The sequence below is a fragment of the Saccostrea cucullata genome, unplaced genomic scaffold (genome assembly GCF_032062105.1).
Source record: "Saccostrea cucullata isolate Sc308-1 unplaced genomic scaffold, CSIRO_AGI_Scuc_v1 ctg526, whole genome shotgun sequence".
In the NCBI taxonomy this organism is placed as follows: Eukaryota; Metazoa; Mollusca; class Bivalvia; order Ostreida; family Ostreidae; genus Saccostrea; species Saccostrea cuccullata.
In genome coordinates this window covers 15,081-159,259 of record NW_026930599.1, presented here as the reverse complement: position 1 = coordinate 159,259, position 144,179 = coordinate 15,081, and the positions used below count along the sequence as shown (strand labels likewise).

Genomic DNA, 144,179 nt, shown 5'->3' with positions numbered 1-144,179 from the left:
TCAGAACAAAACTTGACCTAGATTTTCTTATGATAAATCTGTATACCAAATTTCATTTCAATACGTACAATCTCTGCGAAGAAAATGAACGGAAACTGATGGTGAACCGAAAGACAAACCGACCCACCACCACCAGCAGCAGAGCAATATGCCCTCACTTCTTCGAATTCTTCGGAGGGGGGCATAAATATTTTAAAACATCTTACCCCCTTGAAAAAATTCCCTTAAATGAGATTTACGAGGGATGATCACAAAGTATGCGAACTGATTGAATAACTTCCCAAAAAGAAGTGATGTAGGGTTTAAGTGTTGAAAATTTTTAAAAGTGGTCCTTTCCGATTTTGATACACTTCTGCAACCGTTCTGCCCAAGCGCGGATCACGTGATATAGGCGGTCACTTGACATGCTCCTTAGCGTTCTGTCACAGAATCTTAAAGATTTTTCCGACTCTTATATTTCTTACCATGCAAGTTATTATTTTTTAAAAAAAAACCAGTCCATTTGTCAAAAATGTCCTAATAGTATGGGTGGATAATGATATCCTTTTCTAGAATGAGCATGGTGACCATCGAAACCCAAGTCCTCTGTCTTTGGAGCGTCGTTTATTCAATGTGGATAAAGTATGGATGCCTTCTTTTGATCATATCTGATAAGTTTAAAGTCTAAAGTAAACGATATTTAGGGATTTACTAATTATATTATTACAAAGATATTAAAGTATTTTTCAAACTGTAAGTTGGCGATCTTTTATATCAAATTGCTTAACAAAGGACACATCTCTTCCCCCAGCTTGGTTTCAACGGGCGACAGAACAAACATCATTTTTTAACAATTCCCTTCCTTCACTTATACAATCAATCCAATTAATGACTAAACTTCTGGCAAGTTTTTTTGTCTTCATAAACTGTGTACAAATTATTATAAGCTTCTGCAAAGGAATTTCCAAGATTTGCGTTTAACTTTACAGCCATTCGTTTCTTGAATACTATTGAGTCAACCATTTTTTTGTCACAAGTAACCTACATATTGACGTCATTTTCACATTGTGACGTCACAAACATTGAGCAAAACGTTTCATTACATATGCTATTTATAGAACATGTGTATGACACTTTGTGTACCAAATTTCATTCTGATCTGAATTGTGGTTTTGTAAATATAGAGATAGTTCGCGAACTTTTTGATCACCCCTCGTATGCATTGCTGTTTCACAAATTCACACCAGAGCTCCTATTCTTGTTCGAATAAGATAAGGTCTCTAATCAGTATCACATAAGTCATACGTACGGAAAGTTTTAACGGCCATTTATTCCTTTCCGTGCTATTTTGAAAGCTAGCTATTTTGAAGGTCCGATTTCAACGGATTTCAGTTGAAATTTTTAAGCTATTTTAATTATCTCCCCTTGGAAAAGGACGTGGCCCTTATTTGAACAAACCTGAACCCCCTTTATCAAGGATACTTTGCTGCAAAATTGGTTGAAATTGGCCCAGTGGTTCTTGAGAAGAAGCTGAAAATATGAAAGGTTTACAACGATGACAACGACGACGACAGACAACGGACAAATTTAGATCAGAAAAGCTAATCATAAATGCTCACTTAAGCCTTCGGCTCAGGTGAGCTAAAAAAGTAAGGTTGACGGATCTTCACATTCTGAAAATCATTTAGAAAAAAAAATTTAAATGCTCACAAAAATGTACTAGTATCTTGAAGTAATGTATATTTACCCATGGTAACTCTTCAAACTTCATCTTAAATGTTTATTTTATAGCGCAGCTGTCAACTAGATCGTGACGTAACGTGAAACTTTACCGTTAGCTGCAAACTATAATAATATTAGATGGGGAAAATAGTAAATTTCAATTAAAATTTCAGGAAATGCGAATAAAAACATCACCTTTGCATTTTCTAGTTGAAAATTCATCAACTAGTACATTTTAAGAGCAAAAATTAAATGTATTTAGACTTTTGAAAAGTCTAGAAAAGTGCATGAATTGATAAAATATGATTCTTTAAGTTTTTTTTCTATTTACTTCGATCATATTATAGTGCATAGTGAATATAAAGTCTTTCCATCATTGCAAAACACCATAAATCACTTCTGATTTCATACAATACTAATAAAAATAGGTATTCAAGACTCCATTAAGGGAGATTTGATTTCTGTAAACAAGTAATTTTTACCATACTTGGGGGTGCAAATGTCACCTTTAAAAACTGTTTCTATGAACTTCAAAACACATTAAGGTAGTTCCATCCTCCTATGATGTCATAGATTTTTGGAAAAACTGTTATTAAATTAAATCCATACCTAATAGAACAACATATTTTGAAAGAATGATTTTCCATAGGTGTAATGATAACTATTTTCAAGCAAAAGAATTTTAAAAATGCATATTTTCTTTATTTAATCAGTTATTCAATCTTTAAAAAATGTTGACAAGGGCAATACCGGTAACTCCTGCTCAGGTAGCTTCATTCAGGTTTTTTTTCATTATTGTACTTTTAATGCAAAATAGTTTCCCTGATATTCACAATTCAAAAGTATCTGATAGGTAGCAAGTATTAAGGAACTTTCAGCATCAGACTTATGCATTTGAATAAGTTTTTACATAATATTTATGATACTGTTTACAAAAAAGTACATTTTTTTATGCAGACGTATGCTTCTGTTTATACACGTCTCCCATCTTAATTAATATGGCGACCTATACATTTTTGGCAATAACTGGTAAAGTTAAACTTTATTAAATGAAAATAAATTCAATATTTGTACTTTAAACTATTAATTTTGTGAGGGTGGAAAGACCTTTAAAGGCATAAAATGAAAATTGTTGCGTGAAAATATTTCAATTCTTATTAAAAGAAAATTATTTCTTTTGAGACTTTTTGAATAAAACGGTAATTTAAAGAATTATTCTTCCTTGCTAAATATCGGATATCCTTCAGAAGCCATAGTGCATGTTATTTTTTTTTTTCAAAGCTAAAATAGCTTATCAACAACCATATTGTATATAAAGTATTTCACAACTTCTTTGAACTTACATGTTGAAATGTACGCCACCGAGTTAAATGCTGGTAAAATGTTAGCAATAATTTAAGTAAACAGTGACGATTTATCAAAATCCCTTTTAACATAATGAAGCTATAACTGTACAATGAATGTAACAATGACAAAGCTTAATTAATTACTAAAAAACGACAGACATGGCAGTTTATATACATCTAAAATTAACTTTATCAGCCTAAACTGAAATGATGGTGAATTTGGTGTCATTTTATGCAAAAAGTCTATTTTTGATTTCAATTAAAATCTACAGAGTAATTCTTATAGACAACATAGTGCAAAGTAATTATAATTTTTGTAAACAATTCAACGCTTGTAGACAATACATGCCAAATTATCTGAAAGAACTGATGTTCATACACATGTTGTATCTGTATTCAACGCGTATTTTTAATCCTTTTATTCTAAACAACCCTTTACAAAAAATAGATCCGAACATTGCCTCGTGTTTTTTTTTTTTTTTTTTTTTTTTTGTGACTATCATTACTTTACTATCATTCTAAAAACCCATTTGTGAATAACTTTTATCTGTAAATAAAAACTATTTTCTTTAATGATAGTTTTCATATGATTCTAAATACACTTTTATTCATATTAATACTTGAATTTTATCTTAAATTTTACAGCTGTGGCAAGTTAAAGCGTTTGTTGCTAATGTTGACTGAAATTTTATCTCAATAACTAAATAAACAATGAGAAGTTGTAGAAATTAAATGTTAATGTAATAAAAAACAACTGTTAAGTCACACTTGCATAAATCAAGTTTTATTATATCAAGACTCCTCTGACTAGGAGAGAACCATAATTAGCAATGTTTTATATTGGAATATTTTGGATTTTTAAAATATTCGATACCAATTTCCAACCCAACTTAAAGCTATCGCAAAGCGGTATCCGCCATAATTCTCTACTCTGCAATACATTGTAGTTACAATTCCAGATATATGTGATCAATCGCGGTCACGGGCTATTCATGTCACAATAATTTCTCAGTTGAACTGTCATCGAAGGTCCTTGGCAACATTTCCAAAAGGGGGCAGTTTATCAAAAGTGACAAGCCCAAAATAATCAAAATCGAAAATCCTATTGATAGGGGGGTGGGTGGGGGTGGTAAAAATCATTTTTGTTACCCCATTAGGTATGCATGTATTTGCGTCTATAGTTTGTACATTCATTTGGGTTCTATCATAAACGACCACGACCAACATTTTACCATGATTTTTTGAAGATACTTTATATAATACTCAGATACCTAGGATAAAATAATAACTGGTCCCTGAATGACACCGGAGTGTGAGTAAAGCCTCTTTATATAAAACTGGACAGTCCGACAGATCAATTTTGTTTACGGGGTCAGGGTATGTACACTAATGACGAATATTTGAATACTTATTGCTGTACTTTCATAAATTATGTTTTACTTATTGTAAGATCCATTCATCGTATGGCAAGGGTTAATGAGAAGAGTTAGCGTATCAGAAATCCTTGGCTATCGAAGACTGTAAGCAATGTAAAAAGATTTTGCATAGGTTTAAGGCTTCGGAAATCTTTTACTTTCGTATAATTTGAGTAGGGCAGGCTATATAGATATGTAGTAAAAGTGCATTATTTCTATTAAAATCTTCTCCTCTGCTCCTGGGTAATAAACAAACTAACTAAATACATAGTTATTATGACCAAGAGTGCTTCTTCAAAAATTGTGAATTTCATGGCCCCTGGGTCAGGGGTTCTGGTGTTAGGGCGGACTTTAATTGATTATACATGTATAGTAAAAATACATTAATTCTTTGAAAATCTTCTCCCCTGCTCCTGGGTATTAAGGACAGACGAGACGTTCCTTAATAATAGATAAATTTTTCTAAGATTTTGTCATTGAAGTATTGCTACTTAAACATGTTTACTCAGAAAAAATTGAGGTACCTTACCAGGCATTTCTGCAAGATACCAGGGGTAGTTTTTCTTATATAATCCTTTGGGGAAGAAAAATAATTTTTGAATTTCAAATGTTTAAGTGTTTTGTTTTAAAAACGTTATATAATTATTAAAAGAGCCTTTGGGCCCTGTAAGATATCAAATAATTTTTGAATTTCAAATGTTTAAGTGTTTGGAAAACAGGTGTTTTAAAAAAACGTTTAGAAACTCCAAAAATTAAAACATGGTTTAGAAATCAGAATGTTATTAAAAGAATATTTTTCATACATTTCGAAGATATACAAAACAGATTTTGAGGAACGTCTCGTCTGACCTTAAACAAACTAAGTACGAGGGTTGTTCGATATGTATTGTTTATTGTACCACAGCGCGATAACGCCTTGCACGATTTCGTCGATATTTATACGCCTGGATAACTCTATTCAATACCTTGCCAACAGTCATGAGCCTTCATCTACACATGGTTATAAAATAATCGTCATTTCAATAGAGCCAGTCGTTGACCACTGTTGTAAAAATGGTTGGGAAAAGGGTTGAGAATATTGAAGAAATTGGAACTTATATAAAAGTTCGCACAAAGCAGATTTTTACTGATTTGGGGGAAGTTTATGGATCTGATAAGGTATCTTATGAGACAGTTCGTAGGTGGAGACAGATATTTCTGACTGGCACGGAGTCCGTCAAAGATGCAGCAAAATCGGGTCGACCTGTGACCGTATCAGGCAAGACAAATGTCTCAAAAGTCAAGGAAATAATTGAAAGTGATGGCAGGTACACGATTCATGATATTGCCAAAGCTGTTGGCATATCGCTATCGCGGGTGCATTTCATTTTGAAGCGTATTTTGAAAGTACGAAAGATTTGTGCCAGATGGATACCCCATATATTGACAGATGACCAAAAAAGGTACGAATACAAACCGCTAAGCGACTGCTAAAAATGTTTCCAAACTTCAGTGAAAGACAACATAGTTACTGGTGACGAAACATGGGTTCACTATTTCGAACCAGTAAGAAAAGTTGGAAACAAATTATGGTAAACAAACACGATAGAAGGCCTGTAGTTGCCAAAAGGACAATGAGCACAAAGAAGGTCCTTTATTGCATATTCTTCTCTTGTGATGGTTTAGCCGTACAAATTCCAATGCCGAAGGGCAAAAGTGTTACAGGTCGGTATTACCAAGATGTTGTACTGAAAAAGCTCAAGAAATATTATGAGAAACGACGTCCGTGTCGGGATTTAGGCATGTTCGCCTTCTTCATGATAATGCTCCATCACATACATCTGAGCTTGTGAAGCAATTTTTGAAGTCTGAGAAGGTTACCGTCTTGCCACACCCACCATACTCTCCGGATCTAGCACCATGCGACTTTTTCCTTTTTCCGAAACTCAACTTATTCTTTGTATCTCGATACAAGTCCCGACAGGCCGTTGGCTCAGCAGTCAGTCAGTGCCTCAGAGGTATACCTAAATCAGCGTACCGTGACGCATTTCAGAAATGGATTCAGAGATTAAATTGTGTATTTCAAATCACGGAGAATACTTTGAAGGGATGTAATGTCCATTTGACTATTTGAATCGAATGGTTTTGAGATATCGTACAATACACAATACATATCGAACAACCCTCATAAATAATAGTTATAAAGAACAAGAGTGTCTCTTCCAAAATTGTCAAATTCATGGCCCCAGGATCTTAGGGCGGGGCTCTATTGGTTACATGAACATGTACTCGTATATGGAGAAAATGCATTAATTCATCAAAATTATTCTCCTCTGCTCCTGGGTATTAAATAAACTAAGTATATAGTTTTTATGAGCAAGTTATAATGAGCAAGAGTGTCTCTTCCAAAATTGTGAATTTCACGGCCCCTGGGTCAGGGATTATTGTGTAAGGGGGAGGGGGTTCTTGATTATATAGTAAAAATACATTTATTCTTTAAAAACCTTCTTCTTTGCTCCTGGGTATTAAACAAACTAATAAAGTGTATAGTTATCTTGAGCATGAGTGCCTCTTCCAAAATTGTGAATTTCATGGCTACTGGGTCAGGTCTGGTGTTAGGGCGTGTCTTTATTGATTATATAGTGAAAATACTTTAATTCTTTGACAATCTGGGCATTAAACCAACGAACTACATGTATGTAAATAGTTATTATGAAGAAGGATGCCTCTTCCTAAATTGTGAATTTCATTCCCCCTAGGCAGGGGTTCTGGTGTTTGGGTGGGACTCTATTGCTAATAAAGTGAAAATGCATAAATTCTTATAAAAATCTTCTTCTCTGCTCCTGGGTATTAAACCAAGGATCTATGTACATCTAGTTATTATGAGAAGTATGCCTCTTCCAAAGTTGTGAATTTCAGGTCCCCTGGGTCAGGGGATCTGATGTTAGGGCGGGGCTCTAATGATTATATAACGAAAAGAAATTGCATGAATTCTTCGAAAATCTTTTCCTTTGCTCCTGGGTATTATTCCAATGATCTAAGTATATATATTTATGATGAAGAAAAGTGCATCTAGCAAAATGGTTAATTTAAGAGCCCCTGGCTCAGGGGTACCCGGGGGGGGGGGGGGGGAGGGGGTACATATTCTTAAAATAAATCAATGCTTTGAAATCTGGTCTTTGGTATTCATTACCCATTTATGATGAAATTTCCAAAATTTTGAAATACTAGTACATGTGTGTAGCCCAGGGTCAGTGGTTCCTGTGGGGTGGGGTGCAATTTGTTATAAAGTGGAAAAGCATTTTCTCTTGATTACTCTGATCTACCTCTGGATATTAGGTAACCAGAGTAGGCAGGCAAAGTTTATAATTATGATGAGCAATGGTGTCTCTTTCAAAATTGTGAATTTCATGGACTCTGTTTAAAAAAATGAACCACATTCAATTATTGGAAAGTTGTTTCATGATACTCAGGTAACCTATAAGGTCAGTAGGCCTTTTGTTCTAATTTATGTTATTCACTTGTTTTCTGATTTGTTAAAATTGATTTTCATTCATTTTTTCCCCCACTACATTTTATTTAATTTCTTACGTTAAGCAGAAGACAGTACAAGTTTGACTTATTCTTTGGGGGTTTAGTGTTTACACTAGCCCGTCTGAAAACGTGTGCAATAGCCCGTGACCGCGATTGATCACATATATCTGGAGTTGTAACTATCACAGAGTAGAGAAAAATATGGCGGACACCGCTTTGCTCGTTGCGTATAATAGGTTTATAACTTTGCACGACCTACGGAATTTGTCTCATAGCGATATAGGAACAGTACGCTAAGGGTAATCTTGTAAAAGTAAACTTCTTTGTTCTTTCTTTATTAATATTTCTTCACACAGGGCAACTATCTTAGTTTAAGGTTCAAAAACCCTCTGCTCACTCATATGAAAAGTTGCTTAAACCTTAATGATTTTCCAAAATAAATTTACGTTATAAGTAAATACAAACAATTATAGCATGGCTTTCAGAGCAAAATTGGACAAAAAAGACACTTTAACTTGGCAAATCTATACAGGAATAATAGATATTTATGTCATAAAGAGTTATCTCTCTTATCAGAGTATCAATAACCTTAAGAGTTGTTGTATATGGAATACAAATATAAAGAAAATCTCAAATTTCAATATATAGCACTCTCGATCCTCGTGGGCTCATCGGTAGATTTAAATCATAAACATGATTTTTAGAGTCCTAACGGAAGAGAAATGAAAATTTTCATATTTTTAATCCACTTCCAGTGGACAACCGTAATCGCAACTATGAATCAATATCTCTAAAATTTCAAACAGTCTGTAAAGATACCACAGAGTCTGTCACATCTGTTTCATATTTTGATATTTTATTTGAAAAAAATGTTGATGGTAATCTAACAACCAAGCTCCATGATAAACGTGATGACTTTAACTTTTCTATCGTCAACTTCCCTTACTTATGCAGCAATATACCTTTATCACCTGCATACGGAGTTTATATATTTCAGTTGATTCGATACGCAAGAGCATGCTCTACATATGAGCAATTTCTAAAGCGAAGTAAATTATTGACAAAGAAGTTGATGATACAAGAATATCAGCACTCTCGTTTCAAGTCATCATATGTAAGTTCTATGGTCGATACAATGTCCTTGTCAGCAAATGCAATCATTTATGGAAAAAAATATTTTATGCATCTTTAGATTATCTTATGATAAAAAAACTCACAGCTGAGATGTTGACAGTGGTGTGATAACACATTCATTCCGTGTTGCTAAGGCAACAGGCGGTGTGGCAACGCACTTTGAAAAAATTACGCACTTTGAAAAAATTTTTCAAAGTGCGTTAAAATTGGGACAAAATCAACGCACTTTGAAATTTTTTTTCAAAGTGTGTTAACTTTGGGACACACTCAACACACTTTGAAAATTTTTTTCAAAGTGCGTTAGACTACATCAATATATTTTACCATGGAGACACTTAACGCACTTTGAAAAAAAAAATCATATTTTAGTCATGGAAAGATTTTATTTGTTATTTATCTTTCAAAAAACTAAGCCTAACCCTAACCTCAAAAATGAATTGATTTACTCCCGTCGAAAAGAGGAGAAGACGGGTATAAGATCCCTCAGTCCAAATCTTTATCTTTCCAATACATAGGTGTCGGTAACAAACGGGGAAGGGGAGCAATAAACCTAAAAAGGGCACGCTGCATTTTCAATGCTTATACGATGTATACTAGTACATATGTATATCTTTCCAAAATAAGTTGGGGGCTTTGCCCCCCATTCCCTCCCCTGGCCCTTCGCCCAGTCTCGATGTCTATGCTATACTCAAAGCATTCATATAATTATGTATCTACCTAACTGGTATGACCTTGAAAACATCCAATAATAAATGAGTTAATTAAAACAGATTAAAACTAGAAATTTTTAAGTACAGTAAAACGTATGAGAGAGAAAGAATTTTCATAGTTTTGAACAATCAAATTGGCCCCTTTTTATTATGATAAATGCTAAGTTGCTTGAAGCTGTCCTCTGTTAGTGCCCCCTATACACCTTTACATCTACTTATCAAATACTTGAATTAAAAAAAGAAGAAACGAATTAATGAACATAATAAATCGTCACTCTTTTTTTCAATACCCTTTAATTTTCCCTTTTATTTTATCAAAACATAAAAATATTTAAAACGTCAATATCTCAGGTCCTACAGTGACTTTATTATAAAAAAGTTATCAAACCAGGATCTGTTATTTATCATACCGATTATTTGAAAGAATTTGACAATCTTTACATTTTTTTCAAAGTGCGTTAATATGGTGATAACACATTCAAAAAAAATTATTTTTTTCAAAGTGCGTTAGCTGTTTGAAAAATTTTTTCAAAGTGCGTAATTTTTCAAAGTGCGTTGTAACAAGGCGGTCTTTGACAGACTTTTCGCTTGAAAGATTTCTCATAAAATTTTAAACCTCTATGTCAATTGCCTTCATACAGATTGGTAAGGGTGTCGCTGAATGGTTATAAGTCGAGAAAATATCACTCTTACCCATACACACTAGAAGTTAGTGTAAAATGATAAGTATATCTAGCTTATATAGCTTACATGCATTACTTTAAGTGTGTTTGCTATGCCCGCTAGTTGAAATAGCACCTAATTCTCTTAACATGCATAAGAAAATATATTAGTGAGTGAAAAAGTTTTATTTTAATGTTCCCATTCCTTTTCTCTATAAGCTTTTATGATCAGTTAGTGAGTAAAACAGGTTTTATTTTAATATTCCCTTTTCTTTTTTCTATAAGCTTCTAAATGATCAATTGTAGACTTTCAGAGGGGAGAGAGTCACCTGTTCATTTAATAAGCTGAACAGCAAAACAGGAAGAATTGGGAATGATTTATTATATTTTATTGGAATTAAACAGTGTATAATTTTGGTTATATATTAAGGTCTAAATAAATGTTTGACACGAGGGTTTACTTTAAATCGAAATACAAAGTAATAATAAATCATTATACGTCTTTTAAGTAGCTATAACTATCAATTTCCTCCAATGACATTTAAGATAAGTATCATGTCCACGTTTGACAAGTAAAAACACAAACGATTGTCACATTTACAGCTCCGCACGGAATGAATGCTAATGAAAGTCCTGAGTAAAAGTGCTAATGAACCACTATATATTTTTCATTCGATACAGAGAAGCAACATAGTCACTCTTTTTAATATTAAAGCAGGAAGAAGATAAATTTTCTCAACAAAATTAGGCATATCTGCAACGTAGTTTTGATTTTATTTTTAATACTCCCAGTAGAATTGAAGAGTTTCAATAACTGAAGGTTGGACTAACTGAAATAAGCCCTTTGACTGAAAATCCGGTCAAGTTCAAGAAAATTGTAACTTAGAAGAATAGCTAAATATATAACCTTTATAATCAAATAATCAAGATTTAACCTTGACCTTAATTCTGACTTAGAGCAAGATGTAACATTTAGGACATGTATCTAGATTCAGCTTTCGATGTATACATATACATGTATTTCAATTTGCAGCATAATGTAGAATTAAGGTAAAGAGATACTGAGGAAATGCAATATCAGAAAAAAGAAACTGTTTTAAGGACCAGTCTCTCGAGTATACAGTGCACAAACAATTATGAAATCTACCTACAAAAATGATATAACGTATTTCTTTTTTTAAATTTAGATGCTGATGAACATAGAAATCAATGATACTACGCCAATTTGGACGACGAAATACATATCTAATTTTTTTCCTTTAATTTTCATTTTGTATATTGGTATTTTTTTTAAAATTGTAATTAAAAACAATATTGTTTCATTGTTGTTGTTGTTTTTTATGCTTTGTTTTGTTTTAAACGTCTCGAGAATTTTCACTCGATCGTAAATAGTAAAACACCACCATTTGCCAGTGGGGGACTGCAAATGTTAGATCTATATTCGGCACTCGGGGCCATTGAGCAGTGTGGGACCTTTTTCATGCATAATTATATACACCTGCTGAACCTTATCAACAAAATTTTAAAAAATCGCTGAGAAGAACGGATATGAAAGAAATCAACAAAATAATTGCATCTACTCAGAAAAAAAAAATCTCTAAAAGATAAATGTGCATTTGTTGACCAAAAAAAAAAAAAAATTAAAAAAAAAAAATTAAAAAAAAAAAAAAATTAAAAAACAAAAAAATGAAGGAAGATCGTTACATTTATCTTATGCAATGCTATCTGAGCAAATACTACTAAGTAGAAAAAAATACTCCCCCACTGTCACCAGAAAAAGGAACATTATCTATGTCGCTCCAATTTATTAGGGGATGAACTTTTTTTTATTAGAGAAACCTTACATGGTTTGAAACACAGGTATTCATGACAAATCATTTAGCAATGCACAGAAAGCAGTCCACTCTCCTGAGGTAGCATGGTGATTGTGCAGACTACAAGAATGGGCGCTTCAGATCTGATTGGAAGGGAAATCGAAACTGTTGTTCTTACTGGCTTTGTCTCAGACAGATAAACTGCAAGGCTAAGAGGCAAGAATCACTAGAAATAGCATTTAACACTTCGGAATCAATGAAACTGAAGACACTGAAGCACACAAGGTTTTTTTTTGGCGATTATTAAAATAAAAGGCATTTCAATAGAATTGAAACGAATTATTGCGCACCTTGCACCCTGCAAAACAGGGTGTAACAATGTGCCTTTGGAATTTGAAAGATATCCTTTAATATTTCTTTATATTTTGAAAAAGGAACCGTTCTTAATTTATGTCTTTTTATTTACTTATTTATTGATATATTTATTTCTCAATTTACTTCATTTTTTTCTCCCTAATTCATAATCAATTTTGATGATGAGATTTTTCTTTTTTTTTTCTTTCTTTTTTTTCCTAGGACAATATTTTTACTATTGTCAAATACTTTAAAAACTGTCAACTTATAACACTGTAATTTTAAACAGTTGTGTGGACGTAAACTTCAAATTTCAATGATTCTGAGAAAATTAAGGTTTATGTTGGAATTAATTAAAAAAACAAAGATCAGCTCTTTGAAAATAAAAACTTGGGTGCATTTAACTTTTCTGAATTTAAAATAGAAAATAATCATGCATCTCTAGACAAATGCAGCCATTTTTAAAATCAGGACACATATATATTTTATAAATATTGATTCTAATTTGGGCAAAACTATGCCCTAACCGCATTTTTATTGAAAACAAAAATTATTATACATTAGTTTCTGCAGGAAAGATAGATCCAATACAAAAGTCTGCCGTGCAATATTTGGCCTCGTTGTCTCCCTGCAACATTGGTTGTGGGCGAGCAAATGCATGTTTCAAAGTAATATGTGCTAAGTTTGACCACAAATACCAATAAATAAGCATGTCCGTAACATTTTTGGACATTAATCTATAGCAAAATTTAGAAGGAAATAAGACGAATGATAGACAGATGATTAATGAGCCAAATGTTACTTTTTGAGTTTATTAGTTTATCGTAGGTTTTTAAACGGTTATTTGATGACAGAAAAGTTTCAAGAAAATGAACAAAATAATCAACTGTTTTCTGATTAATCCTTTTTTATATCAATTTTTACAAATCCGGTAAATGTTATTTAATAATTGATCAGCCTTATAAAACTACACTGTAGAAAACTGACCAGCTGACCAGTCAGCAAGGGCCCCGCTGAGGGGTAGAAATATAAGGGTGCAGCTTATTGAATTAGAGTTTTACTTGATTACAATTTTTTTCACAATATATAAAAGAATATAAGGAACAATCACACATATTTTTTTAAATTTTAAGATAATTCCTGAATGTCATAAAACACGCAAATAGTAACCTTGTATATATCTACCCCACTACCACCCCAGCTCCAACCGGAAGATAAAGAGAACCAAACTTAACATAAAAATATGGCTCTCTGCCTATTAAACCCAGCATGCCACATTTGAAATCAATTGGTCAGCCATAAATTAAGTTACTTAAAACCCCCCAGAAAATTTGTGGACGGAAGAATGACAGACGGACAGACATACGGAGAGACAAAGTGAGTACTACAGGGCACCCGTGGAGGGCCCTAATAAAGATTAACTGATAATGCCTGGATTTCTTATCATATCTGACAAGCTGAAAGAAATTACTTAAAAAAGGTCTCAATTAATTTAAAATGCACTCTAGAATGTGTCTTCATCATCAAAAACTATTTTCCTTATAGTAGATTTACTCTTCATCCATGAACATATGTATAAATCTATATATGTGTAATGAAAATTTTTCTACTATTCTTAGAGAACTATAATAACAAAATTTATTCCCATATTTCCTAAAATAAATGAAAAGCAATGCTATTTAAAGAATTTGAAAAATCTTGTTTAGATTCAAATTTCAAATTTTTAAGGCTATAAAATTCGCAGATTTATGTGACCTTGGAATTAACAAATATTTTCAATACCTAAAAAATCTTAGAAGTTCAACAATACATGTATATGCATTTATAATAATAGACCCGTGCTTCTGATTTGTCGTTGTTATAATACATTTAAATTTAAAGTGAACATGAGAATCCTATTGTGATAAAAGTAAAACAAAAATGGAAAACCAAAAAATAATGAAGATGTTGAAGAGTCGAACCATGATTATATTTTCTTTTAACATACGCTTTCATATCACCACGTCCTTCAATGTAATGCGTGCCTGTAAAACAGAGGCCTGTTCAACAGAGCGAGCACTCGCGAACATTTCTATTGGAGGTATAAGGAATTTTTGCGAGCGCTTGCGAACGTTCGCTCTATTGAACAGGCCTCAGATATACTAGCGAATCATGTGTTTTACAACTGGGGTTACTGTATTTTATTTATTTATTATCATTATTATTATTTTTTTTTTTTTAGAAATTTGAATTTGCTTAATTAATAATATGTTACAACCATGTAAGCAATGTCAAAGATTTATTTTAAAAATCTTAAATTAGCAGAAATATGAGACGTAGAACTATTAATTTGACAGATATTTAAGGTTGAGTTTTGCAGTAAATTTAAATTGTAATTATTTTAGCAACACGAAGTGTAGCAATTAAATTCTGTAAATATTAAATCTAAAACGAATCATTTGGACTTGAAACAAAGTCCTCTCCGAACGCTTGTCGCGGTAAGGTCTACATCAATCTGAAATCTTAACTGTGACCTGGACTTTGCATTTTAGTTTATTTCAAGCAAACTTCACCAATTTAATCTTATATGATCTGGAACAGTTATGGTAGTGGCACTGGTTTACCCTGTCGTCAGAGCAAGCATAAACACTGTATTAGGAACATTTTTACGTTTCGAAATTCAAATCAGAATTAAAAACGGATATACAGAATTATGTATCTTATGCCCTGTTCACACAACAAGTTTAATTCGCAGTAAATCAATGCGAAGTAAACTAATGCGAATCAAAATAATGCGAATTAAATTGCGTTCACACGACCGCTAGTGCAAAGTAAACTAATGCGAATTAAAAATTCTCAATCGGCAATCCTCGGCTGACTCCGCTACGCTCCATTCAAACGTTATGTGCAAGGAAACTGCCTTATCACGCATTTCATAGTTCGCTCTGCATAACATTCTTTGGAAATTCTTTATCGTAAACAGGTTTTGATTACAAATTCGTTTGCTTTGAAAGCCTGTTGAGAGCTACGGCCAGGCGTCAGTAAGGCTATTAAGACGTCATTTGCAAAACACGTCACCTTATGCAGGAGCAGATGCATTTGACATAATGTTACAGTGTCTGTACACACATTTCAGTGATTAACACAATTTTCCTTAGTTTTTCACTCAAAAATAGCACAAATACTTCAAGCTGACCACGGACATGTGGCATTTGACCTAATTTTGCCATTATGCATGCCTCAAAATTTAATTTGAAAATCGCTTCGCTTAGCGTTCACACGGAGCTATAAATGCGAAGTAATTTAATGCGCAGTAAACTAATTCGAATTAAACTAATTCGCATTAAATTCTCCGTGTGAACGCTAAGCGAAGCTAATTAGCAGTAACTTTACGTTTAATTCGAATTAAACACTCCGTGTGAACAGGACATTATTGTAGTCTACATATGTGCCAAGTTATATTGAAATCAAACCAAAATGTAGGAGGAATAGCATTTTAAAAGTATTTCACAGAAAATTCTGTTTTTAGTAACCACGGCAACATCGTTCATCAAAATCAAAAACCGATAAACAGAACTATGTAAATTAGTGTAGTCTATTTGTATGCCAAGTTGTATTGAAATCTGACCAAAACTGTAGGAGGATTAGCATTTTGAAAAATTGTTTACAGACAGACAGACGGAGAGACGGACGACGGACGCATTACTATCGCATAAGCTCTTCTGGTCTCTGACCAGTAGAGCTAAAAAAAAAAAGAAGTCATTTTCAGATTGTAAATTTAGTATTTAGAGGAAATTTCTCATAATTGATTTTTACGAAATGGGATTAATAAAAATTTCTGAGGAAGGATTTTCTTTAAAACTTATTCTTTTATATATATAAAAAAAATAATGTGTTATCCATTGGGTTCGAACCCTAGCAATAAAAATCCCGAATTGCATTTTCTAATTGAGACTACATGTAGCACGCTAACTACTACGCTACACAATTAAGTCTTGATGAAGAGTGGCATTTAAATCATGTCTGTGAGATGACTTAGTGGACTTCAATTATTTCTGGAAAAGATTATGTCATAAATTATAGTTTCCATGTATAATGGGTCTTTGCTCCATAATTTTGGAAACCAAAATATGTATATTTGTATGCAAACTTTGAGGATTAATTTTCAAAAAAAATGGAGTGAAGATCCACTCATATCGAAAAATAGTGTTATAGTGTGAAAAAATGACTTGTCTGCCCTTTTTCGTGTGTGTATAATATTTCACAGACAAATAACTAATCTTCATGAGATTTGTGCAACTTGTAGAGATTTTACATAAAATATACTTTAATGTTAGTTGAAATATTGAGGAAAATTTTTTATAAAATTAAGATCATTCAATTTTCGCTCTTTATGTATTTATCCATCTCCATCTGCAGCAGGTATCGGATAATTATTACAAATAACTTAGTTAATACCAAGCGCAGAAACGCATTAAAAATGAGTTGTAGTCATCAGAAAGGGGGGTCGAAATACATGGCATAAAAACAGAAGGGTCATATAATGCACATGGGTGACGTATTAACATTTTAATGAAGAAAATAAACTCTTCCTACAATGGCCAGGACGTAATTATAGCGATAATCTTAGCTCGTTAATCAGTAATATGTCAGTGGTGACATTAATACGCATAAAAGTGATTCCTAATCCTCGGTATATGACACGTTACTGTCATATATATGTGGGATAAGCCGGCATTGGCGTTAGACTTAGGTAGAGTGCGCAATTTATCACAGAGATTTATATACATGTAATATCACGGATTTACTGGAACTCGTGAATTAAGAGGATTATGTCTGAACTTCTAAGGGTCATGATGTAAGGGTTAATGTACGAGTAGCGCTCCATTTTTTAAAAGTAAGGGAGCCGAGGCCCCGAATGGAGTGCTACGAGTATATTAATCACCCATTCTCTATAAACGACTCTCCCAAGACAGAGGATTTGGGTTTTGATGGTCGCCATGCTCATTTTGGGAAAGGATATTCTTATACACCCATTCTGTTGTCGAGATTTGGCTATTTCTGACAAATGAACTGTTCTTGTTATAAAAATTAATTTCCTTGGAAAGAAATATAAAACTCAGAAAAATCTTTCAGCTTTTGTGACAGAACGCTGCGGGGCAGGTCACGTGGCCGCCTATATATCACGTGATATGCGCATGAGCAGAACGGTGACGGATGTGCATTTAAATCGGAGATGACTAATTCAAAATATAATCAACACTAACATCAAATTTTGTTTTAATATGGAAATTATTCAACTAGTTTGCAAACTTTTTGATCACCCCTCGTATACCCCATTCCCTGCTTTTCAAGCAGGAGTATAATTATCTTTGGTCATGTCAACTCTATAAATAGATAAAAATGTAGAATGTCATTTATAAACTATACTTCGATTTGCATAGGAAACTATTGATCGCCATATTTTTTATCGTAACAACTATTGCCAAGTATCGTGAAATATAGTTTTACAGAAAATTTGCATCTCTGATATCAAATCTACGGTGGTATATTTAGGACACGCAATTATATTTTTTTAAATACCAGAAAAAATTGTCTTGTGAAAACGACATAATTATCTTGTGAAAACGACTTATTATCGTGTGAAAACGAGATATTATCTTGTAACAAGAGGCCCAACGGCCTTGAATCGCTCTTCTGATAAATTGTACAATCTATTAGAAGTCTCCAACTCTATTAGTTATAGTATCATAAGACCCAAAATGCATCAACTGACAAAGTTTGATAATATTTAGATAGTTAAGACTGAAGATATTATAATATAATTATAAAATACCATAAGTAGGTCACAGTGACCTACCTTTTGATAGAAATTTTCTGAGGACTCAAGAAACTTGATTGACAATGATTGATGATTCTAAGTAAATAAGTACCTGAGATATTCAAAAGTAAGTCACCACGACCTACTTTTTTGGTCGACATTCTTCGAAAACCCAAGATGCATCATCTGACAAAGTTTGACGATTCTAAGCCAATAAGTACCAGAGATAATTAAATATAGCCATCAAATGTAAAATGTAGGTCACGGTGACCTACTTTTTGGTCGACGTGCTCGGAAAACCCTAGGTGCCTAAACTGACAAAGTTTGATAATTCTAAGCTAATACGTACCTGAGATATTCAAAAGTACGTCACCGTGACCTACTTTTTGGTCCACATTCTCCGAAAACCCAAGATACCTCAACTGACAAAGTTTGATGATTCTAGGTCAATAAGTACCAGAGATACTTAATCTTAGCCACAAAATGTCAAAAGTAGGTCACCATGACCTACTTCTTGGTCGTCACTCTCCGAAAACCCAAGATGCATCAACTTACAAGATTTGATGATTCTAAACCTCCCAGTGCCTGAAATAATGGGATTAAATGTTTTTAAAAGGATAAGTCATAAAGTTCAAAATTAGGTTACGGTGACCTACTTTTAAATTGACATTGTTCGAGGACCCAAGTTGCATCAACTGACAAAGTTTGATGATCATAGGCCTTAACGTGTCCAAAATATGCCTTCAAATCAATTTGAAAACAAATGCCCGCAAAATTTAAAAAGTAGGTCACTGTGACCTACTTTTTAGTTAACATGATGTGAAGTCCTAAAATGCATCAACTTGCAAGATTTGATGATCCTAGTCCTTATAGTAAGCAATATTTACACGTTTTTATTAAGTGTAAATTTTGGTCAACTTTGAAGTGACCTTGAGACCACACCCTACACTACTAAGTCAAAAATGTACTGACATTCCCATTTTTTACTGACAAACTTAGAAAATTACTGACAATGTGCTGTCGTTACTGTAAAACTTAGACAATTACTGACCCTTTTACTGCCGGTGCTGATAAACTTAGAAAAGTGCTGACAATCTTAGCCGGTGCTGAAAAACTTAGACAATTACTGACCCGTTTACTGTCCCTGCTGAAAAACTTAGACAAGTGCTGACATTTACTGATTATTACTATCCCTATTGTTCTCGCTCTCGGGGAGGCTGCAGTGGTGTGAAAATGACTGTGTATTTTGTATTTAAAAACAGTCTTATTTTAATTTTTGATGAAAAAAAATCCCTGGCAGTTATTATTTTTTTTAATCTAAATATTATTGTTATCTGTAAAATAATTCAGAATATGAATTGAAATTAACTATGCGTAAATCAAGTTTAAATTTAAGTGTTGAATATATCTATCCCTGTTCAATTAAAGAATTAAAATTAATTAATCATCAAGTTAATTTTCATCTATTTATTTCTTTGCAGACAGATATCTGTCTTTAATTTAACGCCCCCCCCCCCCTCCCCTGTTTTCACGATCGCAAAGCTGTATCAATTTTCTTTTCACTAGCAGGACAGATGTCTCTTGCTAAAAAAGTAAATCTTCTAAATATTGAATAATTATTGATAGGTAATTCAGTTTCCTAATGTTCTCATACATATCTGTACAAGTCATATAATTAATGTAAGGTGAAGCGGTCACCCATCCAAGGGTTAAACAGGCTTGCCATTACTTAACTTGCCTGAAATAGAGGGAGACTCTACCGCATCACCAGAAAAGCTAGCTCACTAGGGAAGCAGTATAAGTTCCCTATATACTATCCGCTACAATTATATACCCCTGTTTAAGATTTCCGGTTTCATTTGCTCATACCGGAGTTCCCCTATTGAACAGTGCAGTGCTCAATATCTAAACTTGTACTATGCCTTGTTAATTTTGTCACTTAAAACATTATATCTAAATGAATGGTTGGTTGATCGATTACGCAGGGTTCATAAGTACTCAATATCTGTAAGCCCGAGACTAATAAATAATTATCAGACTAGTAATAAAAATTCATGTACTAGCAATTATAGTAATCTTAAGTAAAATATTTATATTTACTAGATCAGCGGTAAGACTAATATTAGCAGTAGCACCATTTTTCTCCAATATTTTTCTTCTCTCTCTCCCTCCCTCTCTCTCTCTCTTAAAGATACAAACAGTATTGTCACTTTAAGTTACTTAAATACTTGACAAGTGCTGCGTTATTCACATTGCCGAGGGAGTTAGATCACTATTTAGTTTTTAAACTTAATCTTCAAGTATTTTTAATCATGATTCAATTTTAACAAAAATATAGCATGTTTCATAACTTCCAATTTCCTCCTGTAGCTATCGGTGAATTGGAATTAATTTAATTCTATGTGCTGAAATTAAAATTCATCTCATTAAAGGAGGTAGGCGTAGGGGGTGTTATGATGTTAACGTAATAAAAAGGCAGAGGGCGGACCTGTCTAGTAAATTATTTTACGAAGTAGTGAAATTGGAAGTCATTAGTCCGTCGAACCAGTGCTCACAAATATTTATTCCGAACCCTCTAGCATACATGTATAACCCCCCTACACACACGTTACATGAAAAAGTATCTAGTACACCGGTACTTGAATATGAATTTTATAAAAATGTGCAAGTTTTGTGAATGATGCAAATTTCTTTGTCCACTTGATCAATTTATACCCGTAATCATTATTTATTTGATTCATGTTTCATTAACATCTTTCCTTTTCATAAGAGTAAGATTATTCGCTAACTGTAGGTGCCCATTATCTTCCGTGTTGAGTAACCATTCATCTCTCTCTTTCTGTCTCTCTTTCTCCCCCCTCTCTCTCTCTCTCTCTTCTCTATCAATATCGACCCAGGCAAAGTTTAAAATATATTTAATTTCGGCTGGTTTTTTTTTTTTTTTTTTTTTTTTTTTTTTTTACTGTCATATTACTGCTGCATATAAATTGTGTTTGATTTTTAATTATTCTTAATTACTGATAAAAAGTTGAGGAAATATACTATGAACTATTTTTTACTTGATTTGATAATCAAACCAGTTCCTCACTCAACTGTCCCACACACACACTATCACGACTTAACAAAAAATATTAGGAATATTAGTAATTTTTACAAAACTTTGGATGTAATGTATCCCTTCTCATATTGATTTTTGCTTACATCTTTAAACAATTTGTGCCTTTCCCCGGTTGGTTTTTACATCAATCTTTTTTTTCTCGTTAATCGTAAATTTTTTCTTACGTCGGTATATTAAAAAAAATATTTATTTTATCTAAGAAGAAGTTGAAGGTTTGTTGATTGCATATTACGTATGTGTTGGTGTTGAATTCCTCAGATTCAGACTGTCTTGAAGAAGAGTCTACCTGTCGCCGTAATGTTGCGTAACTAACTTCCAGTGAAATCCGGCTAGTTGTCTTCTGTATAATGATGCAGTGACACCTATTGTCTTCTTTACCCGCTACCGTACACACTCGGATCGCCTCAGGCGATTTCTACTCTAAATCCATTCATTACTTTCAAATGAAAGTACAATAAACAACAAACACACCATTTGGACATAGCAACGACACGCAGTAGCTTTATTTTTGCAGTGTACATAACATATGCAAAATATGAAAATCAATTTGTATATACAAGTTTATGTTGGATTGAATAAATCATGATAAATTTTAAACTTTATCGTGCTCTACGTGTCGTCCTAAACTGGTATTTAAACCACTATTCACCTCTTAAATAGCCTTGCTAACGAGACCGGTTTTAAAGAACCACGTGATATACACCAGATATTCGAATGAAAACCTTGTAATTCCGAAAAAGTAATTTATTATCACACCGAGTAGAAATTGATTTCTGTCTAATTCGTTCCTCAAACGAAAGAAATCACATTTCTTTTACACACGGGTGCTTCACGAAGTTTCCGATTGTATGTTGAATGATTATGTAATTCGGCTGGATACCAGCTAAACGACTTGAATAATTTTTGACGAATAAAAAGCACAGTGTTACTGTAAAATCATGATACTGGTTTCGATACCGAACAAAGCTATGAAACGTCGATTTATAAAGTTATTTTTTTATGTTTACTTTAATTAAATTTATTAATTTTTTTACCTAAACAGATAAAAATGAGTACAAACTAAACACGACAGTATTAATTGTGTGTTCTACTTAAGTAAAATAAATAAGTACATGTTCATCGTTCTACATTTAATTCGCACGTACCCCCCCCCCCCACATTTTAATTTGAAAAGAAACTAGATCCATGTGAACGTCTACCGATACTCTGTTTGGAAAGAACATTGATATTAATTTATATAAAAGTTTTGTTTCAGGAGTATGCATTAGACAAATGATGATAATATAAAATGTCATAGTTTTACATGTATTTGAATTAAAATAACACTTTCAGGTGGGGTTCCAGAAAATCCAGATTCGAGAATCAGCTAAAAGATGTACATTATGTCAAAAGAATGATGCGGACAGTATCTAAATATATTTATGTCAAAGGATCAATGATCAATCCAGGCACCCCTCCCCCTGCCCAATAAAAAAAAAATATTTAAATCCCCCGCCTGTCTTTTAATTGTGAATGTCCAGTGGTTTCTTCTTGCAAATGCTTGGATTCGGGTACGTTTGACTGCACAAAAACAAATGTGGGCGCCCCCCACATAATCAAAAATTTTACACAATATGAGAACTTTAACAAACGCCTTTCCTCAAAAGAGGGCACCCACGGCCTCACCGCGCGCTATGAGTTTATTTAAATTATTCAAACTAATTTAAATAAATCAAATTAAAATTGAATAAAACACATCTAGCCTAACAGTTTAATTCTTTAAATTAATATTAAAGAAAGTCAGGGAGTTAATGTTAATAAAAAATAAAATGCATGTCATGTAATAACATTGTTTTATTATAAAAAGGAAAAGACCTCTGTAAAATTTCATATCTCACTACTAAACGAAGATTTTTATTTTTTTTAATTAAATATCTTTTTGAAGGTTTTGAAATTTTATCCCTTCTCTTGAAAATATTTTTTTACAAATCAATTTTCTATAAATCGATCAAATAAGCTTCTTTTTTTTCAAAGACATCACCTGGACATAGTTAAAAATTTTATGAAAAAAACAAAAAAATAAAATAATAATCTATGTTAAAATAAAAAAAAAATCGATTCAATCAATTCCACACCACTGCAGCCTCCCGGAGAGCGAGAACAATAGGGACAGTAATTATCAGTAAATGTCAGCACTTGTCTAAGTTTTTCAGCAGGGACAGTAAACGGGTCAGTAATTGTCTAAGTTTTTCAGCACCGACTAAGATTGTCAGCACTTTTCTAAGTTTATCAGTACCAACAGTAAAAAGGTCAGTAATTGTCTAAGTTTTACAGTAACGACAGCACATTGTCAGTAATTTTCTAAGTTTGTCAGTAAAAAATGGGAATGTCAGTACGTTTTTGACTTAGTAGTGCTATACCACAGGGTAAGTCCCCGCGCAAATTCTAATCTTCGACATATCCTGATCCTTGTATGTAAGTTTGGTGAAAATCTGCCTGGTGGTTTTGGAGAAGATTTTTTAGCAACCAGTACTTTTGGTTTTGTTTTCCTGATTATCTCCCCTTGTTTAAGGGTCCCTACCCTTATTTTAGTATAAATAGTAGCCCTTGGGACAAGGATACCCTGTGACAAATTTGGCACTGATTGGCCAAGGGGCCAAGGGGTTCTTGTGGCCCATATTCTAAAAAGTTTACGCACAGTGCACACCGCACAAATGGCCATGGCATTAGCTCTTTCAGCCTTTGGCTCAGAAGAGCTAAAAACGAGATATTATCTTGTGAAAACGACTTATTATCTTGTGAAAAGGAGATAATATCTTTTGAAAACAATATATTATCTTGTGAAAACGACTTATTATCTTGTGTAAACGACATTATATCTTGTGAAAACGATTTAATATCTTGTGAAAACGACATAATATATTGTGAAAACGACTTATTATCTTGTGTAAGCGAGATATTATCTTGTGAAAACGGGATATTATCTTGTGAAAACGAGATATTATCTTGTGAAAACGAGATCTTATCTTGTGAAAACGATTTATTATCTTGTGAAAATTTATGGTGGCATATTTATGCCATCCACATAATTTTTTGTCAACATAGCATATCCTATCAAATCAAGATGACTATCTCGTCAAGTCATAATAACTTTCTGGTTTGTCATCAAACACCGATTTTAATCTTGTACAGTCAAGATAAGCTATCGTATTTTTGCGATAGCTATCTCGACAAAAAGAGATAATTTATCTTGTATTTAAAAGTTATTTCGTCATGTCAAGATAGATATTGCAACAAAATGTGATAGCTTATCTTGACTGGACAAGATAAAAAGTCGGTGTTTGTCGACAAACCTGAAAGTTATCGTGACTTGACGAGATAGTTATCTTGACTTGACATGATATGCTATGTTAACGAAATATTATGTGGATGGCATAAATATGCCACCATAAAAATGAGATATTATCTTGTGAAAACGACTTATTATCTTGTGAAAACGAGATATTATCTTGTGAAAACGAGATCTTATCTTGTGAAAACGATTTATTATCTTTTGAAAATGAGATATCATCTTCTGAAAACGACTTATTATCTTGTGAAAACGAGAAATTATTTTGTGAAAACGACTTCTTGTCTTGTGAAAACGAGATATTAACTTGTAAAAACGAGATATCATCTTGTGAAAACAACTTATTATCTTGTGAAAACGACATATTTACTGGAGAAAACGAGATATTATCTTGTGTTCATGTATGTAAGAAAATTTAAAGTCGAAAAATTATGTTTCTCGTTTTCACAAGATAATATGTGGTTTTCACAAGATATTATCTCATTTTCACAAGATAATATCTCGTTTTCACAAGATATTATCTCGTTTTCACAAGATAATATGTCGTTTTCACAAGATATCTCGTTTTAACAAAATAATATCTCGTTTTCGCAAGATAATAAGTCGTTTTCACAATATATTATGTCGTTTTCACAAGATATTAAGTCGTTTTCACAAGATAATATCTCGTTTTCACAAGATAACGCGCTTCATGAAATATGCCGGCGTGAAGCGTCGTAGTTCATAACCTCATGAATCTTCAAAAACTAAATTCTTATATAACTATAAATCGATATTTAGTTAATACCTTTATTATATGGGTGATTCGTATAATTAGTATATCATTTTAATTTTCGACTTTTCTTTCTTCGAATGCTTTCTTGGCATATTTAATTCAAAGTTAATTTGATGATTGTTTTTATTATTAGAATGTAACAAGTATAAAAATCAATGTACGCGATATGTAGAAATAAAACCATGTTTTATCCGATCGTTCCCTACTGTGAAGTGCTTGAGCATACTTCATATATTAATACATTTAATACATGCGCATTGTCCTATGGTGTCTGCTCGTTAGCGCTTCATAATAAATTTGCCGTCGTGAAGCGTTGTAGTTCATAATATACCTCATGAATCTACAAAAATTAAATTCATTTCTTATATCTACATTATTTTTCTGATGAGTAGCCACAAATTAACGCCATTCAACTGTCATTTTTAAAGCAAAACAGTTTGCACTATAGTTTTACGTCAAGTGCGGTATTGTGACGTTACAAGGGAGATATTCATGCGCATCCATGGTAGTTCATGAGAAAATGAACAATGCTCCTATTTGCAAAGAATCTTAAGGAAATTTTTTTGGAAATGTAAATATGTACAAATAAATAAAAATGCAATGGCAGTTTAAAATTTAAAAAACAACGCCCCAAAGTATATACATTTGATTTTATTTTGCGACTCCCTCATGCGTTGTGTTTTCCAAGAAACGACTCCCCACTACGTAACCGTTACTGTCTGAAGAGAAAATGTCTTAATTTTTAATTTTTATAAAGTCTAGCCAAGTTTTAGTTATTGCATATAAAACGTTTGCTTTTGCTGTTTTAACTGTCAAAAGCCCTATGCAAGTCGTAGACTGTGCAAATGATGCATGTTTTGACCACTCGATCAACGTAAATATATGAAATCTGTCGAATAGTTTCGAAGTGCTTAAGAATACCAGACGTATATAATAGCCGGACAAATGATCAGTACAAAGCTTAACTATTGCTGTCTTCCGTGGGATATTTGTTTTTTGTAAATACATCTTACATATACCGAAAAAAGACATGACCCACATCTCCCACTCCGAAGCGGTAAAAATCTACTCCCCCATACGTTGCAAACGCCTCCCCCATACTTTTTAGCGACTCCCCCGCGTTACCCGTTGTATACGGTGGTAATATGCCGCGATCTTGACAAGTAACAAGAAAAGATGGAATGTTTGGTAAAGATTTTTTACAACATAAAAGTTTTTTTTTTCGTAAAAGTAAAGTGATAAACAGAGTATTCAAATCAAGTACGACCTTCACGGTAGCCTAGTGGTAGAGCGTTCGCTTCGTGATCGGGAGGTCCGGGTTCGATTCTCGTTCCCGGCGCCGCGTCAAACCTAAGACGTAAAAATAGGTAGTGACTGTTCCTTCGCCAAGCGCTCGGCATCAGAAGTGAAAGTCACGGGTCTTTCGGATGTGACCTTAAAAACGTAGGTTCCGTGTCATGGTAGGCGCTGGCACGATAAAGAACCCTCACTGCTCAAAGGCCCTGAGTGCCGAGTATAGGTCTAAATTTGAAGCCCTTCACCGGCATACGGTGACGTCTCCATATGAGTGAAAAATTCTCAAGAGGGACGTTAAACAATATACAATCAATCAATCAAATCAAGTACGAAACTATTTAAAAAAATTATAAGCAAGTTATAGGAGAGATTGATTGAGCGATTTTGATGTCTAGTCAGTCACAGATATGCCTATGATTACGTATTGCATTAATCAATGTGTGCTGTATTCTCTATTTACTGGATTGATTGATTGATTGATTGTATATTGTTTAACGTCCCTCTCGAGAATTTTTCACTCATATGGAGACGTTCTATTTACTGGAAAAACTTGATATAAATAAAATCTTATTTCAAAAATGTGCAAATAAATAAAATTCTATATTTATACACACACACACCAACATTTTTAAGAAATAAAAAAAATTGGATGTCTAGTTTCATTTGATACGCCTTAAATTTTGACTTTTTTACGCTTAAACGACGCGTGCATTAACGTCAGAAATGGATATTTTGGCGTTACAAAATTAGCCCCAATTCTGTGCGCGACGTATGTAGTATTACCGTTTCCTAACACCCATAGCAAACTCCGACATCAAATAAAGTGTCCCACCACAGCATAATACGCCTGTACGGAAGCCCATTTAGGACATATATAAAAATGTTTTAAATCCGATATAACGAATTGTCAATTTGTTATAACGAATTTGATCGTTATAACAATTTCTTTGAATTGGTTATGATGAATTTAAACTATTATAACAAATTTGTTGATTTTGATATAACGATTTAAAAAAAAGTAACCTGAGCTCGGCAGTTTCCGCTGTTATCGGCTGTGTGACGTAAAGAATGTGAACTGATGCAGGGACAGCTTCAATGTTGTTATACTACATTCACAGTGAAACAAAAAGGGGTAGAAGATGTGTAGCGGGTGGATGTTCAAGTACACATTTAAAAAGAAACCAAATCTTGTACGCAAGTGGACTGTCTTTGTTAGGCTCAAGAGAAAATACTTGATATTCTAGCTTGTGTGAGTTACATTTTGGTGATTCTTTTTATAGGTGATATCAAAAATAATGACAACAAAATTAAGTGTAAAGGAAAAACTTTTTAAACAATTCTGAAATGGCAAAAGAATAGACAAATGCTTAAAAAAAGTTTCAGAATTTTCATTAGTATAACATTATTTTTCGATCATTGCATCCTAAATATACTTTCTAAAATATGATTATAATGAAAAAAAATTATTTTACTAGTTATTGTACGCTTTAAAATGGTGTCAGGGATCTATACATGATTAGATATAACCCCAAATCGAATTTCTTCTCTTGTATATTATGTAAAATAAAATGGGTTTTTTAAATTGCTTTTTTTTTTACATTATTTTTTCAATTCTGGTTTGAAAAAAAAAAATATGAAACAATAATTTACCCTAAAATTACATTTTAAATTTTTTGGTTCAGTTTAGTCAATTCTTTAAATCTAGGACAAAAAAATTGATATACAGGTTTTCTTACAAAAATAATATTTAGATCTTGAAGTGTGTAATATTCTTGTGTTGCACTCCTGTACGTCTGATATGAATTTTATTCAACATTGTTTTAAAAATTATAACAAAGATAATAACTCGATCATTCAAAGTTTGTAAATCAGCTTATTATTTTGTATTAATATGACAAACTTTTCATATTTTCAAGTCTCCGAAACATTATTAATTTCAATGAGTAATAATTAATTTTATACACTGTGCATGCTGTAGTGAGTATTTACAAATTTGTGTTATACTGTGTATATTCCAACATTATTATACGTAGGGGATGCATATTACATCTAACAAAGGGTATAGGTTTTTGAAGCGATAGAAAGGGGGTGGAGGTACCGTGTTATATGTTCAGTTTTTTTAATTTAAGGACATATTTTGCCGGAAAGCATATACATGTACATATTTATTCATAACACACGTTTCATGTAATATTTGTATCATAATCAACAGGTCGAAATTCTTAGATTTACACATATAAACGAGTTGACTGAAGAAAGATCTTCAATTTATTCCCTTTTTATGAAAAAAGAAGTAAAAAATTACATGTATATTTAGCAGACAAAATATATCTAATAATATATTTTTCTATACCACACAACTGAGGTCAACCAAAAATATACTACTAATTCATTATACGTGTATTTATTCATATCTGAGTGATAAGCAATAATTCTAATATTTTTGTTGCACTTCTGACCAATAGCTTCAACGTAGAATAGTGAAACATAAATAATATTGGAAATTTTCTGCTTTATTACTGAAGTTCAGGTGGAATTAATTGAATTTTATAGCAATTTTTCATCACATAAGGCTCATATTGGTATGGAAGAATGCCAAGGTCCCAGTAGATGAATACCTCAAAATCTGTATCTTCATGGTCACTAAGATCTTCTTTATTGTCTAAATCCTTCTCCACATCCAAATCAAACCAAATATAATTTTCTTTATAATATTTCAATTTAGTGTTGTCAAATCGGTTGAAAATCAGAATCGATTAATCGGTAGAATCGGTTGACCCTAACCAACTGATCATCGGCCAATAATCGAATCGGTAACCCTTTGCATAAAATAGGCATTATATTACATATAAAATTTAGAATTTTATTTTTAAATAATGTAAGTAAAGGTGCATTGTACAGATCGAAATTTTAAAAACAGTATATATGCAGTTTAATTAACACTTCCAGTAATACAGATTTTTGCGTGATTAGGAATTACTTGGCCTGGGAAACATAAGCATTGACAGATCAGTCTTCAGGTTTTAATTTACATGATCATCTAAATTACGAGCGTACATGTATATATGGAATTATTTTTTTAAACTGTTATAAGACATTTAATATTGCAAATCCTTGTGATTACGCATGAAATGAAAAGTGAATTCCCCCTAATACAGAAAACTAATATTTTTCATTTATACAAGTAGTTTAGTTTCTTCAGTTTAGAAATACATGTACAATTATCATTATCCTATGATTTATTTTAAACAGATATTAAGTAATGTATTTTAAAATAGGTAACAAGAGTCTGTTCTTGAAATAAAAGTGAGAGAACTATAAACAAGAGGCCCACGGGCCTTATAGGTCACCTGAGTATCATGTAACAACTTTCCAGCGATTGTATTTGGTTCGTGTTTTAATCCAAAAGCCATGAAATTCACAAATTTTGAAGGAGGCACCATTGCTTATCAAAGGGCACATTTCAAAGCATTAATTTATTTTTAGTCAAAGTACCCCCCTGGTACCCCTGACCCAGCGGCCCTGAAATTATCTATTTTGAAAGAGGCCCCTTTCTTCATTATAAAGCCAGCATTTTTTTTATGCTTAGGTTTACCGGTAGTTATGAACATGAGAATAAAAAAGTCCCGAAGGAGAAGGAAATAAAAAAAATTTTTTGATAAATCAATTATTAACATTTGTACATTCTTTTTTTATGCTATTCTAATAGGCTCCTTACCACTGGACACATAATGCTTACAAATAGGAAAGTAGAACATTTAATTGCTTATTTCATCATCTGCCAGTTTGGGCCAGTTATATAAATTTTGTGATGTTGGTCAAAATATATTTTAAAAAATCAATTCTTTAAAAGTCTTTTAATATATCTTCATTTTTTTAATATGTGTTAGGTGAATGTGTAGACATTGTTCTAAAATTTACTTGATGCCAAAAATTATAATTCCTATCATAAAACAGACAGGGAGTATTGGGGAGTAGGGTGAACATATTTTCAAATAAGTGTAAAATAATTTTTCTGGCTGATACAAATGATACTACATGCCTGTATATATTTGTATATTCTTGCCTTTTAATAGTTGAATTTTTTTTTTATTTCTTTAGGTTATTGTTTATTTCTTCCTCAAATGGACTTAATTTCTCCCATAGTTTTATCCATTACATCTGATGCATAAGCAACCCTTTTCTGAAGAATGATGCTTAGACTGTAAGCTACAACAGAGACCTAAACAATGTTGCTGGCAATATGCAATAGCTACCACGGGCAGTTTAAAACCTGGAGGAGGAAAATAATTTACAGACAGATACTTTTGAAACGAATACATAATTATCTCACCGAATGGCACTCGTATCGATGAATTTTACACTAAACCAAGCTATCTTGTCAGATCTAGCTTTATTTACCCGCCTGTGTCATCTTAAGTGCGAGTTCGTAAATTTGAAATCTTGATCCCGACTCAAATTTGACATCAGAAAGAAAAAAATTGTTCTATTTTTTTCTGAAAATTCAAAACCTTGAGTGGAGGGTTTGTAAAACTGAAAATAAAATAAATCCTGGCCTTAAATATGTAATTAGATCATTAGTACATTAACCAGGAGCAAAGGATAAGATGTTCAAAGAATTCATGCATTTCACTATATAATCATTAGAGCCCCACCCTAAAACAAGAACCCCTGACCCTGGGGCCATACAATACACAAATTTGGTAGAGACACTCTTGCTCATCATAACTATGTACTTAGTTAGTTTATTTAATACCCAGGAGCAGAGAAGAAGATTTTCAAAGAATTCATGTATTTTCACTATATAATCAATAGAGCCCCGCCCTAACACAAGAACCCCTGACCCTGGGGCCATAAAATTCACAATTTTGGTAGAGGCACTCTTGCTCATCATAACTATGCACTTAGTTGGTTTATTTAATACCCAGGAGCAGAGAAGAAGGTTTTCAAAGAAATAATGCATTTTCACTACCTACTTATTTAGCCCCACCCTAGCACTAGAACCCCTGACCCCAGGGCCATGAATTTCACAATTTTGGTAGAGGACTCATTGCTGATTACAATCATGCAAACAGTTTGACTGCTTGATGTCCAGGAGTAAAGAAGAAGATTTTTAAAGATTGCATTAATTTTAGTGGTTTTGGCCCCACCCCTCAGGCCCCAGGGGGGCAGGGATCATGAAATTCACAATTTTTGTTCCCCTTCACCCATAGATGCTTTGTGCCAAATTTGGTTGAAATTGGTTCAGTGGTTGCAGAGAAGAAGCTGAAAATGTTCAAATGTTAACGCACGACGGACGACGCACGACGCACGACGACGGACGAAAACAGATAGCAATAGGTCACCTGAGTTTACTCAGGTGACCTAAAAAGATATGTGCTGAAATATACCGATTAATCGATTGTTAAAATTTCCAATCGATTGTCTAAAATCGACAGCCTTTCCGACCGATCATCGATTATTAATCGATCATCGTGACAACACTATTTCAATTTCATCTGTTTGTGAAGCTATGATTCTAATATTAAGGTACAAGGCTCTCTCTCGGACACATTCGTGACGTTGCACATTCCACAGCTGATAAGAGAGTTTTTGCTGCTTTACCCTCGTGTGTTTCCGTGAGCAGGCAGAAAATGTCAAATTTAATTGTTTTTATTAGCTAAACAACTGCAGATAAAGAGGTGCAGATTTTTCATGTGTTTATAAGTAAATTATTTTTATTGAACAGTGAAAAGAAAATATTTGACTAAAGGTGCCCTTTAAATAATGAATCTTTTTTAAATGTCGGATCATTAATGTTATTTATAGAACGACCTGTGAATGTTGGAAAACGCCACGTGTGCATTAACAAGTGTATTGCTTTTACCGTTCGTACAATCTGACAGCCATCAATTACATTTTTATGGTTATTAATTAATATTTTCATCAACTACAAACTTGATACTTAGTAATATACCAGTAATTAAATTGCAATGAACAAAAATTGACAGCTAGGCTATTGCATCATACCCCGTGCCGCGATTCACATCGAGTTCACAACATTGAGTTGGCGGGAGATCATGATCGCGTTACCGCCATGCAAAAACGGCCTTAGTAAATCACTGCTTTTAGCAGCTGTTTAAACAGTTTGTAAGGTAAAATACATTCAATCTGTATTCCTACGAACTATCTGGCGCGATAACGTACTTCCGACAGAGTTCTCTTTCTTTCATTTATTTATAGATCAACTTACCTACACGGTGGCGCTGTTGACACATATGGTCAGAAGATATTCTTCCGCATCCTCCCGAGAGTTTATTCAATTTAGTTTTTTTATTTGGTTTATCTTGTCTTCAGTAGCGAAAATTAAATGAAAATAACAAGGTTTTTGATTAAGAACTTGGTGAGTAATTTTCACAACAAAGGTAGAATAGAATTAAAGAAAAGATGAGGACTATTTTATCTTGCTCATGTTTACTAGAAGACATCGTGAACTCTTTGCCGTAAAGATACACCGGGAGCTATATGGCTTCGTAAGCCAGTAAAAAAAACCATAAGTAGGTCATAAGGTGACCTACTTTAAGATTGAAGTTTTCTGAGGACTCAATATGCATTAATAGACAAATATTGAAGATTCTAAGCCAGTAAGTACTTGAGATATTCAAATGTAGGTCACCATGATTTACTTTTTTGTCTACATTCGCTGAAAACCCAAGATACATCAACTGACAAAGTTTGATGATTCTAAGCCAACAGGTACCCAATATACTTTAATATAGCATAAAATGTCAAAAGTAGGTCATGGTGACCTACTTTTTGGTCATCATTTTCCGAAAACCCAAGATGCATCAACCGACAAAGTTTTATAATTCTATGCCAGTATGTATCCGGGATATTCAAAAGTAGGTCACCATGACCTACTTTTTGGTCGACATTCTCTGAAAAACCAGAGATGCCCCAACTGACAAAGTTTAACAATTCTAGGTCAATAAGTACTTGAGATACTAAAATATAGCCATAAAATGTAAAAAATAGGTCAAGGTAATGTAATTTTTGGTTTGCATTCCCCGAAAACTCAAGATACATCAACTGACAAAGTTTGATGATTCTAAGCCAATAAGTACTTGAGATATTCAGAAGAAGGTCTCTGTGACCTACTTTTTGGTCGTCATTCTTCGAAAACCCAAGATGCATCAACGGACAAAGTTTGATGATTCTAAGCTAATACGTACCTAAGATACTTAAATATAGACATAAAATGTCAAAAGTAGGTCACCATGACCTACATTTTGGTCAACGTTTTCCAAAGACCGAAAATGCATCTAAAGTTTGATGATCATATGTCTGAAAGTATTTAAAATATGCCTTTTAAACAATTTGAAGACAAATGCCTGCAAAATTCAAAAAGTAGGTCATATAAATAAATATGTTTTAAGGCCCCAAGATGCATCAACTTACAAGATTTGATGATTCTAAACTTATTGGTGTCTGAAATAATGGGATTAAATGTTTTAGAAAGGAGTAGCAATAACATTCAAAAAGTAGGTCACGGTGACCTACTTTTAAGTTGACGTTGTTTAAAGACCCAAGATGCATCAACTGACAAAGTTTGATAATCATAGGCCTTAAAGTGTCCAAAATATGCTTTCAAATCAATTTGAAAACAAATGCCCGCAAAATTTAAAAAGTAGGTCAGTGACCTACTTTTGAGTTAACATGATGTGAAGTCCTAAGATGCATCAACTTACAAGATTTGATGATCATAGTCTTTAAAGTAAGCGAAAAATAAATGTTTTTATCAAGTGTAAATTTAGGTCAACTTTGAAGTGACCTTGAGACCACACCCCTTGCCTCAGGGTAATTCCCCATGCAAATTTTAATCTTCATCATATCCTGATCCTTGTGTGTAAGTTTAGTGAAAATCTGCCAGGTGGTTCTGGAGAAGATTTTTTTAGCAACCAGTACTTTTGGTTTTGTTTTCCTGATTATCTCCCCTTGTTTTAAGGTCCCAACCCTAGTTTAAGTATAAATGGTAGCCCTTGGGCCAAGGATACCCTGTGACAAATTTGACACTGATTGGCCAAGGGGTTCTTGAGTTATGGCCCATATTTTAAAAAGTTTACGCACAGCGCACACTGCACAAATGGCCATAGCATTAGCTCTTTGAGCCTTTGGCTCAGAAGAGCTAAAAATACATGTTCAATTAGTTTTAATCATACATGTACATGTATCATACTATATTAACTTGGTTTAAATCATACACTATATTTTTCAACATCAAATTTGTTCTATTTACATTACACCTTTATCTTGAAAGTTAGACTAGCCATCAAGAACTCTTTAACACAAGCAATCATGAGGTCGATTTCCTTTGCCCAACTCGCAAGAGATAAAGATAACACCTGCTTGATCAGAGATGCTCTATCAGTTAGCTCCTGACAATTGACTCATTAATTTCTCTCTAATTTAACATGTAAATTTCTGGTATCAAAATTCTTCTTGACAAGTGCACGATAATTATGCCTATAAGAGAGATGGAATTTCTCTCATAACATTACATTTGTTGCAGATTGTTGTAAAATATATGATAAAAAAATAAGTTATTTCTTTTTCTTTTTTTTAATAAGGATACATCTATACTTTTACATTTTTGGGGATTTTTTGGTATTGTTTAATTAAAAATTTAAAAGATTTAGTTTTAAATAAATTCATCGATATTGAAGGTCACAGTGACCTTGAAATAGGTCATCACACACCTTCTACCTAAGATGCATTCATTTGCCAAGTTTGATAATTCTAGGTCTAGTTATGAGCCGGGCAGGATTTTTCCATAATTGGCCATAAAAACTTGGAGGTCAGAGCGACCTACTTTTTGTGAACGATACACCTTCTCTCCAAGAAGTATCAGTCGACAAAGTTTGATAATTCTAGGCCTAACAGCATTAAAGTTATGAGCCAGACACAAAAAAGCTAAAACACCAACAGACAGGAAGCCTATAACATAATACGTCATGTCTTAAGACGGGCGTATAAAAAGATGAATGTCGCCATTTCTGATTTTCGGAAATTACCAGAATTAAATTCTTTAATCATCAGTAAAATGAAAAGGAAACATAAAAATCAATACATGTAAGTAGAAAATAAACTCATGTAAATGAAGAAATCTACGTGATAAGAATTTATAAAAGATGAGTACCTTAATTTCAATATGACACTTCGACCATGGAGTTTGACCCACATTTTAAAAACTTAAACTTTTGAATGTTTAGTGCTTAGGGTTTTATATTTCACAAGGATAGTCATCGAAACAAGTCCTTCTTTAGGTAACAACCTTTTTTATCTCCTGAACTTTGATTTGCTTTTGAAAAACGTTAACCTTCCAAAAAAGATGACCTACGGGGGCATCAGACTGTTTTACAAACACATCTTGTTTTCTGTATATTCCTTTTGTATTACTTTGATCGCCATTATGATTGGCCTTGAACTGGCATAGGAAAAATGATGAAGCAAATGATAACACTGTAAGAGGGAATATGTTTCAATAAATATATTTTAATACAATATTGTATTTGGCAAATGAAAAGTAAAATCGGTGTGTTTTATAATTGTACAATGGACAAAAAAAGTCTGCATATTAATCAATATATATAAGTGTATTTTCCTAAAGACAGTATTTTGTATTTGATTGAGATACAAGACCTGGACGTAAGGTGCAAAATGCTTGGTTTTAGAAACAAACTTGCTCATAACTTCATCAGTACATTCACTTTCACTAGATGTTTCATTTGTACAACTACAGTTATTGAGTCACAAACTCCTTGCCTGGTAAAATACATTAAAACGTGTGTATCCTTTAATATAGTCATTCCTTTGCTGAAATTGCATCTGAAGCCTAAATGGGTACAATGACACACTCAAAAGGCATCCTCCAAGCATCTCTAATTAATGTTAGTCACAGAAGTACTTCTACATAACAAGAGGCCCATGGGCCACATCATTCACCTGAGTAGCTTTGCCCATGCTGTTCTTTACCAGATTTCCCAATTTTAATACCTATTGTGACCCCAACCTTCCCAACCGGTCAATGAAAGTCATGATTTGTATAATTTAGAATCTACACTACCCCAGGATGCTACCACATAAGTTTCAGCTGTTCAGGCCTAGTGGTTCTTGAGAAAAAGATTTTAAAGTTTTTTTTAATAGATGTCTATGTAAAACTTTGATTCCCAATTGTGGCCCAGCCAAAAACCTGGGTGTCATGATTTGTACAATTCAGAATCTACACTACCCCAGGATGCTTCCACATAAGTGTCAGCTTTTCTGACCCAGTGGTTCTTGAAAGTCTGTATGTCTAGCTCTCTCTGTCTGTCTGTAAATTTTTCACATTTTTGACTTCTTCTCCATAACCACTGGGCCAATTTCAACCAAACTTGCCATGAAGCATCCTTGGGTAAAAAGGATTCAAGTTTGTTCAAATGAAAGGCCACACCCTTATTCAAGTGTAATATATATTCAAGAAGAGGACCATGGGCCACATTGCTCACCTGAGCACATTAGCTAAGAAATAAAAGCAGAAATCACTTTAGTATTGAGAAGTTTACAAGGGGGAGGGTGGTTCTTGAATTTTAAACTACCAACTACTTGATGATGCTCTCATACAACAAACGCCTTTACTGTTTTTGAACAGATGATTTTTTTCCTATTTATTCATTTGAACCCCCCATTGTGGCCCAGCCCTGCCCCGGAGCCTCATTTGAACCAGTATGATTTTGTACTAGCTGAGGATGCCTCCATATCAATATAATTAACAATGGCTTTTCTGTTCTTGGGGATTAAAAATTTCCTTACTTCTAGGCAAAACTTTGATCTCAAATTGTGGCCCACCCAACCCAACACCTACTTCCCATTCATGACTTGAACTTGACTTCTTCTCAAGAATAGCAAAGGCATGATTGATCATAATTATATTGAAGCAGGTAGTGTCGATTCAAGTTTGTTCAAACAACAACAACCCCCTGGGGTAAGGCGGGGCCAAATAGGCCAATCAAAGTTTTACATAGAAATATATACAAAAATTCTTTAAAAATCTTCTTCTCAAGAATAGCAAAGCCATGATTAGTCATATTTATATGGAAGCATCCTCAGGTAGTACAGTTTCAATTTTGTTCAAATCATGACCCCTGGGGTAGAGTGGGGCCACAATGTACGTTCAAATGAAAAGGGCAATTGTAAACCTATAGGGTTTAGCACAGACATATTGTTTGAACATTTTAAACTTAGACAATATTAATATCATAATCATTTTTAGTTATTAGTAGTGAAAATAAAATGATATAAAGGTTTATTAAATCAGAATGTATATTATTAGTGACTAAAATTCGGTGATTTTATAATTGGAAAAAGGACTTTAATTTTGTAAACTATTATTATCTTGTTAAAAAAAATTAGATTTTGTTGTTGTTCCAATACACTATAATTTGGTAAATCAATTTGTAATGAAATTGATCCGAATAGACCAATCAAGCCCATCAATAGTAAGTAATAGAATTTGAACGGAAATACAATGGTATTATTAAGAGTTTTGACTAAGAGCAATAAAATTGGGAACTTTGAAGTAAATAAGTAAAAGAGCTAAGTGCTAGAACTCCTGTGGTGCAGAGATGGGGACTGAGCCCATAAATATTAGTAATGAGTATTTACCTGCATTTGAGGGTGGTGCCATGTTGGGGTTCATGGGTCAACGGACAGACCTACGGACAAAGCGTAGGTGGTCAGTGATGGTGAGTTAGCCAATGAAATGCATTTTTATATCCGGGACCATGGATACCCACTGAGCACAAAATACCCTGTTTTGGTCAGAAAAGAGATTCCCGATCTTAATTCCCATTTATATTCCTATTCCCATTTTTATTCTCGGTCTTATTCTCAAATTATCACTTCTCTCTTGCATTTTGTTTTTGGGAATCATTCTTTTGGGCTTTTGCTTATTTATTTATTGAGGAGTTCAGTTTCCGGCTCTTTGTAATGTGGACGGATCTTTTGAACATTATATCAGTGCATTGCTTTATACGGATCAAATTTCAAATTTCGAAAACGCTTACAAAAATCTATACGATCTCGGAGAAATTGTAAACTTAGATTCATTTAATAAACTTTGAAAACAAAGACAAGTTTTCTTCATTGGCTTACAAAATTAAGCCACAGGTAGCCAAAGAAAATATTATGCATCCTTAGTGTATATGCAAATTTGTTCAGATCATACCCTTTCCTCTTTAAGGATTGGTTGGGCCCAATTTTGGGTTTAAACTTTTCAACAATAATCTGATTTCTGCTTTTTTTTCTAGCCACAGTACTCAGGTGACACTGGGCCTTTTGTTTTCTAAATATTTCTATGTAAAAAATTTGATTCCCTGTTGTGGCCCTGCCCAACCCCTGGGGGTCATGATTTGTAAAATTTAAAATCTACACTACCCCAGGATGCTTCCACATAAGTTTCAGTTTTTCTGGCCCATTGGATCTTGAGAAGAATATTTTTTAAAGACACCACCCTATTTTTGTGTTTTCTTGATTATCTCTACTTAGGAAAGGACTTGGCCTTTCATTTTAACAATTTAAACTCCCCTTCACCCATGGATGCTTTGTACCAAGTTTGGTTAAAATTACCCCATGGTACTTGAGAAGAAGTAAAAAAAATGAAGAAAAGTTTACAAATGTACGGACAGACAGATGGATAGCTAGACGGACCAACAGACAGACGACGGACAAAATGTGATCAGAAAAGCTCACTTGAGCCTTTCGCTCAGGTGAGCTAAAAATGTGTCCCGCCAACACCGACACCAACGCCCAGGGTTTCACAATAATCAACTCCAAACTTTGTTGAGGTGAGCTAAAACGTCTGTTTGGTAGACCTTTTTTTACCCTACAAAATCTCTGGAATCCAAAAGCTTCACGGTCTCCCCTGCCTACCTCTCCCTCTCCCCCTCCAAACTTCAATTTCTGGACCTGCGCCTAGATAAACAGGTAAAGGGCTATCTATTGATAATATACTAACGGAAAAAAGAAACTGTGCATTATATTTATTATGAAAAAAATTATAAAAAATAACAATAAACAAATTTTATTTTTGTAATACTGATAACAAATGTATTTGTTACAACATTTCCTAATCCATAAATGTTAACGTTAACTAACATCAATTTCAGCACACTGGAAAGACACTGGTATTCAAACTTGAATTAACAAAGTTAATAATGCGTGTGACCACCATTTGCATTCATACATGCTTGACATCAGCATCTCATTGATGCAATTAAAGTGTTCAGATATGCTTGAGGGATGTTGTTCCAGATGTTGGTTAAGGCCTGGCCTAAATCAGCCAACGTCATTGGCTGATTTGGCAAACGGCGAAGACGTCGTTCTATTTCATCCCTAACGTGCTCGATAGGCGATAAATCGGGAGAAGCAGCTGACCAAGGCAAGACATCAACATTCTGTTGAACAAAAACAAACCTGACTACACATGCAACATTTGGCCTTGCATTGTCTTGCTGAAGAGTGATGTGATTTTGTTGTCTCTGTATAAAGGGTATCACATGTCGCTGAATAATTTCATCTCTATAGCGTACGCCGGTCAGATTTTCATTGACAATTTGTACAGGGGTCCTTCCATGTGCTGTGATTCCACCCCACACCATAATGCTACCTCCACCGAATTGTCGCCGTTGCACAACACAAGCATCCTGGTACCGCTCCCCAGTGCGATGATACACTCTACAACGGTCGTCACTGCTATCCAATTGAAATCTGGATTCATCAGTGAACAGAATATTGGACCAATCCTGTATTCTGAATCATAGATGTCGTCTGCACCATGCTAGCCTAGCGGTACGATGACGTTGAATCAGTATTGGGCGCACAACTGGACGTCTTGATTTGATGTTAGGCTTGCGCAGACGATTTCGCACAGTTCTTGGACTGATTGGTCAAAGTCCAGGAATGCTTCAAGCAGTCAAACTTGCAGTCTGGAAACGATTTCTCAGGTGCACAAGTCTACTGTTGTTGTCCTGTCAATGCGACCTCATGCGAGGATGCCCAGAATGTGGTCGATCCCGAGTATTACCAGAAAAATTGTTGAAAACTTCTCCATAATGACTGGATGGTGTTTCGATGAACTCCAAAGTGTCCTGCTATGATATTTTGTGCCATTCCTGCTTGAAGCATTCCAACAGCAATATTACGTTGGTTTTCGCTGAGTCGTGGCATGACAGAATAGTAAATTTGGTCAAAACTAAAGTGCTTTCCTTAACGAATTGAGTCCAAATAAACATTATACAGTTATTTCTCCAAACAATTTTGGCCAGTAAAACTCATACGAAAACATCAATAATCAACATGTGCTCACTAACCATGAAAAGTCCATGCATCTGAGTCGGGTATTATCAGATATTGTTAAAAAACATCACCTTCATCGGCTGTTTATATTGTATTAATATAAACAATAAATATATAATTTTTTTACTACACCTTATAATGCACAGTTTCTTTTTCCCGCTAGTATACATTTGGAAAGCTGCAACCTTGAAATCAAGTATATAAAAGTGAATAATTTTATGCCAAATATTGTACACACAAAATATAATACATTTACAGTAAGTGAAAGCATTATGGACACAAAACTGTTTTAAACAGTTCTTTATGCATTATATTCTTCTTCAGATGTAAGTAGCAATTCAGATGATGAATCCCCTAGGTGTAGCCACACAAAGAAAATAATCAAATCGTGTTTTCTCTTCTTATAATGATGACTTCATTGCTTGTCCAACTTTAGATTGAGTACTACGTCCTAGCACTTTTGAAATAAAGTATCCAGCTTCCACAGTTTTCTGCAAATCTACACCCTGATAAAACAAGAGGCCCATGGGCCACAACGCTCACCTGAGTAACTTGGGTGATGCAGTTCTTTACCTGATTTCCCCTCTTGCTATTCCTATCATGCCCTCCCTTTTATGATTTTAATACTTTACAATCTACACTACCCAAGGATACTTCCAAATAAGTTTCAGCTTTCATGGTCCAGTGGTTTTTGAAAAGAAGATTCTTCAAATACTTTTCCCAAATATATCAATGTAAAACTTGGATTCCCTATTGTGGCCCTGCCCCACCCCCAGGGGTCATGATTTGTAAAATTTTATGTAAAACTTGGAATTCCCTATTGTGGCCCTGCCTACCCCCTGGGGTCATAATTTTAACAATTTAATATCTACACTACCCAAGCATGCTTCCACATAAGTTTCAGCTTTTCTGGCCCAGTGGTTCTTGAGAAAAAGATTCTTAAAGATTTGTTCTATATATTTCTAAGTAAAACTTGGATTCCCTATTGTGGCCCCGCCCTACCCCCAGGGGTCATAATTTTAACAATTTAATATCTACACTACCAAAGGATGCTTCCACATAAGTTTCAGCTACTGTAGATTCCTTATTTTTCGCGAGAACTTTTTATCGTGAACTGGGTCTTTCATGTCAAATCGCGAGAATTATGATTCACGAATGGACGGTTGATTAACAGAATTTACATAGATTTCAGCACCATAAAAATAAAAGCGAGTGATGTTTTTTCGCGAGTGATGCTTCTCGCGAAATTACGCGGAAATTAATTCTTCGCATATAATTAGGAATCTACAGTATCCTGGCCCAGTGGTTCTTGAGAAGAAGATTTTTAAATATTTGTTCTATATATTTCTATGTAAAAGTTGGATTCCCTATTGTAGCCATGCCCTATCCCCGCGGGTCATGATATCAACAATTTAATACGTACACTACCAAAGGATGCTTCCATAAAAGTTTCAGCTTTCCTGGCCCAGTGGTTCCTGAGAGGAAGATTTTTTAATGACCCTACGCTATTTTTGTCTTTTCTTGATTATCTCCCTTTCTAAGGGGACTTGGCCCTTAATTTTAACAATTTAAACTCCCCTTCACCCAAGGATGCTTTGTACCAAGTTTGGTTAAAATTGGCCCATTGGTTCTTGAGAAGAAGTCAAAAATGTGTAAGTCTACAGACGGACGGACGAAGGACAAAATGTGATCAGAAAAGCTCACTTGAACCTTAAGCTCAGGTGAGCTAAAAAGTATATTTTATGTCTTAGTTAAGCAGAAGGATTTTGCAACTGTTCAACATAAGGATGATATTCCTTGATAGACCTGTGTATCAAAAATTTCTCATCATATGTCAACTTGGCCCTACCTGGAACTAGAATTTTTATGCCTTGAACACATGAGAGCTTAATTTGGATTTAATGTGAGGTACTCCAAATTAAATTTTAAAAAGAATTTTTATGCCCTGTTCACATGAGAGTTTTATTCAAATGAAATGTAAGTTACTCCGAATTAAATCTTAACCATGTTCAAACGGGAAAGTTTGGTTAAGATTGGTCCAGTGGTTCTCGAGAAGATGAAAATGTGAAAAGTTGACAACGAGAAGAACAACAACACCAACGTCGACGATAACAGACAACAGACAAATTTTGAACAGATAAGTACTTATTCATGTAATTTATTCTCATTTCCTAGTACTGCCACAGCCAAACCCTAGGGCTATGTTCATGTAGCAACCATAAATGATAAAAAAAATCTAATTAATGATTGTACAGTAAAACTAGGTTAAAACAAAGTCCCCTGAACCTGTGAAATTACTTCACTATATCCGTAATTCGTTATATCGGTATAAGGAATTCGTTAAATTCATATAGCTGGGGATCCAAGATAACTTCGCTATATCCATGAATGTGCAATATCCGTGTTTGTACTAAACAAGTTTTACTGTACAGTTAAACAGGCTTATAAGGAAGTATCAGGGAGGGAAGATTTTGCTTCGTTATAAGCATAATTCTTTATATCCTTAAAGTTTACAATACATTTTAAGGTCATTGAAACTCAATTCGCTGTAAGCATCAATTCATTGTAAGCGTTTTCACTATAAATTGTTTTACTGTGGCTATAATGTTGCTTAATTGAGTGGATTTTTAATCTCTTAAGGATAAAATTGCATCATTAATGATGTGTCATCAAGACTTCTATTAAATTAACATTAATTTAATCAACATTTATTTATAATTTACACTAGAGTAAAACAGGAGTTTAAAATGTCTAATTAAATGATAAATTATGAGGAAATAATGATAAAACAAGAGGCCCATGGGCCTTATAGGTCACCTGAGTATCATGTAACAACTTTCCAACAAATGAATTGGTTTGTGTTTTAAACCAAAGGCCATGAAATTCACAATTTTGAAAGCAGCACCATTGTTTATCATAATTATACACTTAGGCTGGATTTAAAAATATCTTTATTTCCCCTAACCCGACCCTAAATTTTTAAGTTGGGTCGGTAGGTAGGTAAACAATTTTTTTTTCTAACAGCAGCTTTGAAAATAACAGCTCAACACACTTTTTAAACTCACATGGTTTTTCGCACAAATCAAGGTCACATTGTTATAATGTAAAAACTGTGTAATGTGACGACAAAATATATTTAAAAAATGATTTATAACTTAATTTTGATCATATGCCATTACTTTAAACATAATTCACACATTATAATTGGTAGAATCTTTATAAGCTCTTGGTTGATATCTTATGAGAATTTCCAAATGGTTTTTTCCATGTTTCTCATCAAATGCAACCGTCTTTGTATCTGTTCATCTTAAAGCATACTTTTGGTTTGCCTTTATACAGAAAAAGGGCAGTTCACGTAACTACTGTATTTTCTGAACATTAATATAACACTCATGCGCAAGATGATAGAAGTATTTCTCATCTGTTCGACTGCTTTCCATGTTAAAAAAATGGCATTTTTTCAGGTTAACTTCCTGAAAGATACCTTCCAATGCAAAATTTTAAAGTTTCAGACAATAAATATAAAAGAATTCTCTTCTCGATATTAACAATTTACTTTGTTGAAACATAAACAATACTTTATTATCCTATCCTTTTACCCAATTTCTTTATGTAGTTTTGTCAATTTTCGGTGCCGAATTTCGACAAAACCAAGACAAGTATGGAAAATGTGCACAGTACCTTGAAAAATACTTATCAAGAAGTAAATTTGAACATTTCAACCAAATAGTATTAAAGAAATTTCCATAAATCAATTTGTAAAAACCTCTGATAGAACCATACACATTTAACATCAATCAATTTAAAAACAAATTTCCTTTTAGAACATTGACTTTTAAAACAAAAGATAATGATTTTATAGAATGTGCACCTTTTAACATGAAACAATTTAAAACTATAAGGGTTATATCTCGTACTGAAACTCGATAATTTTAAGCTTTATTGCAAGAAAAATGTGACTTTATTTTGTGCGAAAAACCATGTGACTTTAAAAAGTGCGTTGAGCTGTACATTCTAAAATTTAATGGAGAATTATCTTTATAAATAAGAAAAGTACAAAAGAAAGCGATTTGTGAACAAAATGCTAAGTATCATTCATATGCCGTTTAAAAGCAAAATTCATTATCAATTAATTCAAAACTGTTATTCAGTTGAATTGTAAAATATCTCATGCCAGAGTACATTTATGTAAATCGAATAAAAAAATTTTTCTCAAATACGCAAAGACCGGACATCCGAGTATATTTTTTCAAACCTTCCATCAGCCTCTTAGTGCTTGTAGACAATCAATGTACTTTTTTTAGGGCCATGGGATTTGCAGTGGTTCTAGAGCATTTTGCTTTGGAGTTAAGAAGTAAGTGGCTAATTTTAAGTCGCAGGTTCAAATCCCAATGAAGAATGTTGAATGCGGTCCTTCAAAAGGGATCATAAAAACTTATGTCCAATGTCGCAGAAGATGCTGGCTCAAAAAGATCCTCCAATGCTTAATGGCAAAAAAGTGCCGCATACGTCTTATTTTGGAGCAATAGGGAAATGTTCAAATGTCGCCCCAACAAATCTCAAAGGGATTAAAAGTAAAGAAACAACCAATCTTCAAGGGCCTAATTAAAGAAAAATACACTGGACGTCTCAGGAAGCTGAATCATGATTTCAAAACTATTGCGAAAGAGTATGTAAACAATATTTAATTGAACCAATCACAATCTACAAATGATATAGCTACAGATCTGTAGCATTATGGTTTTATATATTTGTCTTTTACCATAACGCTCAAAGACAAATATGGTGAAAGACAAATATATAAAACCATAACTCTACAGATCTGCAGCTACAAATGATAATCAAAGTACTCAGAGGTACAGAGAGCCGGGCTCATTTACAGAGTAGAATGGATTTCTTACATGAATCACGTTTATATTCTGATGAAAAAATTATTTTAAAACTATCAATATAAATGATAAGACACTGACAGTGAGTTTTTCAATCCTAATACCACGGTCCGATTTTGTCAGAATCAGAATTAATCTGGTACCGCAGCTGAATGTAAACAAACAGGCCAGTCTGGTTCCCTCTCCTGCTTTACCTCATATGTGTAGAGAACTACGGTAACACTTATTATCAAAAATCCTTACGCTAATGAACTATGTTCTTTGACTTATGAAGTTTTCAAAGTCATTAATACAAATGTTTATTTTATATAGATAAAACTTCGTTTTATTTTTCTTGCTTTATTTAGCGTTTGTATTACCTCAAAAGCGGTTGAGAGTAAGAACTATATTTTTGCACGTAACTTTAAAATGGCGACTATTGGGTTAACATCCTGCCTTGAACAGGATCACATAAGCCGGCAATTGCTCTTTGAGCAATAAGCCCGGCTAAAAATGCTATATACAATATACATAGTTATGAAGTTTCACCCATGCATAAAGGCATGAAGAAAGGACATCTAAATTATATTTATCAGGATGAATACAACAACTCTTATGGTTCCGTAATGACATATAGTAAACACAGGAACATAGATGAACTGGTTATTAGATCAAAATTCAAATATAAAATACAGTGAAATTGAATGATGTATTCACTAGGTGGGCCCCTCATCTGCTCATGAGGCGGGCCTTACCATGTATTACATACCTTAAGAGTTTTAAGAGTGAAGAATTCTAATTAGCCAAAGGCATAAGTTTGAGATGTCACCGATGTTTTATGAAGAACTATAATTCTCTGTAATCACATGTGGGTGCCATTTTGTTTCCAGCAAATGCTTGAAAATTACAGTAGAACAATGTCGGCCCTTCTGACAAAAACTGATTTTGATGAAATTGTATTTTATAAAACTTGGTTAACAATAAAAATAATTTTTGAATCATCTTATTTAAAAAATCTTTTCAGTTGGCATGATTTAACTGGGTCAGTCGCATTAGGGGAAACAAAGGTATTTTTTATTTTGGCCTTAGCATACTTACTTTGGTTCCTTAATACCCAGAGGTAGATCAGAGTAACAAGGAGAAAATGCATTTCCACTTCATTACCAGTTTGTCACCCAACCTCACAAGAACCACTGACCATTAAGGGGCACATATTTCAAAATTCTAGAAATTTTATCAAAAATTTTATTTTATAAAACATAGGTAATCAGAGATTACAGAGATCACCTCAACGAATGTTGTCTTTAATTAAGGCAAAGTCACACAATTAACTAACAAAAGGTGTACATCCAAACACGCAAATTGAAAATTTATGCACTTTTGATCTGATTCTTTCGAATAGACCTATATAAAACTTCAAACTAGTTCTTTATCATGAAAACATAATCAAAATCCAGCATCTGAAGCAAGTTTGAGCATTTTCATCCCTTGATGCATCATTTGTGCAAGTTTGGTTTATATAAGCCTTATAGTTTCTTGGTAACAGACCTGCACCCATAACTTTTACCTGGTCCATTATCTGGAAAATGTATGTCGAATTCAGCAACCGAAGCAAGTCCATTAATGTGCATCCTAAGATGTATCATCCATGCAAGTTTGCTCAATATAGGGCTCATAGTTACTTGGAAATGAAACCTGCATAAAAAGCTAACCTTTTCACTCATCCAGAAAATGTAGGTCAGATTCAGCATCCGAAGCCAGCCTGGTAGAATGCATCATGAGATGCATCATCCATGCAAGTTTGGTCATTAAAGAGCTCATAGCAACTTGGAAATGAAACTGTACCAAAAACTTTGACTTGTTCACTCAATCAGAAAATGTAGGTCAGATTCAGCATCCAAAGCAAGTCTGGTAGAATGCATCATAAGATGCATCATCCATGCAAGTTTGGTCATTAAAGAGCTCATAGCAACTTGGAAATGAAACTGTACCAAAAACTTTGACTTGTTCACTCAACCAGAAAATGTAGGTCAGATTCAGCATCCAAAGCAAGTCTGGCAGTATGCATCCTAAGATGTACCATTCATGCAAGTTTGGTCATTATAGGGCTCATTACAGGCCACCAGGAGGCGCTCGGTTATTTGATATGAAAGTTTGAAGTCGTCGTGCGTTTCTGCGGAGTTAAAACAATTAAAATGAAAATATTTAATATTCATATAATTGAATATTAAAACAGAGTGTTTAAATGTTTAACAAAATACGCACAATAATCATAAAATTCAAATTTTGTAAATATGGGGTAGTTTCATCCAATTCTGATTGACAAACTCTGACATTACCGAGATGCAGAGACAATCAGCAAACGTGTTGGGAATGGTCTAAAGCAGAGACCATGTTATACAGTTTACTGTACATGTATAAACAATTTTACTTTCTCTATTTTAACAGGTTTTGAAGAATATATTTTAAAATGCCGTGTATATATCACATACATTTCCGAAAGAAAATTTCCAAATGATTAACTGACAATTTATTATCAGACAGAATATTACGAGATTTTGCTCCATCAGATAAGGATAAAGCGTGTTTCATAATATGCCAAGCCTTTTCCCACCACATTTGTGACCAAAGAGGAGAAATGTGGTGGTGGATCTAGAGGGAGTTGGGAGGGGGGTAACATCCTTTGAGAGCGAGCGAAGAGCCCCAACTATCTGTTGCATTTTTATTAAAGCAAAACTATGTATCTCTATGGTTAAGATAATTTTAAACTTTAGTTTTAATCTTTAAATGTAAAAACTACTTTAAAAACATCAAACTTCTGACAGAGTTGGTTTGTACCAAACTGTGCACGGAGACGCAGAGGAGTAGGAGTTATACATGTACATTGTAGTAAATGTACATCAGTATTCATGTATTAAAGGAAATTCTGCAATGTCGCATGCAAATGTTCAATGTCACAGGATAAATGTAAGATATTTTAATAACAGATCAAGCATTCCAGTTTCTAATTGCTTCAATGAAAGGACCAATTGGTTTGCGGCCAATTTTTGTCGCTTGCGTCAATGTATGTTCCTTGTAGTATCCTGGAAATGAAACCTGCACCACAAGCTTTAACCTGTTCACTCTACCGGAAAATGTAGGTCAGAATCAGCATCTGAAGCAAGCTTGGTAGTGTGCATCCTTAGATGTATTATCAATGCAAGTTTGGTCAACATAGGGCTTATAGTTACAGTCCCTGAAATGCTCTACTTTCCCACCTGAACGGTGAATGAACCGTGAACAAACGCAGAGCGAACGGTGAGTGAACAATGTGCGAACGCTGAACACAACTTGGTGAACGATATGTGAACGGTGAACAGTGAGTGAATGCAGAACGCAAACAGAGCGCGAACGTGAGCGCAAAGTGAACGGTGAACGAACTGTGAATGCAAGATGAACGATTTATTCGGAATGCCTTTTCCTTGCATTGAAATTATTCTATAATTCTAATTTCAGGTGCTTTAATATAAATAAACAATAGATAGATAAATAAATAAATAAATAATAAAAACATTTTTTTCTGTACATATATGTACCTATGTTTTAAATCGATATTTTTATAACACGATTTTTATTGCCGTAAAACATGTGTATTTGTTACCGAATGCATGTAGTTTAAATATAAAATTAATCTATTTATATAGTACATATGCTTATTCTTTTCACTATAGAGATAAAACTACTACTTATAGAATGAATTAATTACATTGTACGCGGTTAAAACAACCATACATGTATTTTCGTGCCAAGGCGAATCTGAGTAAAATAACGGATTTTGTTTTTTTTTTAATTCACAATTGTCTGTTGACATATTGCATAAAAACTCTCGTATTTTAAAATTCTAATGCAAAATATTCTTTATTTATGTGTCTTTTGTATTCTTTTATGATGATTATTTTAGCTTACTTCTACATGTATCTGTAGACATTTCCCGGCCGTGATTATATTCGGTCAAGATGATGCAGAGAGGCATTCAAATTATTTGTAATAAATTAAATTTTCAAAACTAAATAAGTGATGTGCTGTCATTGTTTTTATTGAACAGAGAAATGTACAAGAGAGAGAGAGAGATACCCCCTCAATTCTCAGATATCTGTTGTATCAAATGAAATTCTTATTATTTTTCCTAAATATTCCAAGCAGTAAAAGTAATAAAATTTTCTAGATTAACAAATTCATTTGACAGTAATCATTGGCTTTTATTTTCCTTCATCAAGTTCACATGGTTCTCAGGAAGTTGCGTGGACTGTCAATCAAAATCATTCGACACAGTGGAAATCGTTTTCACCGAACATGCCGAAGGCAAAGAGTCACTTAGTATTTTCAAGAAGTTTTAATATTTTTCCCTATCATTTCTAGATCTGACTTTTGCATTCTTGCAGAAGAAATAAATAAATAATGGGAATATATACTTGGAAGGATTAAGCTTTAAATTGAATTTGATAAATATTCCCTGCCAATTTGAAATACTACTGTCGGCACAAGTGTATTCTAAACTACTATTGTTTAATGACTGTTAGATGTTGGTTTTAAGACTGATTTTCTTGTGTTACAATACACATTAAATATTAATTAAAATATACTGAAAATACTCATGAAGAATTTTATTCAAAAGGGGGGGGGGTGTCTTAATTATCCTGAATGGCAAACATATATTTAGGTACAGTGAAGGAAGGAATTTTCCTTCTCTAATTATAATAAATAATAAATAAATAAATAAATAAATAAATAAATAGATAAATAAATAAATAAATAATGATAGACTATTTTAAACAGTTCTTCTTTTCTAAAATTTAAAATCACACTATCAATTTAATTAGCTCTAAAGTTATTTAATTAACTGAATATTTGCAGTACTTCAAATACTGTTCATAATTCTCAGAACTACATGTAGTTTAAAATACGTGTTACTGTAGAAATAATTTTTTTGAGTAGTATTGTCTTGTAAAAGATTTGGAATAATTATTATGCATCCATTAATGATTTGTCGTCTTTAAAATTACAACAAATTATTGCCATGCATGAAGCTTTTGTACATTGCCCTTTTTAAAATTTAATATTTTAGCATCGTTCTACATACATGTACATGTAGGTACTTAATGTATTATTTCCCAGGAAAATTTCATGAATAAAGTAACAGCTGAGTTATACTAATAGAAATATAAATATCATAGGTAATTTCTGCAGTGAAATAATTATTCTTCAAACACGATATCTAAGGTTATTTAATTTAAAAACGTGTAAATCCTTACCATCAAAAAGATAAGTCCTTTCACTTCGGAGTTCCATATGAAAATTAAGACTGAACGATAAGTGAACGGGGAACGCAAGGTGAACGCAAAGTAAACAGAACGAAGAGCGAATGGTGAACGTTTCGTGAAGAGTGAACATGAGCGCAAGGTGAACGCAATACTGTGAACGGAGAGCGAACAGTGAACGGATGCTGAACGAACGTTGAATGAACGGAAAAATGGGAAAGTACAACGTTTCAGGGACTGTACTTGGAAATGAGACCTAAACCAAAAACTGCACCAAAAATGTTAACCTGCTCCAAAAACATTAACCTGGTCATTCTTTGCTGAAATTGCAGCATCTGAAACTTTGACTGGTACAATGAAACACGCTAGAAGCATCTTCCATGCATGTCTATTTAATATAAGACATAAAAGTACTTAAAAAGAAAACTGTTCCAAAAAACTTAACCTTAACCTGGGACGCCGACGCCGAGGGTATCACATAAGCTTCCCCAACTTTGTTGAGGTGAGCTAAAAACGTTTGATTAATACCAAAGAGCAGATTTCAAAACATTAATTTATTTTCAGACAATGTATCCCCCCATCCCCACCCAAAGTTCCCCTGACCCAGGGGGCCAGAAATTAGCCATTTTGGAAGAAGCACCTTTCATTATCATTAATATATAAAGTGGACCTTCAGATATCCAGATGCCAGATATCCGAACGCTTTAGTATCCGGACAATTTTCCATCAGAACAGAAGTTTTTAATGTTGTTTTGTCTTGTTTAACTGGTATTTCAGGTATCCAGATACGTCACATGTCAAGAAAAATTGACGGGGAACCAATGCGTTCGGATAAATGAGGCTCCACTGTAATTAGATCACTGGCATAATACCCAGGAGCAAAGGAAAAGATTTTCAAAGAATTTTCAATATATAATCATTAGAGCCCCTCCCAAACACCAGAACCCCTGACCCTGGGCCCTGAAATTCAGAAATCTGGAAGAGGCATCTATCCTTGTCATAACTATTTACATAGTTCACTGGTTTAATACCAAGGAGCACAGGATTTTCAAAGAATTTATGTATTTTCACTATATAATTAAAAGAGACCCTGCCCTAACACCAGAATCCCTGACCCTGGGGCCATGAAATTTACAATTTTGGAAGAGGTAGCCTTATTTAACATAACTATGTACTTGGTTAGTTATTTACTACCTAGGAGATTTTTAATGAATTAATGTATTTTCACAATGTAATCAATAGAGTCCCACCCTAACCACAGAACCCTCAACCCAGGGACCATGAAATTCATAATTTTGGAAGAGGCATGATGTTCCTCCTAATAACTATGTACAAACTACACTGGTTTAATAACCAGGAGCAGAAAAGAAGATTTTCAAAGAATTTATGCATTTTCACTATATACAAGGGGTGATCAAAAAGTTCGCGAACTATCTCTATATCTACAAAATCACAGTTCAGATTAGAAAAAAAATTGGAACACACATAGTCATACACAAGTTCTATAAATAGCATATGCTGAATAAAGTTGTGCTCCTTGTTTGTGACGTCACAATGTGAAAATGATGTCACTATACCGGTCACTTGTGACGAAAAATGCTTGCCTCAGTCGAACTTGTTCAACAAACGACTGTAAAATTTATGGTATATCTTATAAATCCTTTTTAAGAACCGTATAATAATTTGTACACAGTTTATTAAGACAAATGACCTCCTATGAATTCAATCAATAATTGAATTGATCGTTTTAGTGAAGGAAGGCAGATGTTTAAAAATGATACCTGTCATGTTGCCCAGTGAAAGCAAGTTTGAAAAGCGATGTTTTTTAATTAAACAATTTGCTATCAAAGACCTCCAATTTACACTTTGAACAAGAGGCCCAAGGGCCACATCGCTCACCTGAGAAGCTTTGGCCATTCTGTTCTTTCCAGATTTCCTCCTTGTAATACATAATGCATCCCCACCCTACCCAACTGATCATAATTTAGACATTTTGAAATCTACACTACCCTAGGATCCTTCCATGTGCATATCAATTTCAGCTTTTCTGGCCCAGTGGTTTTGAGAAGAAGATTTTCAAAGATTTTTCCTATATATTTCTACGTAAATCTTTGATTACCAATTGTGGCCCCGCCCTTCCCCCGGGGGTCATGATTTGAACAATTTAAAATCTACACTACCCCAGGATACTTCCACATAAGTTTCAGCTTTTCTGGCCCAGTGGTCCTTGAGAAGAAGATTTTCAAAGATTTTTCCTATATATTTCTATGTAAAACTTTGCTTACCAATCGTGGCCCCGCCCTTCCCCTGGGGGTCATGATTTTTAAAATTTAGAATCTACACTACCCTAGAATGCTTCCACATAAGTTTCAGCTTTTCTGGCCCAGTGGTTCTTGAGAAGAAGATTTTCAGATTTTTCCTATATATTTCTATAGCCTTCGGCTCAGGTGAGCTAAAAATAGTTGAACATTTCAACAATAATATAATTATCAAATACCTAAGATATCGTTTACTTAAGATTTTAAACATATTTGATATGATAAAAAGGAGGCACCCATTCTCTATCCACCTTGAATAAAAGTCTCTCCCGAGACGGAAAATTTGGATTTTGATGGTCGACATGCTTACTTTTGGAAAGGATATTCTCAACTATCCATTCTGTTGCCGAGATTTGACCATTTCTGACAAATGAACTGTTCTTGTTATAGAAATTAACTTGCATGGAAAGAAATATAAAACTCAGAAATATCTTTCAGCTTTTGTGACAGAACGCTATGGAGAGGGTCATGTGACCGCCTATAACACGTGATCTGTGCATGAACAGAACGGTGACAGATGTGCATTAAATTCGGAGAGGACTAATTTAAATTAAAATCAACACTGAAATCAAATATTGTTTCTCTTATGGAAGTTATTTAATTAGTTCGCGAACTTTTTGATCACCCCTCGTAATCTATATAACCCCACCCTAGCACTAGAACCCCTGACCCCAGGGCCAAGAAATTCATAATTTTGGAAGAGGCAGTTCTATTCAACATAACTATGTATTGGTTTGTTTATTAAATACCCAAGAGCAGAGGAGAAGATATTCAAAGAAAAAAATGCACTAATTTTTCACTATATAATCTATATATATCCTCACCCTAGCACCTAAGAACCCCTCACACTGGGACCATAGTTTATTTAATGCCCAGGAGCAGAGAAGAAGATTTTCAAAGAAATAATGTATTTTCACTATTATATACAATGTAATCTATGTAATCTATATAGCCCCACCCTAGCACTAGAACCCCTGACCCCAGGGTTAAGAATTTCACAATTTTGATAGAGGACTCAATGCTGATTACAATTATGCAAACAGACTGCTTGATGTCCAGGAGTAAAGAAGATTTTTAAAGATTGCATTAATTTTAGTGAATTTGGCATCACCCCTCAGGCCCAAGGGGGGGCAGGGACCATGAAATTTATAATTTTTGTTCTATTTTACCCATAGATGCTTTATGCCAAAATTGGTTGAAATTGGTTGAGTGATTGCAGGGAGAAAGCTGAAAATGTTCAATTGTTAATGCCCGATTAACAACGCACGATAACAGACGAAAACAGATAGCAATAGGTCACCTGAGTTTACTCAGATGACCTAAAGACACAGATGAATGGATGATTTGAATATAATTGTTGATGTTTCAATGTCTCTATTTATATTTGCAGTTGTTTGGGTGGGGGGCTATGGTAAGGGCAATTGTCTAATTTCTAATCAATGGGGTTTTCTTATCGTCTCCGAGACAGTGGTTTCATGTCATGATCATCAAAGCTTTTCTTATACAGGTCCGGACCTAGAAATTTTCCAAAGGGGTGAGGGGTGAAGAGGAAAAGAGTTGTTATGACGTATGTTTACATATAGTTAAATAACTTAATAGAATACACACACAATTTTTTTTTTCCATTCAAGGACATGATTTTTTTTCTTTTTATTCCCCTTATCCTATCAACCAATATGCTGAAATTTTCTGGAAAAAATTTTTCCCACCTACCTAATGACTAAATAATTCAACCTTGAGGCAGGAAAGGGCAAGCGCACATTAATCTAAAAATGGCCTTACCTGAAAGTTTTTGACATAGAAAGGAAAATAAATCTCTAAACCCAAAAATCCTATTTAGTTAAGGTTTTTTTTCTCTGCTTTTATTTTGAATTGTTTTATGGACTTTGAGATTGAATACTGTTCATTATCTCCATATCCTTCTTTCCACAACCAAATTCCTTCATTGTACATTAGCTTTTCAATGAACATTTTCTGTAGTAAAAAAAAAAATTGGGACTCTCTTCCTCTCTCATTTTAATAAATCCATAAGGGTGGGTGGGTTTCAACTCCTGTTACCCCCCCCCCCCCCAATTGATCCGCCATTGTTATTCTGATGTACAAACTCAAACTCTTTATTTGGCTCTAAACCTATCAAACGTGACAGTGATCTGAAGAAAATTAAATCTGCACAACCTGCAATGGGATTAATTACAAAATTTTACCACTTATCATGAACGTTTTTTATTTAAACATTTCCTGAATGTTTCTCGGTAAAACCTTGATTTTCCTTAGTATCACATTCTAACCCTAGGACCATCTTTTGAACAAAAAGTATGAAAACTACCTGTAAATGCTTGCATATTTCAAAATATCCCTTCATGTGACAAGCTGATTTCAATATACTCCCCAACACTTTGCCCTGGCTATTAAGGTATATTAATGAGGGCTTATCAAATATGCCAATGAAATGCGGCTTAGATTTTAGGAATAAAGAGATGATAAATGAACATTGCATAAGGAAATAGGTCAGTTATGACATGTTATATATATACTGGACAAAATGAGATAAGGATCATGATTTATAAATTATTTAATTTACAACAAATAACAACATATTTCATAATAACTATATACAGACCCTAAACCGTGCTACTACACCACTTGAACAGTACGGTTCGGTACGCTTTGTGCACGGAACGGTACGCTTTGTGAACGGAACGGTTCGTTTTGTGAACGGTACGGTACGCTTTGTGCATGGAATGGTATGCTTTGTGGACGGTATGTTTCGTTTCTTGCACGGAACGATTCGTTTTGTGAACGGTACGCTTTGGGAAACGGTATGCAAATGAAGTGGGTGGAGCCTGTTAGCTTTAATTCTTGATTGGCTGCTAAAAATTAATTCATTTTAAATGACTTTTGAAGTACTTATAATTAATGCATGTATATAATTATATTTCCGCTATTAACAAATTAATTTCTCGGTTTCAATTTAAATATAAATTTACACTACAGCAGTGATGGAGGAAAAATGAAGAAAAAAATGAAAGGAAGAAAAAAACATTATCCCACCGATGTCTTTGGCATTATGAATAGACATGTATTATTATATAGAACTCGTAAATATTTCCGTGCTTATTTTTTACGTATGCTGAACCTTCATTTTAAAAAGGAAAAAAAATTAAATTAAATATTTTTTGAACAAACTAGAATCTACACTACCTAAAATGATTCCATATAAATATCACTAATCATAGCTTTGAAGTACTTTAAAGGAAGATTTTAAAAGGTTTTCCTATATATCCCTATGTAAAAATTAAAAGCCCCGGGGGTCATGATTTGATATATACCTGAGGATGATTCCACATGAGTTTCATCTTTCCTGGCCCAGTGGTTCTGGAGAAGGATTTTTAAAGATATTTCCCTTTATATTCCTATGTAAAACTCGGGTCAGCCATTTTGGCCCCACCCTTGCCCTGGGGGTCATCATTTCAACAAACTTGAATCTACACTACCTGAGGATGATTCCACAAGAGTTTCATCTTTCCTGGACCAGTGGTTCTGGAGAAGATTTTTAAAGAATTTTCCTATATATAAATTATTTTTAATTGACTTGAATCAACACTACCTGAGGATGATTCCACATAAGTTTAATCTTTCCTGGACCAGTGGTTCTGGTGAAAAAGATTTTTAAAGATTTTTCCTATATATTCCTATGTAAAACTATTTTGGCCCCACCCTTGCCCCGGGGGTCATTTTTGAATCTACACTACCTGAGGATGATTCCACTAGAGTTTCATCTTTCCTGGCCATGTGGTTCTGGAGAAGAAGATTTTTAAAGATTTTTCCTATATATTCCTATGTAAAACTTGGGTCGGCCATTTTGGCCCCGCCCTTGCCCCAGGGGTCATGATTTGAACAAACTTGAATCTACGATACCTGTGGATGATTCCACATGAGTTTCATCTTTCCTGGCCCAGTGGTTCTGGAGAAGAAGATTTTTAAAGATTTTTCCTATATATTCCTATGTAAAACTTGGGTCGGCCATTTTGGCCCCACCCTAGCCCCGGGGGTCATGATTTTAAAAGCTTGAATCTACACTACCTGAGGATGAATCCACATGAGTTTCATCTTTCCTGGACCAGTGGTTCTGGAAAGAAGATTTTTAAAATTTTTCCACCTATGTAAAATCATTTTGGCACCCTAGCCCCGGGGGTCAGAAACAAACTTGAATCTATACCTGAGGATGATTCCACATGAGTTTCATCTTTCCTGGCCCAGTGGTTCTTGAGTTTTTAAATATTTTTCCTATACATTCCTATGTAAAACGCTTTGCCCCGGGGGTCATGATTTGAACAAACTTGAATCTACACTAGCTAGGATGCTTTCACATGAAAGTGGTTCTTGAGAAGAAGATTTTTTAAAATTGCCATTAATTTTTAACAAATTCATGATTATCTCCCCTTGGAAAAGGGCATGGCCCTTCATTTGAACAAACTTGAATCCCCTTCACCCAAGGATACTTTGTACCAAGTTTGGTTGAAATTGGCCCAGTGGTTCTTCACGACAACAACGACAACGACAACGACAACAACGACAACGACAACGACGACAGACAACGGACAAATTTTGATCAGAAAAGCTCACTTGAGCCTTCGGCTCAGGTGAGCTAAAAAGGAAAAAAAATTAAATTAAATATTTTTTTCACTTTAAAATAAAGTTGTAACATAATTAAAAGGAATTAATATATACCGGGTATTTACTTGTTCTATACATATAACGCTACGCACATATATAAATTATTTTTAATTGATTGATCTATAGAAATAAATATGACTATTCCTGCTTCATTTTTACTCCTAGTAATTAGATATGTACATTGTTTTTTTTATTTTTAAAATTAAATAAGATCTGTCCTTTAAACGTTTGCTTCAGAAGAGAAATATCAGTAAACAAAATAAAAACGAAAATCAGCAGCAGAAACACGAAATCAATACAATAAGTTCCAAGCGCTTTCTCGTAACAGAAAACATTCTTTTCACAGACATGTATTTATGTTTTCAATAATCCTTTCAGTGTATTAAGTAATTATTTTAATAAGTTTCTCTTTATTTTATTAAGTTATTCTATTCTTGTAAAGTCTGTAAAAACGATGTCAGGAATGAAAGAGGGGGGGGGGGGAGGGGTAGAGAGAGAGAGAGAGATGCAACCCCTTAATACATTACATCTGTAAAAAAATAATAACTTGTATTTATTCTCATTCTTCGTTTTATTTACATCGCCAAAGTCACAATTAATCACTCTATGATTCTATTTAATCAACCCATTTACAACTATTGTGCAGTGAATAATCCGTTCTCTGTACATGCATGCTGCACGCATGAAATCCTCGTGCATCACCTGTCAATCAATATGGCATGACGCTAGGTGACCCTGAAAGTCTGTTTACGCTGGAAGAATTTCTCCTGTGATTTGAAACATTCTTATGGTCAGTTCATAGTTCACACCTGTTTAAAAAAAAATAGTGGGTCACACCGGAGGGACGGGTCGCCATGTGTTTAACACACCTTTCAAATTATTTAGTTCTGACCACATCAAGTGTATTTAATCACTCAACTAACATCCAGCAAACTCATCTTCCAGGTTGCACCACAACACTGATTAGAAATTTACTTCCTAAATTATCCTTTTTCAGACAAAAATAAATAAGCATGTATCCCTAAATCATAATTTTCTTTTTTTTACAAAAGCACAATTTAAAGTCACATAAATTCGCATAAGTATCAACTTCTGGGTGGGGGGGGGGGGGGGGGGTTAACAAACACATATTTTTTTTAAATTTCATTTTATTTAGTAAATTATCTTTTTCAGACACTAATAAGAATGTTTCCTGTAGATTATGATTTTTTTATTTACAACAACATACCTTTTTGCAGACTTCTAAAGAACTATTAACCAGCTAATTCGTATTGCTTTCTAGAAAGATGATGGGGGTATGTAGTGTAACAAACCTTATAATATCTTTATTTTTTTGCAGACTGTTTTTTTTTTCATTTTTCATGAGATGTATTTCAGAATGAAGTAATTAATATTTATACTGCAGTTTGCACATTTTATTTGCAAGAAATTCAGCTGGCGATTTTTGTATGCAGCGTGAAAGTTGATCACAGTTTTATTAGTAAGATTATCATCTCTGTCAGTTCAGTAGAAATCTTCATGTTTACCACATGTAATATTTTAATCCATATTTTACATGGTTACAGATTTTCTGTCTAAGTATAACTGCACCAATGATTCGCCTATAGTAAATATCTTAACAGAATTAATGTGAGAGTCTAAAACGGTTCTTTTTTTAAATTTTACTCTAGACAGTTAATATATGTTTTATGTATTATTCTATCTTAGTGGTATAATAGTCTATTGAACCTATTTTTATGTCAAATATAATTATAGGATTATGAAACATGAATGTACATGTACACATTTGAAGAGGGTTTTTTTCCCCGGGCACGGCACAATAATATTGAATTTTAGGGCATCTTATAATATTAGTTTAAATGTCTGTATGGTTAAATTACGAATATTTAAATACAACTAATATTTCAAAGAGAAATTGATTTAATTTGCTAATATAAAAAACCAGAAGTCTCTGTCGAGACTGTAGCTCTACTGGTTTATACTTAAAACAAAGGAAGAGAAAAGTAGCAGTTGGGACTTGAGACTTTAAATCAGCAATAAGAAAAGAAAGAATTTCACAGAAATTTCTATTTTTTCTAATTTTAGTAACCATGGCAACATTGTTCATTGAAATCAAAAACCGATGCACAGAATTATGTATCTTAGTGTAGTCTACTTGTATGCCAAGTTATATCAAAATCAGACCAAAACTGTAGGAGGAGTAGCATTTTGAGAGAATTTCACAGAAATTTCTATTTTTAGTAACCACGGCAACACCGTTTATCGAAATCAAAAACAGATGCACAGAATTATGTATCTTAGTGTAGTCTACTTTTGTGCCAAGTTATATTGAAATCAGACCAAAACTGTAGGAGGAGTAGCATTTTGAAAGAATTTCACAGAAATTTCTATTTTTAGTAACCACGGCAACACCGTTCATTGAAATCAAAAACCCATGCACAAAATTATGTATCTTAGTGTAGTCTACTTGTGTGCCAAGTTATATTGAAATCGGACCAAAACTGTAGGAGGAGTAGCATTTTGTCTCGAGTAGTTTCCTTTTTTTTACAGTTGAAGGCCCAGACGCATGATACTTGATAATGGTGTTTCGAACAGGCAGACACAACCTCCGTCCTTCTTTCACAGGCACCGTAGCGAGAAATAAACCAAAATGACTTATTTGGTCATTACACGATTCAAAAATCATTGGGGGCGTAGTTTGCATAATTAACCAAAGAACAGTACGGTTCGTTTCTTGCACGGAACGGTACGCTTTGTGGACGGTACGGTACGCTTTGTGAATGGAACGGTACACTTTGAGAACAGTACAGTACGCTTTGTGCATGGAACGGTTTGCTTTGTGCACGGAACGGTACGCTTTGTGAACGGAACGGTTCGCTTTCTGCACGGAACGGTACGCTTTGTGAACGGTACGGTACGCTTTCTGCACGGAATGGTACGGTTTGTTTCTGAGGTGTAGTAGCACGGTTTAGGGTCTGTAATACAAATATTTATCAGGTAAATAAACAATTTTTATTGTATCTATGAAGCGTTAATGTGCATTGGGATTAATTGTCACACAACCCCCAAAACAGAATGTAAAACAGGCTTGGTAAAGGATGGAAAATTCAGACGTAACTGTTTGCGCAGGGTTTTGATGTGTACAATATGCTGTATGACCACCCACTGCATGAATATCCGTACGACAACACCTCTGCATACTGCGGATAAGTCTCCGGAAGATTTGCGGCAATCCAGCCCATTTCTTGACGAGTGCTGCAGAAAGCTTTTCACAGTTCCTTAAGGGAGTACTGGGCATGCTGAAATGGCTTGCTGCAGCTTGTCCCAAGCATGTTCTATGGGATTCAAATCAGGCGAAAGATTCAGCCAGTCTCTTTGGCGCAATGGTTTCATTTTCCAGGTAGTCTGTTATGATGCGAGCCCTGTGAGGTCTAGCATTATTGTCCATTAAAATAAAATCATCAGCGATTGCACCTGCATACAGCCTGACAAAAGGGTGCAGTATTTCATCTCAGTATGTTATCTGTGAGATTTCCTGTGATAAAATGCAAGTCAGCCTTTCTGGTTATACTGATACATGTACCACCCCCGAAATGATCATGCTCGGCAACATAGCAATTTGCATAACGTTCACTGGTCATACGATAAACTTGTCTATGACCGTCATAAAAGTCTACACAAAAGTGTGACTCATCTGTAAAAAGAACAGGGGTCCAGTGACGCAGTTGCCAACTGACATGGTTTCGCTCACTGGAGTCTGGCCGTTCTGTGCCTTGGGGTCATTTTGGGCTGGACTGCTGGTCGGAATGCTTGGATATTAGCCCCATGGAGTCTGTTTTGAACTGTCTATGGTGTTACTCACACTCTTGTTGCTTTTTGAAAGTCTGTATTTAGCCTAATAGCACTCTGGATCCTCTGCCGTTTTACCAAATTGACCAGATAAAGGTCCTGACGAGCTGTGGTTGACCTCGGACGACCAGAACATGGTCTCTCAGTAACAGTACCAGTATGTTGGAATCAATTTCATAATTGTGAAATGACACTTTGGGACAAATTAAAGTGTGCAGTAACAGTTCTTTGAGTATTGCCAGATTGAAGCATACCTATAGCTTGTGCTGCCTCAAAGCCGGTGAAGTGACGTTTCATGGCTTGAAATGTCACAGGGTCATCAAAAAATATCCTTAACTTCAAACCTGTATTCATATTAACAATTTTGTTAACTTGTGTATACCCTGAATCAGTTTGTTTTTCACTGTGTGTTGGCATTCAGTAAAGCATGAATTGGGCATGAATTGCATGACCCTACAGGTAACATTTTCTTATCAATAACATGTAAAAGAAAGTATGGTTGAACTATAATGTAAAAAATACCATATAAGTAGAATTTTTAGCGAGGACTTAATTTTGGCATTATTAGAGAGAGTGCCGAGATCGCTAAAATTTAATATCGCTAATTATTAATATCGGTTAATTTGTAATAGGTACTTTAGTGAGCTTTTTAAAAATCGCTAAAATTGTATCTCGCTAAAAATAAATCACCAATTTTTTAGGTTAGATCGCTAAATTTGCGTCTCGCTAAAATTTCCACTTATACGGTATATAATAATTGTTTGGGTAAACAGCTCAAAATCACAATCCCTAACTTTTTTGTCCAGTATATATACAGACAATGTCTTAAAGTAAAACAGTGTTTTTATATATAGCAATTTTATCATAGTTTCTTATGCATTAGCAAATTTATCCTTTGTTTAAGGAAAGACAAAATTCCTTACAGTTTTTATTCCAAGTCCATGTAGCATATACAAAACATCTTCTGTAGCCACATTGCCACTGGCTCCCTTAGCATAGGGACAACCACCCAAACCTGCCGTGGAGCTGTCAATGACTGCAACACCCATCTAAAAAATAGATATATAAATTAGTATCATAATTAATTTTGATCAGTTTAATATGTTTGCTTGAAACATTTCTAACTAATTCATTTTTTTTTTACAATTACTTTGATCTTCCAGTGTGGCTCCACCTAACCTCCAGGGATTGTGATTAGAACCAAGATTTCTTTAAACTAGCTGAGGTCGATTCTATATCAATGTGAGTAAACATGACTTTTTTTCCCTGTAAATATTTCTATATAAAAATGATCACCATCCTACCCACATGGTCTTGATTTGAAATATTGCAAATTAATGCACATAAATATTGCGTGACCTTTTGCACTAAAGATCGTAACATATTTGGGGTATTAAAAATCTAAATAGGCAATTAAATATTTTCTTGTATCAAACTTTTTATGAGTAAAGTACAGATCAGTCACAAGTATTGATAAGTTTAAAATAATGAAAGAAAAAGTTGAAGTCAGTGATGTAAATTTTAAAACATTGGTAACAAGAGGCCCAAGGGCCTTGAATCGTTCTTCTGATAAATTATACAATCCATCACTTCTTTTTGAAGCCTCTAATTATAACTCTTAAGCATCCCAAGATGCATCAACTGATAAATTTGATGATTCTTAGCCAGTACGTTAGGACTGAAGATATTTCAATATAGCTATAAAATACCATAAATAGGATACAGTGACATACTTTTTGATTGAAATTTTCTGAGGATTTAAGATGCATTAATAGACAAAGTTTGATGATTCAAAGCCAATATGTACCTCTTCTGATGCCTCAAGATGCATTAATGGACAAAGATTGATGATTTTCAGCCAATAAGTACTAAAGATATTCCACAGTAGGTCACCATGATCTACTTTTTAGTCAACATTCTCTGAAAACCCAAGAAGCCAATAAGTACTCTTAGATACCTAAATACAGCCATAAAATGTCACAAGAAGGCCACTGTGACCTACATTTTAGACAGCATTCTCCGAAAACACAAGATGCGTCAACTGACAAAGTTTGACCATTTTAGGCCAATAAGTACTCCATATACATAAATATAGCCAAAAAAGTCACAAGTAGATCACCTTGATCTACTTTTCAGACAACATTCTCCGAAAACCTAAGATCTATCAACTGATAAAGTTTGATGAATGTAAGCTAATACCAGTAAGTACCTAAGATATTCAAAAGTTGGTCACTGAGACCTACTTTTTGGTCAACATTCCCTGAAAATCTCAGATGTCTCAACTGAAAAAGTTTGACGATTCTAAGCCAAGGGTTGATCACAGTGATCTACGTTTTAGTCGGCATGCTCAAAAAACCCAATAATGCATCAACTGACAAAGTTTGATGATTCAAAGCCAAGAAGTACCTGAGATATTTAAATATAGCAATAAATATAGCAATAAAATGTCAAAAGACCTTCTTTGACCTACTTTTCTAACAGCATTCTCTGAAAACCCAAGATGCATCAACTGACAAAGTTTGATGATTCTAAGCCAATAAGTACATGAGATATTCAAAAGTGGGTCACCATGACCTACTTTTTGGTCGACATTCTCTGAAAACCCAAGATGCCTCAACTGACAAAGTTTACCAATTCTAGGCCAATAAGTACCTAAGATACTTAAATATAGCATAAAATGTCAAAAGTAGGTCACAGTGACCTACTTTTTAGTCAATATTCACCGAAAACCTAAGATCCATCAACTCTTAAATTTTGATGATTGTAAGCTAATAAGTACCTAAGATATTTAAAAGTTGGTCACCGTGACCTACTTTTTGGTTGACATTCCCCGACAACCCAAGATGTCTCAACTGACTAAGTTTGACGATTATAAGCCCAATGTTGATTACAGTGACCTACTTTTTAGTTGACATTCTCCAAAAACCCAATAATGCATCAACTGACAAAGTTTGATGATTCAAAGCCAAGAAGTACCTGAGATATTTAAATATAGCAATAAAATGTCAAAAGACCTACTTTGACCTACTTTTCTGACAGCATTCTCTGAAAACCTAAGTTCCATCAACTGACAAAGTTTGATGATTCTAAGTACCGGTAAGTAAGTACATGAGATATTCAAAAGTGGGTCACCATGACCTACTTTGTGGTCAAAAAACCCAAGATGCCTCAACTGACAAAGTTTACCAATTCTAGGCCAATTGTTTTGAACATATTTTATTGTATAATTTATACAAAGGGATTGGTTACAAGTTCTTGCAACTTAAAACAAGAGGCCCATGGGCCACATCGCTCACCTGAGTAGCATTGGTGATGTCGTTCTTTACCCCATTTCCCCATTGTAATACCTAGTGTGGCCTCGTCCCCCCCCCCCTCCGGGGATCACAATTTTAACAAGTTAGAATCTACACTACCCCAGGATGCTTCCACATAAGTTTCAGCTTTTCTGGCCCAGTGGTTCTTGAGAAGAAGATTTTTTAATGACCCCACCCTTTTTTTGTATTTTCTTTATTATCTCCCCTTGTGAGGGGTTCTTGAGAAGAAGATTTTTAAAGTTTGTTCCTATATACTTCTATGTAAAATTTGGATTCCCTATTGCGGGCCCGCCCAACCCCCGGGGGTCATGATTTGAACAATTTAGAATCTACACTACCCCAGGATGCTTCCACATAAGTTTCAGCTTTTCTGGCCCAGTGGTTCTTGAGAAGAAGATTTTTAAAGTTTGTTCCTATATATTTCTATGTAAAACTTAGATTCCCTATTGTGGCCCGCCCAACCTCCGGGGGTTATGATTTGAACAATTTAGAATTTACACTACCCCAGGATGCTCCCACATAAGTTTCAGCTTTTCTGGCGAAGTGGTTCTTGAGAAGAAGATTTTTTAATGACCCCACCTTTTTTTGTATTTTCTTTATTATCTCCCCTTGTGAGGGGTCTTGGCTCTTTATTTTGATAATTTTAAATCCCCTTTACCTAAGAATGCTTTGTACCAAGTTTGGTTAAAATTGGCCCAGTGGTTCTTGAGAAGAAGTCAAAAATGTGAAAAGTCAGAAAAGCTTACTTGAGCCTTCGGCTCAGGTGAGCTAAAAACCTCTCCCTGTAATATATACAATAATTAAATAAGTGATTGCCAAAATAACAACTGAAGGTGTTAAGTTATACATATACATGATAAATACAAAATATTTCAAGTTAAGACACTTACTAACAAGGCCGTAACTACCATTGAGGCAAGTGAGGCAAATGCCTCTCTAAATTTTTTGAATTTTCTGAAAAGTGAAAAAGTTTTACACTGAACTTATGAATTGTGTGTGTCTTCATGCTAAATTAATATTTTCAACTTTTTTTTTTATGAAGTTTCAGAATCCACTAAAGATGTGGTAGATCGTATTCAATTTTGTTTGGGATATTAAAAAAATTCAAAACTGCATATGATTTTGAAGAATTTATTCCTTAGAAAGGGAACAGTGTGTATAAACGAAGACAATATTGTTAGTGCTTTGTTAGCAGGGACCAGTACGTATTGATGATGCAATCTATCTGGATTATTGAAAACAGAGGGATAGATGATTTTCAGATACAAGGTCATTGTTGCAGCCTTTCAAAAGTAACTGCTATGTGAGCTGAAATCTAGTGATCAGGTAACCAACGCCCCAATGTTCAATGCATGCCGATTTAATGATACCCCCCTCCCCTCGGATTCAATGCGTGTGTAATATAGAGTTCTTTTCTTATTCTCATACTTAGAATATAAATTTATATTTGAATGAACATAGTGAGGGAGAATATAACATATGCAATCAATGTAGCAAGCTTATTACAAGTTTAAAATATCTACAAAGTGGGGTCCGGCATTACACGTTCAGTCGCTCAATACAGCTGTGAGCACCATCTACATGTCCTATACTCGGCACTCGGGGTCATTGAGCAGTGACGGATCTTTTTCGTGCTAGTACGTACTGCAACACGGGACCTCGCCTTATATTGTCTTATCCGAAGGACCGTTCTCTCCCACGGTTGGATTCGAACCCGCGACCAAGGCCGTAATTACCATTGAGGCAAGTAAGGCAAATACCTCACTAAATTTTTTGAATTTTCTGAAAAGTGAAAAAGTTTTACACTGAACTTATGAATTGTGTGTGTCTTCATGCTAAATTAATATTTTCAACTTTTGTTTCAATTTCTGAAAATCGTTCATCTCACCAGGTGCCTCATTTTCATTTAGAACGCATGTAAAATATAATTCAAAATGTTTGTTTTGTAAACTGTTTGATTGTTAAAACATCCCATCTAAGAATTTCTCATTCATATTGAGACAGCCCTTGTTGCCAGTGGAGGGCTGCAAGTTTTAAATCTGCACTAGGCTTTCAGGGTCACTGAAATAAGATGATTGAACAGTGAAAGATCTTTTTGTGCCATCACTTACTGTGATATAAGACCTCGATTTTTACGGTCTCATCCGAAGGACTGGTCTACTTCCCGCAGTGGGACTCGCGATGTAAGGATCAACTCCTTAGTCTGCGATTCTAGAGCATACGGTCATACGCTCTAACCACTGTGCCATGCGAGCGACCATTCAAAAACGTATTAACTTCCTAAGATTAAATCTTTTATTTTCTAATACCCAGGTAACTGGTTTAAAGATTCCCCTCCTCCTGGAAACCCCACATCAATGGCTATCAAGTACTACCCTTGCCCCGTCTGGGACTAGAAATGCCCAGCACCCTTGCCTCACTAAAAATCGGAGCCTAGTTACGGCTTTGACTAAAGATTCAGAGTTCTTACAATATGATTACAATTACAGCAGTACTTTGGAAAAAAAATTTATGACAATAATGATAATAAAGAATAAAAATGATCACAAGTAAAATTCTCACATCATAAACAATCAAAGTTGTACAGATATGATTAAATGACAAAGAAACAAAAGAAGAAAAAGGGATCAAAATCTACATGAATAACGAATGAACTTTTGGACACAGTGAAACATTTTTTTATTCACATCAACAGACAAGAAATCATTTCCAAATAATAAGAGATGGAAGTTGACTATTGTCAAGTGATTATATTGTAAAATATTGTTTAAGAGGCAATTTCTTGGCTGCTCATATTTTTTACATACAAAAAAGAAATGGTATACATCTTCAATTTGTCCACATGAACAATTAAGAGATCGGAGTCAATTATATTTCTTCGATAAAGATCATTATTAAGTATACTACTGTGCCTTAATTTTGTGTGAATTATATTTAAATAGCATTTCCCATATGAAAAATACAAAGGCGGCTTTGAGGGATGTGAGCATATTCTTGTTTTAAATTTACTAATAGAGGTTGTGTCTCTTACAGGCACGTAGCATCGATTTTGAAAGTGGGGGGGGGGGGGGCCAGCCACAGAAATTTTTTTTTACTTACCTGAAAAAATTGAAAAGCAAAAAAAAAAAAAAAAAAAAGGAAAAAAAAAGGAAAAAAAGGAAAAATTGAAAAATTGCCCAAAGTTGAAAATCCTATTTCGTGTGTGTGTGTGTGTGTGTGGGGGGGGGGGGGGGGGGGGGGGGGGGTTGAGGCAAACTTTTTCCACTACCAATTTCTTTCAATATCCAATTTTTAAGCTTATAATACTATGTTTCATTCAAATTACCTTACTCCAGTATAAAGTGGGGGGGCCAACCACCTTTTCAATGAACATTTTCAATAGTAAAAGTATTGTTGGCAAAAAAAGTGGGGGGGGGGGGCCAGGCCCCCCCTGTTGCTACGTCCCTGTCTTGCGTCTTTAGAAAGGGAATTCCAGGAATTAATTGCAGTGGGAACAAAAGATTTCTTAAATCTAGGCCAATAAGTACCTAAGATACTTAAATATAGCATAAAATGTCAGAAGAAGGTCACGGTGACCTACTTTTTAGTCGATGTTCTCCGAAAACCCAAGATGCATCAACTGACAAAGTTTGAAGTTTCTAAGACAATAAATACCTGAGATACTTAAATATGTCTATAAAATGTCAAAAATAGGTCACTGTGACCTACTTTTTGGTCAACATTTTTTGAAGACCCAAGATGCATCAACTGACAAAGTTTGATGATCATAGGTCTGAAAGTATTCAAAATATGCCTTTTAAACAATTTGAAAACAAACATGTAAATTTATCTACTGAAGTAAAAAATGCGGATGACATTGCTATATACACAAAAATGCAGATGATGTTGCTATATACAAAATAAAATGCGGAGTGTTTTGTACATATGCGGACTTGCTTAACAATGGTACTTTATACAAAATATAATCAATTTACGTTTCCTCTAAAGTTTTTCTGACTTAAGATTTAGTCAGTAAACAACATTATTGTTTTATTAAAATCATCCATAAATTGTGTGGATTGTTGTTCTTCTGTTGCATCATTGTTGTGGCAGTTCAAGCTGTTTTGGTAGACTGTGACGTCACAATGGAAAAAAAATCATAGGGTTTGTACATGTATAAAGAGTGCGTAAAATTATACAAGTGGACATTATATCATATTTCCTATAAATGTTGGGATAACATAAAATGTAGTTTGGTTTCATAAATTTCTACTTCTGAATATCCTATTTTATGGAGGAAAATAATTATTTGTAAAATTACACTAAAATAATTAACATGTACAGTAAAACTTGGTTATAGCGAAGTCCCGGGGACCTGTGAATTTAATCCGCTATATCCGTAATTCATTATATCCGTGTAACGAATTCGTAAAACAAAATAGAGCGAATTGACAATATGCATGTTTTCCTTCAAGTAGTACTACCAAACATGTGAAGAAAGCAAATATTACAAAAATACCTTCGATAATCAAAGTTTTATTATGAATTATTTTTTACATACAAATGCTAAAAGAAATTAAAATCAGTTCAATTTATCAAATTTTGAGATCATTGAAAGTTCATTAAAAAAGATGTAAATTTCATTTTATGTAATCTCAATGGGACTCAAAATCAGTTCGCTATATCCGTAAATTCGTTATATCAGAGTTCGTTATAACCGTAAACTTTTCCAAAGATTTGTTAAGAATTTTGCTGGGGACCCATAAAAACTTCGCTATAACCGTTAATTCGCTATATCCGTGTTCGTACTAAACAAGTTTTACTGTATTAATATAAGCAAAGATAATTTCTACACAATGTTCAAGAGTTCATTGTTATAGTTTTATGATGAAATTCGTTCAGACGAAACGTGAAGGTATGTAGATCCTCGCTACAATTCATCCTTTAAATAAGTGGGGGGAGAGGGGGTTTAGTTAACAATTACTGGGATTTTTTATTGTTCTTGAATGCTTTTGTCAATTCCTTATCGGCTTCCTTCTTCTTCATAAAGTTTGGGATTGCAGTTAATAGATTGTCTATATGTTCCATTTTGTTACTGTTTTCTTTGTTTTTAAGATGGGATTTTAAATCAAGTATATGTGTATTCATCTTATTAGTTCTCGTATTCCAATATTCATAAAGTAAGCGGATGAGACTGCGGCTAAAATTAAGGTGTGCTTCCTCCCAGTTTAGGAGAAACAAAGCATTACTGTCTGTAATTTGTGGAATAATTTTGGCTCTTAGTGTTTTTGGTATGAGGTTCTGTTGTTGGCATTTTTTCAGGTATGCAGCATGGCTTTTATTTCTTTGTAGTTCGAAATATCTGACTTTTCCTGGCTTTTTAACGATTTTGATATTTCACATGCCAGGAAAACGTCAGAACCGGCGCCATTACGAAAACTGGGAATTTGCCACCTCCACCTGGAGGGGCCATTCTCGGGTTGATTTTCGATACTTGTGAACTGAATTAAATGCTGAATTCATAATTTATCAATAGTACAATGCCTTTAGTACTTACCAACATTGTTTATTTTTGGTAGTTTATAAAATATCCAGTCGGGTGAAAATATTTTTTCATACTGTTGAGTTTTGTTATCATTTCGTGCATTTTAAAATCTTGCAGGATCTGTATCAAAATATGGAGTGATATTTTCTTTTCATCGATGTTGGTGAGTACTACAGGCACTGTACTATTGATTAATTATAAGTCTGGCATTTAATTCGGTTCAAAAGTATCGAAAATAGGCTCTGGTCAGAGACGACGAAATTCCCAGTTTTCATAATGGTGCCGGTTCTGACGTTTTCCTGGCATGTAAAATATCAATATTGTGAAAAAGCCAGGAAAACGTCAGATATCTGGACTAAGTTCTTTGGAGTTTGATATGAAGTTTTCGGAGTGCCCTAAAACAGGCAATATTTTCTTCTGATATTTTCAGTTTCTCGGAAGATCCCATTGGATCGGATGTTGCAACAGAGGTTTCTTTCCCTGCTGTTTCTTGTTGAGATTTGTTAGTTGTTTCTGAATATTCTATATCTGTATCGGATTGTGGATCTGTTTTTATACTTTTGAAGTTACAGACCCAATTGAATACCTTTCGGTATCCACATGTGAGAATCTTCTGCAATTTTAACCCCTAAGGTGTTGGTCTCCAGCTTTTCTTTGTTTTGTAATTTGAAAACAAATGCCTGTAAAATTCAAAAATTCAAGTGACCTACTTTCTCATAAATATGTTTTAAGGCCCCAAGATGCATCAACTTACAAGATTTGATGATTCCTAACCTCTCAGTGACTGAAATAACGAGATCAAATGTTTTAGGAAAGAAAGGATATAAAATGTCAAAAGTAGGTCAAGATCTTTTCAGTTGACGTTGTTTGAGGACCCAAGATGCATCAACTGACAAAGTTTGATGATCACAGGCCTTAAAGTGTCAAAATCAATTTGAAAACGAATTCCCCCAAAATTTAACAAGAGGCCCACAGGCTTATAGGTCACCTGAGTATTGTGCAACAACTTTCAAACAATTAAATTTGGTTCGTGTTTTAAACCAGAGGCCAAGAAATTCACAATTTTGAAAGAGGCACCATTGCTTATCATAATTATTAACTTTGCATGCTTACTCTATTAGGTGTGTTAGAAAAGTTCGCGGATAAGTTCTATTGTGAGCGCGCTATTTCCACAAAACCGGTCAAACTTTCTGGATAAAATCTTAACCTATTTCCCAATAAATATACAAAAAATTGGTGCTCTCTAGTGAACATTGAAAAATATACAGCTTTTTTATTTTGATAAAACTTGCTTCATGGAGCATGCTACATTTTGGCATGTTTTCATCACAAAGACTCTTTATTAAAATTAACTAGAACTGTCCAAACGGGACAAAATACCCCCGCTGGATTTTTCAGAAGTAAGTTTTTCCATAAGAAATATATGGACTGGACAAAAATTATGAAGTTTTTCTTCCAGTGACCTTGAAGTTCCCCAAATGACCTTGGGTCAAGGTCATGACACACCCTTAGGTCATGGGCAATCTATGTGTGAAATGAGAACCTACCATGTTTATCCAACAGAAAGATATGTACCTGACACAAATTATGAAATTTTTCTTCCAGTAACCTTGAAGTTCCCCAAGTGACCTTGGGTCAAGGTCATGACACACCCTTGGGTCATGGGCAATCTTTGTGTGAAATGAGAACCTACCAAGTTTATCCATAAGAAAGATATGGACCGGGCACGAATTATGAAATTTTTCTTCCAGTGACCTTGAAGTTCCCCAAATGACCTTGGGTTAAAATCATGACACACCCTTGGGTCATGGGCAATCTTTGTGTGAAATGAGAACCTACCAAGTTTATCCATAAGAAAGATACGGACCGGACACGAATTATGAACTTTTTCTTCAAGTGACCTTGAAGTTCCCCAAATGACCTTGGGTCGAGGTCATGACACACCCTTAGGTCATGGGCAATCTTTGTGTGGAGCAGTAGATTCTAATGTCCCTCTGTAAGAAAGATATGGACCGGACACGTTTGCACAGACAGACGGACGGACAGACAGATGGACAGACGGACAAGGTGATTCCTATATACCCCCCAAACTTCGTTTGCGGGGGGTATAAAAATTGCACAATTGTAGCGAATAGAGAATTATGATATTTTACCTGTCGCTAAAGTATTCATGAAACATCACTGGGAGAAATTTTGAATAAAATTGGAGGGTATATGACTGTTTTATAGCCATTTATAAATGATCAACGCGTAAACACACAGCCAAAAATCGGAATGTCATCAAGCGTCATGGAGCACTGCACTACGTAAAAATTATGTGTGCAGACAGGAAAATGTCTAAAAAGAGGTTAAAATGTTCAAGATGCTTCCCGGAATTTCCTACACATACAAAGGACAAAGTTTTCAAATGGTTGTAGCTTAATAAACATAGGTAATCAGAGATTACAGAGCTCACCGCAACAAATGTTGTCTTTAAGTAAGGCAAAGTCACATAATTAACCAACAAAAAGTGTACATCTGAAAATGCAACATTTATGAAATTTTGATCTGATACTTTGGAATAGACCTATATAAAAACTTCAAACTAATTCTTCATCATGAAAATGTGATCAAAATCCAGCATCTGAAGCAAGTTTAAGAGTTTTCATCCCTTAATGCATCATTTGGGCAAGTTTGGTTTACTTAAGCCTTATAGTTTCTTGGTGATAGACCTGCACCCATAACTTTTTACCTGGTCCATTATCTGGAAAATGTATGTCGAATTCAGCATCCAGAGCAAGTCCATTAGTATGCATCCTAAGATGTATCATCCATGCGAGTTTGCACAATATAGGGCTAATAGTTACTTAGACATGAAACCTGCATAAAAATTTAACCTCTTCACTCATCCAGAAAAAAATGTAGGTCAGATTCAGCATCTGAAGCAAGTCTGGTAGAATGCAACCTTAGATGTATCATCCATGCAAGTTTGGTCATTATAGAGCTCATAGTTACTTGGAAATGAATCCTGCATCAAAACTTTAACCTGTTCACTCATCCAGAAAATGTAGCTCAGATTCAGCATCCGAAGTAAGTCTGGTAATATGCATCCTAAGATGTATCATCCATGCAAGTTTAGTCATTATAGGGCTCATTGTAACTTGGAAATGAGACCTGCCCCAAAAACTTTAACCTGTTCACTCATCCAGAAAATGTAGCTCAGATTCAGCATCCGAAGCAAGTCTGGTAATATGCATCCTCAGATGTACCATCCATGCAAGTTTGGTCATTATAGGGCTCATTGTATCTTGGAAATGAACCCTGCACCAAAAACTTTAACCTGTTCACTCAACCGGAAAATGTAGCCCAGATTCAGCATCCAAAGCAAGAGACTGGTAATGTGCATCCTTAGATGTATCATCCATGCAAGTTTGGTCAACATAGGGTTTATAGTTACTTGGAAATGAGACCTGCACCAAAAACATTAACCTGTTCACTCAACCAGAAAATGTAGCTCAGATTCAGCATCCGAAGCAAGTCTAGTAGTGTACATCCTTAGATGTATCATCCATGCAAGTTTGGTCAACATAGGGCTTATAGTTACTTGGAAATGAGACCTGCACCAAAAACATTAACCTGTTCACTCAACCTGAAAATGTAGCTCAGATTCAGCATCCGAAAGAAGCCTGGTAATGTGCATCCTAAGATGTACCATCCATGCAAGTTTGGTCAACTTAGGGCTCATAGTTCCGTGGAAATGGGACCTACACCAAAAACTGCACCAAAAATGTTAACCTGCTCCAAAAACATTAACCTGGTCATTCCTTTGCTGAAATTGCAGCATCTGAAACTTTGACTGGTACAATGAAACACATTAGAAGCATCTTCCATGCATGTCTAATCAATATAGGACACAGAAGTACTTAAAAAGAAAACTGCTCAAAAAAACTTAACCTTAACCTGGGACGCCGACGCCTAGGGTATTACATAAGCTCCCCCAACTTCGTTGAGGTGAGCAAAAAATGGAAGGATTAACATTTTGAATGATTAACTTCATCTATAACCCTTATCGCCTGGACATTGTGCCTATATGGTTTTGCATTGTTTCCATTCATGATCGATTAACTGCATAGACTTTTTTAAAGATCAAAATAATATCCGAATCAGTACAATCTGAATCAGTATAAAAGACATTATAGTAGAAAACTAACATGTCTTGATATAGATATTCAATTTTAAAGTAGAAAAAAAGAAGAGAAAAATCTGAAAAAATAAAAGATTTATAGAACTGGACAACGCTTAACGGGTTGAAATCTGGTTGTCACGTCGCCTTACGTCAAGTGATTGCTGCGTGAATCCCATGACCTCATAGTAAAAATTGTTGCAAATTTTCAAGATTTAAGTAAATGGACCTGATTTTTTAAATACTAATAAACAAAATGTAGGAATTTATTCAGACATAGGTCATACTTCATAGTACACAATAGATTTTCCAATATTCAATGTGTCCGTTAACTTTTCTAACAACCCTCGTATTTACTTAATACCCAGAGGAAGATCAGAGTAACAAAGAGAAAATGCAATTCCACTTTATACCCAGTTGTGCACCTCACCCCAAAGGAACCACTGACCCAGGGGCCACATATTTCAAAAAGTTTTCAAATTTTATCATAAAATGGTTGATTAATACCAAAGAGCAGATTTCAAAGCATTAATTTATTTTCAGACTATGTACCCCCCCCCCCTTCTGACCCAGGGGGCATAAAAAAACCCACTTTGCTAGATGCACCTTTCTTCATCATAAATATATATACTTGGATCATTGGCATAAAACCAAGAAGCAAAGGAAAATATTTTCAAAGAATTAATGTATTTCATTTTATAATCGATAGAGCCCTGCCCTAACACCAGAACCCCTGACCCTGGGGCCATAAAATTCACAATTTTGGAAGAGGCACTCTTGCTCATCATAACTATGTACTTAGTTAGTTTATTTAATACAGTAAAATTTGTCTAATCCGGACTCTGAGTACTCCAGATTTTTGTCCATTCCATCTTTAAATTTTAGTCCCATGCACTTCTTTAACAAATTCATTAGAAAAAATTCTGTGTAGTCCGGATACTGTCTATTCTGTATTCCGAACGATCATACTGGTCCCAACTGCTCATAATTAACGGTAATTATTTCATCTAATCCGGCCACACCTGAGTTACTTCAAAGCAATTAACACCTTTCGTGGTGGATGTGCTAATCTGTGTTTACATTAGCATAGTGTTATGAGACGAACTGAAATGCGGCGGTGACACAGCCCACTTGAAAAAAATACTGGTATATGATTTAATTACAGTTTTAAAAAAATACACGCTTAACTTTGTTTTCATTCCTTTTACCATATTATAACATAAATACAAAATATGTGTACACGATTTACAAATCAAAATACAGTCGTTTGGCCAGTTCCGAATAATTAGTAATTTAAGGATTGATAATTAATAAATTCAACGGTGTAAAAATGAATTGATTTCTATGGTAAGAAGGCTTATTCATGAGTGTTTGAATTATGTGAAGTTTTGATTTTTTGCCCTCAGTTTGGTTTCGTTATCGTACTTGAAACAGTCGACACACTTTTACAATGCAACAAATCTGAATCACCGCGACGCGTAAGTCTGCAGAAAAACCTCTGTAGATGCATAAATTTTTCACATAAAACAACGTTCTAGGTATCAAAAGTAAGTTTGATATGTACTCTAACATATACTAAAAACATGTGAAAAATAAATATTTAGAACGCTGGAAGATATTGAAATATTTTCGTGCTCTTATTTTACCAGTTCCAAATACCCATTTTAAACACTATTATAAATTCACTCTTCAATCTTTTCTTCATTGTAAACGTGACTTATTCTACCCCCGCTTGAAAAACAGGAAGAAGCGGTATATAGTAATGGGATGTTTGTCCATCCATCCGTCTGTCCGTCCGTCCGTCCGTCCGTCCGTCTAGCAGTACGTCCGTCCGTCTGATATGCTCTGGGGTATCTATTTCTTATCCACAACCCCTCTTCTACCACTGAATGAAGTTTAATGAGGCTTCACAGAATTTAATGAGTCTTTCACAGAATCTTTGTTTAACAGTGCCAAAGTGCATCTTTTTTATTTTTGGATCTGGTACATAATTTGGGCTCCCTGAGAAAAACATAGATACTGCCATTCTTTGTAATATTGAAAGGTATATCCATCTCTTGTCCGCAATTCCTCCTATACCACTGAATAAGATTTAATGATACTTTCACATATTCTTTATTGCATTGTGACATTGTGACCTATTATTTTACTTTTTGATCTGACATTTATTTCGGGTCTCCCAGAGTAAAACATGGACTTTGTCTTAAATAATCATAAAGGAGGCGTGGGGTATCATTAAAATGAGCTTAGTGCCCACAGTATACCTCTAGTTTCTCTTTAACCTTTGGAAATACAAATAATTTATTGGTAAGCAATTAATTTAACTTTTCTTAGGCATGCCAGTGGATAACGTCTGGGACGTATATTTCTTAATTTAGGGTTGAATTGAATAAGAATATCTAGGGTATCTGGAACCCGTCGGCTTATTCGTAACTGGTAAAATGGACACCTATGGTAACTTGCGAAATAAATTTTTTTGAGGGAAGGTTGAACTTTTATGAAACAATATTTAATTCCACAAGTCATCGAACTACCTTGACAAAACACTTAGACTTTGAAATAATTCCTAGTATATTTGTAGCACTGTCGAATCGGTTTCTTATTCGGAACTGGCCAAATAACTATATATATCGGGATCGAAAATCGAACGCATTTCAAAATGGCGCCATAACACTGTGGGGAAGACGTAAATTTTTACATAAAAATTAAAAGTTCAATCCAAATTATTATCAAATCGTAAATGTTGTAACAGTACGACATTTAACTCTGGTTTTTTTACTACCGTTTCTAATTATGAAATCAAAAATATTTTTATATCACTTGGTGTGATTTCTTAGAAGTATTCCAGGGTCTCCCATTCTAAAGGAAGGGAATGGTGGGATTTTCAGTCCCACCAACTATATATTCTCCCATGGGAGAAAAAATGTCAGATGGGATATTTTCTCCTGTGGGATTTTTTCTCCCACAAATTTGTTCAAATGGGATAAATCCCACGGATCTTGACAATGAATTATTTTCACCAATACATTGTTATAGTAGGAATATATTCTATATATCATGACAAAATATTTGTAATTGTCATAATTTTTGGGATATATTCCATGTTTCACAATAAATGGGAGATATACTTTGATTAGCAATATCATTTAATTTGAACAAATTTGTGGGAGAAAAAATCCCACAGGAGAAAATATCTGTGGTGGGAAGTTGGTGGGACGAAAATCCCAAATTTTTACATAAAAATTAAAAGTTCAATCCAAATTATTATCAAATCGTAAATGTTGTGTTATGGTTATACATTGAAGGAGCTCTTTGACATGAGAAACCCGGCCCGCTTGGTAAAATGTATAGTATAATATGCGTGTGTGTAGATTTTGATTTCGGTAACATTTCACTCTGACTTTCAAACTTCATGAACAAACAAGAAAATAAGTAAATTAAATGCAAGCTTCTAGACTATTCTATAATTTATAGACTCCAAAATATTGATTTATTTTATTATTAACTACATTTTACTACGTAATTCTATATGATGTACGTGTAAATAAAATGACTTTTGTAATTTAGTATAACGAAATTTCAAAATTAATATTTTCCTTCATTTTTCCTGCACTCCAGATTCTGTCTAAACCGGCCATATTTTATGGAACCGTCGGTAGTCGGTTTGGACAAAGAACAAGAGCCACGAAGCATCAAAATCCGCACCGTATTCAAAATTTATGAATTTTTGTGAAATGATAGTCTAGTATGTGTACGTTGTAAAACAGTTTATTTTTTATCAATATCATTTATAGTTTTCTTTTTACAGGTGTTTAAATTAAGCATTGTTTTTTCGATTGAAATACTATGATGTCATGAAGTTGACGTTAAACACGTTAAAATCATGATGTTGAAATTATTTATTAGAGATAACAAATTTACACTGATAGAAAATAATCCACAAGAGTAGGATTAGAATAAATATTGAATATTTTATCTAGTGTTTTAGGGGTGGTGAGGTGGGGTTGGTGTTGTTTTTGATGTGAAAAAAAAAGTGCACGTGTACTAAGCTGAAATTTTCAGCAATTGTTTAGATGGTGTCATTTTTCATTAAAAATTATTTTTCTTAAATAAATGATGTTTAGGACTTTTTTTCCGCTTAGCATTTTCCTATTGTGAGAATCCAAATTCACAAAAATAGTTAATATTTATAAAGGGGAAAAGGCTATCAAAAAAGTTTCACCTGAGAAAAAGTATAGAATACATTACATACATGTATATTATAAACATTAAATAAAAAATCAGGTTGAAAAGTGGATAAAGTTGAAGACGTCACTTATCAGGTCGTCAATTTGAGTGCACTTTAAGTTTTAAGCAGTTTCCCAGACGTCTCCAATAAAATAGTGCAACATAATAAACGGAAATGATGACGTTTCGGTGCACCAGAGAGCAAAGAGAGCAATTAATCTTGAACCTTGCCCCCCCCCCCTAATTTTGCCGATATATAGAAAACTTAAGAAAACAAAGGTAGTATATGCTTGTGTCCCTTCAATGATATGTCTGATGACTTCTTTTTTTTTTTTTTTTTGCTTGTTGAGGAAATTTTGGTAGTTGATAGTGACCCCAGCTGAAGAAATGTGACTGTGCCCCTCCCCTCCCCCCATCCAACTGTAATTGTAATTGCTTCCTGCAGGCCCGAACTAAGAAGAATGCTACATGGATCCTGTCTCCTGATAGACAAAACATACGGACCAGTGGCGGATCCAGAGGGGGTGCAACCCCCCCTTTGGATTTGCAAAAAAGAAAGAGAAATAAGAAAGTCCCAATTTTTTGTTGTGTTTCTACTAAAGAAAATTTAAGGTGAAAGGCTAATGTTGTAATATATAAAGAAATTCGGTTGTAAAAACAAAATAAAACCCCATCCCTTTACAAAATAGGATTTTCAGGTTCGGAGATTTATTTTCCTTTCTTTTTCAAAAACTTTCTGGTAATGTATACAAGTAATTTTTCCCAGAATGATCAACGTCCCACTTTCAAAAACCATACTCCACCTTGTATCGATATTCTATTGAGTTATTTAACTATATGTATGTGTATAACGTACTTTTTATCTGTTTTCGCCTTCAACCCCCCCCTTTGAAAATAACTTCAACCCCCCCCCCCCTTTGAAAAATTTCTAGATCCCCGCCTGCGGACAAACATCTTCTGGTAGTATTGAATGATGCTATCAATACAGACCATTGAAAAGATTTCATACATGTATTTACATGCAGTTTAATAATGTTAGAGTTTGTTTATAAAAGGTCCCATATATATGTACCAGATTTATTGCCGTCTAACCAAATACCAGGGACATTCCATGTACGTGCATCAGTGAAATTCTGGAATTTGCAAAGATGAAAAATGTATATACAAAGCCAATTATACAAATTTATATAAATTTTCCAGGATCGGTGCCTGCATTAATTATAAATAATATGATGTAATTCCTCTTAAGATTTGTTATTGTACATGATTCTTGTTACCCGAATTCATGCACGGATCTAGAATTTGCAAGATTATTAAATGTATATACTGGAGCAAGAAAAAAGTTGGACCCCCTTGGGACCTCCCCCCCCCCCCCCGGTAAATGCGAATTAGTGTGAAATGGGTATGAAAAGTGAAAGATTTTAGGCAATACCCCCCACCCCCCACCATCACCACCACCACCACGAAATAGGTTTTTGACGTTTGGGCGAGTTTAGTTTTTTTTTCTTTTGGCTTGTAAAGAAATTTCTGGGTTGGACTTTTTTTTTGGACTGGGGTGGACCCCCCCCCCCCCCCCCCCCCGGAAATAATTTCTGAATTTGCGGATTTATGTTATCAGTTTCAAATTGTAAGTATTCAATATTTCCATATAAGTTTTACTTGAGAACTATTTTAATCAAATCACTGCTCCCGATATAACAATCACATGATTAAGAAATGCATGAAAACTGGGGGATTCCCTATTTTACTGCAGTATAGACTTAAAAAAACCCCAACTTTTTCACAGATTAGTTTTATTTGAGCAGACCTTTACGCATCCGACTTTGAATTCGAACAGAAAACTAGTATATGCACATTAATGAAAACTAAAAGGGAAAAAAAGTAAATTAAATGTTGAGCAGCTTATTAACGCATCCAACTTTTTTTAATTATTATATATCTCCATGGTCAAATCTGTATCACATCCTGTATACAGGCGCGGATCCAGGATTTGGAGTTAGTGGGGGCACCAAAATTAGGCAAGGGGTCTGGGGGCCGCCTTGAGGCCCCCAGTGAGGGCGAAGCCCCCGGAAGCTCCTTGATTCTAGAGATTTTGTAGGGTAAAAATGAGGTCTACCAAGTAGACATATTTGATTTACGCTAACTTTGACAATTTTAGGGGGGCGCGCGCCGGGTGCGCCCCCCTTAAATCCGCCACTGGTATATATATCTAGCCGAGACCCTCAATATTAAATTTCAAAGATAATGTAACTGTTGTGCATTAAATATTTACAATGATCAAAGGAGAGCGGACTCTGTGTGAACAGATTGTTAGGGTGAACAGTCCCAAATACCATACATGTATGAGTCCGAAGGAGTATTATTGTTCGAGGGTTGATATGGGTTGTGATATAAATTTTGACATACACATATTATTCTTTTGATCTTAAATTTGAAAATACGTATATACATGTATATAATCATGAATATTATTCCGAATATGTGCACTTTTGATAATTAAGCATCTGCGTGCTTGAGTTTCTGTTTCGCATCAATTCATTTTTGCAATTCATTTATTAAATGTGTCATAAAAACTAAAAATTAGACATTTTTACAACGATATATTTGAGATATTTTATGTTATAAGCAGTTGACAATAAGAAAGGTCAAAGGTGAAAGTGGGTATCCTTCATACTTTCTTGGTTTTAAAGAAAAAGTTATATTTTTTTGCCAACCTTACCCCCTTTATTTAAAACGACCTGTTGCTAAAATTGAGTGCAAGTTGTCATCTAAAGAAGATACAGAGACTTTTTTTTAAAATCATATTACTTAAGAATGATATTAATAAATTTTTTTCATTTTAATCCTAGGTGAAAATAGCGTTTTAGAGAGAGAGAGAGAGAGCGTTAGAGAGAGAGAGAGCGTTAGAGAGAGAGAGAGAGAGAGAGAGAGAGAAATAGAACATGCATACTCGTGACGGTAGCACTTTTTTCATGTCCTAATGCATTGTACGGTTGCCTCTCGTAAATTATATATATGTAGAATTGATTATGTGTTCGTTCATTTATTCAATTAAACAAACAAAATAACACTTTTGGATATAGAACCTTTTAAATCTGAAGTCCCACACTCTAGATCAGCACATACACATGTTCAGATTGAGAAGGTTCAATAATTCGTCACATATATATCATGAGGTCTAGTTTCTTGAAATGTTTTCAACTATAAATATAAAAGAAATGTCAAAGACATTCTTGGTTCTTGGTTAATTCTTAAAACGCGGTATGCTGCTGTTTTTATTTTATTTAGCCAATTTATAATACCGGTATTTGTTATGTTGGCGATGCAGATGTCATGAAATTATTTACATTTTAATCGCCAAACATTTAATTTGATTTTCAATTGATTCATTGGACCTTTCTGCTGGTAGTGTTATCTGCTGTAGGCTGTTTCAAGAGTAATCTCCCTTTGATTACATAGTGACCATGGTGAAGAGGCGTTGGGATCGAGTTGTAAACACGAATTCACAAAAAGAAATCCAAAAAGAGTATACATTATTAAAAAAATATATATATTATAAATATAATAAATTGAATCTAAATTAGCTATGTCAAGGAAAAGCCTGGGGTCTGAACCACGGTAAGGGTAAAAAGAAGTCGACAATGCTACATGCTGTAATATTTTGTAAAGCACATGGTTTTCGTTTTCCTTTTTACTACCACAACACAAAATCTAATATATTTCAAACTAGACAATTCATTTTGATACATTTTTAAAGTAGAAAGCACAAAAAATATTATTTTTGGTATTATCCTGAGATATTCCCGAAAATCCGCTGTGATGGTCGGTTTTCAGAGGTTTGATATGGAAAGGAAAGTTAAGTTTTCAATGTGGCCACACGTGACAAACAAAATAAAAATATGCCCTATGTATTTACTTTTTTATCCTCTTTTTAATGACATAAATTTTATTTTGTTTGTAGGGTGTGGCACATGGTTTTCGTTTTCCTTTTTTACTACCACAACACAAAATCCAATATATTTCAAACTAGACAATTCATTTTGATACATTTTTAAAGTAGAAAGCACAAAAAATATTATTTTTGGTATTATCCTGAGATATTCCCGAAAATCCGCTGTGATGGTCGGTTTTCAGAGGTTTGATATGGAAAGGAAAGTTAAGTTTTCGATGTGGCCACACGTGACAAACAAAATAAAAATATGCCCTATGTATTTACTTTTTTATCCTCTTTTTAATGACATAAATTTTATTTTGTTTGTAGGGTGTGGTCAAGGTCAAATTTTGAGTTAAAGATGTAAAAAATGGTTGATTTTGCTAAAAATCAGCAAAGTGCATGTGTTTTGACGTTTACTGTACAATTATGACGTCATCAAATGAAAAATATGACGTGAACCTTTTGAGCTCAAGACTAGTAGATAATATATTCATCATTATTTTTCTCTTTTACTTCAGTTAAAATTTCCTAAAAAATGTAGGCCGATTTTGCACCTTCGTGGCTTTACTTCTTTTACTGTACCCAGAAGCAGAGAAGATTTTCAAAGAATAATGCATTTTCACTATATAATCAATAGAGTCCCACCCTAACACCAGAACCTCTGACCCTGGGGCCATAAAATTCATAATTTTAGAAGAGGCGCTCTTGCTCATCATAACAATGTGCTTAGTTAGTTAATTTAATAAAAGAAGCAGAGAAGAAGATTTTCAAAGAATTAATGCATTTTCACTACATAATGAATAGAGCCCCGCCCTAACACCAGAACCCCTGACCCTGGGGCCATAAAATTCACAATTTTGGAAAAGGCACTCTTGCTTATCATAACCATGTGCTTAGTTAGTTTATTTAATACCCAGAAGCAGAGAGGAAGATTTTCAAAGAATAAATGCATCAGGGCTCGACATTAACGCTTGTTCGCTTGTCCGGTACCAATGAAAAAAAATTTCGGACAAGTGAATATTGCTAGGCACTTGTCCGATTGGACAAGTGATTTTTCTATGTGAAGAAGTCTTCAAATAATAATAATCATAAAAAACAACTTTTGTAAAATTTATCGAATAAAAACGGAAGCAGTACATAAACCTGAATTTCGATCCCGATATGAATCGCTATGTAAGTTCACACTTGATCGGGATCGATGTTCATTAATTGCAGCCATACTATTGCATGGCGTGGATCTTATGACGTTTGTGAGTTTAAAATATATTTGATTGATTTTACAGATTCACTTGCGAACATTTATGCCGTTGTGAGGACAGGAAATCTAGATAAAATTTTGTTTTATATGTGTTTGTCTTATTTATCAATAACAACACTTATGAATCAAGCACATTTAATATTTTTTATTGTTTTCAAGTTTACATAACAAGACATTCATTGAAAAATTTTCGGACAAGTAAAGTTGGAGTTCGGACAAGTAAATATCTTGGTCACTTGTCCGAATGGACAAGTAGGAAAAAAAGTTAATGTCGAGCCCTGTGCATTATCATTACATAATGAATAGAGCCCCGCCCTAACACCAGAACCCCTGACCCTGGGGCCATAAAATTCACAAATCTGGAAGAGGCATTCTAGCTCATCATAACTATGTACTTAGTTAATTTATTCAATACCTAGGAGCAGAGAAGAAGATTTTCAAAGAAATAATGCATTTTCACTATATAATCTTTATAGCCCTGCCCTAGCACTAGAACCCCTAGCCCTGGGGCCATGAATTTCACAATTTTGGTAGAGGACTCAATGCTCATTACAATCATGCCAACAGTTTGTCTGCTTGATGTCCAGGAGTAAAAGAGGAAGATTTTTAAAGATTACAATAATTTTAGTGGTTTTGGCCCCACCCCTCAGGCCCCAGTGCGCCAGGGACCATGAAATTCACAATTTTTGTTCCCCTTTACCCATAGATGCTGTATACAAATTTGGTTAAAATTGGTTCAGTGGTTTCAGAGAAGAAGCTGAAAATGTTCAAATGTTAACACACGACGCACGACGACGGATGAAAACGGAGAGCAACAGGTCACTTGAGTTACTCGGTTGACCTAAAAAGTAGGTCACTGTGACCTGCTTTTGAGATAACATGATGTGAAGTCCTAAGAAGCATCATCTTACAAGTTTTGATGAGTCTAGTCTTTATAGTAAGCAAAATATAAATGTTTTTATGAAGTGTAATTATTGGTCAACTTTGAAGTGACCTTGAGACCACGCCCTTTGCCCCAGGTGATGCTTCAACAGTTTTTAATCTTCAACATATCCTGATCCTTGTGTGTAAGTGTGGTGAAATCTGCCAGGTGGTTCTGGAGAAGAAGATTTTTTGGCAACCAGTACTTTTGGTTTTATTTTCTTGATTATCTCCCCTTGTTTAAGGGTCCAAGGGGTTCTTGAGTTATGCCCCATATTCTAAAAAGTTTATGCACACTGCACAACGCACAAATGGCTTTAGCATTAGCTCTTTGAGCATTTGGCTCAGAAGTGCTAAAAATATATATTTCTTGGAAAAGTTTGTTGAGGGAAGGTGTAAAAATTGTTCTAAAAATATAAATTGAGATGCATATCTAATATTCCTAGCATATCATAACAGAAATTATTCTCTGAGTAAAAGTATGTGAGGTTTAAGTTCCAAGAAATTAAATGATTTGCAGAATTTTCTGCTAAATATCCTTCCACCACAAGAAATATTCCCTCATAAATTTTGCTTCTTTGTGAATTTTTGAACAGTTCTTTAAATGATTGTTGGACAATTTTCATTATTTAATTTAAATGTGCAATGGAAATTGAATTATAATAAATAGTTTTGAAGTAATGTTCTGCCTGACTTTTCTAAATAGCTATGAGTGACATACCTTAAGTGAAAGTAATACACTGTACTATCAAATTTAAGTGCAAAAGATTTTAAAAGGAAAATATGAGAAACAAAAGTATGGGAAACAGACTAAATGACAGACAGATGGATGGGTGGCCAGAAAATCCATATTATTTTATACAGAATAACATATATACCTGTATTGCTGCTAAGATGTTTGCCAATGCTTGTCCATATGTGTCATGGCAGTGGACTGCCAAACGTTCTATAGGAACACATTCTGTTACTTTGCTTATTAAATGTTTCATGGCACCTGGAGTTCCTACACCGATGGTGTCACCTAAAGATATCTCATAACAACCCATTTCAAACATCCGTTTAGCTACCTACAATTAAAAAAATATTATCAATACTACAGAAACTTGATCAAAAGAATTCAATACATGTATATCAAGTATTGAGTAAACAGGTGTAGCTCACCAGCTCAAACAAATGGAAGTGCACGCTGAGTACAATCTGGTGACTTGCATCTTCAACAGATTGTTATTCAGTGGTTTCTGTAGCAATTATAATTATATTTAAGCCTCCATCTGAATTTTTATGTTTCATTAAAATTCATAACAGGAAGACAAAGGACCTTAACTGTCACCTAAGTATTAAGTATTAAACCCTGACTAGAGATCTATAAAGAATGAAGTTTTACTAGTATATAATCGATAGGCTGTGATGAACCCTAACACCAGAAATTAGGGCTGGGCAAAAATAGCGATATTACATTGCTATACGTTTTTGTAATACCAATATATACTGGCAACATGTTTTGACTGAGGAATTCTATCAATAAATATTATGAAAAGTTGTCAGAAAGGTGTGTGATAAAGCAAAACATTAAGACAGAAGCTGTTGCATGGGTGTATTTCAGTATATAAGTGTAATTAATCCAACTTGACTCTTTTCCCCTTTGGTTACTCATCATTGTTATGTACATTCTGCATGTAAATTGAAGTTAATATAATGAGAAAATGTCATTTTATTTATGTTGAAAATATTGCAATGCATATCGCAATACACTTATAAATATCGCAATACGAAATCTCTGGCCAATTACCCAGCCCTACTAGAAATCCTAGTTGACACCCGTTTTACAAAAGAACTTCAGACTATAAGACTGAAAACTTACATTAATTGTAACATTTTTTAAAATAAATGTTGTTTAAAATAAATTGCTATTGTAAAAATATCTTACATGTACTACATTCCTTTTAAAAAAATGATAACAGATTCAATATAATGTTAATCAAAAAGTTACAAACAGAATTAAATTAAGTATTTTCCATAAGTTCTTTTGTAAAACAGCCCCTGATGCAGCTGTCAAAATTTTAACAATTTTGATAGAGACATCTTAATGGCTCATCATACAGTGTAATTAACTAATTATGCACCAACTTTATCTGCATGAGGTAGAACAAAACACCTGTGAAATCAATTTAAACCCATTTCTTCTGAAACACATGAGATAAAAAGAATATATTACTCTCATGTCAAAAATCAATTATCTTTGGAAGGAAAAATATAAAATATGACATGAATATTTATTTTGTAAGAGAGAGAGAGAGAGACAAATGAGGCCATCATTAAAAATATATTTTTTTATGTACTTTGACCCACATTTTTCAAGGTCGGTAGATAAGTACTGGATAGTTACTATTATTACTATTTTTTTAAGGCCCCCCCCCCCCCGGCTTAGCAGTATTGAACAAATTGATGTGTTTTCCTTTTTGTGTGTGTGTGTGTGTGGGGGGGGGGGGGGGGCTTAGCAGTTTTGAACAAATTTACAATTGTCTTTGGGATGGGGGCTAAGCAGCATTGAACAAATTGATAACTGTCATACAAATCTCAATGGGGATGGGGGCTAAGCAGCATTGAACAAATTGATAACTGTCATACAAATCACAAACTAAGAAATTTATTGATGTTTTCATTACACATTGGATAGATTAGATAAGTACATAGATTTAATATTAATTGCTTTAAAAACTTGCAATTGAAAGCATCCTATAGAGAGAAGAAATTGTACACCTTAGCTTTAAAATGAAACAATTTCTATTTCTATGGAAATTAAAGGAAAAAAAAAATAAATATTGAAAGTGCTGAAAAAAAAAATTATTGAGGAGGGCGATTTTGACGGGTCAGTCAGAGTACATCAAAGAAATCAAAATTAGACGGAGAAATATATCATTATGTTCTAAAACAAGGGGATGTCTGCAGACTTGAAAGCACTGGATATTGTCATAAGCCATGATGTCATATGTTTGATATGACATCAAAAAAATGACATATTTAAAGTTTAAAATTTCCATGATTTCTACAGCAAATATTTTGATATAATGTGTAGAATGACAATATCAATGAAATATGTAAATATTGTTCTTGAAATTTATTGATATTTTCATTACCATTGGATAGATTAATATTTTGTCAATATTTTGAGCAAAGTCACCGAGCGCACTGGTCTACTCAAGCTCAATATTTTGATATAATGTATAAAATGATAATATCAATGAAATATGTAAATATTAGGGATGGCAATCGATTGCAGAATTGCTAATCGGTTAACCGCAAGACGTTCCGACCGATTAACCGGTTAGTTGTATCAAGGTATAAATTTTGACATTTTCTTTTTATGTAAACATAAAGGCTTAAAAGACGTTAGAAGTTACATTCTGTTTATTATTTTGATCAGGGAATTTGATGCATAAGAATATATTTCATTTTAATTTCAATAGACAAGAAAAAAATTAAGAAAACCATAATTCTTGCTTGAGAAATCAGACGGGGATAATTTTCCAATGCAGATGTTAAAGAAGTTAATTCCGCGTTGTCACTCAGAACTAGTCTGTGTCTGAACTCTCACTTTATTTACAATTTACAACGATCTTTATAATAATAAAATTTAATGGATAAAGGCAAAATATAGACATACAATAATTAAAAGTGCTTAACGGTGATGTATTTAATATCATTAAAAAAACCACAGGACTATCTGGGTAATGGCATGATATTAAAAAACAGTAATTAACACTTACAAATTGACCAATTACCCTGCGATCTAAATCTTGAGAGCTATATACATTTAATAACCTTCAAATATTCTTAATTATAAGATGTGTAAAAACATTAAATAAAAATCTCTGCAGCGCTTTCCTTTCTAAAAAAAATACAGCAGGGAATTTAAGGAAACTGTGCTCAAATTTACATATATTTTATTTTTTTTTCCGACTAACCGATTACGGATTTGCTAACCGATTAGCATCGTTCCGACCGATTAATCGATTAACCGGTTACAAATTGCCATCCCTAGTAAATATTGTTCTTTAAGCAGACCTGCACTCTATAAAATTTATAGTATTAATTTCACTCTCTATATAAGTGGCCTGACCTGCATGAAGGAAACAAACAACCAGTTTGGGCAAACAACCATGATTTATTATACACATTATCATATATAGATATGTAGCAGATGACATAAGCAAATGACAATATTAAAAGTAAAACAGATGACATAATCATGGTTTTCTCCTAATCCCAAACTGGTGTAGTAAGTAGTAAAAACAAAAATAAATAAATAAATGAGCAGTGACTAAGATTACATAGAGAATATCACACCTTAATCACAGTCTGAAAGTGTCACTCTGGGGTAGGGGAGTCACCTTTGGCATGAAGTCGCTTCAAGCAGGCAGGAATGCCCACATGGAAGAGTCCACAGCAGCACGGATTCTGCACAGTCCACAACGAAAACGGAGTTTACACAGTTCTCTACTACAACAGAGGCTGCACCGTTCACAGCGATCACGGAATGCGCACAGTACACACAGATCACAAAGTCCGCCCAGTTCACAGCGATCACAGAGTCCGCAGAGTTCACAGCAATCACAGTGTGCACAGATCGCAGCGATCACAGAATCTGCACAGTTCACAAGGGTCACAGAATCAGCACAATTCACAAAGGTCACAGAATACGCACAATTCACAAAGGTCACAGAGTTTGCATAGTAAAGGCGTTTTAGGTAGGTCCCCAGTACATGATGTGGCCACCATGAGAGCCACAGCAGCGTAAAGAATGATAAAAATGATAAATAAAATTAAACTAAACACATACACACTCACACAAAAATAGACATATATAATAAATAAGGATGGAATCATGGCAAGAGTTAAAATGGGAAAAGGCGATGGATTTCTTGACCTAAACGGTTAGCAACTTGAAAACGGCAATCCAGAGAGGGATCTAAATAAGAACGGTAAGCGTCTGATCTCCAATCACCCTGGGACTGGATTAAGTCTGGGGGGAGACCACATTCCAAAGCAAAGGAGGCCCCCCCACGACGAAAACTGTGTCCAGAATAACTGGCGGGATCAAGTCCCAATAAGGATAGAGTCTTTTTAAGCTTTGACAAAAACACGTTGTAAGTCAGGATATGCCACTGATTATTGGTCTTGTAGGCAAAGGCAGGGCTTTGAATTTGAGGGGTGGGAAATAGGACAAAAATAAGCCGCAAAATGCAGCTAGGACAGAAAGGGGAATTTGGGATATGTGGGATTGGAATTTGGAGGGGACGTTCTGAAAATTGAATAGTCTTGGACCACCTAACTGTTATCACTGCCCCCGAATTTAGAAAGGTAACATTTGATCGAGATAAATGTTTTGTTGGATCGAAAAGCTGCAATGATGGTGCCAAAAGATTAGATTTGCGAAACAAGAGGCCCATGGGCCACATCGCTCACCTGAGAAGCTTTTACCATTCTGTTCTTTACCAGATTTCCCCCTTAAGCTTGTTATACATAATGCATCCCCACCCTACCCCACTGATCATAATTTAGACATTTTGAAATCTACACTACCCCATGATCCTTCCATGGGCACATATTTTTCAGCTTTTTTGGCCCAGTGGTTCCTGAGAAGAAGATTTTCAAAGATATTTCCTATATATTTCTATGTAAAACTTTGATTCCCTATAATGGCCCCACCCTTTCCCCGGGGGTCATGATTCCTAAAATTTAGAATTTACACTACTCCAGAATGCTTCCACATAAGCTTCACTTTTTCTGGCTCAGTGGTTCTTGAGAAGAACATTTTCAAAGATTTTTCCTATATATTTCAATGTAAAACTTTGATTCCCCATTGTGGCCCCACCCTTCCCCCGGGGGTCATTTTTTGAACAATTTAGAATCTACATTATACAAGGATGCTTCCACATAAGTTTCAGCTTTTCTGGCCCAGTGGTTCTTGAGAAGAAGATTTTCAAAGATTTTTCCTATATATTTCTATATAAAACTTTGATTCCCCATTGTGGCCCCGCCCTTCCCCCGGGGGTCATTTTTTGAACAATTTAAAATCTACACTACCCCAGGATGCTTCCACATAAGTTTCAGCTTTTCTGGCCCAGTGGTTCTTGAGAAGAAGATTTTCAAAGATTTTTCCTATATATTTCTATATAAAACTTTGATTCCCCATTGTGGCCCCGCCCTTTCCCCGGGGGTCATGATTTGAACAATTTAAAATCTACACTACCCCAGGATGCTTCCACATAAGTTTCAGCTTTACTGGCCCAGTGGTTCTTGAGAAGAAGATTTTCAAAGATTTATCCTATATATTTCTATATAAAACTTTGATCCCCATTGTGGCCCAGCCCTTCCCCCGGGGCTCATGATGTGAACAATTTAGAATCTACACTATACCAGGATGCTTCCATATAAGTTTCAGCTTTTCTGGCCCTGTGGTTCTTGAGAAGAAGATTTTCAAAGATTTTTCCTATATATTTCTATATAAAACTTTGATTCCCCATTGTGGCCCCGCCCTTCCCCCGGGGATCATGATTTGAACAATTTAAAATCTACACTACCCCAGGATGCTTCCACATAAGTTTCAGCTTTTCTGGCCCAGTGGTTCTTGAGAAGAAGATTTTCAAAGATTTTTCCTATATATTTCTATGTAAAACTTTGATTCCCCATTGTGGCCCCGCCCTTCACCCAGGGGTCAAGATGTGAACAATTTAGAATCTACACTATACCAGGATGCTTCCACATAAGTTTCAGCTTTTCTGGCCCAGTGGTTCTTGAGAAGAAGATTTTCAAAGATTTTTCCTATATATTTCTATATAAAACTTTGATTCCCCATTGTGGCCCCGCCCTTCCCCTGGGGGTCATGATTTGAACAATTTAAAATCTACACTACCCCAGGATGTTTCCACATAAGTTTCAGCTTTACTGGCCCAGTGGTTCTTGAGAAGAAGATTTTTTAATGACCCAACCCTATTTTTGTCTTTTCTTGATTATCTCCCCTTGCGAGGGGATATGTCCCTTCATTTTAACAATTTAAATTCCCCTTCACCCAAGGATGCTCTGTACCAAGTTTGGTCAAAATTGGCCCAGTGGTTCTTGAGAAGAAGTCAAAAATGTGAAAAGTTTACAGATGGACAGACAGACGGATAGACGGACGGACGGACGACGGACACAATGTGATCAGAAAAGCTCACTTGAGCCTTCGGCTCAGGTGAGCTAAAAAGGAAAAGAAGGCAACCAGGCAAGCTGCCCAGAAGACCAAATCAAGGGGTTGCTGGAAATTGAGTGTTGAAAAAATCTTGTGTAGCAATGAAGGAGTTATTGGGAGCTTGGGCGAGGTTTGAGTACCTAGCAGGTGTTTTGCTCCTTTAAGGGTGTTAGTCAAGTAGGGAGATTCCAGGGGGTTAGAGTGGCCTGTCTCTACATGGAGCAATTTTACAACAGATAGATAATTGCAGATTGATTGATATGATAACCTGAAGGACAAGAAAGCCACAAACCTGCATAAGTTGGTTGGGGATATGGGAACCAATGGTATATTTAATTTGCTACAAAACGAAATGTAAGATCGCAGATAAGAGCTGTATGTCTGCTTGGTCGAGTTTGCTAAAATGTTACTGCGCAGTGATTGGAGTCGGGCATCCAGGGAGGAGATAAGGTCTGAGCCTGTCAAATAGAAAATTAAAGGAATCTTGAGAAAGCTGACAAAAATGCCTTTGTAAGTGATCCCCATTTTTGTAAAAGGGGGCAAACATGTATGCAAAATTGTTTGGCTAGTGCAGTCTTGATATGAGGTCTGCTTGGACATTGTCCTTACCAGGGACATATTGGGCTATAAAGCGAAAGTTATAAATTGCAGACAGCCAAAAAAGGCTACGTAGGCATTTCATTAGGATGTTGTTTTTCGATGAACATTTGTTAATGCTCGAGACAGTTGCTAAATTGTCTGAAAAGAAGACAATCTTATGATTAGCCCACAAGGGTGCCCATCTGTGAGCTGCAAGGACAACTGCTAAGATTTCTTTTTCATTAATATGAAAAGTCATAGCTGCGGGAAAATCGACTTCCCAATTACAGTAGAACCAGTCATGGTTCCACACCCCCCCCCCTCCCCCCGCCCCAGTCTGGCAAGCATCTGTATGCAAGGTTGTAATGGGGAGAGTGTCAAGAAGAAGTGATTTGCCATTAAAGGTTTCTAGAAACCTGCGCCACCATGCAATGTCTTGTCATATGGTGAAAGATAAGCGTACTTTATGGCTTTTATGCTTAAGCCTGCAGAAGGCGTTGATGATGCGGCGCAGGAACACTCTTCCGCCATACACCACCGATGCCACCCAGTTCAGTTTCCCAGCCAGGGACTGAAGCTGATGCTTTGAGGCGTGCTGGTGCCCAAGAAATTGTGCAAGTTCAGCTCGAAGTTCTTGTAGCTTAGACTGAGGCAAAGAAAGTTGCATTTTTGTACCATCAATTTCAATACCAAGGAAAACCAAGGATTGAGTTGGGTCTTCGACCTTTTTCCAATTGATATAAAAACCGAGTTTACGTAGTAATTGTATCAATTGCGAGAGAGCTTCGTGACACTTTTCTTTTGAACTCTCACAAATAAAGAAATCATCCAAGTAAGCAACAATAAAGAAACCCTTCCGGGCCATGATTCGTCTTACTGCTTGGGATAGACGATGAAAAATTCCTGGAGCCTCTTTGGAACCAAAAGGCAATTTAGAATCAATAAAGTAAGAATTTTGATTATTTATAACCCATTTAAAACCTGTTACTTTTTGACTTGCAGCACTAATAGGGACAGAGCGATATGCAGATTTCAAGTCATCTTTGGCCATAAAATAGCCCTGTCTCACCAGCCGTGTAGCGTCATCAAGGGATTGGTATTTAAATTTATAAGAATCCGAAACATAATCATTGACTGCACCCCCGTGTGGGCGACTACAGTCATGAATTATACGGATACCTCCATCAGATTTAGGAATGATGCCCATCGGGCTTACAATCAGAGGGGGATTTGGAACATGAACATAATTTCCTTCTTCTATTTCAGCAAGTATTTGGGCCGTAGCCTTAGCAAAAATTTCAGGATCCTTAGTAGCAGAGGGATGGTTAGGTAATTCTACTGGCTGGGGAGACAGAGTTGGGTCGATAATATGAAAACCATTACGTATGCCATCTAAAATAAATTCTTTATCAAAATCCTCATGCAATTCATCTTCCCAAGCAGTAAGGTTAAGACCTGAGGGTTTCTTTAAGCGTTTTTTGCAGGGTGTTCATGCGCCGGATGGCGTTCCGAGCACCCTGGGATAGAACAGGGTGGGAAAATCTACATTGACGCATGATGCAGCCCTTCCTGGAATTAAATTTCCTACATATCTCTATGCCCTGGGGGGTGTGAGAGGCCCTGTGACCCTGGGATGGAAAGGACTGAGACTTACCAGGTTTTGGGGGTGGTTGGGTCTGGGGTGGGCGTGGTTTTAGAAACACCGTCTGGATGTGGGGGATATCGGTGCCCCATCTAAACTTATTCAGGTGCTGTAGCTTCCTGTATTCACGATCATAAAAGAAAACTGATCTAGTGTCATGGCTTGACAAAAGCTGATATATACGTGTTGTATAGGACAGGTAATCTAATATTTGCATTTGAGCGATCAGATTTTCATTAAGCAGTTTCTGGAGGATAGCTAAGTTTGCTACCGACCATTGGGAAATGTGTAGATTCTCAAGCTTAGGTTTAGAAGGCCCAGACTTAAAAATGAGCTGACCATTGTTAGATAAGACCCTCTCTAAATCTACTATGTCAAAATGGGTAGAAGGACCAGAATTCGATGATAAAGCTTTTAAATAGAATTGGGGGTCTTGCCATGAAACCATACCTGTATTTGGAGAGTTCATGGCTGCTGCTGTGGCCCCCGGGATTGTAGTAGATGCTGGCTGTGGGACTTGAGAAGGGTTTAGATTCCCCAGAACATTCCTAATGAACGTGTCTGTTTTTGCGTCGGAATCGGTGCACAACTGCGGGGGGGCTGCTTTCTGAAGGCTCCGTCTGGGGCGCTGTGCGAATTGCCTCTGCTGCCGGGCCTAACGGGAAGGTCCCCTTAATTGAATGGACGAGTAGTTGACGTTGGCCAACTGGAATGGTGGAGTCATCGAGGTCGGCGGCGGTAAGGAGGGATAAGGCTTCCATACTATCGTACCCCATAGTGATTAAGGTATCGGTTGTAGCTTGTGAGACTTTTTTGGCGTGAGCCCAGCGGCGAACCGCTTCTTCGCCGACACATACCGAAATTTCACCGTCTTTATTAGATCTAGACATGATTGTACAAAGAGTTTAAGATATCAGCAAACAAAGTCTACAATGAGCGGGTACGGCACTTACTACAAATTGACAAAGCGGCGAAATCCTCCGGGAAACAAAAAACAAAACCAACAGCCATTGCACATTGCACTACAGTCCATGGCGACAAAGGAAAGCGCACGCGCGTAAATGAGATCCGCTTCCAGGATAATGTCGTACAGTCTCTTGGCTTCCTCGGAGAATAGCACGTAGTAGTCTGGGATACGGAAGAAGTGCCTGACGTACGCCGTAACATCCATGATGCAGAATAATACCAAGGTGCGTCGGTTTCACAGTTCGATAGGGATGAAAACGTCAAAGATATTTCCCTAAAATAAACTTGTTACGACTGCCCAAGGTGCACAAAAAAATTGTTATGACGGGTGTGGCCTCTATGTTCGAAATATTTTTTGAAACTGATGCTATTTACAGATTGGTTTGAATAGTTATTAATGAGACTACGATTCTGATTGGTCAAATACATTGTTATTTTTTGAAATTTAGAGTATAGCAAATCTGATTGGTTGAAAATGACGTATGTAGGGGGCGCTCTCAGGAAAATAGAGGGCGCTCTCAATAGCCCCCTAGGGGGATCCCCATTAGGCCTAGAGGGTCTTCAATTATTGTAGATCACTTAATTTTCGCGACACCTTATTTTTGCGAGATAGTCATTGACTCTTGATTAGCGAGACAAAATTTTCACGAATTGTGGTTATTACTCTATATAATCCTTAGGAATACTTTCGTACGCGAGAATTAAATTTTCGCGAGCACACTTTCTCGCGTAATTACGCGAAAATATAGTTCTCGCGAATAAATAGTGATTTACAGTAGATGGACAATTAATATCTGCAATCTGATTGGTTAAAAAACAATACAAACAACAAATGTAATGGCTCCCTCGCAAATCCAAAAATGGCCACAATCGTAAATTAATAACAATTAAATAACACATTTAATATTAAAAAAATGGAACACAGGATGACTGCACTTAAGGATATGGGAAGTTTGTGTCGAAATAAACTGTGAAAACAGACATTTTTCTTTAAATTGCAGGAATGATCAACATCTAATCTACAACTTTACTTAATTACAATAAATAAAAGTATGTATTCATGATCTACAAATCTGTTTTCTAAGGCGGGGGCCATAAAAATTTCTTCAATTTCCATACGGTAATGAGGACGCCCACTTTTTTACTGACTTTATACATAGTCAGCACACCTTTGTCTATTAATTGTTCTCCTTTTAACAGTAGTTGCATATTTTATTAATTGTTCTCTTTTTTTAAAAAAACAGTAGTTGTATATTTGTGTGATGTTTTTGATCTATTACATCAAACGTTTTAGTGACCTTAATTAAAAATCATAATGGAATAACCTGACAACCTTTCTAATAGACTGTCTCACTAGTATAAAAGGAAGAGACGCTGAGGCCAAAATAAAAAATACTTTTGTTTCCCCTAACGCGACCGACCCAATTAAATCGCGCCGACTGAAAAGATTTTTTAAAGAAGTCCAAAATAAAATTATAGTTTGTTTGGAATTGCTGCCCTCCTCATTGAAATACCCCCCTCTCAAAAAATTTTATTGGCAAAATATTGACAATATTTTTTTTATCGTTATATCGTCTAACATTGTTTATTACAAGTTCCTTCATCGAAATAGCTTTTTAAAGTCTGGTTTGACCTCCAGCGTTTTTTCCTTATATAACTGGTACCGATAAACTGTACCATTCCCAATGCCAAAACGTTAATTTTTCCCAATTTTGTGACCAAAAATTCCCAATTCAACTGTGAAGCAGCAGACTATGACAAGATCATAGTGTTGTCAAATCGGTTGAAAATCAGAATCGATTAATCGGTAGAATCGGTTGACCCTAACCAACTGATCATCGGCCAATAATCGAATCGGTAACCCTTTGCATAAAATAGGCATTATATTACATATAAAATTTAGAATTTTATTTTTAAACTAACTAATTGTAATCCCCAACTCCCTTTTATAATCATATTCCCTGTAGGCGTAATTAAATAAGACAAACTCTATGCATTTGAACTTTAACAACGTAAGTGTACCATGTTCATTCAAATTTTATTATTGCACACTTGCGCATGTGAATGCATGTGCGTAATGACCATATCATATTGTCTACACAATCTATATATTTTAATATGCTAAATATAATCCAAAAGTATTTTTAAAAAAAAGGTCATTCAAGTGTATTTTTGATTTTACCCATTTCACGTGCACGCACTTCATACATGAGCATGGTGACCATACATTCTTGTAGAAGTCCATTACATCTATCTATGTTCTAAATCCCACCCCGTTTGGTTGAAAACCAAGGGAGTTATACCTGTTTAAAGTTTCAGCCAGTCAGATTGCAGCGCATGTACACGCCATGTTTGCATGTGCATAAAACCATACCTTCTTGTAGAAGTCAGTATATATATATCTATGTTCAAATCCCATCCTGTTTGGTTGAAAACCAAGGGAGTTATACCTGTTTAAAGTTTCAGCCAATCAGATTGCAGCGCACGTTGCCTGTGCATGGTGACCATACTTTCTTGTAGAAGTCGATTATATATATCTATGTTCCATTATCCTGTTTGGTTGAAAACTTATAGCAATTTAAAGTTTCAGCCAATCAGATTGCAGCGCACGTGCATGCACGTGCTTCATGATAATTGCTATATACCATGTTGTAGGATATCCTTATGCATGGCTATGTTCAAAGTTTCAAAGGATTTCGTCAAAAAACAAGAAAGATATAGAGACTTTAGTTTCAGCCAATCAGAGCAAAGCGCACGTGCATGCGCTTGAGATCTTGCTATTTTGACCATGTCATCTTGTCTATAGTACTAATATATCTTTACACTATGAGTTTCAAAGCATTTCATCAAAAAATAGAAAAGTTACAATATAATTATATTGGTCATTTCACATGAATGCGCGCTTTGTAAGCACGTTTTTAAATCTACATAACATGTCTATTTTACCTACATCGGTTTACAAGCAACATAATAATGTAAGTAAAGGTGCATTGTACAGATCGAAATTCTAAAAACAGTATATATGCAGTTTAATTAACACTTCCAGTAATACAGATTTTTGCGTGATTAGGAATTACTTGGCCTGGGAAACATAAGCATTGACAGATCAGTCTTCAGGTTTTAATTTACATGATCATCTAAATTACGAGCGTATATATGGAATTAATTTTTTAAACTGTTATAAGACATTTAATATTGCAAATCCTTGTGATTACGCATGAAATGAAAAGTGAATTCCCCCTAATACAGAAAACTAATATTTTTCATTTATACAAGTAGTTTAGTTTCTTCAGTTTAGAAATACATGTACAATTATCATTATCCTATGATTTATTTTAAACAGATATTAAGTAATGTATTTTAAAATAGGTAACAAGAGTCTGTTCTTGAAATAAAAGTGAGAGAACTATAAAAAAGATATGTGCTGAAATATACCGATTAATCGATTGTTAAAATTTCCAATCGATTGTCTAAAATCGACAGCCTTTCCGACCGATCATCGATTATTAATCGATCATCGTGACAACACTACAAGATCATATTTCTTATTAAATGAAACAATGTACAAATTGACTAATTGTTTCACTTCTGCTTAAATCGAAAGTAGAGAAAGTCATAATTTGGCGGGACCTGTGGTGTAAACTGCGTAGTATATCATACATTTTGACAAATTAAAAGCATGAAAATGTGGAAAACATGGGACATTGATAAAAAATGCAATAAGTTCTTGTTGCTTATTCTTCAAAACACATAGTAATAGGTAATTTAGTTGGAATAAGCACAAAATACGTTTTACTTAATTAATAAATGAGAGAAAATTTTCATTGTTCTTCTTTGATGTTATTTTTCCCAATTGAACCGGTACCGGACCCTTTACCAATAGGCGAAAAAAAATCGCTGCTCTCATTAATTTAACAACACCAGTCAATAAAATGCTTTCTTCATAGTATTGATGATATAGCGATTATAGGTGGTGATTTGACAAAATGAAAGCCGCCAAAATGTCAGACCAGGTTGGGTCAGTGGATGTGCAAACATTCAAGCGTTGAAGAGCAGTACATTTATGCGTCTCCATAAAAATAAAAGGTGAATAAAAATTTTAATGGAATGGAACACCGATACCTAGAAAGAGCTATTGTACATTGAATTTGATAGGCTAAGTTCCTGATATTGAAATTAAAAATGCTCGTTCAGATCCCAGTTAAAAAATTACATGGATCAGAAATGTTTTATACCAAATACTAAAGAAAAATGTTGTCTATCAGTATGACAAGTCTTTGAAACTTAATGTTAAAACTGATTCATGGTGAACGCTCTAGCACATACCAAGCACTTGTTCCTGCTTTTCCACAAAACACCCCAACTATTCTTAGGAAATTTTGTGTGGTTTACACTGTTTGTAAGTGTTGTCTTAACAAAGGGCTAAATTTCAAGAGAAATGCTATGATTTAATTAGACTGATAAAATTATTGTTTAAATTTTTTTTTAAATAAACTAGAATGTTTGATGCTGAAATTTGACTGTTATTAAATGAGCAGATCTAACAACTAAATAAGATTGATATTTTAGTACTGTTCTGTATATATAATTTTTCAAAATCAAAACAAAAATAATATTAATAAAATAAAAGAGGAAAATCAATAAAAATCACAAATGTTCATTGAGATTTTCATTTCTTATCATTTAGCTTCAATTTGTAAAAAAAAAAAAAAAAAAAAAAAACGTTAAGTGCAGTCATCCTTTATATATTTTTTCCTTTTTCTGAAAATTCATACAAAATTGTAATAGTTTGTGACGTTATAAAAACAAAAATTGTCAATAACTTACTTTGAAACTTTAATATAATTTGTTAATTCGGATTTCTCATAAGCACATTTCAAGAAATTTTCAAAATATGACTTTTCTGGGGGCAAAAATTTGCATTGATATATCTTTCAAAGTTTGTTCCTATACAAATCTATACGAAAAAAAGTCTAAGAAAAAAAATCTAATCACAAAAAATTGTTCTATTAAAATTTTCTATAAAGCCACTGTCTTTTCTTTTTTTTTTTACGTATTGTGCTATTTTTGTTATCTACAAATAGGCCCCTAATGACCCTCCCTTATTTTTTTTTTATGTACTAGTATCTACTCTTGCAGTCATCTTGAAACTTTTTGTTCTCATAATGTAGCACCAATGTAATGCTTACAGCATGTAGATATTGTTCCTTGGAGCGCTTCTGAATTTTTAGGTCACTGTGTATTAGAAGCACATGCATTTGAACTAAGTGCTTTCCCAGAGTTCATAAAGTAAATTCGTAAACATTGATAATGTTAATCACACGTTTCATTTTCAGTACATTAATACAAAAAAAAAATGTCTTAAATATTATGTGTTTAAGGGTCCTCCACACCATGTGACTTGTGACGTATATAGAGAAAAAATACTTTTACTTCTGGTTTTACTTAGATTTTACATCGGCGAATTGCCTGGAAACCTCTTGTAAGAGTGTCCTCGAAAGAGAAAGTAGGACACTCATAACAATGAACACATGGCATGGTCACGGAGTGACCAAGAAAAAGATTTCCGTTTTTTCTACAAAAGACAGACAAATGACTGGGTTTATGTTACATAATAATTCGTAAACAACGAATGTCGTATGACGAGAACTTTTAGGTTATTTATACTTTCAGGCTAATGCGCTAATCAACCCACTGACATCGTCAACAGAGTCTGTGTAGGAAGTTGATATTTTTGAACACTAATTTGTGCGTTTCAATAATACATCATCTCATTGTGTTTATAAATATTAATAAATAGTGTGCGTTTCTAGTTTTCCTCTTTTACGTCTGTCTAGTTCAGTAGCCAGTAACTATTGCGGAGACTTGCCAAAGTTTTTGAGTCCCGGGCAACAGGAAAGATAACTCCAAAAAAGAACTTTGATACAGATGATTTTGAAAATATTTTTTCTATATCAGTGCATTTAGTTTTAATTCAATTTTTTGGTGTAATCTAATTCATTGATGTTTCTTCCATACAAAATAAGTCTTCCTTGGTTTTTCTCTAGATGTATTTGAGAGAAAATGAGTTTTATTTATTTTTTATAAATTAAATTAATTTCTCTGAAAAATATGTTGATATGTTATTTATTTTTTATGAATTAAATTAATTTCTCTAAAAAATACGTTGATCGATAAAATTAAATTTTTATGTTTATTCTGTGAGCATAAAAATATACGATAGGGTAAGACAAAATTTTTGGTCCTACAAATGAAAACTCCTTGGGAAAAAAATTTTGAAACTTTTGAAATTATTATTTCAAAAATTCCGTATAAATTACATTTTTATCCCCGGTCAGTTTTTAAAGGTTGATATGCTTGTTAAAAGTAATGCTCAATAATATGAGAACATAAGCTGTATGTGTGTGGAGGACCCTTAAATATTGAATCTATACGAGGGACTATCAAAAAGTTCGTGGACTAGCGCCATAAAATTAAATCCGCTCAAGGTACATCAATGAATTTTGAAATATCTAGTTAGCATCATCTTTTCTATCCAAAAAATAAACCACAAATCATGAATTTAATTTTTTAATAAATTAGTAATGTTTTTGTAAGCAATGGTATGTCCTCGAAAACGACGTTTTTTCGACCTATGTGTAACTGAGAAAAACTCATTTGATATGATTATTTGACATCCAAAAATCCCGTTAATTCAGGTTTGTGTCGGGACACAACTGTTCTATAAGATATGAAATTTTCACTTCATGTTGGAAGTTCTATGAAATTTTATCGTAAATATTACACGGAATGTCCAAACAAAAAAGGCCTTGAAAATGACGTCAAAAGGGGGGAGGGGTTTCCGTTTTTAACATTATATAAACTTTTGCCCCTGAAAAAAATAGTATAGACCTAATATATGTTGATACTGGCTACAGAGAAATAATATGCATGCAGAGTACTTGTCTTTTAATGTCAAAATAGATTCAGAGAGTAAAGGGATACACAGTTAATGTCGATTTGCAGTCAAGGTGTGAAAAATCAATCCCGTCAAAAATGACGTTGATCATGTTTTGTAGATATTAAACTCCCAAAAGCAAAATATGCCGGCACAATCAAGCGCGGATCTCTCCGAATGTATTAATTAATCCATCTGGAATATTATATTCATTGAAGGCCACTGTTAATGACATTGTAAAGTCATAAAAACAAGGCTGGTTTAAGTCCTTACTCAGCTCCAGGGTATCTCATCAAAAAAGTGTATGAGGTAGAAGAAAAGGACCTTGAATAAACAATGACGTTATCGGACGTCATGAAAGTAAACGACGACAGCGCCGGGTGATCGTATAATGTCGTTTTCATTTTATAATAATTTGGCAAATAATGAACTTATCAGGCTAAAATTTTCAACATTTCTCTTTTTTGTGTTTTTTTATGTTCCATATTAATTTTGAAAGCACGGACTACATAGTACTAATTTTATAGCCTCAGTCCACGAACTTTTTGATAACCCCTCGTATTTTAATGTCGGACAGGGCTTGACATTAACTTTTTTCCCTAATTGTCCATTCGGACAAGTGACCAAGATATTTACTTGTCCGAACTTCAACTTCACTTGTCCAAAATTTTCAAATGATATCTTGAAAACAATTACTAAAATTAAAAAAATAAACGTGCTTGTTTAATTAGTCTTGTTATGAATAAATAAGACAAACACTTATAAAACAAAATTTTATCTAGATTTCCTGTCCTGACAACAACATAAATGTTTGCAAGTGAATCTATAATATCAATCAAATATATTCCAAACCTGCAAACGTCGTAAGATCCACGCCATGCAATAGTATGGCTGCAATTAGTGAACGTCGCTCCCGATTAAGTTTGAACTTACATAGTGATTGATATCGGGATTGAAATTCGGGTTTATGTAATGTTTCTGTTTTTATTCGATAAACTTAATTCAATCATTGTTTTTCTTAAATATTATTATTATTTGAAGACTTCTATACATAAAAAATCACTTGTCCAATCAGACAAGTGCCCAGCAATATTCACTTGTCCGTAATTTTTTTTTATTGGTACCGGACAAGCGAACAAGTGTTAATGTCGAGTCCTGTCGGAGCATCAATGTTATTTATAGAACGACCTGTGAATGTTGGAAAACCCCACATGTGCATTAACAAGTGTATTGCTTTTACCATTCGTACTATCTGACAGCCATCAATTACATTTTTATGGTCATTAATTAATATTTTCATCAACTATAAGCTTGATACTAAGTAATATACCAGTAATTAAATTGCAATGAACAAAAATTGACAGCTAGGCTATTGCATCATACCCCGTGCCGCGATTCGCATTGAGTTCACAACATTGAGTTGGCGGGAGATCGTGATTGCGTTACCGCCATGCAAAAAACGGCCTTGGGAAATCACTGCATTTAGCAGCTGTTTAAACAGTTTGTAAGGTAAAATACATTTAATCTGTATTCCTACGAACGATAATGTACTCCCGACAGAGTTCTCTTTCATTCATTTAGATCAACTTATGGTGGCGCTGTTGACACATATGGTCAGAAGATAGTCTTCCGCATCCTCACAGGAGTTTATTCAATTTAGTTTTTTTTATTTGGTTTATCTTGTCTTAAGTTGCGAAAATTAAATGAAAATAACAAGGTTTTTTATTAAGAACTTGGTAAGTAATTTTCACAACAAAGGTAGAATAGAATTAAAGAAAAGACGAGGACTATTTTTTCTTGCTCACGTTTACTAGAATACATAGTGAACTCTTTGCCGTAAAGATACACCGGGAGCTATATGGCTTCGTATGCCATAAAAATTTATGTGTCACTTTTATTCTTTTGTGATGATTATTTTAGCTAACTTCTACATGTATCTGTAGATATTTCCCAGTCATAATTAAGCTCGGACAAGATGATGGAAAGAGGCAATCAAATTATTTGTTACATAGATTAAATTTTCAAAACTAAATAAGTTATGTGCTGTCATAGATTTTATTGAACAGAGAAATGTATGTGAGAGAGAGAGAGAGGGAGGGAGAAGAGAGAGAGAGAGAGACTCTCCTTCATTCTCAGATATTTGTTGTATCAAATAAAAATTCTTATTATTTTTCCTAAATATTCCAAGCAGTAAAAGTAATAAATTTTTTTAAGATTAACAAATCCATTTGACAGTATTCATCGACTTTTATTTTCCATCTTCAAGTTCACACGGTTCACAGGAAGTCCACTGCTTGTCCTGTCAATCAAAATCATTCGACACAGTGGAGGTGTGGAAATCTCGTTTCACCGAAAATGCTGAAGGCAAAGAGTCACTTAGTATTTCAAAGACGTTTTAATATTTTTTCCTATCATTTATAGATCTTATTTTTGCATTTCTGCAGAATAAATAAATACTAGTAAATAATGGGAATATATACTTGGAAGGATTAAGTTTGAAATTGAATTTGAAACATATTCCCTGCCAATCTAAAATACTGCTGTTGGCACATGTATATTTTGAAACACTATTGTTTAATGACTGTTTCGATGTTCGTATTAAGATTGATTTTCTTGTGTTACAAAACATATTAAATATAAATTAAATTATACTGAAAATACTAAGAATTTGATTTCGGGAAAAAAGGCACCGGGGGTGGGGGCTCTTAATCAAACATATATTTAAGTACGGTGAAGGAAGGAATTACTTTTCTACTTAACCTAAAGTAGAAAAAAATTCTACTGTTTTACATTTTAAACAGATGGTCTTTTCTAAATTTTAAAATCACACTATTAATTTAACTAGTGCTAATTGTAACGGGAACCGTTGCCATATTCCCTGTAAGCTTCATTAAATAAGACAACCTCTGTGCATTTATGACTTTAACAACGTTTTCCCAGAAGGATACCAATTATATTCAAATTTTAGCATTGCACCTGTGCGCATGCGAATACATGTGCGATATGACCATATCATCTTGTCTACACTATCTCCATATTTTAATATACTATATATTAAAGCATTCAGTCCAAAAGTATTAAAAATCACTCATTCAAGGTTTTTTTTTAATTTCACTCGTTCGAAATGCACGCACGTGCATGCATGAGCATGATCACCATACCTTCTTGTAGGAGTCCTCTATATCTATCTATATTCTGAATCCCATCCTGTTTGGTTGAAAAACAAGGGAGTTTTAGCCATTTCAAGTTTCAGCCAATCAGATTGCAGCACACGTGCATGCGCGTAATTTCATGAATTTTTTTCTATATCGTATTGTAGGATATCCTAATGCATAACTATATTTTAAATTTCAAAGCATTTCGTCAAAATACAAAGGAGATATAGCCATTTAAAGTTTCAGCGAATCAGATTGCAGCACACGCGCATGCGCATGCTTTCATGAAAATTCTTATATATCATGCTGTAGATCTTCATTATGTAGGACTATGTTCAAAATTTCAAAGGATTATGACAAGAAACAAGAAAGATATTGAGACTTTAGTTTCAGCCAATCAGAGCGAAGCGCACGTGCATGCGCGTGAGTTCTTGCTATTTTGACCATGCCAGCTTGTCTATACTACCAATGTATCCTTACATTATGAGTTTCAAAAAATTTCATCAAAAAATAGAAAAGTTACGGCAATATCCATTATATTGGTCATTTCACGTGTTGCACGTGCGCGCTCTTGCAAGCACGTGCGCGCAAAATGACCTTGATTCCGCAAATTAACATAACATGTCTACTGACCCAAAAAAGGTTTTACCTACATCGGACGAACAGTTTACAAGATCATTCCCGGACAAAAAAGTACCCAGGAAGAAGAAGAAGAAAAATAATAATAATAATAAGAAGAAACAGAGTAAAAACAATATGTTCCCCAACTTCGTTTGGGGAACATAATTAGCTGTAAAGAAATTTAATTAACTGAATATCTGCAGTACTGTTCATAATTCTCAGACCTACATGTAGTTCTAATATGTTTTCGTGCATTTTTTTTTTAAATGCGTGTTAGAATTATCATTTTGTGTGTGTATTCTTGTCTTGTAAAAGACTTGGACTGGATTGTTATCACGAATTGTTGTCTTTTACATTACAACAAAATGTTGCCATGCTTGAAGCATTTGTACATTGCCCTTATTTAAATTTAATATTTTAGCATCGTTCTACATACATGTACGTACAAAATGGATTATTTTCCAGGGAAATTTCATGGATAAAGTAACAGCTAAGTTATAATAATAGAAATATAAATATAGTAGATACTTTTTGCAATGAAATAATTATTCTTCAAACATGATATCTTAGTTATTTAATTAAAAAATTAATTAAATCCTTACCATCAAAAAGAAAAGTCCTTTCACTTCAAAATTCCGAATGACAATGAAAACTGAACGATAAGTGAACGGTGAATGCAAGGTGAACGCAAAGTAAAACGGAATAAAGAGCGAACAGTGAACGTTTTGTGAATGGTGAATGCGAGCACACGGTAAACAGTGAACGCAAAACTGTGAGCGGAGAGCAAACGGTGAACACACGCTGAACCTACGGTGAACGCACCCTGAACCAACGGTGAATGAACAGAAAAATGGGAAAGTAGAACGTTTCAGGGACTGCATGTAAAAAAATAAAATAAAAGGTATAACAATACATTTATTGACTGTGTTCTCAGGCAAAATGCATTTTGTCGACCCTGATACCATTTGTATAGTATTATACAATATAATATGTTCAAACCAAAATACCTCCTCTTTCTTTAATATCCTTTAGAAATACCATTAACTAACTTGTAAGCAATTACTTAAACTTTTCCCAGGCATGTCAATGGATAATGTGTGGGACTGATATTTTAATTCAGGGACGAATTGCATGGGAACCTCTAGGGTATTCAGAACTCATTGGCTTATTTGTAACTGGTAAAATGAGTACATATGTTAATTTGCTAAATTTCAAGTTTTTTGAAAAGATGAACTTTTATGAAACAATATTTAATTCCACAAGTCATTGAACTACTTAGTAGGGCTGGGATGATATATTGAGATATTGATAATATAGATTCTGTGTGAGGACGATACACATATCCATACATAAAAATTTTTAAGAGATTTTTAAAAGATTTTCTATGGGACTATAAACAGTAAATATCCAATGCCTAAGACCTCCCTAAAAACCAGAGGGCACAGGTAAAAATAAGTAGTGGATTAGAAGAGAAAATTTGCACTACCCAGTAATTACAGGTTCTTTAAATAGTGGCAGGTTTACAGAATAGGCAAGGCAAGATCCAGAATTTATGTTGGATAGAACAACATGCATGACTGCACAACATCCAGATTCAGCAAGTTTTACTGTATATTGAATATATTTTGTCGGCAAAATAAAACTTACCTCTGCAACTTTTTCTGGGGAGATGTTTCTTTCATATGGACATCCAAGAACGCATGAGACATATCTAAATTAGTTCAAAACAAAATACTCTTTTGTAAAAGCTTGTGTGATTTCAACTGACATGATGTAATAGATGATAAATATTGAACACCAACCCTCTTACTGGCATTTGGATTTCTTTGGCAGCTTGCATGAGTTCTTCAAATCTCTGTAAGCTCTCAGATATACTGCAATTTATATTTTTCCTACAAGAAATTAAGACAGATTTTTCATTTAAGGGCATACTGTAGATTCCTTATTTTACGCGAGTACTTATTATCGCGAAATAGCTCTTTAACGTCAAATCGCGAGAATGATTACTGTAGAAGTACTTTTTTCTGCATGGTATTAATTTACACTATGTATGCGGTCACAAATTTATCACAGAAATTTGTCCAAGCCTATTCAATATGACAGTTTAGGAAATCCGGGTAATTTTTTTCCTGCGGATTAAACAGAAATTGAGATTCCACGGAATTATGACCCCGTGGAAAAAAGTACGTCTACAGTATTCACGAATGAACGATTGATTAGGAGAATATACATGGAATTTAGCACCATAAAAATAAAAGCGAGTAACTTAATTTCACATTTACTGCCTCTCGCGAAATAACGCGATAATAAATTCCTCGCTAATAATTAGGAATCTACAGTATGATACAATGTGAGAGGTAATAATAGGTGGTTAAATAATAGATATTTAATCGTTAATAGTTTCATTGAAATAGTGATAAATTGGGGACAAATATATACTTGATCAATTATTTTTTTGATCCTAACAAAACTATTTTTCTTGCTTTTGAGCAACAAAGCTTCATTTATCTTAGTTTAAAGATCCTCTAAATTGTTGTACTCAGGTGACAGTTAAAGCCCTATGGCTTTTTGTTATTAAAAATTTCACTTATATAATATTCTACAATTTTAAAACCACTGGGTTCCACTGACAGCGAAGGAACACTTGGAAAATGCTAAAACTTGATATTCCAAAAAACAGTAAGCTTCCTCGGACCTGGTGTAAACAAAATTATGATAATGAGTTATCCTTCTTTTCATCAAACCCTAGGGGCCTACAAAGTTGGATGAAACTGGATCAGCAGTATCAGAAAATACATGTACCTGAAAATGTTCCAGTGTTAAGGTATAGTACATTAAAATGAACACAGATCTGATAGCAATAGGTTATTTGAGGAACTGGATGTTTTTGTGACAAATGATGAATGCTTCAGATTAATTTTTTTATAAGTGTGTCAAATTTCAGAAATATGTCCATAGGACATGAATGCCCCATCGAAGGTACTGTAGATTACTTATTTTTCGCGAGTACTTATTATCGCAAATGGGCTCTTCAATGTCAAATCACGAGAATAATAATTCGCGAATGGACGGTTGATCGAGGGATTTTACAAAGATTTCTGCAACATAAAAATAAAGGCGAGTAATTTTTTTTTGCGTGTGGTGCTTCTCGCGAAATTACGCGATAATTAATTCCACACGTATATTTAGGAATTTACAGTATATTAGTAATACAACTTGAGAAAATTTTTATGACATTTGATCAGAATATCTAGAAAACTAATGCAGTTGAATTGCTGACATCAGTATGTATCAGAATATGAAGTTTGATAAAAATTTCTTGGATGGTTTTTTTAAAACTGAGCTAAACACTAATTCAAGAAAAGTGTGGTCAAGGTCAAGGAAAGGTCAAGGTAAAAAAAGTAGGGATGTCAACGAATATTTGAATATTCATTCGATGAGTTGATATTCGAATATAGATTTATGATTCAAATATTCGTTTTAAAGTGTACAAGCATTAATCAAGCTGTACAATCAGCTTGTATTGTTATAAGGACACAGTTTTATATGGATCCCTTGTTTATATGAATATCATTAAAATCATTATCATGAAATTAATAAGCCAAAATTAATTGCTTTTAATATTTTTCTGTTCGATAATTCTTCTGCTTGGTATATTTATAGGAGTTATCAGTGTATACTTTTGTAAGACGAATTAATTAATCTGATCAATTAATCTGAAATATACTAGAGAACCTTTTGAATTTTCAAAGAAAAAATTACATTTTGGATGTAAACTCTTCATATAATTGATAATTAGAGAAAAAAAAATAATAATTGAGGTGCATTTACCAAACTCTACATGAGTTCTTATTCTAAAATAATGGCATAAAACCTATACTGCTTGACAGGAGATTGAATACATATATTTTATAATGAAAATGTATTTATTTTATCGAATATTCGAATATATTTGAATACTTCCATCTAATATTCGAATATCCATTACTGACAATTTTGACATCCCTAAAAAAAAAGTTGATGCAGTTGCATAGCTCTCATCAGTATGTATCAACATAAGAAGTTTGATAACACCATTTTGAATGGTATGTTTAAAACTGAGCTAAACACTTATTTAAGAGAAGAAAAGTGAGGTCAAGGTCAAAGGAAAGGTCAAAGTCAAAAATGTTGATGCATTTAAATAGCTCTCATCAGTATGTATCCGTACATGAAGTTTGAAAAAAATATCTTGGATGATTTCTTTAAAACTGAGCTAAACACTAATTTAACAAATGTGTGGTCAAGGTCAAAGGAAAGGTCAAGGTCAAAAAAGTTGATGCAGTTGCATAGCTCTCATCAGAATGTTTCAATATGTGAAGTTTGAGAACACCATCTTGAATGGTTTCTTTAAAACTGGGCTAAAAACTAATTTAAGAAAATTGAGGTCAAAGTCAAAAATATTTTTTGTGTGTGTTCAAAGCTTTCACAAAAATACATGTAAACCGGAATGCGCAATTACGTAACGTAAAAAAATGTTGATGCAGTTGCATAGCTCTCATCAATGATCTATCAACATACAAAGTTTGATGAAAATATCTTGGATAATTTCTTTGAAACTGAGCTTTGAACTGAGCTAAATGCAAAGTCGCAAAGTGTGATGGAAGGACAGATAGAAGGACAGAATGACGGAAGACGGACATGACAAACACTTAAAGCCCCTGCCATATTCATGGTGGGGCATAAAAATTGGTATCCAAAGAAAAATGTTATCATAAGGAACACACATATGAACTAGACCTTATTTTTGTCGTTCAACAAAAACGGAGGGCTTTTCGACCCCTTAAAATAAACTAGAACTGTCCAATCGGGACAAAATACCCCCGCTGGGTTTTTCAGAAGTAAGTTTTTGTATAATAAAGATATGTATCAAACACGAATTATAAAATTTTTCTTCCAGTGACCTTGAACTTCCCCAAATGACTTTGGGTCAAGGTCATGACACACCCTTGGGTCATGGGCAATCTTTGAGTGAAATAAGAACCTACCAAGTTTATCCATAAGAAAGATATGGACCGGACACGAATTATTAAATTTTTCTACTAGTGACCTTGAACTTCCCCACATGACCTTGGGTCAAGGTCATGACACACCCTTGGGTCATGGGTAATCTTTGTATGAAATGAAAACCTACCAAGTTTATCCTTAAGAAAGATATGGACCGGACACGAATTATTAAATTTTTCTACCAGTGACCTTGAACTTCCCCACATGACCTTGGGTCAAGGTCATGACACACCCTTGGGTCATGGGCAATCTTTATGTGAAATGAAAACCTACCAAGTTTATCCATAAGAAAGATATAGACCGGACACGAATTATGAAATTTTTCTTCCAGTGACCTTGAACTTCCCCAAATGACCTTGGGTCAAGGTCATGACACACCCTTGGGTCATGGGCAATCTTTGTGTGAAATGAGAACCTACCAAGCTTATCCATAAAAGATATGTGTCAAACATAAATTTTGAAATTTTTCTCCCAGTGACCTTGAACTTCCCCAAATGACCTTGGGTCAAGGTCATGACACACCCTTGGGTCATGGGCAATCTTTGTGTGAAATGAGAACCTACCAAGTTTATCCATAAGAAAGATATGGACCGGACACGAATTATGAAATTTTTCTTCCAGTGACCTTGAACTTCCCCAAATGACCTTGGGTCAAGGTCATGACACACCCTTAGGTTATGAGCAATCTTAATGTGGAGTAGTAGATTCTAATGTCCCTCCGTAAGAAAGATATGGACCGGACACGATTGCACAGACAGACGGACAAGGTGATTCCTATATACCCCCCCAAACTTCGTTTGCGGGGGGTATAATAATCTTAAAAGAAAAATCAATATTACACTGTAAAAAAATCTTATAATACAATATTGCAAAAGTTCTTTTGAGATCAATATTTGATTGGAAACATAACAATTCTCTTTGTACATCAGTGTCTACTCAAAGAGACATAACTCTTTTGTGAATATTAAACAGATTCGAAAATGTACTGTTTTTCAATCCACTAAAACTCCTATAAGGGGTCAAAAAGTTACCCCACGGCCCATAATTGTTAAAGTGTACTCTTTATACTTGATGTAATTTCAAAATTAGTTTGAAGATTGGTTGAGTATTAAAAATGTTACAGAGAAAAAGCTTTCTATTTTAGGGATTTTTATTTTCATGACCTTAGCACCTGGAGACAATGCTAGAGTCAGTATTCATATGAAATTTCACAAGAATTGCTTGCCTACCTTTTGAGATAATGGAACAATCATGATTTCAAATTTAACATAGAAATCTCCATAGGCAATTTTAAGGTACTTATAAAACCGGAAGTACACCTCATATGCATACAAAAATTGAAACATAGAGAGCATATTAGACTCCAAACAGGTTGACAAAGGGAGATAACTCTTGCACAACTATTTTTGAAAATACTTGAAAATACAAAATTTCAGTTCTCTAAAAGTCCTTTAAGGGGTTAAAGTGACCCCACGGCCCAAAATTTTAAAATTGTTCTTTTTATGCTTAACTCAAAACCGAAATCACTTTGAAGATCTATGGACAAATAAAAAAGTAATAAACAACTCGACGCCGTAGTATTAAAATGTCGTAAGTGGTAGTTACGACAAAAATAGCTTTTTTGCAGATTCCAAAAAATTAATGTTTTATAGACAAACTGATATAAAATTTACTTTAATCAGAGTTCAGTTTCCATAGTAACACGTAAAAACATCTTGGTCGTATCTAAAGCAGACAGATAAGGAAGGATTTTTTATCTACCACTTACAACCTTTCTCTCACATTACGTCATGTATTTTATCTCCCTAAAAAGTCTTATGTGACACTTACGACCTTTTAACAAAACTGTTCAGCATCAAGCAAACTGACATGCCTGCAGATCTGATGACTTGGAAGTGATGGAAAACGGTAAGACTATACTTATTTTGATTGTCTTTTAATTGCATTTAAAATAACTTTGAATAGATGCTTTGAAAACATATTATATTTTACTCAAAATAAAACAGAATAATAATAAATCTTATTTTATTGCCATCCACATACGACCTTTTATGAAGTTAATTTGAAAGAAAGTTACCTGCTGAAAGATCAGTCATTACTCTCATAGATTAATATGTTATAAAGTGGGAAAATGTAAAAATAAAGATAATTTTTATATGCAAACAAACTTTTTAAAAAAATATTATTTTAAAGTTAAAAATTATTGCCACATCGGTTATTAAAGGATTCAATGCAGATACAACCTTTTATTTCTGTATCAAAGTATTTTTTGTACCACTTTTTTTTCTCTAAACACTGCTTGCATAAATTAAATTTTGAATAAAATTGTAGGTTTCATTTTGTTGTTATTCTCAAGAAAATCAAACATTTGTAATCAGATTAAGCATATATGCATATACATGTGTTAAAATACACATAAATTGCATAATAAAAATTAAAAACATGCATTTTGAAATTTAAATTAAATGACAAGGTTGAATTTTGATTTGAATTAATTAGCAAATATGTTCAATGAAATGTACTTATATCTATACATCTATTTAAAAAAAACTGATTATTTTTGTATTTGTTACAGGTTTGGAGTGCATGTTTTGTAAAACAGTTAAAAAAGATCTTGTTTTATTGGAAAGTGAAGAAATCAAACAGAGTGAAATATACTCAAGAATTTGCAGATCCTTAAAAAAGGAGGTATTTGAAAAACAGGCCCCAGAGTACGTGAAGGGACTTTGGGCAACCCATCTTCTCAATGTAAAAGACAGACTTGATATTATCACTTTGAAGCAGAAAAAACTTAATGAAGAAATTCAGTTTCATCTAAAAGAGCACAAAAATAATCATGGAAAGTGATAATGATGAAGATATCACTTTATGCGCTTTGGCCAAAAAAATTCAAGAACAAAACACAGTAATTGATGATGACGATGACAATGTACCTCTGATTAATATTGTTCTTAAGAAAACAAAAAATATTTCTAACAAAATAGAAACTAGTGAATTAGAAGACAATGTACCACTAATCAACATTAAGAACAAAATAAAATGTTCAGATATTATCAACAGTAACACTGATGAAAATATCAGCAAAGAAAATGAACACAAAAAAGAAAACATAAAACATAAAACAAGCCTAGACAGAAATCCCAAACAGGCAAAAGATCAAGAGGGGTCTCAGAAGACAAAAGATCAGATTGGACTTAAGAGTATAGAGGAGCAGGAGAAGTTGTTGATGGAAGAGGGTCAGAAAACGTTAATAGAGACAGAAGGTCATATGAGGCTACAGATGGAAAAGGATCGGGAGAAGTTGCGGAGGACAGAAGATAAGGACTTTTTGCAGAGGAAAGAGGATGAGATCTTTCAGAGGGCAGAAGATCAGGGTATGTCAAAGAGGGCTGAAGATCAACAGATGTTGCAGAGGGCAGAAGATTGGGGTATGTCAAAGAGATCTGAAGATCAACAGATAATGCAGAGGGCAGAAGATCGGGGTATGTCAAAGAGGACTGAAGATCAACAGATAATGCAGAGGGCAGAAGATCGGGGTATGTCAAGGAGGACTGAAGATCAACAGATAATGCAGAGGGCAGAAGATCGGGGTATGTCAAAGAGGACTGAAGATCAACACATGTTGCAGAGGGCAGAAGATCGGGGTATGTCAAAGAGATCTGAAGATCAACAGATGTTGCAGAGGGAAGAGGATCAGAGTATATCAAAGAGATCTGAAGATCAACAGATATTGCAGAGGCAAGAGGATCAGAGTATATCAAAGAGGGCAGAGAAACAAGGGAGCTTGCAGAGCGCAAATGACAAAAACAATAATATTTGTGAACAAGAGGCATGTGATGCAACAGGGACCTTTGCAATTTCAAATGACGGAAGTGCGAATATTGAAGTTTTGATGCCTTTGTTTGAAAATGATATTAGCTTCGACTTTCCGGAAGTAGAAGATCAATTTGTATATGAGATATGTAGCACTAGTTACGAGACTCCTGAAATTGAAGTTAATTCAACGCCAAAAGAAAGCTTCAATACAACAGACACAAGTACGACACAAGAGGAAACGGATACAACGGATACAGAAATAAGTGAAGAAGTAACAGAGTCTGAAGAAGAAATAGTGTTTAGACAGTCTCGTAGAAGAAGAAAAACGTTGAAAAATGGAAACAGAACATCCGAAAAAGAAGACGTAATGCAGGAGAGAGTTATGTGTCATCTGAAGGAAAAAATGTTTCAATAAAAAAACAACAATGAAACAAATCTCTTGCAAGTGTAAATTCAAATGTTCTCAAAATTTTAATGAAGAGGATCAAAGATTGATCTTCACGAAGTTTTGGCACTTGAATTATGAAAAGCAACGGAGTTACATCAAGGAAAACGTTATAAAGACAGATAAACGTCGGAGGACGACAATGACAGAGTCAAGGAGAAAAAAGACTCTACAGTACTTCTTCACAGATCGAGGAGACAATCGAGTGCAAGTATGCAAGAAGACCTTTCTGTGTACGCTTGGATTAGGAGAGCGCACTGTTCAGTATACCTTGGGACGACAGGAGAATAATGGCATGGCAGATAGAAGAGGGAGGAAGAAAGGGTACTCAAAGTTTACTCAGGAAGACAAAGAGTACATTCGGGAACACATACGGTCTTTCCCAACTGTAAGCTCACATTATTGTAGAAAAAACACTCAAAGAAAATATCTCTCGAAAGATTTATCTATATCAAAAATGTACGAACTTTATCGGGAAAAATGTTCAGAAGATGGAATGGGACCAAAGAAATTTTGGCTGTATGATAGAATATTTGGGGAAGAATTTAATTTGGGCTTTCATAAGCCGAAAAAAGATCTGTGCACCATTTGTGAAGCTTATAAACTGTTACCTGATTCAGAAAAGGAGGCATCATCTGAAGAGCACAAGAAACACTTAAAGAGAAAAGAAAATGCCAGAGCACAGAAACAGGCTGATAAGTTAAGAGCTAATGATCAAGTTATGGTTTTGAATTTTGATCTACAAAAGGTTCTTATTACACCGCAAATTTTTGTATCTGATGCCTACTACTCTAGAAAGTTGGCCACCTACAATTTTACAATTTATGATATGAATTCTAAATCTGTTGTCTGTAATATCTGGAACGAAACAGATGCCAAAAGAGGAAGTTGTGAAATTGCAACATGTTTGTTTCTATTTAACAAGAGTGTGGGGCCAAAGGAAGAAATTGTATACTTTTCCGACAGTTGTACTGGACAACAACGGAACTTACAATTCAGCACCATGTGTTTGTACACTGTTGTTAATCTTCCTATAAATGTCCTGACTCATTACTATTTCGAGCGTGGTCACTCTCAAATGGAGGGGGACAGTGTGCATGCCACAATAGAATGTGCAACAAAGAAATCAGAAATATTCACCACATCTGACTGGATCACAGCGATTAAAAATGCCAAGCGCAAAGATCCAAAGTACCAGGTAAAGGAACTCGGCAATGAAATGGTGTTGGATTTTAAAGAGTGTGCGCAGAGGGTGGTGAGCTGCAATCGCAGAAAGGATTCCACAGGAGAAAATGTGCATTGGAATAAAATTCATGTTTTCCAATACAAGAAAGAAAACCCAGACACAATTTACTTCAAGTATGAGTTTGATGATGAGTTTCGAGCAATGCCCTTACAAGGAAGAAAAAGAAGAAGTAAGGTTGATTGTATGCAGTTGCATCAGTATCCACTGAAACCACTGTACACCCACAGAATTCCAATTTCTGAGGCAAAATATAAAGATCTTCAAACACTCTGTCAAAGAGGTTTGATTCCACGTGCTCACCAGGATTTCTTCAAGGCTTTACCGCATGAAGGAGATACAGATGCCTTGCCAGAACCGAACGGTTCTGATGAATCTGACATTGACAATTAAAATGTCCCTGTCCTAGACGCATCTAGCACATTTGTCAGTGACTGATTTCAAAGTGTTTTTTTAATTTAGATTTTTTCCCCCATTAAAATGCGGATATTGTTAAACTATGTAAGATTTTGGTTTATTATTGTTAAAATTTTTAATTACCCGGTTAATACATTAATTGTTACATTTTTGTGGGGGAGCTGCCTCTTCCTTCAATTTTATTCAAGAGTTGCATGTTTGTTAGAGTTGAATTCTTACATTGTTTTTGTTGCAATACAATTTCATATGATTGTTAATCTAAGAGATAACATTCTTTGATGTTATAATATAAAATGTCAAATTTTGTTTAGAATGATAATTATACCATTTCTAGCGATTATAATTTCAATTATGTAAAACAAATACACTTTGTAGACATGGTTTTTATCATTTTTCATTTTGCTGTTGTTATCAGTTTAGTTCAAACAAACATTTCAACAACTTGCTTTAATGTATTTTGTATGATGTTATTGCGGGTACAAGTTATCTACTCACTGTCTCCATGTTCTTGGGAGAAAATAATCATTCATTTATCTAAAGTTAAATTAAGAGAAAATATAGAATAAGTTTAAAAAGGAATTCCAGGTCCAATTTTTGGGATAAATAGAAATCAGTCTTCCATATTAAGATAAAAATAGTTGTATGAAATATGCAAATGATGGGATATTACTAAGGATATGTATGTAAATTATTCAAACATCTATTATTCCATATTGATATTTTACGTTAAAAGATGTCATTCTTTTATCAAAATGATATGAGTAGAATAATCTAATAATCATAATATTATTAATAGAAAAATGATTATAAAAGGTCGTAAGTGGTACATACAACCCTGTACAAAGCAGGAGAAACCTTGCCTGTAAAGTTAAATAAGGTCGTAAGTACCAGTTAAGACTTTCATTTTAACCTTAGCAGAAGTAATTATAAATCTTATAAAGTATTTTCAATTATTTTTGCTTTATTTTCCTTTAAACTTTGTTAAAAACTATACAAAATAATCACATTTATTATTTAATAGGGTCTTTCATACGATTTATCAAACAACCAAAGAATATGCATTTTATTTTTTGCTCTAAACAGTTTTTTGTCATTTACGTCAAATTTTGAAACTCCAAAAAAGTTTACACACGACCTTTTAATACTACGGCGTCGAACTAGATATGATCTCATTGCGAGCAACGAGAGGTCTTCCGTCCGATTCTGAAAAACCAGAAGTCTCTGTCGAGACTGAAGCTCTACTGGTTTGTACTTATAGCAAATTAGGAAGAGAAAAATACTAAAGCAGTTGGGAACTGAAACTTTACAGCAACAAAAAAATTGAATAATGATCCTTGATTAAGTCTCTTTATGTTCTTAGTGTAGTCTTCTTGCATGCCACATTATATTATAATCAGACTAAAACTGTAGTTGAGTGCTATTTTTAGAGTATTAAACAGAAATTATCAAGGCAATAATGTTCATCGAAGTCAAAAACCGATACATAGAATTGTGTATCTTAGTGTAGTCTACTTGTGTGCCAACTTACATTGAAATCAGTCTAAAACTGTAAGAGACGTAGCATTTTGAAAGAATTTCACAGAACTTTCTATTTTTAGTAACCACAGCAACACTGTTCATCGAAATCAAAAACCCATAAACAGAATTATGTATCTTAGTGTAGTCAACTTGTGTGCCAAGTTATATTGAAATCGGACCAAAACTGTAGGAGGAGTAGCATTTTGAAAGAATTTCACAGAAATTTCTATTTTTAGTAACCACAGCAACACCCTTCAATGAAATCAAAAACCGATATATAGAATTATGTGTAGTCTACTTGAGTGCCAAGTTATATTGAAATCAGTCCAAAACTGTAGTAGGAGTAGCATTTTGAAAGAATTTCACAGAAATTTCTATATTTAGTAACCACGGCAACACCGTTCATCGAAATTAAAAACCGATACACAGAATTATGTATCTTTGTGTAGTCTACTTATGTGCCAAGTTATAGTCAAATCAGACCAAAACTGTAGGAGGAGTAGCATTTTGAAAGAATTTCACAGAAATTTCTATTTTTAGTAACCAAGGCAACACCGTTCATCGAAATTAAAAACCGATATATAGAATTATGTATCTTAGTGCAGTCTATTTGTGTGCCAAGTTATAATGAAATCAGACCAAAACTGTAGGAGGAGGAGCATTTTGAAAAATTGTTTACAGACAGACGGACGCCGGACGCATTACTATCGCATAAGCTCTTCTGGTCCCTGACCAGTAGAGCTAAAAACGTAAACTCGAGCTGAAAAAGTAAATCGAAAATTTTGGAAACAAGGGGGGTTGAACTCAACAAACAAATAACAAGCATGAAAATCCAACGCGCTAAATTCTGACAGTAACTACGCTATTGGAACCACTGGTCTAAGTCTACTTGTATATACTTCTGCAACAGTGCATCTGTCTTAGAATTATGAAAGGCCGATCACTATTCATAATTTCGCGCCAAATGCCACGAGTTAAGCTTTTTCTTTGGAATGTTCTATTAAAAAGGTGTGATAGCTTGAATAAAATTAAAAAAGAACGTTCCTATTAGTTACACTTTCATGAAAAGGTTGAAAATGCTTCGCCAAAAAACTTACCTCACCCTACGACGGTCAATGAATTGGACAGCATTCATGTTCAATAACTTGCATCAGATCTTTGAGAAAATAATGTATTTATAAACTTCATAAAGCGATCTTATTCAAAAATGGTTTTCTTTCTTTCTTTTTTTTTTTCTTGTCTTTTGTATTAGTTTAATATGACACAAAAGTGCATGGGAAAAACAGTGGTTAAGTTTTATACTTACTTTATACATCGATATTGTTTCTTGATAAACTATTACCTATAACTATGATTTAAGATCCGTTTTTCCGTCGTGCAAAACAAATGATTGTAGGTATCTTATCTCATTTGCACATTTAGTCTGTTCTTTTTCTACTTTGAGCACCAGCCAAAACCAATTATAGAAGACGTTTGAGAAGACCCTGGAATAAATCTTCAGTTTGACACAGAACTGTAACGTAATTACTACGTGACAATCAACGTATTCATTTATATTTCATTTATCCTTATGTTACCTTCGTTCAAACAAACACTCGGCTGCCTCCGTAAACCCCTATTGCGAAATGTCGGAGTTGACAGAGACAGCCGCCATTTTGGACCCGCTTCAGATTTTCAAATGTTTATATCTCGAGTTTGGATTCATCAATTTACAAACAAATTATATATTTAGCCTAATTAAAAGAGTGTCTATTAACCATACGAAAATAATTAAAAAATATTGAAAAACAAAAAAGTTAGAAAATTCGACTTTTTAAATTCGCATATGGTAACGACCGGAAGTAGAGACGACGAACAAAAGATCGCTTCCTGGATAGTACTTATCACGATCTATAATCCCTGAAAGTTTCACAGTGATATCTTTTGCCGTTCTTGAGATTAACCCCGGACAAAATGTCATTTTAAAATCAGAAAAGTGTCCGTAACTTGGCACCAGAAAAGAGTTTTCAAAAAATCTCTCGAATAAAATAACTTCAGATAATAACACATTATTCCTGCAAAATTCATGAAAATCCGTCCAGTAGTCTTTGAGAAATCGCGTGCACAAAATTAGATGTACGGAAAAATAATAATAACTAGAAACGATCTCGTTGCAAGCAATGAGAGGTCTTCCGTCCGATTCAGGAAAAAAAACCCCTCTAAAATCGAGCTGAAAAGTGATAAAAAAAAATTGCCACAAAGAGGATTGAATCCAGGTCGCCAGCGTGAAAATCCAATGCGCTTTTTTTCTCTTTTATTCCGAACGCGCTTAAATTACGCTATTGGTTAACTGCTCAGAATGTTTTTGTATATACTTCTTCAACAATACACCTGTCTAAGAACTTTAAAAGGCGCGCCACTATCCATAATTTCGCGCCAAACGCCACGAGTAAATCTTCGCGCCTTTTCTTTGGAATGTTCCATTAAATAGGTGTCATAGCTTCAATGAAATTAAGAAAAAAAGAACGTTCTTATAGCCTAAATTTCGAGGTTTAGACAGTATATTTCACACATTGTACATATTCTATATCGTATATAGGTAAGTAACACTAAAGACGTGAAATAGTTATCATTTTAAACTATTTTTAATTTCCCGTTTATCCCCAAAGTGAACTATCCCGATTAGTTACACCTTACTGAAAAGGTAGAAATGGTTCGCTGAAAAACCTCAAATGTCTCGCCCTACGACGGTCAAGGAACCAGATACCATTTATGTTCAATAGCTTTAAATATCTTTGAGAAAAGAATGTAAATATAAACTCCATTAAACGATCTATTAAAATATGATTTTCTTATTTTTCTCTTCTGTTTGTATAATCTGACACAAGTGTGCATGGGAAAACAATAGTTAAGCTTTATACTTCAGATATACATCGATATTGTTTCTTGAAAAACTATTTCTTATAACTATGATATACGATCTGTTTTTCCGTCGTGCAAAACAAAAATACTGGATTTCGTATTTCATTTGCACTTTTAGTCCTTTCTTTCTTTGACAACTAACCAAAACCAATTATAGAAGACGTTTGAGAAGATCTTGGATTAAATTTAAGTTTGTTACGTAAGTACGACGTGACAATCAAAGTATACCTTTATATTTCATTTATACTTATGTTACTTTCGTTCAAGCAAATGCTCGGCTGCCTCCATAAACCCCTATTGCGAAATGTCGGAGTGGACAGAGACAGCCGCCATATTGGACTCGCTTCAGATTTTCAAATGCTTATATCTAGAGTTTATATTTATAAATATTCAAAAAAATTATATAGTAAGCATCAATGGAAGGGTCTCTATTAAGATTCCAAAAATAAATGAAAAATATTGAAAAACAAAAAAGTTAGAAAATACATTTTTTTTAATTCGCTTGTCCTAACGACCGGAAGTACTGACGACGAACGAAAGGTCGCGTCCTGGATAGCAAATATCACGATCTATAATCCCTGAAAGTTTCACATTTATATCTTCTACCATTCTTGAGATTAACCGTAGACAAAATGTCATTTTAAATTCAGAAAATGTCCCGTAACTTGGCACCAGAAGAAAATTTTCAAAAAATCTCTCGGAAAAAATAACTTCAGTTAACAACACATAATTTCTGTAAATTTCATTAAAATCCACCCAGTAGTCTTCGAGAAATCGCGTGCACAAAATTTGGTGTACTGAAAAATAATAATAATAATAATAAGAAACAATAGAATCACTATAAGGTCTTCCGTGAAGACGGAAGACCTTAATAAGAAACAGTAGAATCACTATAAGGTCTTCCTTGAAGACGGAAGACCTTAAAAAACTAATTTCTGTACTGACCCCTAAAATCCTTTTTATTTTAAGAAATTTTATTTTCATGACCTAAGCACCGAAAGGCAATGCTAAAGTAGTTTTTCATGTGAAATATTATGAGACTTGCTTGCTTTTTTAAAAAAAATAATGGACATTGTATGATTTCAAATTTAACATAGAAATCTCCATAGGCAAATTTAAGGTCCTCATAAAACCGGAAGTACTCTACATATCGATACCAAAATTGAAACATAGAGAGCACATAAGATTCCAAACAGTTTAACAAAGGGAGATAACTCTTGCATCATTCTTTTTTAAATTACTCAAAAATACAAAATTTCAGGTCTTAAAAAGTCCTTTAAGGGGTCAAAAAGTGACCCCACGGCCCATAATTTTTAAATTGTACTTTTTATGCTTAACTCAAAACTGAAATCAGTTTGAAGATTGGTTGACAAATAAAAAAGTTACAGGGCAAAAACGATTTTAAGAGTTGACCCCTAAAAGTCCCTAATTTTTAGGGATTTAATTTTTAACCTTTTCACCTGAAGACTTAATAAATCAATTATTCCCTGTAAATATTACAAGAATTGCTTGCTCTCCTTTTGAGATAATGGAAGACAAAAGATTTTTTTTTTACTATAGAAACTCCCATAGACAATTTCAAAGCCTCGTATAACCGGAAGTTCTGGTCTGGTGGACTTGAAACTTACATTACAGCCTTTAATTACTTTGATAAACAATATATAATCCTCAAAATAAATTTCCTACATTGTTTACAATTTTTTTAATTTCAATCCCCCCTTTTCTTAACTTTGGAGCCCTATAACACAAAAATATACGATATGTGCAAAAAGACTTATGATGACTTTTTTGTAGATATTACTTTGAGGAATACATTCCTAAAATTTGAAAAAAATTTCATGTAAAATGAGGAACATTTCAGGCTTTAAAGAAAATGCAGTTTTTGACTTATAGTTACCGGAAGTGACGTTTCCGGAAGTACAAAACCTTACTTATGGGAGACTTTTAGATGTTCCGTTAAATGGTTTTGTTTTAAATTACATATGTCTAGCGGTTTTCTTTAAATCCTTTAAATAAAAGTGTTAAGTATAATAATAATAATAATAATAATAATAATAATAAAACAAGACGAAAACAATAGGTCTTTTCGCAGAAAGCGAAAAGCCCTAAATATGAAAACCCTTGACTAACCATTCAGAAATTATGGCAAAGATAAAAGTTTTCAAGAGAAGATTGTGTTTGAAAGTTAGAGTCGAGTTAATTGGTACCAAAAGATCTTGGCACATGAAATCTATGAGAAATATGAAAGTCCTAGCATCAATTATTCAATAGTTATAGTCAAGCTTCAATTTTGTCAAAAGTAGGTTAAACTCTAAAAGTCAAAATAAAAGAATCTGGACACAGAAAGCATAAATAACAAGTATAAATTATGGCTAAGCTACATTTTGACTAATTTTGCAAAAGAAGGTAAAACTCCAAGGTCAACCATAAGAAATCAAATAAACTGTAAATAAGGAAAGGTCTATCACAAGAAATAAACATAATAAATTTGATTGCATTCAGATGTTATGGGAAATGTTAAGGTTTTTTCAGGCAAACAGGTGAATTGGCAGGTGAACTAACTTATTAAGTTTAGTAACTAATTACTGTAGTCTTCCCTTATTCTCCATGAAAATATGACTTCACACTGATTGATTGTTTGATTCTTTATTGTTTAAAGTCCCTATAGAGAATTTTTCACTCATATGGAGAAGCCACAACTTCCAGTGGAGAGCTGCAAATTTTGTCCTATACTCGGCACTCAGGGCCATTGACCAGGAAGGGATCTTTTTCATGCCAGCACCTAGTACTTCAACACGGGACCTCAGTTTATACAGTCTCATCTGAAGGACCGGTCTCCAAGTTTCACAATGGTATTTGATTCCGCGACATAAGGATCAACTCCTTACTTCGCGACTCTAGAGCAGTGACTCTTCACACTGAAGACTGTAAATATGTCATGAAATACTAGTATGTCCTTGAAGTTGACATATTGGATTACCAGTAAATGGTCAATACTCACTTGCTGAATGTCTCTGATGCTGCTCCAAATATTGCAACTGCATTGACACCACTTAAAACCTAAATAAATAGTTAGTAATCTGGAGTTCATGTTTTATGTCCTGTTCATTGTTTGTAGACAAAATTCTACAAGAAATGATCAAACAGGGTACATATTTTGGAGAATGATTACTGAAAAATTAACCTTAAGAAATGGATGACCTTAAACATTAACACATGTTAACACATGTATCTTTAAGCCAGATTTGAAATACTGAAATGCATTTAATAACTCACTGCATCTTTGAATCCCTTTAGATTTGGTGTTAAAGCTGTATATACTATTCCCCTCTGCCTCTTGATTGACTCCAGTACTACAGAATTGTCAGCCATCTAAAAATATGATGTATTATATCTGTAAATATTGTCGGTCAACTTCAATATTTCAGTAATATAGCCCCCCCCCCCCCCCCCTCCAAAAAAGACAAGAGGCCCAGGGGCCACATCGCTCACCTGAGCAACTGGCAAGGTAAAAGCAAAAATTACATCAGTATTGAAGTTTAAATATATTATAAAAATGGGTTCTGTATTTTGAAAGTTTTTTCAGAAATTTCTATTTTTAGTAACCACTGCAACAATTAATGTTCATCAAAATCAAAAACCAATATAAAGAATTGTGTATCTTAGGGTAGTCTACTTGTGTGCCAAATTATATTGAAATCAGATCAAAACTGTGAGAGGAGTGGCATATTTGAAGTATTTCACAGAAAATTGTTTTTATTAACCAAGGTAACAATGTTCATGGAAATTAAAACAAGAGGCCCATGGGCCTTACAGGTCACCTGCGTATCATGTGACAACTTTCCAACAATTGAATTTGATTCATGTTTTAAACTAGAGGCCATGAAATTCACAATTTTGAAAGAGGCACCATTGCTTATCATAATTATACACTCAGCATGTTTATTTTGGTTACTTAATACCCAGAGGTAGATCAGAGTAACAAAGAGAAAATGCATTTCCACTTTTAGTGAATTTCAGGGCCCCTGGGTCATGGCTTCTTGTGTTAGGGTGGGTCCACAGTTGAGCTCCCCATTCCACAGGAACCACTGACCCTGGGGCCACATCTTTCAAAATTTTGGAATTTAAAAAAAAATTTATTTCATCATGCTGTTGATTAATTACGAAGTGCAGATTTCGTATTAAATTATTTCAGACTATGTTACCCCCCCCCCCCCCAAGAACCTCTTCTGTCCCAGGGGCCAGGAAATTAACCATTTTTGGAAGAAGCAGGTTTTTTGTCAGAAATATATACTAAGATCATTGGCATTATACCCAACAACAAAGGAAAAGATTTTTCAAAGAATTCAAAGCATTTTCACTGTATAAACATTAGAGCCCCGCCCTAACACAAGAAGCCCTAACCCAGGGACCCTGAAATTCAAAATCCTTCCTCCTCATAACTACATGTATGTACATAGTTCATTGATTAAATACTCAGGTGCAGAAAAGAAGAGTTTTAAAGAATTTATGCATTTTCATTATATAATCAATAAAGCCCTGCCCTTACGTCAGAACTCCCAACCCAGGGGCCATTAAATTAACAATTTTGGAAGAGGTAGCCTTATTCAACATAACTATGTACTTGGTAAGTTTATTTAATACTCAGGAGCAAAGAAGAAAATTTTCAAAGAAATAATTCATTTTTTACTATATAATCTATATAGCCCCACCCTAGCACTAGAACCCCGGACCCTGGGGCCATAAAATTCACAATTTTGGAAGAGGCAGCCTTATTCAACATAACTATGCACTTGGTTAGTTTATTTAATGCCCATGAACTGAGAAGAAGAATTTCAAAGAATTTTTGCATTTTCACTATATAATCTATATAGCCCCACCCTAGGCTACCACTAGAACCACTGACCCTGGGGCTATTAAATTCACAATTTGAGAAGAGGCAGTCTTAATCAGCATAACTATGCACTTGGTTAGTTTATTCAATGCCCACAAACAGAAAAGAAGAATTTCAAAAAATTTATGCATTTTCACTATATAATCTATATAGCCCCACCCTGGCACTAGAACCCCGGACCCTGGGGCCATGAAATTCACAATTTTGGAAAAGATGGTCATTTTCAACTTACCTATGCACTTGGTTAGTTTATTTAATGCCCAGGAGCAGAAAAGAAGAATTTCAAAGAATTTTTGCATTTTCACTATATAATCTATATAGCCCCACCCTAGGCTACCACTAGAACCACTGACCCTGGGGCTATTAAATTCACAATTTGAGAAGAGGCAGTCTTATTCAGCATAACTATGCACTTGGTTAGTTTATTTAATGCCCACAAACAGAAAAGAAGAATTTCAAAAAATTTATGCATTTTCACTATATAATCTATATAGGCCCGCCCTGGCACTAGAACCCCTGACCCTGGGGCCATGAAATTCACAATTTTGGAAAAGATGGTCATTTTCAACTTTTACATATGCACTTGGTTAGTTTATTTAATGCCCAGGAGCAGAAAAGAAGAATTTTAAAGAAGAATGCATTTTCACTATACAACCTGCTTAGCCACGACCTATCACTAGAACTCCTGACCCCAGGGCCATGAATTTCACAATTTTGGTAGAGGACTCAATGCTGATTACAATCATACCAACAGTTTGACTGTTTGATGTCCCAGAGTAAAGAAGAAGATTTTTAAGATTGCACTAATTTTAGTGGATTTTGCCCCACCCCCCAAGCCCCAGGGGGGCAGGGACCATGAAATTCACAATTTTTGTTCCCCTTCACCCATAGATGCTATATGCCAAATTTGGTTGAAATTGGTTTAGTGGTTTCAAAGAAGAAGCTAACAAGAGGCCCAAGGGCCTTGAATCGCTCTTCTGATAAATTGTACAATCTATCACTTCTATTTGAAGCCTCTTACTCTAAGTATCCTAAGATGCATGAACTGACAAAGTTTAATGATTCTTTGCCAATTAGGACTGAAGATATTTCAGTATACCTATAAAATACCGTAAGTAGGACATGGTGACCTACTTTTTGATTTGAAACTTTCTGAGGACTCAAGATGCATTAATTGACAAAGATTGATGGTTCTAAGCCAATAAGTACCTCAAATATTAAAGTAGGTCACTGTGACCTTCTTATGGTTGACATTCTCCGAGGGCCAAAGATGCATCAACTATCAGAGTTTGATGATTCTAAGCCAATAAGTACCAGAGATACTTAGATAAAGCAATAAAATGTAAAAAAAAAATAGGTCACCGTGACTTACTTTTTGGTCGACATTTTCCGAGGACCAAAGATGCATCAACTGACAATGTTTGATGATTCTAAGCCAATAAGTATCTGAGATAATTAAAAGTAGGTCACTGTGACCTACTTTTTGGTCGACATTCTCCAAAAACCCAAGATGCCTCAACTGACGTTTGATAATTCTAAGCCAAATAGTACCTAAGATATAACCATAAAATGTCTAAACTACGGAAGGTCACGGTGGCCTACTTTTTGGCCAACATTCTCTGAAAAACCAAGTTGCATCAAATGACAAAGTTTTTATAATTCTAAGCCAAAAAGTACCTAAGATACTTAAATATAACCATAAAATGTCAAAAGTAGGTCACCATGCTTTTTGGTCAACATTTTCAGAGGGCCGAAGATGCATCAACTGACAATGTTTCATGATTCTAAGCCAATAAGTACCTGAGATAATCAAAAGTAGGTCATTGAGACCTACTTTTTGGTCTACATTCTCCGAAAACCCAAGATGCCTCAACTGACAAAGTTTGACAATTCTAGGCCAATTAGTACCCAGGATACTTATGTATAGCCATAAAATTCAAAAGTAGGTCACAGTGACCTACCTTTTGGTTGACATGTTCCGAAAACCAAAGATGCATTAACTGACAAAGTTTGATGATTCTAAGCCAAAAAGTACCTGAGATACTGAAATATAGCCATAAAATGTCAAAACTAGGTCACAGTGACCTACTTTTTGGTCTACATTCTCCGAAAACCCAAGTTGTATCAACAGACAAAGTTTGATGATTATAAGCCAAAAAGTACCCAAGATACTTAAATATAGCCAAAAAAATGTCAAAAGTAGGTCACCGTGCCTGCAAAATTCAAAAAGTAGGTCACAGTGACCTACTTTTTCATAAATATGTTTTAAGGCCCCAAGATGCATCAACTTACAAGATTTGGTGAATCTAAACCTCTCATTATCTGAAATAATGGGATTAAATGTTTTAGAAAAGATGAGCCATAAAATTCAACAAGAGGCCCAAGGGCCTTGAATCGCTCTTCTGATAAATTGTACAACCTATCACTTCTATTTGAAGCCTCTAACCCTACCCGCACCTCAGATCTCCAGATTTCCGGAGTATTTTTTCCTCATTTTAATATGGAAAAAATGTGGAAAAAAATACCAATATGGAAAAGCAGAAAATATACGGAAATAATACGGAAAATAAACGGAAATAATACGGAGAATTGGACTTAGTCTATTTTTCATCTGGAAAAATATTGAACTCTTAACTTAGAATATTTTTCATCCGGAAAAAATACGGAGCTCTGGACTTAGAATTTTTTCATCAAGAACAAGATGTGTTTGTGAGACACAGTAGCACCTGGCGGCAACATTAAGTTCTAAAAAGCAATTTTTAGCAAATGGGTCTCAGTCAAGGTCACACAATCATTGTTCTTGGTGTCATATGAAAGCACTTTTTTAGTGTAGTATGCATACCAAATATTAAGTCTCTATCATCTATGGTTCAAAAGTTATGGCGAAAATTTGAAAAAGCTATATTTAGCACATAGGTCACAGTCAAGGTCACAAGGTCATTGATCTTGGTGTCAGTTGAAGGTGCCTAATTAGTGGAGTATGCATACCAAATATGAAGTCTCTATCTCTCACGGTTTTAAAGTTATGGCGAAAGTTCGAAAAAGCTATTTTTAGCATATAGGTCACAGTCAAGGTCACTGACCTTGGTGTCAGTTGAAAGTGCCTAATTAGCAGAGTATGCATACCAAATTTAATATGAAGTCTCTATCTCTCACCGTTCAGAATTTATGGCGAAAGTTCCAAAAAGCTATTTTTAGCATAAAGGTCACAGTCATGGTCACAAGGTCATTGACCTTGGTGTCAGTTGAAAGTGCCTAATTAGTGGAGTATGCATACCAAATATGAAGTCTCTATCTCTCACGGTTCAGAAGTTATGGCGAAAGTTCGAAAAAGCTATTTTTAGCATAAAGGTCACAATCAAGGTTATAAGGTCATTGACCTTGGTGTCAGTTGAAAGTGTTTTTGTGGTGAAGTATCCATACCAAATATGAATCTATACGGTTCAAAAGTTATGGCATAAAATGCTAAACAGACAGACAGGACAAAAACAATATGCACCCCGTAAAAATTTGGGTGCATAAAAACTGTGGAGTTAACAGCAGTTCTCTGTTTCTCCTGAATGTTATGAACAATTTGATCGGGATCGGAAGAATGTTTCAAAAAGTCGGGCTCAGTGATCAATTAATTTAAACAACAGACCGCCAAAATTTAACCTTGGCCTCCATGTTGCAACGTCTGCTCTGTCTAAAGGAGGAAGTTTGTTGACCAGACAGCCTGAGATCGTATTGCTGTATCAACCAAAAGATGCAGATACACGTATTTCATATGCGGTACGTCAGTCATATTTTTTTTAACATGTGTGTCACTGTGATGATGAAAATAAATACTAGGTCACCATGAATATGCCCATGATTCAAATCTTTCAATCAGCTCATAGAATTTTATTATGGTTAACCACAATTAAAGGTGAGACGTTTGGATAAACACTGGGAAAACCAAGACATTTTATATGACTATAAGGCTACAATATCCGGAAGTCACGTAGTGAGTAATACTAAAACTGAAGTAGGATATAGGGAGTCCAAGGATCCTTAGGGAGCCTGAATTGGAAACCAACGATAAGTAACGATAACGATAAGTATAAGTGATAATTTTGGGGAGCCATGGGCTGTAATCTCTAGCAATGATTTACCATACATTTTTTTTTTGGTAGCGTCTGTGCATGAGGAGATTTCTGAAAAAGAATAAGTGCTTGTTCAACTTACTGCGATTTTAACGGGCTTACTTGGTCCATGGATGGTTATGTTTGAGGTATATATTCTTTTTTTTCTTTTTTTATTGCTTGTTTAATAATTAAAAACAGTCAACTATGATTGTCATTATTATAAATAATATTTTAAACAAATTGATATTAAATTGAAGAACCCAAACTTGTGTTTATAAAAAGATTTTAAAAGGAATAAAAGCAATGAATTTAAATTTTATTAATATTGCACCATTATAATTTAAGTACTTTTTTTTTTATTGATAGGATTTGCACAAAGTTGCTGCAAGAAATTAAACATGCAGAGACCTTACAAATTACAAAGAAGTCTTTTTTATTGGAAATGGGTGTAAAGCACAGACCTGAGATATAAATTGAATTGTGAGAAATATGAATCAGGGATGCAGGTAGAAAATGGCAAATGTGATCCAGATTGATAAAAAATGTCTAAAAATTTTTCTTGTTTTGTAAATATTCAATGCTATGTCAATTGTTATTTTTTCCCCAATATCTAATAGTGTTGAACATTTCACTCCCACTTTTGCTTAAATAGAATGTAAATTTCCATTTATTTAATATGAATATTAAAAAATGCCACATTTTTTGCATGATGAACTTGTGGCTTAAATAAGAGTTCCCATACATGCTCCTATTTGTTTGTCAAAGATATAAGATCAACATTGCTCATGAACATAATGTGTAATTTTGTTCATTCATTTATATGTTTTTTTCTCATAATGATATAATAAATTGTATATAATTTTGCACATTGTTGATGGTTTTGTAAATATTTATGTATGTATGCATCAATTTTATTAGCCATTTTATAACCATGTGATTAACTCCGATACTTAAATAAAAATAAATACCATAATATATGGAAATGCGGAAATCAGAGAATACGGAAAAAGAGTCCAAATACTCCCATCACATTTTCTCCATATTTTGAATACGAGAAAATCCTACATTTTAGTCAACAATTTTCAAAGTCCCAAGATTGCATCAACTCAAAGTTTGATGATTCTTAGCCAATTATAACTGAAGATATTTTAATAAAGCTATAAAAAAAAACCATAAGTTTGATGATCGTAATAGGATCTAAGCCAATAAGTATGTGAGATCAAAATATGCCTTTTAAACAAAATGCATCAACTGACAAAGTTTGAAAACATATGCCATAAAATGTTAAAAGTAGGTCAATGTGACCTAATTTTTAGTAATTCAAAAAGTTTGATGATTCTCAGCCAATATGTATTCCACAGGTCACCATGACACTTTTTCATTATAAATACCTGTTAAAATGTAAGGTCACCATGACCTACTTTTTGATGATGCATCAACTCACAAAGTTTGAATTTACAAGATTTGATAAAATGTCATAGGTCACCGTGACCTACCCTCTGCATCAACTCACAAAGTGTCTGCAATAATGGGATTAAATTTTCAAAAAGGATAAGTCATAAAGTCCCAAGATGCATCTGCTGACCAAGTTTGATGATCGTAGGTCAAGGTGACCTACTTTTAACAGTCACCCACTTTTTCATAAATATGTTTTAAGGTCGATTTGATGATTCTAACCCTCTCAGTGTCTGCAATAATGGGATTAAATTTTCAAAAAGGATAAGTCATAAAGTTCAAAAAGTAGGTCAAGGTGACCTATTTTAAGTTGACAAACTAACAAAGTTTGATGATCATAGGCCTTAAAGTGTCCAAAATATGCCTTAAAATCAATTTGAAAACAAATGCCCGCAAAATTTAAAAAGTAGGTCACTGTGACCTACTTTTGATTTAACATGATGTGAAGTCTTAAGATGCATCAACTTACAAGATTTGATGATCCTAGTCTTTATAGTAAGCAAAATATAAACGTTTTTATCAATTGTAAATTTAGGTCAACTTTGAAGTGACCTTGAAACCACGCCCTTTGCCCCAGGGTCATGCCTTGAACAATTTTTAATCTTCAACATATTCTGATCCTTGTGTGTAAGTTTGGTGAAAATCTGCCTGGTGGTTCTGGAGAAGAAGATTTTTTAGCAACCAGTACTTTTGGTTTTGTTTTCCTGATTATCTCCCCTTGTTTAAGGGTCCCAACCCTTATTTTAGTATAAATGGTAGCCCTTGGGCCAAGGATACCCTGTGACAAATTTGACACTGATTGGCCAAGGCGTTCTTGAGTTATGGCCCATTTTCTAAAAAGTTAACGCACACCGCACACCGCACGACGCACAAATGGCCATAGCATTAGCTCTTTGAGCCTTTGGCTCAGAAGAATTAAAAAGTAGGTCACGGTGACCTACTTTTAAGTTGACCTTGTTTAAGGACTCAAGATGCATCAACTGACAACGTTTGACGATCATAGGCCTTAACGTGTCCAAAATATGCCTCCAAATCAATTTGGAAACAAAAGCCCATAAAATTTAAAAAGTAGGTCACGGTGACCTACTTTTGTGTTAACACGATGTGAAGTCCTAAGATGCATCAACTTACAAGATTTGATGATCCTAGTCTTTATAGTAAGCAAAATATAAACGTTTTATTAAATGTAAATTTTGGTTAACTTTGAAGTGACCTTGAGACCACATCCTTTGCCCCAGGGTCATGCCTTGAACAACTTTTAATCTTCAACATATCCTGAACCTTGTTTGTAAGTTTGGTGAAAATCTGCCTGGTGGTTCTGGAGAAGAAGATTTTTTAGCAACTAGTACTTTTGGTTCTATTTTCCTGATTATCTCCCCTTGTTTTAGGGTCCAAACCCTAGTTTTAGTATAAATGGTAGCCCTTGGGCCAAGGATACCCTGTAACAAATTTGACAATGATTGGCCAAGGGATTCTTGAGTTATGGCCCATATTCTAATAAATTGCCACGCCACAGCATGATACGCCCGTCAAAAAATTACACAATTATCTTTAACAGTTTAGAGTGCAAGAAAATCATGTCAACCTTGATTCTAAGATTTCAATGATTTTTCCATTTTTTTAAAAAAATATTTCTTTACCCATCCCCTGTGCTGTAGGCATAATTATAACAAATATTACATAACTGATAGATTTCTATACTATTTGTGTTAGACTTTGTCAAATGCCGGCCATCATAATAAACAATATCAAATTAGTCTTAACAACTTAATCTATGCCAAATCAATTTTGAAAAGAAAGGCTGGCCATCAAATGATATATGCTATAAACTGACCAGCAGTTCTTCTGTCTAATCCCCAAAGGATACAGATAAGGCAGCGCTTGATCAGATAGCCTTCCTACATTGAACTCATTAATTAATTTTTGACTGGATGCTTGTCTACTCATTACTCCCTTAATATTAATTGATCTGCACTTTTTATCCTAAAACACTTTTAAAACATATAAAATACTCCATGATTTCTTTTTAGATGTAATGCCAGACAAGTTTTATATTTAATACATATGGACAAGTAGGCATGCTGATTCAACACCACTCCAAAAAATTAGTTTTTAATTAATTAATATTATATAATATCAGATTATTAGTTTATTATGCAATATCAAATAAGTTTTAATTACTTTTCATAAAATTCATTTTAAAACTTAGGCTAGCCAACAAGAGCTATTTTTAATCGGCTGTCCATTTGCCCAATACCCGAGGGATATAGATAACAGCAATGCTCTACTAGTTACCTCCTCACACTAAACTCATTAATTTCTCTCTAATTTGACATGCAACTTTCTGCTATCAAAATTCTTCTTGAGTGCTTGATAATTATGCCCATGGGACAAACTGAATTCCTCTCATTAACATTGAAATTTGTTTAAGATTGCTGTAAAGTATATGATAAAAAAAATAAGTTTTTACTTGATTTAATACTTTTTAGTAAGGATACAACTCTATTTTTTACATTTTTAGGATTATGAAATTTAAAATTTAAAAAACTTAGTTTTTAAAAAAATTTCACTAAAATTAAAGGTCACAGTGACCTTGAAATAGGTCGCGACACACCTTCTACCTAAGATGTATACTTTTGCCAAGTTTGATAGCTCTAGGTCTAATATTTTTCTAGTTATGAGCCGGACAGGATTTTTCCATATTTGGCCATAGCATATTTATTAAAGGTCAGAGCGACCTACTTTTTGTGCGCGACACACCGTCTACCCAAGAAGTATCAGTTGACAAAGTTTGATAATCCTAGGCCTAATAGTATTGAAGTTATGAGCCGGACACGATTGGACAGACGGACGGACGGACATGAAGCCTATAACATAATACGTCCCGTCTTAAGACGGGCATATAAAAAGTTAACGCACACCGCACACTGCACGACGCACACCGCACATCGCACAAATGGCCATAGCATTAGCTCTTTGAGCCTTTGGCTCAGAAGAGCTAAAAATGTTCAAATGTTAACACACAACGACGGACGAAAACAGATAGCAATAGGTCACCTGAGTTTACTCAGGTGACCTAAAAATGGACAAACAGAATTATGTATTTTAGTGTAGTCTACTTGTGTGCCAAGTTATATTGAAATCAGACCAAAACTGTAGGAGCCGAGGGATAGCATTTTGAAAGTATTTCATAGAAATTTCTATTTTTTGTAACCATGGCAACACCATTCATTGAAATCAAAAACAATATGAAAAATTATGAATCTTAAAGTAATCTACTTGTGTGCCAAGTTATATTGAAATCAGACCAAAACTGTATGAGGAGTAGCATTTTGAAAAATTGTTTACAGACAGACAGACAGTCATAAAGCTAGACAGACAGACAGACAGATGGACACATTTCTATCGCATAAGCTCTTTTGGTCTGACCAGTAGAGCTAAAAAAATACAGCAATGGGTATTGTGAATATATCGGATACACCAGTTAACCGTTAATATCACACCGCACTAGTTTGAAGATGAAGTCAAAAGCATCAAATATTTACAGAGGGAGACAGAAACATCAGAAAAAATGTGATCACTTGAACTTTAAGCTCAGTTGAGCTCATTAAAAAATTAATGAAGTAGAGAAAATACCTGTGGAATCCATTTTGGAGATACAAAACTTGTAACTTCAATTACAGGAAGCTGTGCTTCAGATAATTTGTTGATAAATTCAACTTTTGTCTCTGTAGGTACAAATTTCTGTCAAATAAAGATTTTGACAATAAGATTATATTAAAGTAATGACAATAAATTTTCCACAATAATGTAAAACAAACAGCCTTCAACTTATTATACACCCCCTCTTGAAAAGTGGGAGGGTATAAAGTGATCAGGATGTTTGTCTTTACCATCAGTCTGTTACACTTTGGGGTACCCATCTCTTATCCACAACTCCTCTTATACCATTGAATGAAATTAAAAGAGACTCACAAAATCTTTGTTATGCATGTATAAAGCCATTTATATAATGACCTCCTACTTTACTTTTTGATCAGACACATTTTGAGTTGTCCATAGCAAAACATGGACACTGCCATTCTTTCTATGATATTGAAGCATCAATTTTTATTATATCTTCAACTCCTCCTGTACCACTCATCACCGAATAAAATTTAACAAGAAGTCTGTGAGCCAATGCTCACTAGTAATACCCCAGCTCTGATGTGAATATACACTATTATGTTAATATACACAAGTTCAGTTACAGGAAGATGCACAGATAAATATAGGATCTCCCATGATCTGTGGATGGATATGAATTTTATCCAACAAGTTTAGTGTTTTTTTTTAATCCCCAAGCCTTGGTAAGGGGATAAAAACACACAAGTTGGATAAATATCATATCAAACTGCAAATCATGGGAGATTCTTTTTATCCCATGTTAAATACTTCATAACCAATGTTTTACACTGTTTCTATATTGGACTCCACTTAATTTTACTTCATCACGCTATATGCAGAAACCATTGTGATGTCACAACTGCACTGAACTGTGGGATATAAAACAAGAGGCCCATGGGCCACATCGCTCAACTGAGTAACTTGAGTGATGCAGTTCTTTACCAGTCTCATCTCTTGTTATACCTATTGGGGCCCCCTACCCCCTCCCCTGTCATGATTTTTTATACTATAGAATCTACACTACCCAAGGATGCTTCCACATATACTCTAGAATCTACACTACCCAAGGATGCTTCCACATAAGCTTTCCTGTCCCAGTGGTTCTTGAGAAGAAGATTTTAAAAGATTTTTCCTATATATTTCTATGTAAAAATTGGATTCCCTATTATGGCCCTGTCCTACCCCCGGGGGCCATGATTTTGACAATTTACAATCTTCACTACCCTAAAATGCTTCCACATAAGTTTCAGCTTTTCTAGCCCAATGCTCCTTGAGAAGAAGAGTTTTTAAGATTTTTTCCTATATATTTCTAAGTAAAACTTGGGATTCCCTATTGTGGCCCCACCCTACCCCTAGGGGTCATGATTTTAACAATTTAGAATTTACACTACCCTAGGATGCTTCCACATAAGTTTCAGTTTTCCTGGCTCAGTGGTTCTTGAGAAGAAGACTTTATAAGATTTTTCCTATATATTTTTATGTAAAACTTGGATTCCCTATTGTGGCCCCGCCAATCCCTGGGGTCATGATTTAAACAATTTAAAATCTACACTACCCAAGGATGCTTCCACATAAGTTTCAGCTTTTCTTGCCCAGTGGTTCTTGAGAAGAAGATTTTTAATGACCCCACCCTATTTTTGTCTTTTCTTAATTATCTCTCCTTATGAGGGGTCTTTGCCCTTCATTTTTACAATTTAAACTCCCCTTTAACTATGAACGCTTTGTACCATTAGTTTGGTTAAAATTGGCCCAGTGGTTCTTGAGAAGAAGTCAAAATTATGAAAAGTTAACAGGGTCCGCCGTTATAAAACATACTTAAGTCTGAGAATGCTCTCAAGTCTGAGAATTTTCTCAAATCCAAAATTCTCAGACTCAGCGGCCGTCATAAAAAGTTGAGAAAAATAAAAATTCCTTAAACCCTGTTTTATTCTCAAATATTCTCAGCTGGGTAATTCTCAAGACTTGAGTTGAGAATGTTTTTGAGAATTCTCAAAGTTTTATGACGGCGGACCCAGGTGGACGTATGGAGAGACAGATAGCCTTCGGCTCAGGTGAGCTAAAAATGTATCCCACCATATGGCATGCCTAAGCAAAGAAAGTGCCTCTGCAATGAGTAGTTGCTAAGAAAATTGTGACAAAAATTTGTTATGTATGGTACAGCTAGATGCATGGTCATAAACAGGAAGTTGAAATCGGATTTGAACGAAAATGTATCCCACTATATGGCATGCCCCAGCAAAGAATGCACTAAAATTACAAGCACCTGCAATGAGTAGTTGTTGAGAAAACTGTGATCAAAAATTTGTTACAGACACACAGACTGACGGAAAAACACGCAAGGGTAAAACAGTATACCCATTTCTCATTCAGAGCTGGGGTATAATGATACTTTCACAGATTCTTTTTTACATAATGCAGTTGTGCACTTCCTAATTTACTTTTCAATCTGACATTTATGAGGGTTGTTCCAAAATTCAGAAGACAAGCGTTGTTTTGTAGGAACCCAATGTCATATATTAAGGAAACTTCTTACATAGATTAAACCAACACTTTCTAATAAATTCATAAACAAATAGCAAATAACTACATAAATTAGCCCTATTTAAACGATACATTTCATTCTCTTGTGTAGGAAGGCAGCGCTGTACCTGAAAGTTGCAATTAAAATTTGTATATTACATTTAAAATCCTACGGAAAAGTAATTACTACTCTGTATTTTTTTTAATGCAAATGAAAATTCTGAATAATGTAATATAAACCATATTTCCTCAAATTTTGGTACTGTATAGGGGATTAATTTCACGGGTTGTAATTTTCGCGTTTTTCTCTTTTTTTTCTTGAATTCAAATATGTAATAAAAGTTACCTCCCTTGTCTATATAGCTTCATGTAAACGAAATTCATCAGCGTCATATCTTTATTTCAACAGGGTAGGTAAATATAAAATTGTTGGATTTAATAAATAATTAATTATTAAACAAGGGCAGGTATTGAAAGTTTTTCACTCTAAACGTCAAATGACTTTCCTATAGATACTATTACGATGAGTGCATGTGCACCCAAGATCTTCAATACAATTAACGCGGCGAAAAACCACTGGACGGAAATAAATGTGTTTATGTAGTTCGACGAATTAATATCCTCCACATCTTCAGTAAGTTTGATATTTATTTGAATGATTTCTTATTAAAACCAAAATCTAAATAAAATCAAAAATGCATGATTATGCAGGTAACAAATACACGTGGTAACAAATTAGTTACGCACGGGTTATCAAAACCCATGACCCACGTGTTTTGATTGATGAAACATATAGAGTTGGCTATTAAAACAGCTTTGGAACAAACACAAATTATTATCTGCCCATTTTAATTAAAGTAAAGCGTAATAACTATAATAATTGAATGATAAGTACTACTCGTAATTACTGAAATGACCATGTACTGACGGTACATGTGTATAAACCTATCGTAGTCTATTCCTAAATTTCAAAATAAAAAAGAGAGATTATTTTAAAAAATTATTCACTGTTTCTTGAATTCACGGATTTATTAACACCCTGAATATAGCGAATATTAACACCGCGAGTTATTTTCCCCCTATACAGTATTTAAGCTTTCTCAAATATTAATTTTATAACGTTTTATATACATCAGGTTGAAATCCGACTTTTTGAAAAATTGTGGCTGCGTTGACATAGGCGGCGCACTGGACTAAAATCAAGTGTTTTGATTCTGAATTCACTCTTACAGAAATGTACAAGTCATAAATGTTTGGTAGGAAAGGAAATGTTTTCGGGTCCTTAGTATTTAAAATGATTGAAATGGTATCTCTATGTAAGTGAATAACGGAAACTTAAAAAAAAAGATGTATTTGTGAAACACTGATGCCCCGTATGGCAACATAGCAAAGATTAAAATTTTCTTTGATGCAAATTTAATATATTGGACATAATTGGTACCAAAAGTAGAATATTCTCATTGGAAATACAATTGTGAAATATGAAAGTAGGCCAAGGTTAAAAAATTTTCATAAGTACAAAAATCTTCAAGGTCATAGGTATCCAATGAAAGGTCTTACCACAAAAAATACATATGTACATTATGGAAGCTCTAGCCCTAACCGTTCAGAAGTTATGGCCAAGGTTAAAATTTTAAAAAGTAGGTCAAACTCCAAGGTCAAGGTCATTAGGTCTTGCAATCAAATGAAAGTTCTTGTCACAGGATTAAGTATGTAAAGTATGAAAGCACTAGCGCTAATCCTTTAAAAGGAATGGTCAAGGTTTTTTTTAAAGTAGGTCAAACTTCAAGGTCAAGGTCAAAGGTTCAAAGTTCTTGGTATCCAATGAAGGGTCTTCTCAGAAGGATTACATAATTGAAGTATGAGATCACAAGCCCTTAGCGTTCAAAAGTTTTTTGCCAAGGTTAAAGTTTTTTCATAAGTACAAAATCTCCAAGGTCAAAAGGTCAAAGTAATTGATATTCAATGAAAGGTCTTTCACATAGAATACATATGTAAAATATGGAAGCCCTAGCCCTAACCGTTTAGAAGTTATGGCCAAGATTAATTTTTTTAAAGTAGGTCAAACTCAAAGGTCAAGGTCAAAGGGTCAAAAGTCTTGCTATCAAATGAAAGGCTTTGTCACAAGAATTAAATATGCAATATACAAAAGCATTAGCCATAACCCTTTAAAAGTTATGGTCAAGGTTTGCTTTTTCAAATTAGGTCAATATCCAAAGTCAAGGTCAAAGGGTCAAAGTTCTTGGTATCCAATAAGGGTCTTTTCATAATGATTACAAATGTGAAGTATGAAAGCCCTATCCTTTACCATTCAAAATTTATGGCCAATGCTAAAGTTTTTTCACAAGTATAAAAGTCTCCAAGGTCAAGGTCAAAAGGTCAAGGTTGTTGGTATCCAATGAAATGTCTTACCACAAAGAATACATATGTGAAGTATAAATGTCCTGGTGTCTATTGTTTAAAAGATATGGCCAAAGTAAAAGTTTGGAATTTTTGTGGGTCAAACTCCAAGGTCAAATTTGGTGGTACCCAAAGAAAGGTCTTGTCACAAGGAATACACATGTGAAATATGAAAATCATAGCTCCACTAAATCAAAAGTTATAGGCAAGGTTAAAGTTTTTGCGGACAAAAAGACAAACAGCTAGACAGACAGAGAGACAGCTAGACAGACAGACAGACAGATGGACGCCGGACAAAATGTGATCAGCAAAGCTCACTTGAGCCTTCAGCTCAGGTGAGTTAAAAAGTAAACACAAAGAACTTTTCAAGCTTTACGCCAGTTTTTGTTGTTTTTTTTTTAGGGGGAGAGCCTGGGAGAGGGGTGCTGGGGGATCTTTCACGGGGATGTACATGTACTCCCTCCCTAAATCCAGATTTTCCCCTTAATTATGTTCCCCAAACGAAGTTGGGGAACATATTGTTTTTACTCTGTTTCTTATTATTATTAACGGTCTTCCGTCTCCAACGGAAGACCTTATTGTTTTCGTTAGGTTTCTTTTTCCCTATTATTATTTTTTTTTTTCTTACCGATTTTGTGCATGCGATTTCTCGGAAACGGCTCGGACGAATTTCACCAAACTTTCAGATCTGATAGATATTCATCTGAACCTTGTCGGAAATTTTCATCGTCGATGACGTCACTTCCGGTCGTGAGATACGGACGATTTTCTGAATTTTAGAGGGTCGGCTTGTCCTGAGATCTCCTCCTAAACGACTTAAGATATTGAGTTGAGATTTTCCGTGAAGGTAGAGGAGGGAGAGTAGATGTGACATTTTGCATATAGACCTTTCCAGGTAAAAAGGCATCGACGCTCGCCTGGGCTCGAAAAATAGGCTCATACGCATCTCGCAAAAATTGATACGTTTTCTTTTGTATCTTTTTACTTGTTAATATTTTGTTAAGACATATGTAATAAAAGATTTGCAATATAGTAAGACCTTTCATTTGATATCAAGAAAATGGGGTTAGCCCTTCAAATTAGGGGCATAGAGGGGCCAAAAGTCTCTCGTCTTTAACTCTTAAATGATCAATATTTTGTGATACATTACTGAAGCAAAGATATTCAACTTAACGATTTGCAACGATATATACTAAAAAGTTGATCATATGTTACGTAATAAAGGGTTACAGGGGGCTAGAATGCTAGATCTTTGACGCTTTATATCTCGAAAATTGAACAAAAGATGGTCAAAATAATGTTCCCAAAAATATGCATACTTTTAATTTTTAAATTTTTCATTTTTCCGTCGACACTTCCGTTGTAAACCGGAAGTACATGTAGTTTAAATACATGTATAGCGATTTTTTTTTTATTTTTTAATGAATGTAATTGTTCATTATAGATATTTAAAGAATGCGTAGCATCTTAATATTTCCACCGGAAGTACGGCTCGTTCAAACCGGAAGTTGTCTAAAAATGAGTATTTTCCATCGAAACTTTCAATGATTACTGCATGCTTGATGTAGACTTTTTTGAGCACATACTTTGAATAAGTTGATTGGAATTGATAGATCCTACATTTTTTTTTGTGTTTCCTAACATATTTTGAAGAAGTCTTTTGCCTTTATGACATTTTTTTTATCCAATCAATGGATTTATCCCAACACAGGTCATTCCATCAGATATCGGACGGAAGACCTACTCGTTGCTTGCAACGAGATCGCATCTAGTTAAGGTCTTCCGTCTTCACGGAAGACCTTATAGTGATTCTACTGTTTCTTCTTATTATTATTATTCTTTTTTTTGACAAAATTTTGTGCAGGCGATTTTTTATTCAGCAGTTTTTCATGAAACTTTCACAAAATATGTCTCATAATATGAAGTTGTTACATCCGTAGAGAAATTTTGAAAATTTGCTTCTGGTGCCAAGTTATTGACAATTTCCTGATTTTAAAATGCAATTTTGTCGCCCCTTTTTCTCGAAAATGGCTAATGATATCATCTGGAGACTTATTGGAGACGATAGTTTGTCACCTTGTGGTTTGCAGAATCACCTTCTCGTGCGTCGTCAATACTTTCGATGGTTACGAGATGCAAATTTTAAAAAAATCGTATTTTCCAACTTTTTTGTTTTTCAGTATTTTTCATTTATTTTTGGTATGTTAATAGAAACCCTCCTCATAATGCTTACTATACAATTTGTTTGAATGTTGATAAAACTAAGCTCTAGATATTAGCATTCAAAAATCTGAAGCGGGTCCAAAATTTTCAACGTCGACATTTCGCAATAGGGGTTTACGGAGGCAGCCGAGCGTTTGCTTGAACGAAAGCAACATAAGAATAAATGAAATGTAAAGGAATACTTGGACTGTCATCGTAGTTTCGTTGCATTTCTGTGTCGAACTAACGTCTTCTATAACTGGTTTTGACTGGTTCACAAAAGAGAAAAAGAAAAGACTAAATGTGCTGATGAAATTCGATACCTAATATCTTTTGCGCACAACGGAAAAACAGATCTTAAATCATATTTATAAGTAATACTTTCTCAACTAAAAATATCGATGAATTGTAAAATATAAAACTTAACGACTGTTTTTACCATGCACATTTGTGTCATATTAAACTAATAGAAATAACAAAAATAAGAAAAACATTTTTTAAAGATCGGTGAATGGAGTTTATATTAGCATTCTTGTCTCAAAGATCTGATTCAAGTTATTGAGCGTAAATGGTATCGATTCCTTGACAGTTATAGGGCGAGCCATGTTTTTCGGCGAAACATTTCAACTTTTTCATAAAAGCTTAGCTAATCGCGATAGTTCACTTTGGGGATTAGCAGGAAATTAAAAAAAGTTAAAAATTCATAGCCGTTTCACTGATTTTGTGTAACTTGTTTA

The 144,179-nt window shown here is 34.3% G+C and overlaps 1 protein-coding gene and 1 pseudogene across 2 annotated transcripts; both read right to left on the bottom strand.

The window, feature by feature from the left end:
* Window positions 1-36,477: 36,477 nt before the first annotated feature.
* LOC134229231 (hydroxymethylglutaryl-CoA lyase, mitochondrial-like) lies at window positions 36,478-136,393 on the bottom strand. 2 transcript variants are annotated; one of them, XM_062710938.1, is made up of 8 exons: window positions 136,291-136,393; window positions 125,476-125,571; window positions 125,201-125,259; window positions 108,619-108,708; window positions 108,464-108,527; window positions 86,564-86,752; window positions 63,269-63,394; window positions 36,478-41,842 (listed from the first exon to the last, which is right to left on the bottom strand). In XM_062710938.1, the coding sequence occupies exons 2-8, from the start codon at window positions 125,569-125,571 to the stop codon at window positions 41,738-41,740; spliced, it is 729 nt and encodes a 242-aa protein (XP_062566922.1). In that variant the 5' UTR covers window positions 136,291-136,393; the 3' UTR covers window positions 36,478-41,737. The 2 variants fall into 2 exon arrangements, with proteins under 2 accessions (XP_062566922.1, XP_062566923.1); XM_062710939.1 differs by having other exon boundaries at window positions 36,478-36,911.
* On the bottom strand, window positions 90,554-96,347 carry LOC134229232 (uncharacterized; annotated as a pseudogene).
* Window positions 136,394-144,179: the final 7,786 nt, after the last annotated feature.

What these genes read in the sequence shown, in the direction of transcription:
- LOC134229231 (XM_062710938.1), bottom strand. Translation starts at nt 125,571, where the DNA reads ATGGCTGACAATTCTGTAGTACTGGAGTCAATCAAGAGGCAGAGGGGA. An exon ending in GCATCAGAGACATTCAGCAA is followed by an intron (nt 108,709 to 125,200) that starts GTGAGTATTGAC and finishes AATTTCTTGTAG; the next exon opens with GAAAAATATAAATTGCAGTA. An exon ending in ACATCTTAGCAGCAATACAG is followed by an intron (nt 63,395 to 86,563) that starts GTATATATGTTA and finishes TCTATTTTTTAG; the next exon opens with ATGGGTGTTGCAGTCATTGA.